The 143545-nt window shown below is 49.6% G+C and overlaps 1 protein-coding gene across 1 annotated transcript; it reads right to left on the bottom strand.

Annotated features, from left to right (window-relative positions):
- Positions 1-58185: 58185 nt before the first annotated feature.
- On the bottom strand, positions 58186-94718 carry DISP3 (dispatched RND transporter family member 3). Its single transcript, XM_040263427.1, has 20 exons — positions 93620-94718; positions 92478-92697; positions 79459-79595; positions 78113-78247; positions 77546-77706; positions 76217-76356; positions 74427-74572; positions 74030-74191; positions 72993-73154; positions 70705-70818; positions 69698-69834; positions 68125-68309; positions 65524-65654; positions 65274-65446; positions 64155-64281; positions 63287-63432; positions 61607-61766; positions 60905-61018; positions 60326-60492; positions 58186-59431 (listed from the first exon to the last, which is right to left on the bottom strand). The coding sequence occupies exons 1-20, from the start codon at positions 94716-94718 to the stop codon at positions 59069-59071; spliced, it is 4179 nt and encodes a 1392-aa protein (XP_040119361.1). The 3' UTR covers positions 58186-59068.
- Positions 94719-143545: the final 48827 nt, after the last annotated feature.

Here is a 143545-nt window from a genome sequence, read left to right as displayed (position 1 = left end):
GTTCAAAAGCATCAATTCTTTGGCAGTCAGCTTTCTTCACAGTCCAACTCTCACATCCATACATGACCACAGGAAAAACCATAGCCTTGACTAGACGGACCTTTGTTGGCAAAGTAATGTCTCTGCTTTTCAATATGCTTTCTAGGTTGGTCATAACTTTCCTTCCAAGGAGCAAGCGTCTTTTAATTTCATGGCTGCAATCACCATCTCCAGTGATTTTGGAGCCCAAAAAAATAAAGTCTGACACTGTTTCCACTGTTTCCCCATCTATTTCCTATGAAGTGATGGGACCAGATGCCATGATCTTAGTTTTCTGAATGTTGAGATTTAAGCCAACTTTTTCACTCTCCTCTTTCACTTTCATCAAGAGGCTTTTTAGTTCCTCTTCACTTTCTGCCATAAAGGTGGTGTCATCTGCATATCTGAGCTGGGTGAATTTCCACTGGGATCTCTCGAGGGGTCACAGCCCAGATGGCGGATTGGGTGGAGTCATCCGAAAGCCCGACAGGGCTGGTTGTCTAAGATGACTTCTTCACGTGCATCTCTTGTGTCTCAGTTGAGATGCTGGAAGAGCTGGGGGCTGCCCGGCCATGTCCCTCTCTTTGTGCACACTCTTCACGTGGCTAGCTGGGGTATCCTCACAGCCTGGAGCATAGTTGGACTTCTTACAGGGTGTCTGGCTTTCCCCAGAGCAAGCTTCCAATAAGACTGGGTAGAGGTTACAAGGTTTCTTGTTACCTAGCCTTAGAGGTCATACAGCATTACTTCCATCATGTTCTGTTGGTCAACAACAAGTCACAGGCCAGCCCACATTCAAGGGGCAGGGACCACTCATTGGGAGGTACAGTTTATTTGGGGGGTCGTCTCTGGAGACTAGTCACTACTGGGCTAAAGAGAGATGTGGAGCAGAAGGCAGGTTTCTGGGCTTCAGGTCAGAAGACCTGGGTCCTAGTCCTGGCTCTGCCAGTCACCCTTGGATGAGTGTCTTGCCTTTTCTGGCTCTCAGCTTCCCTAGGTGTAGAAGTAGACTAGACATTGTGAAGGTTCCTCTGGCACCGTCAGACATGGGGTTGGTTCCTGGAAGGACAAGGCAGGCCCTGCTTTCTCTGAAGGTCCGTGGTGGAGTAGACTGGCCAGTTGCCCACCTCACATCTCAGAGCCCATGACTGACAGCTGAGTTCCTAGACTGGAACTGGAAACAGCTGGGGCTCGACGTCCTGAGCTTTAGGGGAAAAAACTGCCCTCCCCAGACATCTCTAGGTACATTATTCACGAGTCCGTTGCCATTTAATTTAATCACAAAATGTCATCCAAGTCCCATTTATTCTATCTTCTCACCAGAGATTTACCTATTTACCAATATTTTGCATTTCAAATGAGTTGCTCATTATTTTGTCATTTGGAGATTTAGTTTGTAATCATTTGGCAAGTTTCCACAAGTCAAAAATGATACCATATTGAATATAGTTACTTCTGGCCCCCTCACAGGGATTCTTTCCCTAAAAGGGACCCCCCTGAACTTCTCTCTGCGGGAGGCCAGCCCCAGGCACTCTCCATCTTTCTGCTGGGTAATGGAGAGAGAGATGCAAAATTCTGCTCACTCCTAGAGTCCAAACCCTTCTTCCCTAAGACTCAAATATGCAGGTCAAGGGCAAAAGCAGGTAAATGAGAAATCTCAGGATGGGCTCTGAGGTGAACACAGAGCCCATCCTGAGATAGGCTTGAGTTCTGACTTTGCCACTAAGTGATCAGCCTTGGGTTTTTGTGCCCTTGGGCAAGAGGCTTAACTTCTCTGAGTCTCTGTTTCCTCATCTGTAAAATGGGAAGTAAAAGGTATCAGCATCAGTGGGGTTGTTATGAAGAGTCAGTTGGGGGGCTTCCCTGTTAACTCAGTGGTAAAGAATCCACCTGCCAATGCAGGAGACACAGGTTCAATTCCTGGCCCAGGAAGATCCCACCTGCCACAGAGTTGCAACTATTGAGCCTGTGCTCTAAAGTCTGGAGCTGCAGCTACTGATGCCTGAGTACTCTAGAGCCTGTGCTCTGCAACAAGAGAAGCCAGAGCACTGCAACAAAGTGTAGCACCTCTCTCTCCACAACTGGAGAAAAGCTCACACAGCAATGAAGACCCAGCACAGTCAAAAATAAATAAATAAATAAAATTATTTTTTTTTAAAGTCAGTGGGATGGGGTATGCCCAATGCCGCCCCACCTCCGGGCCCATAGTTAGTGCTCCCTAAGTTACTTGTGAGCTCATTTTATCCTGAACTCAACATGGAATGGGATGACCCCAACCAGCCCTGGCCAGCCAGGGGATTAAAGGTGAGAGGGCTGAAGGAATTTGATGCAACTGTCTTTCTGGGGCATCTGCCAGACTGTGACTGACACTGTCACCTGAAACTGTTCAGTTTCAGGCCTGCCTGGGAGGCTCCCCGGACTCAGCTTCGAACTCCAGAAGCCTTCCCAGGCTTCTTTGCTGCTGCCTGAGAACTGGTTGCTGAGCCAGCAACCCTGGAGGGGCTATCGATCTGAGAGATGGATGGCACCCGGGCCAGGAACCAAAGCCCACATCTGTATTACAAAGCTTCATTGTGCCTCCAGGCAGCTTTATGGGTTGTGCAGCACAGCCAGAGAGGTTCTGAGCAGGGCTGCCTTCAAAATCACTGGGGAGCCCCCACCCCAAGATTCTGATTGCTAAGCCTGGGGTGAGTCTCAGGGGACTCAAAAGAACTGCTTTCTGTGTGTCCTTCTGCAACCCAGAAGCTTCCTAAGCCTCTTGGATTCTGTAATTACATAATCAATACCTGGAGAATGAAAGAGACTGGAAGACACAGAAAAATCCACTTGAGATGAAACGGCAGTCCGACTCCTTAGAAAGCACGCACGTCTTCGGTGATTATTCTGTCTTTGGTGTGTGTGTATATTACACACACGTATTCTTTCACATTGTACTGTTTCAGCCTGCCTTTTCAGTTAAGGGATTAATGCCCATAAATACTCCTCCTCCCTAGGAGTTCAGTGTCTGTCCCCATCCTCCATTCCCACTCTGGGACTGCTCAATAAATTTTCCTCTCTCTGGCAGATTTTCTTTCCCACTCTTGGACCCTAATTTTCAGCCAGCATCCACAGATTCCTCATCCTAAAATACATTCCCTGGACTCTCTCTTCCCCTGAAGCCATTTTCCGTGGTTCCTTTTTAATTTACTGTGAATTTTCTGAGAAACCTGCCTTCTCTCCCCACCTCTCTTCATCTCCCTTTCGAGTGCTCACTTCCTGACCCTCAGGCTCAGGCTCCTGTCCCTCCCTGTTCCCTGAGGTGCTCCAGGGCAGCACCATCTTCTATTAGAAATAGAATGCCAGGCACGTGCAGAATTTAAAATTTTTCTATCAGCCACCTTCAAAAAGTAAAAAGGTAATATGAGCTTTAATAACATATTTAGTTTAACACATTATATCCAAGATGGCTGATGCTAAGAAAGATTGAAGGCAAAAGGAGAAGGGGGTGGCAGACGATGAGATGGTTAGATAGCATCACTGACCCAACAGACATGAATTTCAGCAAACTCCAAGTGATAGTGGAGAACAGAGGAGCCTGACGTGTTGCAGTCCGTAGGGTTGCAAAGAATCGGACACAAATTAGCGACTGAACAACAGCAACAACAAAAAATCCAAGCTACTATCATTTTGGCCTGTGATCAATAGAAAGGCCACTAATGCAATATTTCACATTCTTCTTTAACTTTTTTTGGCAGACTCTTAGGAGTCCAGTGTGTATTTTATTCTTAGTTCAGTTAGTTTAGTCTCTCAGTTGTGTCCAACTCTTTGCGACCCCATGGACCACAGCACATCAGGCTTCCCTGTCCATCACCAACTCGCAGAGCTTGCTCAAACTAATGTCCATCGAGTCAGTGATGCCATCCAACCATCTCATCCTCTGTCGTCCCCTTCTTCTCCTGCCTTCAATCTTTCCCAGCATCAGGGTCTTTTCCAATGAGTCGATTCTTCGCTTATGCTTTGCATTATACTTAGAGCACATCTCAGTTTGGAATAATTGTTTCAAGTACTCAGTAGCCTTGTGTGGTGAGGGATTATGATATCGGATGATACTTATCCAGGAGACTCATCAAGGACCCAGTGGTAAAATCCAAACACCTCTTTTTGGGGAGTCAGTTTCTCTAGTTTGTTCTTGGTTTCAGCATAGCTTTCCATACTGCCTCTGGTTTCACCTTCACCATGCTATAGCTTTATTTCTGAAGCTTCTTTTACAATATTAATAGTACATGATAACATCTGCATATCAGAAAAATTCAGATATGGTGACCTAGATCTTTGAAATAAGATCTTTGTGACTTTCTGTCCCCTGAGGCCTTGGTAGACGTCCCATCCTGGTCAGGCAGAAAGATCACCTTACATTAGGATAGATTATGGCAGGAGCACAAAGGATGGAGTAGTCGCTGTTGAGAGTTTTTGAGAATCAAAGGGAGGTTTCCAAGGGAAGCTGGGTTTTGAGCTCAGGCCGTAAAATAGGGCAGAGGGGAAGAGAGAACCCAGCCCCAACTCCCCTTTGTTAGGAGTAATGAGATGAGGACACTCAGGCTAGTTTCAGAGCAGAGAAGGGATGTTTCACCGGATCTTTAATGGTCTATAGAATCGTTAGGGGTTGGAGGCCCAGACTCCAGTTTGACCTTTCAGGATTGATTCCTGCAGTCAGGCAGCAGAACTGGGCCACCAACAAGGAGGCTGTCACTTCTCCTGCACTGGCATGTGGATTCTTTATCACTGTGCCCCCTGGGAAGCCCCAGGGGTTGTCACTTCTATGGTCAGGAAGCCTCTTGTAGAATTGAGGGGCTGCTGTTCCAGATTCAAACCTCTGCCAAGACCAGCATCGCCACTGCCCCAACCCAGCTGCTGAAGCAGGATGCACTTGCTACCATCCACACCAACAATGCTGGGCTCCTGAGCCCTGCCAGGCCACTGGAGTCCAGGCCACTGGAACTGCCCAGGAATGAGGCCATAGCCACCAGACAGAAACAGCCAAAGCAGTCAAGCCCCATGAAGGTCAGTGTTTAGAAGTTAACCTTTAAGAAGTGAAAAAGAATCCAATTTCAGAAGTCTGGCTTGCTGCATAAAACACAGATGCGGTATGTGTTCTGGCTGCTATAGAAAAATACCATAGACTGGGTAGCTTGAATAACAGGCATTTATCTCTCACTTATCTCAGTTATGGAGGCTGAGAAGTCTAAGATCAACATGCTGGCTGATGTGGTTCTTGGTGAGGGCTCTCCTGGCTTGCAGATGGCTGCCTTCTCACTCGCTGTATTCTCACATGGCAGAGAATTATTTGGTATCTCTTCTAATAAGAGCACTGATCCCATCATATGGGTCCCACTCTCATAACTTCATCTAAGCCTAATCACCTTCCAAAGGCCATATCTCCAAATGCCATCACTTTTGGTTGAGGGGGTGGTTAAGCTTCAACATATCAATTTTGGGAGACACAATTCAGTCCACAGGAGTATTTTTAAACTGGCAAGATCTCTGAAGTTTCTAAGTTTTGAGGGAGTCTGGGAAATATAGTAAGACTTGGGGGGAGACACCCCAACTTCTGCAATAGGAAAGGTACATTAGAAGGGCTTACAGGGGCTTCCCTGGTGGCTCAGTGGTAAAGAATCTGCCTGCCAGTGAGGAGACACAGTTTCGATCCTTGGTCCGGGAAGATCCTGTATGCTGTGGAGTAACTAAGTTCATGTACCACCACTCCTGAGCCTGTGCTCTAGAGTCCAGGAACCGCAACTACTGAATCCATGCAACTTCTATAGCCCGTGTACTGCTCTGCAACAAGAGAAGCCCCCACAAAGAGAAGCCCCCGCACCACAATTGCAAAGTAGTCCTCACTTGCTGCAGCTAGAGAAAAGCCCGAGCAGCAAAGACCCAGCACAGCCATAAATAAATAAATAAATAAACGAAGGGGTTACAGGATGCTGGCACCAGCTGGGTGGGCATCAGTCGCAGGTGGCATTTAGGGCCAGGTGGAAGCTGATACCCCACCACAGACCCCCTCACTACTCATCATCAAGAGGAACCTCTATTGATACTTTGGTGCTGTTCTTATAGACTTTTAATCAATATCTATTAACAACCAGAATAAAGAATGGAGATCACACCTAACACACGGCTCTATGATTCATTTTCTCATTGGCTGTGTGGTCGAGTCCATTCTCATGTCAATAAACATTCACACTGTCAGTGTGAATAGTTCCTTGATATTCTGCAGTCTGGATAAAACCATAATTTATGGAACTAAATGCCTATTGTTGGAATTTTTTAGAACACATATAGATTCAGCCTAATTTTCCCCTGTTAGGAACAGAATTACAAAGAGCATTTCAGAAGCAAAATCTAACAATAAATGACTGAAAGCAAAATTGCTCCAAAATGGTGTATGTGTTTTAAAGACTGGGTGAGCATTACTAAATTGCCCTCCTGAAAAATTTTATCAAATGACACCCATGAGTTGGGATAGACAGCACTTGTTTCTCCTAATCTTCGACCATACTGTGAATTATCATTAAACTCTTTTAATTTAATAGTGAAAACTCTTCCCGTCCCACCCCCAACTTTTTGACGTCCTTTTTCCTGACTTTACAGGTGATCCTGTCTGTATCCCTTCCATTTCTCAGCTGGCCCCTTCTTAATCTTGGCACAGATTCCTTCTTCCCCACTTGCCCTGCAAATGTCTGTGCTTCCAGCTGTCTGTCCAACCACTTTCTTTTCTTCCCCAACATTCCCTTGTAAATTTGATTGAAAGCTGTCTCTACAATTTCCTTTTGGCTGATACCCACACCAAAAGCCCCTAGGATGTGTCTCTCCCTTCTTTGGCCCCAAATAAATATGTGATAGATAAACAAAAGAGAAACAATACTTCTAGTTAAGACTTGAAACCAGAAATGCAGGTGCCATCCTCCGAATGTGTTGAAATCTTCATGACCTTAAGGGGAGACTGTCACACTCAGTACAGTCAAGAGTTCACCAGCAAGGACAAAAACAGAGAGTCACATCTTAAAGAATCAGCTTTAAAGTGCCTTTCTGCAGCTTCCCAGGAGCACAAGACAGACTGGAAACAAAACTCAGTGGTAATTCTCAGTAACTACATACCCTGAGAGATGGAGGGAAGGTTGACTACAGATCTCATTATACAGGTCTCCTGAGATACAATACTTTCTGGGATGGGTTTTGGTTGACTCTAATATCGGTTCTGTTTCCATACTTGATGACCAGGGTCTGGCCAACTTATATCTTTCTATAAATCTTCAGAAAATAAAAACCAAACAGCAACCAAAAAGCCTTCTCTTGTCTCTGTGGGTGATACCCAACAGTCTTCTCTAGCCTCCCTCTTGAGCGTTGTTAGGCTGGATGTTAACTAGATGTTCTGCTGGGATCTCAGACTCCAGATACTGCTGCTTCTCACTGCTTTAATCACTGGCATCTATTGAGCACCGTCTTGAGTTATCCTAGAGGCAAGTCCAGGGACAGAGACATGAGTGCAGTAGTTTATTTGGGAGGTGATCCTAGGAAACACTGGCTGGGAGAAGTGAGGTTGAAGGAGTAAGGGAAGGAAGGCAATACCAAGTGTGTTAACGAGCAGGTGACTGCTGTGGGAAATGGGCTCATTCCCTGGAGGGTCTCTGGAAGTCTTGGAAGAGCAGACCTCAAAGCTACCTTAGGTGAGGGGCAAAGAGAATGGATATTTATCTACTAACTCCTGCCCATCATCCCTGTGAGAGAGCTGTGAGAGATGCTGCAGTGAGTGAAGACTTAGGGAAAAGATCTGTAGGGACCATCGGCTTTTGTAGGAGGGGTGAGGGCCAAACGGCCCCACAGCATCCACTCTGAGAGCATCTTACATGCCGGGCATCATGCTATTTGATTTGCACGTACCGTCTCATTTAGCGCCTGCCAGCAGCCCAGGTAGTAGAGACTCTAATAAGCCCCATTTAGAGATGGGGAAGCTGAGCCTTGCAGATGTCAAAGGATGGGCTCAGGGCCACCCATGCCCAGGAGGCGAGGAGCCTGGGCTCTGGACCACAGAGCCTGCGTGGTCCAGGCGGCACCTCCTGTCTGCTATCACATGGCCATGCTCCCTCAAGCCAGCCACTCCTTCCAGGGAGGCACCTGGTGAGGAAATGGGGGGCAGATAGAATTCAGCAGCTCATTTACCTCTCAAGCTGCGTATTCCTTCAGTCACAGGGCTCTTGCAATTTTCTGAGCTGTCGGTTCCCCACTTGGTGGGATTTTAGAGTCTGAGGAGGGAGTTCTGCCTATGAAGCCCTGCAGAGGGAAAATGAACAGGAGCCCTGCTCGGAGGTTCGGTGATCACATTAGCCTGATTTTGATTAAAGAAAATATGTGTGTCTGTGTGATATGCTAAAAGCCTTCTTTTCCCCTCTGGAAAACAACCATTTTCTTGTGCTTTGAATAATCTGTTCTAAAGAAGTTCCCTCCTCTGTCTACAGGGTTCAAAACCTCGGTTAAGCACATGAGAAGAAAAGCATTTTCATTCTGGTTTCTTTCTCTTTACTCTGTTATTCTCTTTGAAAAGTGTTAGTCACTCAGTCATGTCCGACTCTTTGCAACTCTATGGACTGTAGCCCACCAGTCTCCTCTGTCTATCAGATTTTTTTTTAGGTAAGAATACTGGAGTGGGTTGCCATTCCCTTCTCTAGGGGATCTTCCCATCCCAGGGATTGAACTTGGGTCTCCTGCACTGGAGCAAATTCTTTACCTTCTGAGCCACCAGGGAATCCCTTTAATAGAATAATAATAGAAGTAGGCTTCTCAGGTGGTGCTAGTAGTAAAGAACCAATCTGCTAATGCAGGAGACCTAAGAGAAGAGGGTTCGATCCCAGGGTCAGGAAGATTCCCTGGAGGAGGAAATGGCAACCCACTCGAGTATCCTTGCCTGGAGAATCCCATGAACAGAGGAGCCTAGTGGGCTACAATCCATGGGGTCACAGAGTCAGACACAACTGAATGTGAACGGTAGTAGTAGTAATAGTAATAGCAGCTATCACTGACAGAGGGTTTGCTGCATATGTAAAATGATATATACATGTGTGCTAAACTATATATATATAACATAAATATATATTTAGATATATTACTATATCTAAATAGCATAGCATGCAGGTTCAGTCATGTCTGACTCTTTGTGACCTCATGGACTGAAGCCAACCAGGCTCCTCTGTCCATAGGATTTCCCAAGCAAGAATACTGGAGTGGGCTGCCATTTCCTCCTCCAGGGGATCTTCCTGACCCAGGAATCAAACATGCGTCCCCATCAACTCCTGCATTTCAGGCGGGTTCTTTACCACTGAGCTACCTGGGAAGCCCATTATATATAAATATCTAAATATAAATATGTAGATATTCTATCAGATAATCTCCATAATAACCTTGTAGGGTAAGAGTAGATCCATCTTGCAAAAGTTGAAGCTGAGACTCAGAGAGGTTAAGTAGCTTGCCCTAGTTTACCCAGCCAGAAAGAGGTGGAACTGAAATTGACTCCGTCTGGTGCCAGAGCCTGCCTCCTTCTCCCCCGACTCCAGCATCTGCCTCTTCTTGAGGGCACTGCCTGTGTTTTTCAGATGCCAGTCATTCCGTCACATTATCCAGAGGGGAAGTGGAAGCCCTCCCTGCTTCTGCTCTGGTTCGTCTGGCACCTCGACCGTGAGGCTGGGAAGTCGGCGGGCAGCCCTGGAACCCAGTCCCCTGCTCTGTGTCCCTGGAACCACTGCCTGCAGCCTTTGCCCAGGGCCTCTCATCGCAAATGAATATATCACAAATAAATCACAGCATGATTTGTGCAGGGTGTCAAGACTCTGGGTGATTTTTTTTCACCTTCTATTTCGATTTCCATTATTCTTGCTATTGTGTAGGTGCAAGGAAAAGTAAGTAACAAAGGCATTTATCTTCTCTTCTTTGTTCTCTCTCTGGGTTGTATCTCTGCTATCCTTTCTCCTCCAGTGGCTTGTCCTGGACATGAATGACCTTTTGCTGGCTCCAGCAGTGGTACAGAACGACTCCTCACCCCCTGAACATGGCTGCGTTTGGGGACTGAGTTCTCCCCTAGCTGACAGGTGCTTCAAGAAAATCTAAATGAAAATGGTTCAGAAGAGATGTTCTAAACTGCTAACCAGCCACCTGCAATGACAGAGACCTGAGTTCGATCCTTGGGCCAGGGAGATCCCCTGAGAAAGGAAATGGCAGCTCTCTCCAGTGTTCTTGCCAGGGAATCCCCAAAAACAGAGGAGCCTGGCTGTCTACAGTCCATGGAGTCAAAGTGTCAGACACGACTTAGCAACTAAACCACTACCACCAGCTACACAATGAAAGGCAGGGGGACCCAGATCCCATGCCTGCTCACTGAACTCCTGCCATGGGCAGACTAGTGTGGGCACATTCATGACAACCTCCAGGGACCAAGCTGAGCATGGCTTCTCCTTCCAAGCTCTGCTCGGTCATTCACTCATTCAACAAACATCCACTGAGCACCTGCTATGTTGCAGGCCCAGTTTAAGGCACTGGAAATAGAGCAAGGAAGTATTCCCGCCTTCGTGGAGCTTAGATTCCAGGGCAGAAAAAGAAAATAGAACAAGATAAATAAATGGGGAATAACAGTGCTTTATGAAGTGGTGACAAAAGTAAAGCAAGAGATGGGGCTTGTTGGGAGTGTTGCAATTTTAAGTAGAGTGGTAAATGAAGGCCCATTGAGGAGGTAGCCTGTGGGGCAAGAACTTGAAGCAGGGGTAGGTGTGAGCCATGTGGGTCTGTAGGGTGAGAGCATTCCAGGTAGAAGAGATGGATCAGGCAGTGCATTTGAGGAACATCAGGAATCCAACCAGAGAAGGCAATGACACCCCACTCCAGTACTCTTGCCTGGAAAATCCCATGGACGGAGGAGCCTGGTAGGCTGCAGCCCATGGGGTCGCTAAGAGTTGGACATGACTGAGAGACTTCACTTTCACTTTTCACTTTCGTGCATTAGAGAAGGAAATGGCAACCCACTCCAGTGTTCTTACCTGGAGAATCCCAGGGACGGCAGAGCCTGGTGGGCTGCCGTCTATGGGGTCACACAGAGTTAGACATAACTGAAGTGACTTAGCAGCAGTAGCAGCAGCAGCAGGAATCCGACATGGCTGGAGCAGGAGTTGGGAGGGTGGGAAGGAGGTCAGGTGAGAGTGGCTGGGTGTCAGAGCATGCAAGAATTTAGGGCCACCCTGAGTGAGATGGGAGCCACTTGGAGGTTTTAAACAGAGCAGGAACGTGACCTGACTTAGATTTAACAGAATCCTTGTTAAACAGCCTGTTGTTTCTGTAGAGCGGTCTGCTAGGGCTGGAAGGATGGAGGCTGGAGAGCAGTGGGGAAACCCGGCCACACTCCAGGCTTGGGCCAGTGTAAGAAGTGGGAAGGGAGCATCGGATTCTGGATACATTTTGAGGGTGGTGCTGATGGGACTTCCTGGTGGGTTGGCTGAGGTGAGAGCTGAGAGAGAAAGATCAGGGATGACACTAAGGTTTTTAGCCTGAGCATCTGGAAGGATGAAACGGTTAGATAGCATCACTGATTCAACGGACATTGACTTGCGCAAACTCCAGGAGACAGTAGAGGACTGGGAAGCCTGGCATGCTGCAGTCCACAGGGTCGCAAAGAGTCGGACACGACTTAGAGACTGAACGACAACAACAGGTCTGGCAGGATGCAGTTGGTGTGGATGGAGACGGGCCGTGTGCGGGAGTTGCAGATTTGGGAAGGAGAGGAGGCCGCTCAGGTGAGGAAGGAAAAGCTTTTGGTGGGTGATGAGACGGCCTGGCTCTGAACCCCCATCCTGTTACTTTCCTGTGTGTTTAACTCTCTGAGCATAGCTCCTCACCAGATAAAAAGGACACCAGTCTCTTCCACCTGGGTTGTCATGGGAATAATAACATCAGCTAACATTTGTCATGGGCCTACTGTGTGCCAGACAGGCTTTGGGTACTGAAACTCGATTACTCTTCACAACAACCTTGTAGGAAGTATGATTACCATCCTTACTGTACAGATGAGGAAAGGGAGGCCCAGAGAGGTTAAGGAGCTTGCCCAAGGACACACAGCAAGTGTGTGTTAGAGGCTCTGTGCAAACGCAGGCAGTCTGGCTCCAGAAATTGCCCTCTTTCCTACTTTCTCTCCCTGCCTCGAGCATCACCTAAGACAAGGATGAAGAACACCCGGCACCCAGCAGAAGCCTTTTCTCTCAGTTCCTGTCCTTTCTGCTGTCCTCAGCCCTCTTTCTACAGGTTCCCACATCTCAGATGAAATGAGGGTGGATGGGGAGTGTGGGGGCAGGACGAAGAGGAACAGAAGGGGGAGGCTGGAGTCTGTAGGAATGTGTGTGTGTGTGTGTGTGCATGTGTGTGTGTGTGTGTGCGCGCACGCGCGCGTGCGAGCATGTGTGGTTACCATCTCTGCCGTCGTCTGGTTGTGTCATGCAGGGCTTCCCCTGCAGGCATGTTGATGCAATAGCATGTGCATTTGTCCCCTGCTGACTGCAGATGGTGACTGCAGCCATGAAATAATAAGACGCTTACTCCTTTGAAGAAAAGTTATGACAAACCTAGATAGCATATTGAAAAGCAGAGACATTACTTTGCCAACAAAGGGTCTGTCTAGTCAAGGCTATGGTTTTTCTAGTGGTCATGTATGGATGTGAGAGTTGGACTGGGAAGAAAGCTGACTGCCAAAGAATTTATGCTTTTGAACTGTGGTGTTGGAGAAGATTCTTGAGAGTCCCTTGGACTGCAAGGAGATCCAACCAGTCCATTCTGAAGGAGATCAGCCATGGGATTTCTTTGGAAGGAATGATGCTAAAGCTGAAACTCCAGTACTTTGGCCACCTCATGCGAAGAGTTGACTCATTGGAAAAGATTCTGATGCTGGGAGGGATTGGGGGCAGGAGGAGAAGGGGATGACAGAGGATGAGATGGCTGGATGGCATGACTGACTCAATGGACGTGAGTCTGAGTGACCTCTGGAGTTGGTGATGGACAGGGAGGCCTGGCGTGCTGCAATTCATGGGGTCACAAAGAGTCGGACACGACTGAGCAACTGAACTGAACTGAATTGAACTGAGAAGGTAGTCAGACTGTTATTGGCTCAACCACAAAAGGTCTCAGATTTACTGTGAGGCACCAAGTGTGTTGGTGAGTGCGCCTGGATCTGTGTGTATGTGGGAGTGTGTATTTGTGTGTCCGTGTCTTTCTGTGTGTGCACACATACTGGAGGGGGCAGAGGGGGCGCTGGAGCAGTTTGAATACTGGATTCTCCTCTATTCTACCAGAGGTTACTATTTTCTAGAGAAAAAGCACCACCTGATCATTCCATTATTTTGCTTTTGCTCAGTTAGTAAAGAATCTGCCTGCAATGCAGGACACCCCAGTTGGATTCCTGGGTTGGGAAGATCTGCTGGAGAAGACATAAGCTACCCACTCCAGTATTCTTGGGCTTCCCTGGTGGCTCAGCTGGTAAAGAATCCACTTGCAATGCAGGAGATCAAGGTTTGATCCCTGGGTTGGGAAGATCCCCTGGAGAAGGGAAAGGCTACCGACTCCAGTATTCTGGCCTGGAGAATTATATGGACTGTATAGTCCATGGGGTAGCAAAGAATCGGACACAACTGAGCAACTTTCAGTTTTACTGTTCTTTAGAGCCAGAACACAGGAATGATTATGATGATGGGTCCCAGGTGGCGCTAGTGGTAAAGAACCCGCCTGCCAATGCAGGAGACATAAGAGACACGGGTTCAATCCCTGGGGTCAGGAAGATCCTCTGGAGGAAGACATGGCAACCCACTCCAGTATTCTTGCCTGGAAAATCCCATGGACAGAGGAGGCTGGCAAGCTAGAGTCCATAGGTTGCAAAGAGTCGGATATGACTGAAGTGACTGAATATGAATGCTTGGTAGTGGTGGTGGTGATGGTGACCGCCATGTATGGAGGGCTTCCTCAGCGGCAAATATTGTGTCGAGCACTGTGTCTATATCACCTCACTCATGCCTCCCAACAGGTCCTGACACTATGGCTATGTTTACAGATAGGAGATTATAAAAATGAAGCTACTTTCCCCAGGTCACCCAAGAGAGAGTGAGATGCTGTGATCTGGCTGACTGCAGGACCCACTGGCTTACTGTGGGGTCTCAGTGGGGTCTGTGGAAGCAGCCCTTACATGTACATCTAGCATCTTAGAGCTGAGCCCTGCACCTCTCAGAGGGTCAGATCAGGAGGCAAGCAGATACATCAGTGCCTTGGCTTCTATTTCCCTCCTGAATCTGAGGCAGGGGTGTACAGGCCACCAGGCTTAGAACAAAGCACTGAAGGTGGGGTCTCCTGACCAACATCACCTGTTAGAAATGCAAATTCTCATCTGGGGTGGGGCCCAGCCCACTGCATTCTAATGAGCCCACTATGTGACTCTGATGCTGAAAGGACCAGTAGCTGAGATGGAGATATCTACCCAGGGTCACCTGGTTGACAGCTGGAGGAGCCTTGACTCCACCCAGGGCTGCTGGGGCTGTGATCCGAACCTCATATGGGCGGCCTCGAACATCATTAGCAGTCAATGTCTCTCAAGCACTCCCCCTGCTGACAGCACTCTCTCCTCCACCTTCAGTCCCAGGAATCCCTGGGAAGGGGCGAGATCTCCCATTCCTAAGACGGTCCAAACAGCACAAGTGAATGTGAGCCCCAGGACCCTTGAAAGGTCAAGAGTTCTGGCTGAAAACCACAGGATGCGAGAAGATATCTGTAATACATATGTCTGATCAAGAACTCACAGCCAGACTACAGGAAAAACTTCTGAAAAGTGTTAGTCGCTCAGTTGTGTCTGATTCTTTGCAGCCCCATGGACTGCAGCCCACCAGGTTCCTCTGTCCACAGGATTTTTTTTTAGGCAATAATATTGGAGTGGGTAGCCATTCCTTTCTCCAGGGGATCTTCCTGACCCAGGGATTGAACCTGAGTCTCCTGCATTGTAGGCAAATCTTTACTGTCGGAGCCACCAGGGATATATAAGAACACCTACAAATCATTATAAAGAAAGAGGCTGTCACAAATGGCTAATGAAAATACGACAAGGTGCTCCACTTCATGAATTATCAAGGAAATGCAGTTAAAACCATAATAAGATCCTACTATACCCCAACCACAATGACTAACAAGAAAAACAAAAAAACAATGCCAAGCATTGACAAGGATATAGAGCAATAGGAACTCTATTACATTGCTGATATAGGTGTAGATTGGTAGAACTACTTAGGAAAATTGGCAAAATCTCCTGAAACTGAATCTATGTGACTCAGCAATTCTACTTTGAGGTGTCAGGATACCACTATGGTATGCAAGATACTGGGGAAATAATTCTTGCAGGACTTTTGTTTATATAAACAATTTAATGAAAATATATTACAAAACCCATGTTCTCCCACAAGGCATGGTGATTTATTGATGAAGATGTAGAATGACAGAGAGAAAAGAATTACTTATATACTTATTCATTATATGGTCAGTTTCTCTATTTTTTTTTTCATTTAAAAAAATTTTTTTATTTTTACTTTATTTTACTTTACAATACTGTATTGGTTTTGCCATACATTGACATGAATCCGCCATGGGTTTATTTTATTTACTTACTTATTTGGTTGCACTAGGCCTTAGTTTTGGCATGCAGAATCTTTTCTCTTCCTTGCAGCATTCAGGATCTTTAGTTGCAGCATGAGGGATCTAGTTCTCTGAGTAGGGACTGAACCTGGACTCCCTGCATTGATAGTGTAGAATCTTAGCTATTGGACCACCAGGGAAGCCCCCAGTTTCTTTACGTTCTGGTAAAGTTTCTTCATAGTGCCCAGGCACCATCTCTTCCGTTTAGATCCAGAAACCCTCTCTTCACATTCTTTACCACCCAATGTGCCATTCCTGGCTAATTTTATTTCTCCACCAGGAGGAAAATGGAACCGTGCTGTTGTGATTCACAGCGCTATGGCTCTCTGGAAGCCGATATTATTGAAACAGTATAGATCTTCCCATCCCCGCGGTACCCTGATGCCATTTACACGGCTCTGCTTATAGCATCACTCGTGATGCTGCGTCGTCTGCCGTGCTGCCTGTGAACCCCGACTTCTGATGACTCTCTCAGACGTCGTTCCTGAACTTTGGTGATGATGACCACAAATGCAAGTCTCACTCAGCGAGTAAGTGAGAAGGCCTTGAGGGGCAATGCTAGGTCTACTGTTTGGACTTTGATAGCAAATGTACAGCAGAGCTTTCAAACATGTCTTCTCTTGAATTTCGGGGTCATAATCATTGCATTCCTGGAATGCAGTCTCTTTCATTGTTGATGGTACCCCTGCCATCTACACCACCACCAAATAGGGAGACAGGCAGGGGCCCTGGGACCAAGCAAGAAAGGAGGTCCCCTTCATGCAAGGAGTGTTCATCCTTTGTCCAGCATGGCCACAGACCAGTAGAGCATAACGTCACCGCGTTGACAGACAAGGAGAGGACATCAGCAAGAAGGACCCATTGGCCTTGTGGAGCAGTGGTCTCAGAAGCTCTCAGATGAGCTGGGCACAGCAATGCTCAGAGGACTGCCTGACACGTGGAATCCTATGGAGGAGGAGGGTGACCACCCTGGGTGCCAGGGGCTGGGGGAACACAGGGTCAAGGATGCTTGCCACCAGCCCTGCCACCCTTGGTGCTGCAAACTGGAGGAAACACTGCAGCCAGGGGACAGATGGACAAAAGCTAACACACAGCTCAAACCCAAAGGTGGGCAGTGGAACAATGGTAGCCCAGAGCCTTGAGCTAGATCTGTGTCAGGGTGAAGAGTCACTCTAAATCAGCATATCACCATCATTCCAGTGGCCCAGCCTTGTACGGCCTCACAAAGAAATATCCTCTGACCAGCAGGTGTGGACTGCATGCCAGGCCACCCTCCTAGAACCAGGGCCTCACCATGGAGCCCCAGGGCAACCCATAGGCATGAGTTCCAGGGCTGCTTGGGTATCCACTTGACCCCATGTGCAGGGCAGGGGGCCCCATGTGTACATGCTAAGTAGCTTCAATCACATCTGATTCTTTGCGATCCCAGGTACTGTAGCCCACCAGGCTCCTCTGTCCATGAGATTTTTTAGGCAAGAATACTGGAGTGGGTTGCCATTTCCCTCCTCCAGGGGATCTTCCCGACCCAGGGATCAAACCTGTGTCTCCAGTGTTCCCTGCATTACCACTGCACCACCTGGGAAGCCCACAGGAGGCCAGAGAGAACGTCCAGGGAGAAATAGCCACCCAGGTGCCTATGGATCTTGGTCAGGAGGCACTGCCTGCCCTGGCCATCCCAGCCACCATGGGGGGACTAAGGAATTTCAAGGAAAGTTCTCCAAAGGGTGGGGTCTTCCACAGGACACTTCCTGGGTCTAAGGGAGGTGCTGCCAGGTTTCCCTTTGGGGGCTGTGATAAGAAAGGGGCAGGAAGAGGACCTCTGTCTGGGATGCTGCTTGTCTTCTGTAGCTAGATTGGGGTACTGTCTCTCTGGGTCTGTTACTAAGAAAATTTGCTGAGCTGAACACTTAGGACAGAGGATGAGATGCTTGAATGGCATCACCGACTTGACGGACATGAATTTGAGGAAGCTCTGGGAGTTGGTGATGGATAGGGAAGCCTGGCGTGCTTCAGTCCATGGGGTCGCAAAGAATCAGACACGACTGAGTGACTGAACTGAATTAAACACCTTTCCATATGTATTTTATTTTATTTTTTTAAAGATTTTTTTGTGGACCATTTTAAAATTCTTTATTGAATTTGTTACAATATTGCTTCTGTTTTATGTTATGGTTTTTGGCTGGGGTGGCCTGTGAAATCTTAGCTCCATGATCAGGGATCTACCCCATATCCCCTACACTGGAAGGTGAAGTCTTAACCACCAGATGGCCAGTGTATGTATTTTACTGGCAATATGTATTTTAAACTTCAAGAACAGATTTATCAAAATAAATAAATAAATAAATAAAAGAATATCAGCCAGCCACCATTTCATACTGAGCTCACCCTGGATAGGCTCTGATTCCTGAGACTCCTCCCATCTCAGAGCCCCCAGATTCCAGCAGAGACTCCAGGGCTAGGGGTGCTGGACTCACTCTAGGGTCAGGGAAATTCGGGGCCCAGGGTGAACTGCGTGAGGTTAGAAGAACCAAGGAGAGAAAGGTCCAGACAGGACTGGGCCTGCAAAGTTGACTTTCTTCTACAAAAAAAGTGTTTAGATACAGTCTGTTGACCTATTACATGCCTTGTTTGGGGAAGACTTTTTGTAAAAACAGAACATTTTGGGGGGTGGAAGAAGAGGACTTCCTTTCCAAGGGGAGGGTTGTAGAGAGGATGAAGCAGGAAAAATAAGGGGATTTGTGCCCCTGCTATTTTTGACCTTGATCCCATAGGTGGGGGTGTAAGTAAGGAAGGTTGCCCTTTGGGGTTGTGGTGTGAGCATTGAATTTGTGTCCTGGGGCTGCCATAAAAAAGGACCATGGGCTGGGTGGCTTAAACAACAGCTATTTATTCTCTCACAGTTTGGAGTCTGGAAGTCCAAGGTCAAGGTGGCAGCAGGGCGGGTTCCTTCTGAAGTCTCTCCCTTTGGCTTGAGATGGCCATGTTCTCCCTGTGTCTTCAGATGGGGGCGAGTGGGAAGGTGGCTGAAAGCAGTGATCAATCACTTCAGTTCAGTTCAGTTCAGTTTAGTAGCTCAGTCATGTCCAATTCTTTCTACCCCATGGACTGTAGCAAGCCAGGCTTCCCTCTCCATCACCCACTCCATCACCAATCAATCATCTATAAAGCCCAAAGACAGGAGGTCACATTTATGCAAGGCAATGTGGAGGAGAGGTCAGGGGCACGGACCCTATAAGCAATCTCTGTCACTTCCTAGCTGTGTGACCCTGGGCAAGTGATTCAACCCCTCTGAACCTCAGATCCCTTACCTGCTCTGGTCCCTCGGAGATCTGTCAGGAGCATTTAAAGGATTAATATTTGTAAAGTGTCTGGCCCATGGTAAGAACTACATAAGGATTAGCCATGATTATTTTCAAGGTAACACAAAAGAACTAAACAAAATGTTGGAAATAGAGAAAAATTTAAACTGCATTGCCCTACACTAATAGAACAATTGATTTGTTTTTTTAATTAGAAGTGCCCCAAAGAACTTCCAGAGCATCTCAGGTGATGGGTTCAGAGACCCCTGGTCCCTTGACTTGAAAAGCCCTAAATTGGAGGTGACAAGGGTGGGAGGGCAAGGCTGGTGCTCCCTGCTTCGGCCAGAGCCGTTGAGTGTGCAGGGGGTGGATGCTTAGCCCCAGGTCTTCCAGAACAAAGCTCTTTTCTCACAGCTCCCGCAAACCTACAGCCGCTTAATCTCTTAGAGCTTGTAATTTCCCTTTGTCTCCACGGGAACCAAAGCTACTCTGTTCACCAGCATTGCAGGAGGGCTCTTTTTAAAGAATCTTTTTGGTTCTGTGTGGCCCTGGCTTCAGCTCTGGAGCAAATGTAACTTCTGCAAAGGCCGCCTGCACTCTCAGGAGCTCATGGCGAGACCTACAATCACGGTTGGTGGTTCTGAGAAGCTTGGTGGCCAGGCCACATCTTCCCAAGACATGTCCACTACCCCCACTCCAGCGATTCTTCTCTGTGTCTAAAGAGGAGGCCAGGAAAAGGTGTGTGTGTCTGTGTGTGTGTGTGTGTGTGTGTGTGTGTGTGTTGTGTCTACATTTGTATGGAAGAGAAAGCAAGAGTTTCTGTCCTGATAAATTCAACTAACACTAACTATATGAATCTAATGCTTAAATGAATTCAGTGCTTACTGAGAACACACTTTGCCAACAAAGGTCCATATAATCAAAACTATGGTTTTCCAGTAGTCGTGTACAGATGTGAGAGTTGGACCAAAAAGAAGGCTGAGCACCAGAGAACTGATGGTTTTGAACTGTGGTGTTGGAAAAGACTCTTGAGAGTCCCTTGGACTGCAAGAAAATCAAACCAGTTGATTCTAAAGGAAATCAACTCTGAATATTCATTGGAAGGACTGATGCTAAAGCTTCAATACTTTGGCCACCTGATGTGAAGAGCCAATTCATTGGAAAAGACCCTGATGCTGGGAAAGATTGAAGGCAAAAGGGAAGAGGATGGTAGAGGATGAGATGGTTAGATAGCATCACCAACTCAATGGACACAAATCTGAGCAAACACTGGGAGACAGTGGAAGACAGATGAGCCTGGTGTGCTTCAGTTCACGGGATGGAAAAGAGTCAGATATGACATAGCAACTGAACAACAAGAATGAGAATGCACTATGAGTTCCTCTCCAAAACTCTAATAAGGTAGATGTTTTTCTTTATCCCCATTCTACAGACAGGTAAACCAAGGCACAAGGTGATGCAGTGAATTGCCCAGGGTTCCACAGCTGATTAAAGGCAGAACTGGGGTCTGAAGCTACAGAGAGTCTGGTTCTGGAGCTTGCAGTTTAGACCCTGACACCCACTGTCTTGAGCCTCATCACTGGCTATCTCTCAACCTCAAGTTTCATCAGTGTCCTTACCCACAGGCTGATTGCTTCTGTTGGTGCCTCCAGGCCAGGAGTGGCCCATGTGTGACATTTGTGCTCCCATCTCTTCCTTTAGACATGTATGATAGACCCAGAAAACTGCTCTTGTCAGTCCCTCCACTGACCCCAAACACACCACAGCATCCTTACCAACACCAGGCTCTGGGAGGCCGTTGCCAATCAGGGAAAGTTCAGCCCAATCTGATCTAACCAAAGAGAAAATGGATTGGCTCCATTAGCAGTGAAGTCTAAGCCTTCATCTGGCTTCTGGTGCCTAGACTCCCAGTTCTCTCATTCGCCGGCAACTTCTACTGTGTTAGCTTCAGATGGGCTTCCCTTCATGGTGGCAAGGCAGCTTCAGCCTCACATCCTCCGAGGCCTAGGTCTTGTAACTGCTACTTAAATCCATGGACCATAGTGGCCAAGGGGATGGAATGAATCCATTGGCCAGCCTGGGTCATGTGTTTACTTGGGTCCCGTGCTGCACCTCTGGCTCCAGGGTGGGGCCTTTATGGGGCCCATGGGCTCAGTGTGCAGGAGATAGTGGTTCCCTAGGACCTCCACACGTTTCCCCTCTGGGCCTCTGGCCTCTCTCTTTTTGGCCTCAAAGGGCCCGGTTCCCATTTCCTCAGGGGCATTATCTCTTCAAAGGGCTGAGACTTCCCCCCAGAGTGTGAGGGCTTCTGCATTCTCCTCTGTGCACCCACTGCCTACCCTAGGCAAGGAAAAGTCAAGCCACGTGTGTGTGTGTGTGTGTGTGTGTGTGTGGCACACACACAGCTCAGCATCCCAATACATTATCCTGCCACCTTGATGCTGAAGCCACAGGAACTGAGGCCCTCAAGTGGCTCGGCTCTCCCTATAGACCCTCAGAATCCCAGAACAGGACAGCTGAGCCCTGTGCTTCGCAGCCATGATTTGCTGGAACTTTCTTTCTGTTCACATTCACTGAACCCAGATTTGCTGCCCTCCTTGTCTTGAGGGCAGTAACGTGATAAAAGAGGAACATAGTCAAGCAGATCACAAGGCCTCCTGTGAACCAGGCTGTGGGTTGCGCTCGGAATATAGGTTTTCTTATTGGATTTTCACAAGACACCTGAGTTCAGTGAAGGCAGGTTCCTGTTCCCTTGAACTCTATTAATAATTGCTACATGGATGAACAGCCTTGTGAGGTAGATACTCTTATTATGCCATTTGATAGATAAGAAAACAGAGGCTCTGAGAGGCTTATTAACTTGCCCAGTGTCACACAGCTCAGAGATGGCAGAGGTGAAGCAAACACAGGCAGCCACTGCTCTTAAGAACTGGACTGGCCTGCTGCTTAGCTGGGCAGAGGCCTGGGACAAGGTGGGGCTGAACCCTGGAGCCCCTGGCCCAGGGCCTACAGGAGGAGGGAGAGGGGGGTGGGCGCAGCCTGCTGAGACCAGGATCTGAGGCTGGGTTTGATTCAGTCCATGTCTGGCTGTGTGGCTGAGCTGCCTGCAGAGCTGCTTGCCACAGCCATTCTTCCAGATTCAGAGAGTTCTGGGTCATGGGTGCCTGTGATTGAGCCTGAAGCATCAAGCGTATTTACCAACTGGCCCTGTTCTACCACACAGGTCATTACCAAAGAATAAGCTGAAATGTTCTCCCTCGACCTCTCGCCAAGGCAGGACACACAGCTCCTTCCCTCCGGGATGGATGTTCAGGAGAGTGTACAAAACACTCCCTCAAGGAGGTAGAAACCTAGCTGTGCTGAGGAAGGGAGTCAGCTAGGACACTGCCTTAGAGGGAGGTCCTGCTCTGTACCACCTCCAGGCCTTTTCACATGATGTTTTCGGTCCAGAACATTCTCCCTTCCTCTCCACCCCCACTGTCACCTAGCGGATTCCTAGGTCAGGACCCTTTGAGCAAATTCAGAAAGGGAGCCCCTTCCTGAAGAAATTCTGCTGCCAAAGGAGAAGACAGTCATCCTAATTCACAAACAAATTCGAGAACACAAAGTGTGAACTGTGTGTGAACTGTTCATTGACCTGCGCAGCGCGTGGTGCACACAACTGTACCTGGTAACCTCAGTGCTCTATATGTTTGTTCAATAGTTGTAAATAAAATGGAATTCAAGTGTTCAAATACGGAAATGCCATAATTTAAATAACAAACAGAGTGTCTGCCTGGAGCTGAAGAGAGTCCAACCTTTGGAACACAGGGGAAAAACTGGGGTTTGTGATAAACAGATAAAACCATAAAGAGGCTCCCTAGAACAGCAAGACCCAGAAGTGGGTCAGCGCTAGATTCTGTGCAAATGAGAGACTGTTAGTTTAGTAACTTTTCTCCATGGTGTGTGGCTGCACTGTTGGAGACAAGTCATTTGGGGATTTAGTTTCAATAGAATAACAACATTTCTTTTTAAAAATAGCTTTCAATTCTTAAAGTGAAATATTTTCCACTGAGCTGAGGCTAGGGGGTGGGTTAATTGGCTTGCTGGTGTAGCGTGAGCAAGAGGATGGACAGGAGAAGCCTTGGTCTGGAGTCCGTCATCATCCGGAATCACTAGATCAGCCCAGCCTTCTCTGGCTTTTATCCACGCCCCGGGGGCAGTGGAGGGATCCCTGGTGCCTAGATTGGTGGGGGACAGTGAAAGCCAAGAATGCATATGTGGGGTGAAGATGGAGAGAGCTGGGAGAAGAAGGGGAGTGAGCACTCCTGAGCCTGGCTATGTTCGGGGCATTCTCTGATATGAGTGAAGGTGATTTAATTTCATCCACACAACATCCTGAGGAGCCTCATGCTCTTGCCATTGCTCAGATGAGAAAATTGTCTCAGGAGCAACCTTAGCAAAGCTTTTCTGTGAAAAACCAGATAGTAAATAGTTTCAGCTTTGCAGGCAACTGCTCAACTCTATCCTACCAGCATAGATGATGTCCAAACAGATGGGTGCAACTGTGTTCCAATAAAACTTTATAAGATCAGGCATCAGGCTGGATTTGATGCATGAGTGGTCAGGACTATTGACTTGCCATCTTCAGGTCTAATAGAGAAAATGTTATGGTGCTTAAGAACAAGGAGATGGCACTCAGATGTGAATGCTGTCTCCCCCATCTATCAGCTGACCTTGAGCAGATTTCATTATGTCTTTGTGCCTCAGTTTCCTCATCTGTGAAATGGGAGGATATCCGTCACACCTACCACATAGGATGAGTGAGGATGGAATCAGTAAGGCCAGCGAGGTGCCTGGCACGTAGTTGGCACTCTTTAGCTGTGGATATGAACCCAGGCAGCTTGACTGCAAAGCCAGAGCTCTTCTTCCCACAGATTGGTGGGGCAACAGCCCTCCCTCATCGCCCCCTCAAAGAAGGTCCTGTCCAGCTTGGGGAGACCTTCTGCTCACTAGCTCCTGAAGAAAGTAGGAGGTGGGGGAGCAAAGCAGGAGTCTCACACACACACACCCCCCCCCCCGCCTCCAGGTCACTCCCCTCAGCCTCCTCCCCCAGGGACCTGCCCTCAGCCACCCACACCCGCAACTCCCATGAAGTTTGTCTTCAAAAGTCTATGTGCTGGGACTTCCCTGGTGGTCTAGTGGTTAAGATTTCACCTTCTAACGCAGGGAGTGACAGTTTGATCCCTGGCTGGGGAGCTAAGGCCCCACAGGGGACTAAAACATTAAACAGAAGCAATGTTGAAACAAATTCAATAAAATCTTGAAAAAATGGTCCACATTAAAAAAAATGTATGTGCTTCTGTTGAACAATTCAGCTCAGTTCTAATTTTCCCTGGTGAGGATGGGGCATGGGGTTTGTACTGAATGGTATCTGGGTCTTGCCTCCCAGGCCATATGTTTTCGCACACTGCCCGCCAGCCCCGGCCTCCAGGGGACCCCTCCCCCGCCAAGTTAGGAGGGCAGTGTCTTCCGTCTTCTGGAGGTGGGGTCTGGGCAAGGGGCAGCCCCCACCCAGTAGCCTCTGTGCTGCTGTCAGCTGGGCGTGCTCAGTTGCACTCGCAAGACAAGGATTTATGGGCAGAGTGAGAGGAGCCGCTATGCTGGCGGCTTAGCTGCACTCGTCTACATTTAGCACAGGAAGGAGAAAAAAACATAACGAATGAGATTCTGTCCTGGAGAGTCAGCTACCACAGCCCATATATTTCTGCCTAAAAGAGTTTTTATACAGCTAGGCACTTGCTCAGCGGGGCCGCTGCGTGTTTACAGACAGGAGTTTAAAGGCATGTCTACTACTGGCCTGTGAACTCACAATTAGCTGAACCCTAATTTACGAGTATAATGTGCTTTTGCCGTTAGAGCGGAGCCGCCCGGCTGGTTGGAAGCTGGGAACGTCTGGAGTGCACTAGCAGGGGAAGGCTGGGCTCCCATTTCACGGGGCGGGAGTGGGGGGAGGTTTCTTGGGAGTGGGTAGGGTACCAAGGGTGTCCCCAACCTGGGGAGGTTACCTGCTGCAAAACTTCGTACTACTTTTCTTTTTCTTTCTTCCTTTTTTTTGGCTGTGCCACAGGGCGTATGGATCTAGGTTCCCCAGCCAGGGAGTGAACCAGCACCCCCGCACTGGGAGTGTGGGGTCTTAATCACTGGGCCACTGGGGAAGCCCCCATACTCGTTTTCATATCGTTATGACAGCCCTGAGGACAGCTTCTGATAGTCCCTCCAGTTTGAAAGTGAGGAAACTGCGGATCAGAGACGTTAAGTAACTTGTGTGGGGTCACACAGCCTGGAAGTGATATAGCTAAGGCCTGAGTCCAGAGCTGGGAATCACAGGTGCAAAGCCCCTTAGCACAGCTCTCAGCACTGTTAGGGACTCAGAAGGATGACAGATCCAGGTCCCTGTCCCAACCAAGTGCTCGCTGCTGTGTGACCTTAGAAAAGTTACTTAACCACTCTGAACCTCATTTTCCCCATTTGTTAGATGCAGATGATACAGGAGCCTATCTCATCAGACAAATTATGGGTATAAAGGGCTTGGCCATGTATTAGTTTCCTAGACCTGCCAAAAATGAATGATCACTAACTGGGTGGCTTAAACAGCGGCAATGTGTTGCCTTGGGTTCTGAATGCCAGGATTTCAGAATCAAGGTGTCAGCAGTGTTGATTACTTCTGGAGGCTTGGAGGGAGAATCTGTTCCCTGCTTCTGTCCTAGCTTCTGGTGGCTGCCAGTTATCTTGGGGCTTGTAGACACATGACCTGGATCTCTGCCCCCATCTTCACATCACCTTCACCTCCAAGTGTCTGTGTATCTTGTCTGTCTCTTATGAGGATGCATGTGGCCGTCCAGTCAATCCAGGACCATCTCATCTCAAGCTTCTTAGTTTAATCCTGTCAGGAGCCTTTTCCCAAGCAAGTTCATATTCGCAGGTTCCAGGTGGACACATCTTTGGGGTGGGAAGAGCTGCTATTCAACCCCACTACAGCCCATGGAAGGGTTCAGTAACGTTTCTTGCTATTACTGTCACTAAGGGCTTGCTGAAAACCACTATAGTAGCTGCTCTCAACCCCACCATACTTACTTCTGTTCCCCCAAACTCTGATCCGAGTTCCATCTCTCGTGTCTCTATCCCTGGGCCTTAAGGGCCAAAGCAGGAAGGATGCTCTGCCACCTTCAATTATCCCACACAGGTTCCCTCCACTGGTGAGTACAGGGGATACGGGGCTGTCCTCAAGTGTGAGGTGATGGGCTGAGAGTGGTGACCCAGGAAACCCCCCTTGATCTCAAAATGTGACTGGAGGGTGAGTGTGGAAACGCAGGCTTCTGCCTTGGGCTCCTGGGTCAGTAATGGGCTCCAAGGGTGAGTGATGAGCTCAGGCCCCAAGTTCAGGGGAGGAAACATATGTGCGTGCATCCTTAGTCTCTCAGCCATGTCTGACTCTTTGCAACCCTTTGGATTACAGCCTGCCAGACTCCTCTGTCCAAGGGATTTCCCAGGCAAGAGTACTGGAGTGGGTTGCTATTTCCTCCTCCAGGGGATCTTCCTGACTCAGGGATCAAACCTGCATCTCTGGCATCTCCTGCATTGGCAGGCAGATACTTTACACTATGCCATCTGGAAAGCCCGGAAAATATGGGTTCGGGCTTCAAAAAGGCTGGGCGTGGGGCAGGGAGAGCTGGACTTTCTGAATCCCATGTTCCCATGCCAGGCCTATCCTTGCCCTGGAACAAGCTGAGAAGGTGAATTAACTTCAAGTTTTCTTGTTTAAGGGCTTCCCAGGTGGCACTGGTGGTGGTAAAAAAAAAAAAAAAAAAAAACCTGCCTACAAAGGCAGGAGACATCAGACTCAGGTTTAGTCCCTGGGTTGAGGACCCAGGGAGGAGGGCATGGCAGCTTACTCCAGTATTCTTGCCTGGAGAATCCCATGGACAGAGGAGCTTGGCAGGCTACAGTCCACGGGTCGCAAAGAGTCGGAGACGACTGAAGGGACTTAGCACACACACATGCACGTCTTGCTTAAAAATAGTTTGATGTCACCATTTCAAAAGAAATCATGCTCAGTGTGGAAAACTGGAGAAATGTAGAAAAGAAGGAGAGCGCTCAGCCATCACCACCATCAACTTTTTATTTTTGAAGTATTTCCTCCCAGTATTTTTTTTTCCCTATGTGTACTTTCCATTTCACAGCATTGATACTGTCTATACAATTTTGCATTTTGCTTCCCCACGACACTTACTCTTACAGCCTATAAGTATTTTCCCATGTAATGACTGCTGCTGCTGCTGCTAAGTCGCTTTAGTCGTGTCCGACTCTGTGCGACCCCATAGACGGCAGCCCACCAGGCTCCACCATCCCTGGGATTCTCCAGGCGAGAACACTGGAGCAGATTGCCATTTCCTTCTCCAATGCATAAAAGTGAAAAGTGAAAGTGAAGTTCCCTCAATCGTGTCTGACTCTTAGCGAGCCCGTGGATTGCAGCCTACCAGGCTCCTCTGTTCATGGGATTTTCCAGGCAAGAGTACTGGAGTGGGATGCCATTGCCTTCTCCATGTAATAACTGAAGTTGCTCAGTCGTGTCCGACTAGTTCCTTGTAAACAGAATTTTTAGTGGCGAGATAACACCCCATAGAGGGGCCATGAAATCATTTCTCTAGACAATCCCCGCTTTCTGGACACCTTGGTTGTTTCTGGGACATGAGTAGCCATGGGAGCCAGCAGACTGGGCAGCAAGGGGCTCTGGGGAGGCCAGACACAAGGTCTCAGGCCGGCTGGGTGGGCTGAGGGGTAGAGCCTCTGAAAGACAGGCTGAACTGCATTCCCGGGCCACCTGGGAGCCCAGGCACCTGGCTGGAACCGCTGTCACCACTGTCAGACCTCCTCATCTCCCAGCAGCTTTATCTTCATTTCTGACGGATCTGTGGCGGGCTGAGCCCTGACACTTCCTCTTTATGTCTCTCGCTCCTGGAGCCTTTCTGTCAAATAGCTAATGAACTGTAAACAGACACTTCAGTGCTCCAAGGGACCCCTCGAAGGAGCTCACAGGCCTGGTGTCTGTGAGCAAAGAAGCCTTCGGGGAGGCAGATAATGCCTGTCCTGTACCACCTAGTCTCAAGCCCATGAGCCCATGTCCCTGCGTGTGCTCTCCCATGGGGGACAATGGAGGTGTGCCCCAGACTGCCTCAGCCCTCACGCTCCTTTCCTCATTGCTTTGGAAGCCTCAGAGAGTACCCCCGCACAGCACCCCACCCCCCCAGCTCAGCTGTCTTCAAACCTGGTTCATGACTCACCAGGAGAGCTTTTGGAAAATGCAGATTCCCAGGCCCCCATTCTAAAAACTGGGACTCAGAGGGTAGGCTGGGGGTAGGCTGGGGCCCCTTGATTAGATTATCAGGTTGTCTTTGGGATCTCTGGGTTAGGCTGGGGCCACCCCCAAACTCTGTTCACCAACTCTCTCCTCGTCTCCTCCTGCCCTGACATCACTCTGGTAGACATATGTTCTACACGCTCTGTCTTGAAAATCACTGATCTGATGCAATCCTTCCCTTGACAACTCAGTGAGCTAAGTCCAAGGTCACTAGAGCAGAGCTGAACTGGAACACAGCTCCCTCATCCCCTGGGTCCCCAGAGGCTCACAACCTCCGCTCCCATTTGCTGCTTGTGCAGCACTGCTGCTGCTGAGTCGCTTCAGTGATGTCCGACTCCGTGCGACCCCATAGACGGCAGCCCACCAGGCTCCCCGCCCCTGGGATTCTCCAGGCAAGAACACTGGAGTGGGTTGCCATTTCCTTCTCCACTAGTTGGGCTATTTCAGGACCGAGGTAGGGGGACCCCCTACACCTGCCCGCTACTCCCCACCCCCTGTACTGTTTAGTCGACTCCCTCATCCTCCTGCCTGTCCAGAGCAAGCTGATAAAATCTTGCAGTTTCAGTAGACTGTTGGGTCCCGCCACGCCCTCTGGCTGCCTTAGTTTCTACTTTGTTCTGCAAAGAGGCAGAAAAAAGGCAAATGCCGATCACTTTGTTGAAGGGAGAAAATGAATAGCAGTTTCCTTATCTCAGAGGTCCTTTTCGTGCTTGAAAATCCTCGCTCTTGTCTTAGATTCGCCTGCAGGGACTCAAATCGGCTCCCCCATCCCTGCGATAATCTGCTGACACTGTTAGGTTTGTGGCAGGCACAGGACCTTGGGGGAGCTGGGGACACCGGAGTGGGGGGCTGGGAGGCGGGTGCCCTTCCTGGGGAGGGGGTGGAGAGTCCTTCTGGTCCGTGGGAAGAGACAGAAGGTGAGGGCTGGGCTCAGAGGAGAGCCAGAGCCCATCACAGAATGGGGGCATGTATGATGGTGGGGTTGGGGAAGGCTTTGGGCAGAGAGGCTGTCAGCTCAGGACCCCTGTGTCACTTTTGGTCCAGGGCATTCTCTAAGCAGAGAGGTGTGAAATGGGCCCAGGGAAGAAAGAAATGACAGCTGAGGGGGCTGAGGGCCTGAAATGAAGTATGAATGAGCCTTTCATCCTAGTAAATTAGTAGCTGGTGCTGTGGGCGGTGCTGGCTGGAGGCCCTGGGGCTTGTCTAATCTGATAATGGCCACTTTCAGTGACACTCGCGTTGTCTCCTCTGGCCTCTCATTTTGTGAGTTTCTGTGGGGAAGGCGGGAAGGGTGGGATGGGGGGCCTGGAGAGAGCTGGTTCACTGGAGGAGAGGCCCAGCAGGTGAGTATGTTCTGCTCAGACATGGGGCAGGGTGTCTGACGTCAGACCAGAGGCAGTTACTGCCCTGTCCACCTGTATCCTGGCACCCAGCCCAGGGCCTCACACAAAAGCTCAACCAGGATTTGTCAAGCGGATGAATGAATAACCATTGTATCCTATTTCTTCAAAAACTTGCCCTCTATCAGCTGTCAGCAAGTTGTTGCTGTTCAGTCGCTAAACCTCATCTGACCCTGCATGGACTGCAGCACACCAGGATTTCCTGTCCTTCACCATCTCCCGAAGTTTGCCCAAGCTCATGTCCATTGCGTCGATGATGCCATCCAATCATCTCATTCTCTTTCACCCCCTTCTCCTTTTGCCCTCAGTCTTTCCTGGAATCAGGGTCTTTTTCAAGGAGTCGACTCTTACATCAGGTGGCCAAAGTAATGGAGCTTCAGATTCCGCATCAGTTCTTCCAATGAATATTCAGGGTTGATTTCCTTTAGGATTGACTGTTTGTTTTTTTTTTTTAATTTTTATAATGACATTTAATCCACTAGCATTTTTTAAACCATTTATCATTTGTGTATTATTATTATTATTAAAGCAAGCTACATGATCTAACTTAAATTTTTTTTTAATTTTATACAGAAGTATAGCCAATTAACAGGGCTTCCTGGTGGCTCAGTGGTAAAGAATTAGCCTGCAATACAGGAAATGTGGGTTTGACCCCTGGGTTGGAAAGATCCCTTGGAGAAGAAAATGGCTACCCACTCCAGTATTCTTCCCTGGAAAATCTCATGGACAGACGAGTTTGGTGGGCTGCAGTCTGTGGGGTCACAAAAGAATCAGCCTTGACTTAGCAATTAAACCACCACCACCGCAGCTCGTTAACAGGTGACAACAAAGGGACTACTCAGCTATCCATATACATATATCCATTATCCCTCAAACTCCTGTCCCATCCAGGCTGCCACATAACCTTGAGCAGAGTTCCCTGTGCTATACAGTAGGTCCTTGTTGTTTATCCATTTTAAATATAGCAGTGTGTACATGTCCATTCCAAACTCCCTAACTATCCCTTCCCCACTGGTAACCATAATGTGATCGAAATCTATGCTTTTGTCTTAGTGGGCGCTAATTGATTCATTCAGCAACTGAGCACCTAACGTGTCAGACAAACTTTCTGTAGTCGAGAAGACAACATCTCAGTGCGGAAGGGTCTCTGCTCACAGGGGATGTTTCAGAGGCAATTCTTAAAGCAAAGAAGTAATTGGAAAGGGATAGTTAGGGAGTTTGGGATGGACATGTACACACTGCTATATTTAAAATGAATGACCAACAAGGACCTACTATATAGCACAGGGAACTCTGCTCAATGATATGTGGCAGCCTGGATGGGAGGGGAGTTTAGGGGAGAATTCAGTTCAGTTCAGTTGCTCAGTCATGTCTGACTCTTTGTGACCCCATGGACTGCAGCACGCCAGGCTTCCCTATCCATCACCAACTCCTGGAGCTTGCTCAAACTCATGTCCATTGAGTCGGTGATGCCATCCAACCATCTCATCCTGGGGGAGAATGGATACATGTATATGTATGGCTGAGTCCCCTCGCTGTTCTCTTGGAAGTATCACAACATTGTTAATTGGCTATACCCCAATACAAAATAAAAAGTTTTAAAAAGAAGAAGTCATTGGAGTGGTGGGCATGATGGATGCTGTGGTGTGTAAGTGGGGAAGAGATGTCTAGGTGGGGAAAGGGGAAGGGAGATTTCCAAAGTGCTACCTTGTTTCAGCCTCACCTGTATCTGGGTCAGGCAAGGCTGGCTAATAAGACACCGGTGACTCATTCCAATTTGCACTGGGAGTTGGTGGCAGGGCCAGTGTCCCAGCTGTTAGGCTGAGATGAAAAGCTGTTGTGCTGCCAACAGCCTGGGCTGGGGAGAAGCAAAACCTTTTCCCTCCCACTCACCACCTTCCAACTCTGTGATTTGCCGCAGTCCCTGGAGGATTGGAGTTGGGGTGATGTATAATAAACGTCAAGTCAGTCATGCTGATGCAGCTAGACAGAAGAGAGATACTACCTGCTAAGTGGCTTTATCACACTAACAGGCATGTGATAGCACAAAAAGAGTTCACCTGGGAATGTCCTTAGCCTCTTCCTGCCCTGCTTGCTAAAGAGGGTTCTGGCGTCATCTACTGGCATCGTCTACCGCAGTCAGTCCCTGCCCCAACTCCAGGGAGAGCCCTAGTGTTATCAGACTGGATTCTTGGCTTTTGAGAATATAGAATCGTGGAGAATGGGAGGAGCAGCCAGAAAATATGCAGCTCTGGAGCTGGAGGCAGGACCGGGTTGATTTGAGAGGAAGGAGGCACCAGGCAAATGAAAGGCGCTAAGGACATAGGGGTGTAGGTGAGAGAGAAAAGGAAACAGGAAGTATTTTCTGACATGTGTCCCCTTCAAAAGGCCTGAGTTATGTGATAGAATTTTAAATAACTTAAAATAATTTTTGGTTGCTGGACTGTATGTCTTCATCATGTTAACACTAACCATTTGGATGATAGCTTGAGGCTTCCTAGGTAGCTCAGCTGGTAAAGAATCCACCTGCAATGCAGGAGACCCCGGTTCAATTCTTGGGTTGGGAAGATCCCCTGGAGAAGGGATAGGCTACCCACTCCAGTATTCTTGGGCTTCCCTTGTGGCTCAGCTGGTAAAGAATCCACCAGCAATGCAGGAGACCTGGGTTTGATCCCTGGGTTGGAAAGATCCCCTGGAGAAGGGAATGGCTACCCACTCCAATATTCTGGCCTGGAGAATTCCATGGACTATATAATCCATGGGGTTGCAAACAGTCAGACAGGACTGAGAAACTTTCACTCTCACGTGTCATAAGGACAAAGAAAACATAATACCTAACGTGTAGAAGGTTATTATGTACTATGTATGAATAAAAATTACCAAGTACCTCACATTTCATTTAATAATACCAGTCTATCATCTTCTCTTTCATATTGAAAGTTTTGACCTCCGCAAGCTTGCTTTTTCATCCCCGCTCCATGTAGACTAATAGAATTCCAATATTGGTTCTTGAAACTGTATGTTCTATAACTTCTGGAGAAAGAAATCTCAGCAAGATAAGACGTTTAAAAAAAAAAAAAAAAAACCTTTCCATTTTCCCTGCAGCTATAGGAAAGCAGATTCTACTCTGCATCAAAAGCCCATTCTTGTAAATGTTATTCCTAACAAAAGAGTTTTATATGGCACCCTGACTTCAGAGATGGTTGCAATATTCCAAGGTAAACAGTTTTTACTCTATTTATTTAAGTATAGTTGATTTATAATGTGTTAATTTCTGCTGTACAGCAAAGTGATTCGGTTATACATATTTCCACATTATTTTTTAAATGTTATTTTCCATTATGGTTTATCATAAGATACTGAATATAGTACCTTGTGCTAAACAGTAGGACTTTGTTGTTTATCCATTCTGTATATAACTACTTACATCTGCCAACCTCAGTCTCTCACCCCTCCCATCCCCTAACCCTGTCCCCCTTAGCAACTGCAAGTCTGTTCTCTATGTCCATGAGTCTGTTTCTGTTTTGTAGATAGATTCCTTTATGTCATATTTTACATCTATTTATTTTTGGTTGCACTGGGTCTTTGTTGATGCAAACAGGCTTTCTCTAGTTGCAGTGAGCAAGGGCTACTCTTCATTGTGGTGGCTTCTGTTGTTGTGGAGGACGAACTCTGGGCATTTGGCCTTCAGTAGTTGTAGCAAGAAGGCTCAGGAGTTGCAGTGTGCAGCTCTAGGCTGTGAGAGCTTCAGTAGTTGTGACACATGGGCTTAGTTGCTCCGAGGCAGGTGGAATCTTCCCAGGTCAGGGATCAAACCGATATGCCCTGCATTGGCAGATGGATTCTCATCTGCTGCACCACCAGGGAAGTCTGTGTCACATTTTAGATTCCACATATAAGATATCATACGGTATATATCTTTCTCTTTCTGACTTCCTTCGCTCAGTATGATAACAGCTAGTTGCATCCATATTACTGCAAATAGCATTATTTCATATTTTTTATGGCTGAGTAGTATTCCACTGTGGGCTTTCCAGGTAGCACAAGTGGTAAAGAATCTGCCTGTCAATGCAGAAAATGCAAGAGACACAAGTTTGATCCCTGGGTTTGGAAGATCCGCTGTAGTAGGAAATGGCAACTCACTCCATTATTCTTACCTAGAGAATCCCACAGACAGAGGAGCCTGGACAGAGGTGGGCTATAGTCCATGGGGTTGCAAAGAGTTGGACACACCTGAGCACCTGAGCATGCACTCAAGCACTGTTCCATTGTACCTACATACCAGACCTTCTTTATGCAGCCAGCTGTTCATGCACATTTAAATTGTTTCCATGTCTTGACTACTGTGAGTAGTGCTGTGGTTTTTAAACAGTTTTTACTCATAAAACCCCCACAATTCTGATTGTTCTACTTAATGAATTTATTACCCAGGTAATAATGTTTATTTTATTTTTTTTTCTTTTTTTTTAAAATTTATTTATTTATTTTTAATTTTTACTTTACAATTCTGTATTGGTTTTGGCATAGATTGACATGAATCCACCACAGGTGTACATGCGTTCCCAAACATGAACCCCCCTCCCACTCCCCTCCCCACAACATCTCTCTGGGTCATCCCCGCGCGTCAGCCCCAAGCGTGTCATATCCTGCATCAGACATAGACTGGTATTTCGATTCTTACATGTTATTATACATGTTTCAATGCCATTCTCCCAAATCATCACACCCTCTCCCTCTCCCTCTGAGTCCAAAAGTCCGCTATACACATCTGTGTCTCTTTTGCTGTCCTGCATACAGGGTCATCATTGCCATCTTCCTAAATTCCATATATATGTGTTAGTATACTGTATTGGTGTTTTTCTTTCTGGCTCACTTCACTCTGTATAATTGGCTCCAGTTTCATCCATCTCATCAGAACTGATTCAAATGTATTCTTTTTAATGGCTGAGTAATACTCCATTGTGTATATGTACCACAGCTTTTTTATCCATTCATCTACTGATGGACATCTAGGTTGTTTCCATGTCCTGGCTATTATAAACAGTGCTGCAATGAACATTGGGGTACATGTGTCTCTTTCAATTCTGGTTTCCTCTGTGTGTATGCCCAACAGTGGGATTGCTGGGTCATAAGGCATTTCTATTTGCAAATTTTTAAGGAATCTCCACACTGTTCTCCATAGTGGCTGTACTAGTTTGCATTCCCACCAACAGTGTAGGAGGGTTCCCTTCTCTCCACATCCTCTCCAGCATTTATTGCTTGCAGATTTTTGGATTGCAGACATTCTGACTGGTGTGAAGTGGTACCTCATTGTGGTTTTGATTTGCATTTCTCTAATAATGAGTGATGTTGAGCATCTTTTCATGTGTTTGTTAGCCATCCGTATGTCTTCTTTGGAGAAATGTCTATTTAGTTCTTTGGCCCATTTTTTGATTGGGTCGTTTATTTTTCTGGAATTGAGCTGCAGGAGTTGCTTGTATATTTTTGAGATTAGTTGTTTGTCATTTGCTTCATTTGCTATTATTTTCTCCCATTTGGAAGGCTGTCTTTTTACTTTGCTTATGTTTTCCTTTGTTGTGCAGAAGCTTTTAATTTTAATTAGATCCCATTTGTTTATTTTTGCTTTTATTTCCAGAATTCTGGGAGGTGGATCATAGAGGATCCTGCTGTGGTTTATGTCGGAGAGTGTCTTGCCTATGTTCTCCTCTAAGAGTTTTATAGTTTCTGGTCTTACATTTAGATCTTTAATCCATTTTGAGTTTATCTTTGTGTGCGGTGTTAGAAAGTGATCTAGTTTCATTCTTTTACAAGTGGTTGACCAGTTTTCCCAGCACCACTTGTTAAAGAGATTGTCTTTACTCCATTGTATATTCTTGCCTCCTTTGTCAAAGATAAGGTGTCCATATGTATGTGGATTTATCTCTGGGCTTTCTATTTTGTTCCATTGATCTATATGTCTGTCTTTGTGCCAATACCATACTGTCTTGATGACTGTGGCTTTGTAGTAGAGCCTGAAGTCAGGCAAATTGATTCCTCCAGTTCCATTCTTCTTTCTCAAGATTGCTTTGGCTATTCGTGGTTTTTTGTATTTCCATACAAATCTTGAAATTATTTGTTCTAGTTCTGTGAAAAATATCGCCGGTATCTTGATAGGGATTGCATTGAATTTGTAAATTGCTTTGGGTAATATACTCATTTTCACTATATTGATTCTTCCGATCCATGAGCATGGTATATTTCTCCATCTATTAGTGTCCTCTTTGATTTCTTTCATCAGTGTTTTATAGTTTTCTGTATATAGGTCTTTAGGTAATAATGTTTAAATGGATTTTTCCATTTGTGAGTGTCTTTGTGAAACCAGAGAAGGGTGGTAAGCTCTGCCTCTTCTCTCATGTGAGTGACAGAACCTGGAACTGTTGGAATTCATATTTAAAGGAGGAGTTTTTGAGCTCTTGTCTCATTTCTATTAGGAGGAGCCAAGTGAAGTGCAGCACCCTTCACCTGGGTTATCTTGTTAATTCTCAGAGCAGCCACAGAAGATGGGGGTCGTTGTCATCTCTCTTTCATAGATGGGACAGCAGACATGGTAAGAGTGACTAATGAGTCAAAAGGTGCACAGCTGGCAGGTGGTAGGGCCCAGAGCTTGAGCCACAGGTTGACCTAGGGCTTACACTCTTGGTCTCAATGCTGTACTGCCTAGGGGAGGCAGTGGATTGATGACTCTGGGAAGTAGAGGAGGAAGAAACTGGGGACTTCTGGAGAAGCTAGGTGTTCAGAAAAGAGGAAAGGAAAACCTGAGGCAGCATAGCTTCGCAGAGCTGGAAAGGAATAAGGACAGAAGAGAAAGAAGAGGAGCAGAGTTTAGAGCGTGCTCCTGAATGAGGATCCGAAGGCTACAGGGGGGACAGGGGCGTGAGAGGAGCCCGGGGAGGGGCTGGAGGGTCTGTAAGAACGACTGGCCTGGGTCTGGTGCGTGAAAGGTACCTCAAGGTCAATGCCACTGAGGTGTTGCAATGCAAGGACACCATTTACAAGGAAGATAAGTGGCAAAGCCTGGACTTGGGCAGCATAGAGACCCTGCCTGAGGACACGTCACTTAGATGAGCAGCAGGTCACTGGCTAGAGAGAAGAGCCAAGTTAAGTGCTTTAACATTCTGCCAAGCTAACTGCACAACGTGAGGCTCAATACCTGGAACACACCAACTTGTGCATCAGGTATGTCACACAACTGTTTCTCCCACTAATAAAAGTTGGCATATTAAAAATGGTGGGCACCATGGGCAGTCCTGAAGGTGTTAGATAGAGTGCTTGTTTGTCTAACATGTTTGCCCATCCCCCTTATTGTAAGTCCTATGGGAAACAACCTTCCCAACATACTATTCTCACACATACACATATGCCTACATACATACACACAAATATGTGTTCTAATCACCTTTTGCTCCAGAACCCATTACCCCCAGGCTCAGTGACTTAAGACAACCATCTTATTATGCTCATAGAGTACAGATTCTTTAGTGAGGAATTTGGGAGAGGGCAAACAGGGTGGCTTGTTTGTTTGCATGACATCTGGGGCCTCACCTGCTGCTGCTGCTGCAGCTAAGTCACTTCAATCGTGTCCAGCTCTGTGTGACCCCATAGGCGGCAGCCCACCAGGCTCCCCTGTCCCGGGGATTCTCCAGGAAAGAACACTGGAGTGGGTTGCCATTTCCTTCTCCAATGCATGAAAGTGAAAAGTGAAAGTGAAGTCGCTCAGTCGTGTCCTACTCTTAGCGACCCCTTGGGCTGCAGCCCACCAGGCCCCTCCATCCATGGGATTTTCCAGGCAGGAGTACTGGAGTGGGGTGCCATTGCCTTCTCCGGGGGTCTCACCTAGGAGGGCTCAACCCAGGGACAGGAATCCTCTTGAGGTATCATCACTCCCATGTCTATGGTTGATGTTGGTTGTCCACTAAGACCACTGCTGGGGTAGTCAGAACACCTGCCCATGGCCTCTTTAGGTGGCCTGGGTTTCCTCACAACATGACAGCCTTGAACTTCTTAAATGGAGGGCTTCACAGGTGAATGTCTCAAGAGGCAAGAGGTGAAAGTTGTCAGTTTCTAAGGGCTGAACTTGGAAATGAGGACAGTGTCATTTTTGCAGCATTCTATTGGTCAAGGCAGACACAAAGTCTGCCCAGATTCAAGGGGAAGGGACATAAACTCAACCATAGATAGGAGGAGGGTCGATATCACACTCTAAAAGAGTGTGCAAGATGGGAGTTATTGCAAAGGCCATGTAGGGAAAAACACAATACACACACACTCAGTCTCAGTGTGCTTGTTGATTATGGTGCCCCTGTTTTTTCCCCAAGAGTGGTCACCCCATCTATGCTGGTTAATGAGATACTCCATCCCTCTGGCAACAGTGAAATGTTCAAGGGTAGATATACGACCCAAGCAGGGCCATTAAAGTTCTTCTAGGGGTTGATCTATGCATTTGGGAGAGGAATTTTCTGGAAGGATGAGATTCTGGGTCCAGGCTAACCTTGTTTGCTGCCAGCTGTGGCAAGCCTACTTGCGAATGATTCCAAGCAGACTCACGCAGAGCTTAGAGTTTGAGAGAGACAGAGTTCTAACAATATTGCTTCTGCTATGGGTAGAGTCATGCCCCCAACCAGGTCTTGTCCAAGATTTCATGTTTCTGACACAATGAAAAGGATTCTTAACAACAGAGCCAGGGGGAGAGGTATGACTATATCCCAGAGGTATAAGTGAGAAGGCCGAGATTTTGAGCCCCCAGTCTCATTCTATGGAGGGAGAAAATTCTTCCAGAGGAAGGCAGAACAGTTTCCAGGAAACATCTGCCAGGAAGGCAGAACATTTTCCAGGGCTGCTTTGTGGGTGTCTCTACCCTCTATGAAGTCTATCACTCCCATTCCTTCCTCTCCTCCCACCATGATTTTATTCCCCAAAGAACCCAATAATCGTGGAAATGTCCTAGAATTGGGCTAATTAAGGGGAGCTGCTTTTCATGCTTATGATTTTAAACAAGTCCCTTAAATCTCTCCTAACCTCAGTTTTCTCAACTAAAATATGGAAATCATGGGTTATTGTGAGGATTAAATGAGATGGTACATAAGGAACCCCAAGCACAGTGCTGGGCACACTTGCAAACTCTTGAAGACTGAAAGCTGTGACTTGAGCTCTTTGGGTGGTCAAGATTCCTCTGATGTTAGTATAAGAATGGAGGTCTCAGCGTCTTCAAAACAGCCTCAGCTCTGCCCAGGACTTCGCTCAGTGCAGCCTGTGGAACTATTAGAGATGACAAGAGGCTCTCTTGCAGATTTATATGTATGGGCTAGTGGTAATTTCCATAAAAAACACAGGCGCACAGAGATTCCTCCAAGGCCCAAGAGCTGCAAAAGGGAACACCTGCTAAATCAGGAGTGGTGGATAAAGCCCAGTGTGTCTTTCTCCCCTTCCCCATGCTAATGAGCTGGCAGATTCCAATTATGAGCCCAGGGGAAGGGCTTGGCCATGATGGGATTTGCCAGTGGCCCTGAAATTGAAATAAGAATACATATAGAGAGGCTGTGTGGAGCACAGGCACCTTGAGGTCCTAGCACACCTTCTGAGGATGACTGGAGGGGTTGCAGGAGAGCCAGGGCTTGAAGGCAATGGCACCCCACTCCAGTACTCTTGCCTGGAAAATCCCATAGATGGAGGAGCCTGGTGGGCTCCAGTCCATGAGGTCACTAAGAGTCGGACACGACTGAGCTACTTCACTTTCACTTTTCACTTTCACGCATTGGAGGAGGAAATGGCAACCCACTCCAGTGTTCTTGCCTGGAGAATCCCAGGGATGGGGAAGCTTGGTGGGCTGCAGTCCATGGGGTCGCACAGAGTCAGACATGACTGAAGCGACTTAGCAGTAGCAACAGGGCTTGAATGGGGTGAGGGGAATAAGCCCTTGCAGAGTGAGCTTCTGGCAGGTCCCTCGGGAAGAGTTAGGATTTCCCTGAGTGAGTTGTAAAGGAAACTGATCCCCTCTAACTCAGTTTGTAAACTTGTGACTAATCCTGGTGATCTCATGGTCTCAATTTTCCCATCCTGAAAAGTGGGCACAATGATACATATTTTCTCTACTTTTGGGGGGGTTGATAGGGGGAGGTTTGGAAGGACCAAAGGAGAGCTAGAAAATGGGAAATTCAGGTCCTAGGTCATTGTTGACAGATTTACAGACTGCTGGAGCTAGAGGATCATAGAGTTTAAACAACTCCCCTCATTTTACAGCTGAGAAAAATGAGGCCCAGGAAAATAAAGGGATTTGTCTAATATCCTCAAATGAGTTAGTAAATGGTATGAGACCAAGCACCATGGGCTCTGATGCTAAGCAAACTGATCTTTGTTTTTCTTCTCATTGTTCAGTTTGCTCCCTTCCTGTGGTTGTATGGATGCAAATTCTCAAGGTACTTACAGCTGATGAGCCTAGTTGGTCTTGTTCATTACGCATTTGTGGTCTCTTTGGGCCTTCTAGCTAGTCTGGGAAGGAGCATCCTTGTCATAGTAATGCTTTAAATATCATATACGTTAACAGTTTTGTTCACCACAAAATTGATAGTATATAGTCTCTCCCATGAGCATCCCATCAGGTGAGGTCTGTTTCTCAGATGATGAGCCATGAGGAGTGGATTAAGTGCTCTGTATACCCTTCCTGTCCAAGTGGCAGCCCATGAACTGAGAGTTTGGGAAGAGCTGGCATTAAAAAGGCAACAGATTTCATTTCTAGATGAGCCAAGTAACTCTGAAGTATCATTTCACTCACTCTCTCAACAGTGTGCATGCATGCTAAGTCATTTCAACCGTGTCCATCTCTTTGCAACCCTATGGACTATAGCCTACCAGGCTCTTCCGTCCATGGGATTCTCCAGGCATGAATACTGGAGTGGGTTGCTATGCCCTCCTCTAAGGAATCTTCCTGACCCAAGGATCAAACTCGCGTCTCTGAAATCTCTTGCATTGGTAAGCGGGTTCTTTACCTCTAGTGCTACCTAAGAAACCCCTTTCAACAGCAAATAGAATATTACGGTTGTTCAACAGTAAATAGAATATAATATGTGACTTTGTGTGTGTTCTCTCACTATTTAGTCACTGAATCATTTCTGACTGTGACCCCATGAAATGCAGCACGTAAGGCTTCCCTGACCTGTTCATGAACCCCATGTCCTGTTCATGAGCCCCATGAACAGGGTTCTCTCATAATATCTCACAAATGTATGGCATTGGTTAGAGGAGGGACTGGACGATGGAAGCATGGGTGCCTCGGAGACTTAGGCCATCCTTAATTTTGGAGATCAAATTACATGTGTAGAGAAGTCAGGAGGGGTTTCCATCACCATCATCTCTCAGTGGACCATTGCAACAGCTTAACATGGTCTTCCAGCTTCTCCTCCCATTCACTAGCCCATTCTCCTCATAGCAGGTAAAAAAAGGCAGATGGTTTTAAACATGGATCAGACCATATCACTTCTATGCTTGAGATCCAGACTCCTTATATGATCTACAAGCTCCGGGGGACATGGTCCCCTCCTACCTTTCCAAGCTTGTTTCCTCCGTGTCCTCATCCTCATGCACTGGACCCCAGCCACACTAGCCTCCTTCCCATCCTTTGGACGTGCCACATTTGTTTCCACCTCAGTACCTTTGAAGATGCTTCACCATTTTGCTGGAATGCCTTTCTGTTAGGTCTTCACAAGACTGGCTCCTTCTCATTGTTCAGGTCCTCAACTCAGACATTGTCTCTTCAGAGTGGCCTTTCCTGACCATCCTAGTTAGAGTAGTCTCAGTCACTGTACAGTTCACTACTTTGTTTTCTTCACTGGGACTTGCAATGAACTGAAATTATCCTGGTTTAGTGGTTTAGTCACTAAGTCATGTCCGACTCTTGCAATCCCATGGACTGTAGCCCTCCAGGCTCCTCTGTCCATGGGATTTTCTAAGCAAGAATATACTGAAATGTTTTCCATTTCCTTCTCCAGGGGATCTTCCTGACCCAGGGATTGAACCCGGGTCTCCTGCACTGAAGGCAGATTCTTTACCAACTGAGCTACCAGGGAAGCCCATACTGGAGGGGCTTGCCATGCCCTCCCTCCAGGGAATCTTCCCAACCCAGGGATCAAACCCAGGTCTCCTGCATTGCAGGTAGATTCTTTACCATCTGAACCACCAGGGAAACCCAAGAATACTGAAGTGGTTAGCCTATCCCTTCTCCAGGGGAATCTTCCTGACCCAGGAATTGAACCAGGGTCTCCTGCATTGCAGGCAGATTCTTTACCAGCTGAGCTACTGGTGAAATTATCCTAGTTACTGATACGTTTATGGTTTTTACCTCTTACAAGAATGTAGACTCCACAAGAGCAGGGACTTCATTTGGTTCATTATTGCATTTCCAGTGCTTAGCACAAAGCATGGCACACAGTAGGCTTTCCAGAAATATTAGTTGAATGAATTAAAGAATTCGTGGTACCATATTTTAAAGAAAATGTTTCTAAATAGCCCCCCTTTGCACTCTCAGAGTGAATGGTATTCTTGCATCTAGGTTTCAGAAGGAAAGTAAATTGGGTCCCAGGCGCCCTGTTCTACCCAGGTATTCCACTGATAATTCTGAATATGAGAAACTCCACTTACCTGGGCATTCCCTGAAGTGCAGTTCCCTTGGGGAACACCTGGATTGGAGGAAGGAGGTAGGGGGGGAAGGGAGGTAAATGTTGCATGTTTTCCAAACCAATCTTCTCATCACACACACATTTTTAATGCGGACAGAATTTAATTTGTTATACAAAGCTGGAAGCAATAGCGTTGTGTGTAAATAGCAAACCGTGGGAAGAGTGCTTTCTGCAAATACGTTTTGCCCTCCCAGTCTATTTCCAGAACTAGTTAATACACGAGCCGCTGTCCCTGGTGCTGAAACAATCGACTCAGCCGGGAGCCTGGGCTTCATGCAGGGGCACCTCTATCCAAGGTGTTGCAACAGCCTCTGGGAGCTGCCCGGCACCTTGTGGTCACCATGCCCTGACAGAGGTGGGTCACACTGCAATGATAGCTTCTGGAAACCACAAGGCTGGGCTCTAATTCAATTTTCATTTGGCATCTCTCAAAAGTTCATCCTGGAGCTGCTGTAACAGCCATCCTACTCTACTCCAGGAAGAGTGGCAGGGCAATGGGATGGTAAGCCCTTTTGTAACTGGAAGGGGTGTATCCAGCCTCAGCTGTGAGCCACATCAATAATGCCATGAGGAAGCACAGATGTGACACAGATCACAGATCACTGTCTGCACTCACCATGACAACTATGCACCCAGCCTTGGACTGCATGGTCTGTAATGGTGCATTCAATGCCCCTGCATCCTCATGTGTCCTATGGGCAGGTATGTTACCATTTCCCTCAAGGTAGAAAGTAAAGCACAAGCTCTGTGAATGTTGTGACCCTCTAGAAGTGAAGGACACATGATAATTTAAAATTTTGAGTATGGTGTGATGATTTAAAAATATTTGTTAAAAATCTTGAGGTGGGGCTTTCCTGGGGGCTCAGTAGTAAGGGGTCTGCCTGCCAATGCAGGAGACATAGGTTGGATCCCTGATCTGGGAAGATCCCACATGCTGTGGAGCAACTAAGGTCATGCGCCTCAACTATTGAGCCTGTGCTCTAGAGCCAGGGAGTCACAACTACCGAGCCCATGTGCTCTGGAGTCCACAATTCACAACAAGAGAAGTCACCACAATGAGAAGCCCACACACTGAAACTCGAGAGTAGCCCTCACTCGCCACAACTAGAGAAAAGCCGTCCAGCAACAAAGACTTAGCACAGCCAAAAATAAATAAGGAAATAAATGAAATTATAAAAACTAACAGTTAAGAATTACTGTTAAATTAAAACTTTTGAGGTGTAACATGTAATGTACATAAATCTGAAATATACAACTTAAAATATATTGTATATGTGCGTGTAATCACCACCCAGATGAAAATAAATAACGTTTCCAGCACCACCTGCCTGTGTTAACTCCCACTAAGGATAACCACTCTTCTGACACTTGTTGGTATAGACCAGTTTTTCTTGTTCTTGAACTTTATATAAATGGGGTCATTCAGTAGGCACTCTACTGTGTCTGGCTTCTTTCATTCCACATGGTGTCTTAGGATTCATCCACGCTCGCTTGTTAGTAGTTCATTCTTCTTTAGTGCTGTATAGTATTGTTTTGTGTGAATAAAGCACTGCTGATTGATATATTCTACTGCTGATGAACATTTGGGTTGTTTCCAGTTTGAGGCTGTTGTGAATAAAGCCATGAATATTCTTGTGCATGTCCCTTGAGAACAAAACACTCATTTAGGTTGGGTATGTACTCAGGATTGGAATTGCTGGCCATAGTGGTTGCTTTACTTTACAGTCACTAAAAAAAAAAAAAAAAAAAAAAAAAAAAAAAAACGACATTAATCCCTCCTTCCTGATTTTGCCTTTTCTGCATTCTCTGATTGACAGAGATGTTCTGGGGAAGGTCTGTTTAAGTAATGTGGCTTTAGATTTTTCTGGGACACTTTATTGATCAATATTGACTAGATGACTATTCTCTACTAATCTCTTTCTAGAAACTAGAGACATTCTTCCCTCACACCTTTCTTCTTTTTGGTTATCACCATGACTGATTGCTGTAATGGAATCTGAATGAGGTGATGCAAAGTTTAAGATGAATAATTTTCCCTTCTTCCTCCACACCCCAGGCCACAACCTGTCTGAGAGAAGAATCTGGCCAAGGAGAGTAGGGAGCACGGAATTGACCCCCCGTGCCAGTGGAGAAATCCTGGAGGTGCTACACACGCAAAGGCTAGTTGAAAAATCTGTAAGGAGCTTTGTGCTCCAAGAATGGGAGGGGGACAAGTAGCAGAGAAAAGAGCAAGCTCCTCCTTTGTTCTGTTCCCCTCTTGCCTTTCCCAATTTTATGAGTTTTTATGAGATTTTGGAGCCTTATATCTACTTATAATATATGGTGTTTAAATAATTTAGGGTTCAAATTTGAACTGTATTATAGACAGCTCGACAATCTCAAGAGCAAAGAGGGAGCACTTTATGGATTGTCCTAAACATTGATCCGTTCATTAAGAGACCAAGTGTCCACAATCCACTCACCCTTGTGAATGTTCTCTCTCTCTCTCCCCTTCTCCTCCAACCTCCGCTAGTCTGGCATATTCTCTGGAGGAAAGATCTCTGGATTTAGAACAGCCAAAATGGCTGGTGAAGAATAAAATGAGGCTCTAATGTCCTTTTGAGATGTCAAATCTTCTCATATCTCTTCAGAGACAGCAGTAGAGACGGATAATGGTTTGTGCCTCATGAAATGAGGGCAGCTGGGGTTATGCCAACAAGAACCAAAGACTTTCCACCCTTCCTTTTCTCTTTTGTTTTTGAATGTTTGTTTTTATTTACTTATGTTTGGCTGTGCTGGCTCCTCGTTGCTGGGCGGGCTTTTCTCTAGTTGTGGCAAGCAGGGGCTACTCTCTAGCTGCGATGCATGGTCTTCTCATTGTAGTGGCTTCTCTTGTTGCAAAGCACAGGCTCTGGATAGTGCAGGCTTCAGTAAATGCGGTTCCCAGGCTGTAGAGCACAGGCTCAGTAGTTGTAGCACTCAGGCTTAGCTTCTTCCAGGATCAGGGATCGAACTTGTTTCTCCTGCAGTGGCAGGAAGATTCTTCCCACTGAGCCACCAGGGAGGCCCCACCTTGCCTTTCTTGGTTGGACTGAGGGTTCAAGGACTTGACCCTTGACATGAAAAGGCAGAGTAGAACACATTTGTGGTTGTACCTAGGCTTGAATGCCCTTGGCCTGGAGAGTTGGGGGTCAGATAGGCATGGTGGGACAAAAGAGGGTGCAGTGTTTACCCTGGGGCCCTGAAGGTGTACGTGGATCCTTGACGTGACTTTAGGGAGCCCCTACAGGACTGGGATTGAGAGCCCTGCCTGTCTCAAGTTTCCTTAACATCCCCGTCAGCCATCATGTCTCCCTGCAGGTCACACAGGAAGTGTTCTCCAAGTCTACTACAGCTGCGGGATTCTGCCATGGCCCACCCCAGCCCTCTGGCCCAAAGATGGTTGCTGTCAGCACTTTCCTCCCCTATGTAGATCAATAGGGCCCTTGAATATGACCTCAAGTTCAATTATGGCTTCAATTATGGAATAAAGAGGCTGTTACTGCACACCTACTTCTTATTAAAAACACTGCGCTGGGGGCTGGCAGAGATTGGACCTGGGGAAATCATTAGCTTACTAATTTGAAATCAATTTAAAGTGCATTTGCTTAATGGTATAAGCATTGTGAATTATCTATAAATTGTTCATTTAGTTGAATGTCACACTAGATTTTGCATTTTGGGGTTGGCAAAAGTGTGTTTCCTTCCTTCTCCCTTCCCCTCTTGCTTTCTCTCTTTTTCTGAAACAAAGCTTGATAATCCTGTCTTCTGGGATTCAGCCCATAATAGGAGGGTTGAATGAAGTTCAAGTCATAACAGGAGGTCTTATGCACAGTCACTCATTCCCCAGGAAGCTGACACTGCCTTGTGAACAAGCCTGGTGAGTTACATGTGGCCTGTGACCCTCGCTCCCCTAGCCTAACACCAGCCAACCCCTAGAGCAAAACCGCTCAGCTAACCTACAGCTGACTACACACATGTGGGAGGCCTCTAGGATCAGAAGAACTACCCATGTGAGCCCAGATTAATTTAATTACCTCACAGAATCATGAGCTAAATAAATGGTTATTGTTTTAAGTCACTGGATTTTGAAGTGGTTTATTAGGTGGCAATAAATAGCTAGTATACTGAGGCTCAGAGAGAACGTGTGGCTTGCACAGGTTGCACAGGTATATGTGGGGCCCAGGCAGCCTCATGGTTATATTGCCACACCATGTGGAAAGGATGTGTCCCATGGCATCAGATTCCTCCAAGTCTCCCTGGGACAGGGGCCCTACTAGGTGTGTGTGTGCACGCATGCTCAGTTGTGTCTGACTCTTTGCGGCCCCATGGACTGTAGCCCTCCAGGTTCCACTGTTCATGGGATGTTCCAGGCAAGAATACTAGAGTGGGTTGCCATTTCCTTCTCCAGGGACCTTCCCAATCCAGGGATCAAACCCAAGTCTCCTGCATCTCCGGCACTGGCAGGCAGATTCTTTACCACTGCACCACCTGGCAAGCCGCTAGGTGGGACCTCCGGAATTCAGTGACTCAGGAGACCAGGTGAGAGGAACGTTACACCAGCTTCACCATTTGCTTTGAGACCGTGGGAGAAGTCACTTCACTCCGCTGAGCCCTAATTTTCTCCTCTGTAAAATGGGGTGGTAAGAAGCCTGCCTTGCAAAGTGTGAGGAACCCATGAGATTCTGAATGTGGCAGGCTTTTGTGAATTTCACAGGGCTGTACACTTTAGGGAGTCTCTCTTTACTGTAATAAAGTCATTGGTGCTCTCTGTCCTCATTGACACCAACTGCAACACCAAGGTGCTCCAGGTCATTGCTCTCTGTGGGGGCAGCTGCATGTAGTAGAAACTGACCTTGGAGTCTCCAGCCTGGGTTAGACTCCCACTGCCCACGGGAAGGTGGCCGAGTCACTTTCTCTTCTGAGAACTACGGACATACCTGCCTTCCAAGGTGGGTTGAAATGAGCTCATGGGTCGGGAGAAGGCATTGGAGGAGACCCAGTTATGTCTCAGCTTCCTCCCCTCCATCCTTCTCTCTCCTGTCCTGTTTCTGCCTGTTCTCACAGGACAAGGCAGGTCAGTCCTGAAGATGCTCCAGCTGGCAGAGTGGAGTGAGTGGGGATGACCCAGTGAGAAGCCCTTCTCCTCTCCCCAGTCAAGCCAAGAGAGCACAAGCAGCATCTCTGTTAGGTAGATAGAGTGCAGAACAAAGGCTTCATTGATCTTCCACTTACAATCTGTGTCTTTCACCTTGAGTCCCTTTGAGAAGAGGCAGGGAAGGAGTCTGAAAGCAAGGAACAGATGCAAGTTGCTGGAGAGTATAAGGTACCCACTAACCTCTCGCCCAATAGCAAAACAAGATACAGGCATCACTCTGCCCCAGTTCCTTTTTTAAAGTCTTTATCAAGATTGCCAGGAGAAATATCAATAACCTCAGATATGCAGATAACACCACCCTTATGGCAGAAAGTGAAGAAGAACTAAAGAGCCTCTTGATGAAACTGAAAGAGGAGAGTGAAAAAGTTGGCTTAAAGCTCAACATTTAGAAAACTAAGGTCATGGCATCTGGTCCTATCACTTCATGGCAAATAGATGGGGAAACAGTGGAAACAGTGTCAGACTTTATTTTTCTGGGCTCCAAAATCACTGCAGATGGTGATTGCAGCCATGAAATTAAAAGACGCTTACTCCTTGGAAGGAAAGTTATGGCCACCTAACCTGCCTCTTGAGAAATCTGTATGCAGGTCAGGAAGCAACAGTTAGAACTGGACATGGAACAACAGACTGGTTCCAAATAGGAAAAGGAGTACGTCAAGGCTGTATATTGTCACCCTGCTTATTTAACTTATATGCAGAGTACATCATGAGAAACGCTGGACTGGAAGAAATGCAAGCTGGGATCAAGATTGCCGGGAGAAATATCAATAACCTCAGATATGCAGATGACACCACCCTTATGGCTGAAAGTGAAGAGGAGCTAAAAAGCCTCTTGATGAAAGTGAAAGAGGAGAGTGAAAAAGTTGGCTTAAAGCTCAACATTCAGAAAACGAAGATCATGGCATCCGGTCCCATCACTTCATGGGAAATAGATGGGGAAACAGTGAAAACAGTGTCAGACTTATTTTTGGGGGCTCCAAAATCACTGCAGATGGTGATTGCAGCCATGAAATTAAAAGATGGTTACTCCTTGGAAGAAGTTATGACCAACCTAGATAGCATATTCAAAAGCAGAGACATTACTTGCCGACTAAGGTCTGTCTAGTCAAGGCTATGGTTTTTCCAATGGTCATGTATGGATGTGAGAGTTGGATTGTGAAAAAGGCTGAGTGCCGAAGAATTGATGCTTTTGAACTGTGGTGTTGGAGAAGATCTTGACAGTCCCTTGGACTGCAAGGAGATCCAACCAATCCATTCTGAAGGAGATCAGCCCTGGGATTTCTTTGGAAGGAATGATGCTAAAGCTGAAACTCCAGTACTTTGGCCACCTGATGCGAAGAGTTGACTCATTGGAAAAGACTCTGATGCTGGGAGGGATTGGGGGCAGGAGGAGAAGGGGACGACCGATGATGAGATGGCTGGATGGCATCACGAACTCAATGGATGTGAGTCTGAGTGAACTCCGGGAGATGGTGATGAACAGGGAGGCCTGGCGTGCTGCAATTCATGGGGTCGCAAAGAGTTGGACACGACTGAGCAACTGAACTGAACTGAACTGAACTGAACTGAGATAGCATATTAAAAAGCAGAGACATTACTTCGCTAACAAAGGTCCGTCTAGTCAAGGCTATGGTTTTTCCAGTGGTCGTGTATGGATGTGAGAGTTGGACTCTAAAGAAAGCTGAGCACTGAAGAATTGATGCTTTTGAACTGTGGTGTTGGAGAAGACTCTTGAGAGTCCCTTGGACTGCAAGGCGATCCAACCAGTCCATTCTAAAGGAGATCAGTCCTGGGTGTTCATTGGAAGGACTGATGTTGAAGCTGGAGCTCCAATACTTTGGCCACCTGATGCAAAGACCTGACTCATTGGAAAAGACCCTGATGCTGGGAAAGATTGAGGGCAGGAGGAGAAGGGAATGACAGAGGATGAGATGGTTGGATGGCATCATCGACTCGATGGACATGGGTTTGGGTGAACTGCAGGAGTTGGTGATGGACAGGGAGGCCTGGCGTGCTGCGGTTCATGGGGTCACAAAGAGTCGGACACAAATGAGCCACTGAACGACTGAACTGAACTATTGAATATGTTACAATATTGCTTTGGTTTTATGTTTTAGCTTTTTGGCCACAAGACATGTGGGATCTTTGCTCCGCAACCAGGGGTTGAGCCTGTACTCCCTGCATTGAAAGGTGAAGTCTTAGCCAAGCAACTCCCTCTACCCCAGTTCTGATGTGATTATTCCCCTTTAACAGGTGGGCAGATCGAGGCTTGAAAGGGTAGGAAATTCATTCAGTCAATAAACATTTACAGTGAACACACTGTATATCAGGAACTGGGGATACCCAGGCTTTGCCTTCAGGGAGTGTGTCCAAATGAGGAGAGAGGCAAGTAGGAGGTCAGGAAACAGCCAGGGCACAGGAAATACAAAGTGCTGTAAGGTCACATCCCAGGACTCAGGACTGGCCCAGGACCCAGGACTGGCCCAGACTCAGGCACCAATCAAGGCTTCTAGGAGAAAGTTGAGGTCTGAAGGATTAGGAGGAAGTAGGAAGGTGCTTGATGACCCCAGTGGCTCAGACAGTAAAGAGTCTCCCTGCAATGAAGGAGACCTGGGTTCAATCCCTGGGTTGGGAAGATTCCCTGGAGAAGGAAATGGCAACCCACTCCAATACTCTTGCCTGGAAAATCCTATGAATGGAGAAGCCTGGTAGGCTACTGTCCATGGGGTCACAAAAAGTCAGACACAACAGAGTGACTAACACTTTCATGAAGATGCCGGAAGGAGAGGAGGAGCATCCAGGAGAGAGAACAGCATGTGCAAAGCCTGGACCATCAGGAACTGAAAGAAGATTGGTTTGGCTGAAGCCTGAAGGGCAAAGAGGAGGCTGCTGCTGCTGCTGCTAAGTCGCTTCAGTCGTGTCCAACTCTGTGCGACCCCATAGACGGCAGCCCACCAGGCTCCCCCGTCCTTGGGATTCTCCAGGCAAGAACACTGGAGTGGGTTGCCGTTTCCTTCTCCAATGCATGAAAGTGAAAAGTGAAAGTGAAGTCGCTCAGTCGTGTCCGACTCTTCACAACCCCATGGACTGCAGCCTACCAGGCTCCTCCGTCCATGGGATTTTCCAGGCAAGAGTACTGGAGCGGGGTGCCATCGTCTTCTCCGAAAGAGGAGGCAGTGGCATGCAATGGAAACAGGTAAAGTATCAGTGAGGTCCAAAAGGACTGTGAAGGCCGTAGAAAGAATCAACTTTATTATGAATGCAATGAACAATGCTTCCACCAGCTGTTGCTGCAATAATGTGTAACAAATCTCCCCAATCTCTGTGGCTTAAAACAATCATTAACTGATGTCAGCTAAGATGTGGATGAGCCATGCCAGGGTCATGTGGGCTTGTCTCCAAGCTACTGTTGGGTCAAGTCTGCTCCATGTGTCTCTCAACCTATTGGGCATGCTCGTCCCATGGAGAGGCAGAAGCGCAGAGGCCAAGTCCCCTTGAATGGGCATGCTTCAAGCCTTTGCCTGCTTGACTCTTGCCGACATCCCAGTGGACAATGCAAGTCACATGGCCGGACCCAACATCAATGGGACAAGAAGACATATTCCACCATAGTCTGAGAGAAATGAATTGGAGAGGGAATAGTTCCTATTTATTGAAGTGCTTTGATACTCCAAGCACAAAAATGCTATCCTGAGTTGGGAGAACTCTGTTCTAAGGACAATGAAAATGATGGTGGGTTAGCAGCTATCACTATGCACAAACCCTTGGCATACATTACCTCATTTAAACACAACAATCATGCATGGTAGATATTATTTTTCTATTTAATGGGTGAGCAAACAGGCTAAAATAGAGGAAGGGACTTGCTCTAATTCACACAGTTAATGGAGGCAGAATGAGGATACTAATCCCCATTTCTAGAACGCCACACCAGGGGGTCACAGAGCCCAACTCTGCGCTCTTTCTATTACCCAGTGCTGCTCCCTTCCAGTCATTCCCTCTTTCGGCTCAACTACAAGGAGATTCGGGAGCAGCATCAAACAATGCCACACTCCTGAGCACTCCAGGGGCTCTGGAACATCACCAGAGGGGCTGATGGTCCACATCTCTACTCAGAGAAGGTAGCAGGGAGCCAGCTGTTACCCTCCCTCCCGGATCCTGGCAGTGTCTGGGTTCAGAGAACTTCAGGTGATGTTTATTGATGTCTTCTCTGGGAGGGGCACTCCTTTCTTCTTTCCTCACTGCTCTCCACCCTCCTGAGTGCATCCTCTACCCTGCAGTAAGAATGAGTTTTCTAAGAAGCAAATGAAGACCATGTCTCTCCTTTGCTTAAAAAAAAAAAAAAAAATCCAGGTAATATATTCCTGTAGTCAAAAAATCCAAGAGTGTGAAAAGATTTGTAATAAAAGTCTTCCTCCCGTGGCTGTCTGCCATCTGCCTAGTCCCCACATCCCAATTCCCACAAGTAACCACTGTCTTAGATTTTTTTTGTGTGTTTCCTCTAGTTTCTTTATATATATACAAGCAAAATGAGCATTCTTTCTCTCTCCCACCCATTTTTCAAGGTGTTTTACACACATTTTTTTGCAACTTTCTTCTCATTTAATAGAGCTCCGTGGTTTTTTTCATACTGGCACTTACAAATCTTCTTCATTTTTTGTTTACAGTCACAGAATATCCTATTGTCTGAAAGGACTGATTGAAACTTATTTCATTGGTTACTGAGCTGAGGGACCTTGAGGAGTTCCCAGTCCTTGGATATATTGGACAAGGCTTCAGTGAAAAACTTGCCCAGTGTAAGTTTCTCTGCAGTATAAATTCTCAGAAGTGGGATTGCTGAATCAAAAGGATCATGCCGGGACTCCCCTGGTGATCCAGTGGCTAAGACTCCTTGATCCCAATGCAGGGGCCCTGGGTTTGATCCCTGGTCAGGGAGCTAGATCCCATATGCTGCAGTTATGGGTTCACAGGCCACAGCTAAGACCTAGTGGAGTCAAATTAAACAAAAAAAAAGGATCGTGCCATTGTGATTTTGATAGTTACTGCCAAATTCCCTTCCACGATGGTAGAGCCAGTTTATACTCCACCCTGGCAACCCACTCCAGTACTCTTGCCTGGAAAATTCCATAGACAGAGGAGCCTGGTGGGCTATAGTCCATGGGGCTACAAAGAGTCGACATGACTGAACAGTCTCAGGCAAATCCATGCAGCCTTGGAGGGCAGGGCTGGGCAAAGACTTCAGGCCCTATACTAGCCTGAGCCCCCCAGTCATGGTGGTGTGTGGACTCACAGCCTCTGGCTTCTGGGCTCATATTTTAAGTTTATTTGGAGTGGATTGTTTTTCACAGGGCTCCTCTGAACCTTGAATGCCAAAGGCAATAGTATTTTGCAAGCTGGAGTGGGCAGGAACGCAACTCTGAAGTCCTCTGGAGGCCCCAGCAGGAAAAGGAGACTTAGTTCTGCCTGGGCATCTTTCTCTGCCTGAGCACTTCCCCTCCCACTCCCTCCCTCCCCTCCCCTTCCCTTCCCCCTCCTCCCTCCCTCCCCTCCCCTCCTCCCCTCCTCCCAGTGACTGAGGTTGGTCTGAGAACTGTGTGTAGACCACTCCACGCCTCCCTCTCAGGTCACTGGGTGGGGTGTGGGTGTGTGACTGAGCTCCTAGAATAGCCAGATGCTCTCTTGACCCAGCCTGTCTCCACTTTCCCTGTCTGCAGAAGCTCCAGCCTTGACCCTTAAGATACGATAAATCCGTCCTTTTAGGTCTTAGCATCAGCCTGCTGGAGGCTGTTCTGTGGCTCAAGGAGGCCTGTGCTTGGAGGGAAAAACCCTGTCAGAGCAGGGTAAACGGTCCTCATCCTTTAAACCTCCGTGCAGAAGCCACATCCCCAGGGGTCCTTGTCACAAGCCTTGGGGCCCTTACCCTTCACGGTTCTCCCTCACAGCCCTCTGGTTTGTGGTTATGTATCTGAGGGTTCTTTTACTAAAGAGATTTTCCCTACCTCAACTGTAAGGTCCATGGAGTCAGATCTGGGTTTGTTTTTGTGTTTCCTTGGATCACCGAGGTCTGGAACAGTGCATGACACATAGTAGGTGTTCAGTTAATCATCGTTGACCAGACAACAGCTCCAGTGCGCATACTCCTGCTCATTGGATGTGAACAACGAGGAGACAGGAGAGGCTCAGAGAAGAAGATGGCCACAGAGGGTGGACCCTGGGGCAGATTGACTTAAGGAGACTCAAATCCGGCAGCATAGAAGTGAGAGGAGGCAGAGCCCTGGATGTCATGCTGTCCCCTCCCCACTTTCCAGAGGATTGAAACTGTGCAGTGATTTGCTCCAGGTCACCTTGGCTGGAGCCCACACTCGAACGCTGGACTCTCAGTCTGGTGCTCTTTCCTCTCAGAGAAGCAAGCAGGTAGACAAACATGAAGGAGGAAGGACCCTGGCTGCCCAGCTGGCCTGGGGCTGGCTGCTTCTGCGAATCAAATCTGTTTGCAGGTGAGGCTGTATTAGAGAGAGGGCATGTACTTAGGAGCTGTTCGCCCTAGGCGGGAATTCCAGCTCTATAACTCACAAGCTGTGTGACCTCAGGCTAGTTACTTCATGTCTCTGGGGTTAATTTTTTTTTTTTTTTTGGCTACGTAGGATCTTAGTTGCAGTATAAGGATATTTTAGGGCTTCCCAATTGGTGCTAGAGGTAGAGAACCCACCTCCCAGTGCAGGAGTTTGATCCCTGGGTTGGGAAAATCCCTAGAGGAGGGCATGGCAACCCGCTCCAGTATTCTTGCCTGGAGAATCCCATGGAGAGAAGAGCCTGGCGGGTTATAGTCCATGGGGTTGCAAAGAGTCAGGCATGACTGAAGAAACTTAGCACACATGCACGTATGGGATCTTTAGTTGTGGCATGTGGGATATAGCTCTCCGACCAGAGAGTGAACCCAGGCCCCCTGCATTGGGAACACAGAGTCTCAGCCACTGGACCACCAGGGAAGTCCCTGGGGTTTGGTTCTTTTTTCGCAGTGAAATGAGACAAAGACATTCCCTTCTGAGGAATGCTGCAAGAACTCCCGAGAGTGAACGGATAGGGCCTGGGACGTGGCCAGCACTTTAAAGCACTGGCTTTCATCGATTTCCTGGCTTCCAAGGGAAGGAGAGAGAAGCAGGGGCTCAGGGAACCTTTGTAAGTGACAGGGGTCCATCTCCACGGACTCCCCTCAGGCCCTCTGCCCCTCCCCAGCCCGCTGAATGCCTGCACATCCTCTCAGATCCCAGACTAACTGCTGTGCCCGATCTAATGAAGGGCATCTCATTAGCGCTCAGCAAAAGCTCATTAAGACTGTGAGCTGTGCGTTAGTGGGTGAAGGAAGGTCAAGGTCCTTTTCACGGGAGTTACTGCCTCTGGGACCCTGTGGAGCCAATATTTGCAAACAAGATGAAGGGGGAATTATTTGTAGCCAAGTAGGCAGCGAAGGGGAGAAGGCAATGGCAACCCACTCCAGTACTCTTGCCTGGAGAATCCCAGGGACAGAGGAGCCTAGTGGGCCGCCGTCTATGGGGTCGCACAGAGTCAGACAGGACTGAAGCGACTTAGCAGCAGCAGCAGGCAGTGAAGGGGGTGGCCAAGTTTCTCAGGAGCTCGCAAATAGTCACCAGCATCCTTCCCCTTGTGTGTTTCCCAGGTGACTGATGGTAAAGAATCTGCCTGTCAGTGCAGGAAACGCCGGTTTGATCCCTGGGTCAGGAAGATCCTCTGGAGGAGGAAATGGCAACCCACTCCAGTATTCTTGCCTGGAGAGTTCCATGGACAGGAGCCTGGTGGGCTGCAGTCCATGGGGTCGCAAAGAGTCAGACACGATTGAATGACTGAGCACATATCCTTCCCCCAGCCCTGCCCCAGCCCTCCCCCGAGGAGAGAGAATACTGACCCAGAGCTGGACAGGGCAATTGCCATGCCAACCAGGACATATGATGAGGAGATAAAGAATACCATCCACAGAGAGTGGACCCGGCAGGGAAGCAGAGATGGGCAGGGACCCAGGCAGCCTGGCCATGGACGGTCATTGCCTCCTCTGGGGCTCACAGTGTTCATCTGTAAAATGGGAACTCTGCTCTAAGGAGCACTGTGAGGGTCATGAGAGAGTTGTATTGATGTAGAAGAGCCCTAGTCACCTGTTGGAGGGAGGTGACAGTGACATCACGGCCTGGCCTCCTTCACCCTTGACCTGCCTGCCTGACACCCCCAGAGCACCCTGTAAAGATGAAGACCAAGGGGAGGGAAGAGGAGATGTTTCTTAAAAGCAAGGAAATGGGCTTAGTGAGGGTTTCCTGACAAATGGGCATGACCTGGACTGCATGCAAATGATATGCAAATGACCATACCTCCACGTTAATACTAGGTCATTGGGATGGTCTCAGGACAAGGACTTGATGGCAGTCTTTTCTCTGAGCACCTTCTGGGACGTCTTGTCAACTTGCCAGCTCCCTCCCTGCCCCACCCCCTCCCACCTGGTCTTTTCCTATAAGTTTGCCTTCTCCTTCCTTCCTGTTGTTGGAAGATGTCCAACTCTGCAGTCATGGCCTTCTGCCCTCTACCTCACCCCCTACAAGTGCTGCTGGAGCCCCGGCTGACCTGCCTAAATCCTTGACCAGCTCCTTCAGCAACAGTGCTCTCTGCCAGGCCTCTGATGGCTCAGGTTTCAGACAAGCTGATGGGGAAATTCTCAGGGGTGAAGTATTGTACAAATTGAAGGGTTTCCATCCAGATTCTCTAAGAAGCCACTTGATAAGAGTGCCCCTGTGCCGTCATCATCCTTTGTTACAATTCCCCAAGAGGCTGCACACCCTCAGGGATGAGCACACACCCTGGGACAGGCTGTGTGTGTTTTGTCCGACTCTTTGCGACTCCGTGGACTGTAGCCCTCCAGGCTTCTCTGTCTGTGGGATTCTCCAGGCAAGAATACTGGAGTGGGTAGCCATTCCCTTCTCCAGGGAATCTTCCTGACCCAGGGATTGAACCTGGATTTCCTGCATTGCGGGTGGATTCTTGACCGTGTGAACCACCAGGGACAGGCTGGTTGGGGTCAAACTCTGGGTTTACCACCAGCAGCTGCCTGACTCAGGCAAGGCAATCTCTCGAGCATTGGTTTCCCCAGGCATAAAATGGGTCCGAGCACCCCCTCCCTAAGGTTAACAACTGAACTGATGCATGTTGAGCCTTGTTATGAGTTGAATTGTGTTCCTCCCCCAAAATATGTTGAGGCTAACCCTGGTCCCCATGAATGTGAGCTTGTTTTGTTTTTTAAATATTTTATTTATTTTGGCTGTGCCATGTCTTAGTTGTGGCACATGGATTTTTGATCTTTGACGCACCATGCAGGATCTTTAGTTGCAGTGTGTGAACTCCTTAGTTGCAGCATGTGGGGTCTAGTTCCATGACCAGGGATTGAACCCCTGCCTTGGGAGCACAGAGTCTTAGCCACTGGACCACCAGAGAAGTCCCAGATGTGAGCTTATTTGGAAATGAGATCTTTGCAGGTGATCAAATTAAGATGAGGTCATTAGGATCTGATACAACTGAAGGCAATGTGACCTTCACAGAGAGAAGTCGGGCAAGTGAAGATGGAAACAGAGACTGGAGTGATGCCTCTACAAGCCAATGAATGCCAAGGGATGGCCAGTCACCAGCAGAAAGAAGCCAGGAGAGGGGGACGGAGCAGAGTCCCCCTCAACCTCCAGAACGACCCTCTCTGCCTACACCTTCCATCAGATTTCCAGCCTCCAAAACTGTGAGAAAATAAACCTCTGTCTTTATAAGCCACCTGGTCTGAAGCACTTTGTTACTAAGACAAACCCTAAGAAGAGCAACTGGCATGCTAAGAGCTATGTGTCAGCTTATACCATTAACCTGGTGTTTGGTGTCTGTCTTCACCATGGAGAGTGGGAACCAAGATCTGATGCTCCCTCAGCAAATACTGAGCCTCTGTTGGGTGCCAGGCACACACTGGGTGTTGACAGGTTGTTGCAGGTCTGTCCTGCATGCCCAGCCTCCCTGTTAATATTTACAGATGACCAGGCTAGCTCACCTGGAGACCATCCACCCACCCTAAGGGGTCAGCCCCAGCTCAGTCTGTGTCCAGCTTCCTAATGCCCTGGGCCAATGTCTGTCCCAAGGAAGAAGGTCACAGCACGGTACTGGGAACATTGAAGGGGCTAATAAGTGTCCTGGTAGGGAGCCAAATGGGCTCCACTCCTATGGTGCCCCATCCCCACTCCCGAGAGTTCCCCAGCCTGACTCTGCACTCCCAGAGTACTCTGTGACCCTGCTCCCCAGAGGGTCCTGCCCCTTCCACTCCACCTCCTTCCAGGCCCAGCACCCGCCTCGAGCCAGGTTCCCAACGGCACCATGCAAACACTTAGTTATCGCAATTTGAAGAATACAATGGAGCCAGCAATGCTTAAAATGCTCGTGTTAATGGCGGCGGTCTGCAGTTTCATTTCACTTTAATAAGAACCATCTGCTGTGAGCAGGAGGCAGGCACGACCAGCTCCCCATCTCAGGAGTTGCCCCCTCCCCCAAATTGCACCCAGAGTCAGGGTGGGGAGGTGGGGGCTCAGATCTGTGAGGAAGGCTGTGCTGGGGCCCCATGGCTTTCCAGAGAGCAGAGCCCCTTGAGTCTGGGGCCAGGATAAGACATGCAGTAACCCAGGCTGGTCCTTCTGTCCTCCCAGGCCAGGACCTAAAGGCCTAGGGAGGACCACAGGACCACCCAGCACTGACTGCTGTAAAACTGATGGGGAGGGAGGGGGCAGGGGGTGTGAGGCCCTGCCCTTGAACCCTCTGTGCTCTTCCTGCAGAGTTCCCGAGGGAGGCCACTCTGGCTGTGCCACTGACCCAGCTACAGCTCAGTTACTTTGCGTTCTGATGCCTTGATTTTCACATCCATAGAATGGGGGCCCTGTAACAACCACATCAGAAAGTTCTTGTGAGCACTGAGGCAATGTGGAAATTCTGCAGAGGGAAGCCCTCTGCAAAAATCACCTGACCCCCCTGGGAACCAGGTTCAGGAGGAGGGCTGGTCTCTTCCCCTAACAGGGAGAAGCAGGGCAGCTGCCAGTGTCCAGCAGTGGGGAGCAGCAGCCAGCTTCACCACCCAGCAGGGGCTGGCACTGTGATGAAGGCAGTGTGGGTCACACAGGTGGGTGAAGTCTGGCCCAGGCCTGGGAACGTAAGGAATTGTAGCCTAGCTGCGAACAGAACAAAGTGCCTCTGGGCACAGAGAACAAGCATCTCGCCCCCACCTACTGGACCAAAGGTGTGCAAGTCCAGATGAAGTGCCAGGGCTATAGGGAAGTCCCATTGGGCAGGGGGATCTTATAGCCGCTCCGGAGGAGCACAAGGCAGGCACCCAGCCCCAGGGCCCCCGCCAGGAGCACAGCGCCCAGGGCTTTGAGGAAGGAAGTCCTGGTCCGTGTGAAGGAGCCGGGCGCCATGATGCCGAGCAGGGCTGTGCTGACCGTGAGCGTGTAGAGGATGGAGACGCCGGTGTTCAGGGCGACGATCTTGCCGAACTTGGCAAACGGGGCGATGATGCAGAAGAAGAGGGGCACCGTGGCGATGACTGTGGTGAGGGCGCTGGAGACGATGGCCACGCCCACATGCCGCACCGCCTCCAGCGTCCGCCACTGGCGCTGCGAGTGGGCGTCCTGGGGATAAGTGAGAGGACGCTGGGGCCCCGGAAGGGATCACTCCCTGCCTGGGGCTTGGGATGGGGGTTTGGGCCCTGGGAAACACGCACATGCTGTCCAAAGCCAGGCTTGACCCTGCAGGGCTCTGATTCCACCTTCATAAATATGTGTGTGTTGCGGGTGGGGGAGGGTGAGAGGCGGGTAATAACAGCACCTGCTCCGACGGCTCTGCGGGAACATAAAACCCGCTCCCCTGCAGCAGTGCCCAGCGCTGGGCACACAGTGGGGGCTGGCTAAACATCGCTGTGACAACCAGAACACTGATGATCTGCACGGTAGGTCCTCGAACATGGGAGCCCTGATTGGAACTGATTCCTTCTTTTGACCCAGAGAAGCTAAATGTATAACTGATTTATGTATTTATGAATGTTTCACACCAAAACAATTCCAAACTGGGGAAAACCAAAAACTTTAGGAGACCCAGAGCTGGTTTTGGCACTGAGTACGTGGGTATGTCTTCCCTAAGCCACAAGGTCCAGTGAGGGTGGGGTAGCCTCAGGGTCACAACTAGAAGGGCTAGACGTGCTTCCTGGGCTTGAGAATGAGACTGGGAATCAGGGACTCGAGAAACAGGAAGGGCCCTTGGACAGCGCCTGGTCCCACCCCTCATGCTCACTTAGGGAGACAGAGCTGGGGGAGTGGACCCATCCACGGCCCACAGTCATGCTAGGTGCAGTTGCCTGAGAACTCGAGTCCCCTGCTGGAGAATGGCCCTGGAAACAGAGGCTCCTGCAACACATGCTGGATGGGAATCGGACACCATGGTGTCCAGCTACCCTTGGGGGCCTTCGTCAGTGGCACTGGAGAGGGAGAAGATCCCCTAGGGATGGGTGGGGCAGGTGGGGGGCTCACCTCAGCCTGGTAGGGGGGCAGATTCTCTCCAGCCAGCAGGTAGCCCTCAACCAGATGGACGCAGTAATCCACGGAGGAGCCCACGAGAATGGACAGGGAGATCGCCTCCACGGCGCCCATCTCCCAGCCGCTCCAGTACATGATGGTCACCACAAGGCACACGATGCCTGCAGGGGGCGGGGAGGTAGCTTGGACCTGGCCCCACCCATGCAGTCCTGGAAGGGGGCTGGGCAAATTCAGAGGGTCTCTGGGGAAGACGAGGAAGTCTATGGCAGATCCCTCAGCTCTGGTGACTGGTGAGACGAGGAGGGACAGGGCCTGAGAAGGCTGAGAGGGCCTGAAGGAGGTGACAGAGGGGGGCAGCAACACACCCCTGGGCTGAGACCTGTCACCTGGTGCCACCTGGCTCCTCGTGGGGAGTGCACAGCCCTAAGAACAATTGTCACAGAGGCTCTTTTTGCCTGGGGTGGGGGTGTGTCTCGGGAAACCTTCACTGAAGAGATGAGACAGTTAAGGGTGGAGAAGAACTTGAGACCACCAGTGAGACCCTTGCCCGCTCCTGGCCCCCGGCCCACTTACCCAAGATGCTGAGGAGCACAGGCAGCAGGAGCAGCACGTGGGTGGTGAACACGGCCACGGCGGCCACGCAGATGAGCAGGGACAGGGCCAGGCCATACAGGGCGCTCTGCACCCCTGCGAGGGAGACGCAAGGGCCCTCATGGGGCTGCAGCACAGGGCGCCCACAACCCCCTCACCCTCGTGGTTCAGAGGTACGGGGGTCACACAGGCTGGCACCGCCACAGCCAGCTGTGTCCCTCTGGTGACTTTCAGCCACATGCCCTCTCTGAATCCCCATTTCTTCATTTGTAAAAGGGGATAATGACAGTACCTACTCCCTAGGCCTCATATGGAGTTTAAAGAGAGAACACCGGCCAGGCCTCAGCCAGGGCTTGGCATCGAGAAGGCCTCCTAATGACAGATGGCTGCTGATAATGGTAATGACCACTGGCTATGATGGCCATTAGCATCATTACCATTTCTTTTTAAGTGGGCAAACTCAGGATCAGAGGGTGTGGCCAGATACCCCCAAGCAGGAGGGGACCCAAACTCTGGTCTCCGATCGGTGTTGGCAGCCACTGTGTCATTCCAGTTCCTCCAGGGCTCTTGGCCAGAATTGAGAAGACAAGCATGGCTCAGAAAGGCCAGGCCGTAGCCTCTCTGGTCCGGGTCACCTGCCACCGCCCGCTGTGCCGGGGCCCTGGGGGAGGGGCTGCCACTTGCCTATGATCTCCATGAAGATCTGCTTCCAGTGCTCACAGGTCTGGAAGCCGTGGTGCAGGGCTGAGCCCTCGGGGAGTGTCTTCAGCTGCTGCTGCAGGAAGTTCTCCCAGCGGAGGTAGTCCGAGTAGGTCTGGAAGGAGGACTTGCCCTTGTACGTGGTCTGCGGGGACATGAGCCAGTGAGACAGGTGGGTGGCTGAGGCCTGTTATGCTGCCCTGTCGATGCCCGGTCAGCTCTATAATAAATGCAGCTGGTCCCTGGACATTTACAAATGGAGTGTGCTGCATGGGGGGTGAAGGCTGAGCCCATCCGAGACCACCTCCCACCAGCCTCCAGGTGCACGTGTAACTCTCACAGCAGTGGCAGCAGGTCCCAAAGCAACCAAAGTCCCTGCCCCATCCCAAAAGGACCACCTCCAACTCCCAGAGCCCCTGGCTCTGAGTCCCACCGTTGGCCCATACTGTTTCCTCTGCCCTCACAGCCGGCTTCTGCCCCTCCTTCAAGTAGGGTTCTATCTCCTCTAGGAAGCCTTCCTTGATGCCCCAAGACAGGCATCCTCTGGGCTCTTTAAGCCTTTGATGCTTTCCCATCATTGTTCTCATCACTGTCTGGCAAGCTGCCCCCACCTTCTCCTGGCTGGACTGTGAGTCTGGGAGGGCAGGTGGCCTGTCTGGTTCACAGTGCCCAGCTCTGGAACTTTCATGTATATTACTTCATTGATCCAATTCTGCCCTCCCTGAGCACAAACCAATTCACAATGAGTCTGTGCACAGGTGTGTGTCTGAGTGCTGGTGGGGTGGGAAGTGATGTCCTGTCACATGGAGGGACCTGAGCAGGGATTCTTCAAACTGTCTGCGGCTTCAGCCTTAAAAAGGAAGGACATTTGGACACAGGCTACAGCACAGATGAACCTGAAAAGTATTATGCTAAGTGGAATGAACCAACCATAAAAAGCCAGTGCTGTGTGAGGGATGAGAGCGGTCAAATCCATGGGGACAGAAGCAGAGTGGTGGCTGGAGGGGGGCCCTGGGGAGTCCACATTTATTGGGAACAGTTTCACTTTTGCAAGATGAAAGATTTTAGAGATGGATGTTGGTGACGTTTGCATCACTGTGAACATGCTTAATATTACTGAACTATACATTTACACTGGAGAAGGAAATGGCAACCCACTCCAGTGGTCTTGCCTGGAGAATCCCAGGGACAGTGGAGCCTGGTGGGCTGCCGTCTATGGGGTAGCACAGAGTCGGGGTGGGGATGGCTGGTCGCACAGTGGGGTGTGGGGCTGGCTGGTCCCCTGGCTTCCGTCGCTCCTGGAGGGACCCAGCACAGGGGCCCAGAACCTGGCCCCTCCCAGTGGCAGAGGGGAGCGTCTTGAACTGTCACCTACCCCCACAGAATGATGTGAACCCTGAGCCTTTGGGGAAGAAGGGAGGTGAGAGCTGCCTGGCGTTGTGTGTGGCAGAAAGGCCCAGCCTGGTGGTCAGACAGCCTGGTTTTGCACTTGATGCTGGCACTCATGAATCCCGTGACCTTGGGCAAGCAACTTCATCCCTCTTGGCCTCAGTCTCCCCTCTAAGGAGACCCCCCTCTGGGACAGGGGCTGGAGGTCAGTGGTGACATTGCACTCTGTCAGGTTGGCACGCTGCCCCATGCCCGGTTGGTCCACCCAGGGCTCACCGACTCGAAGGCCATGGAGATCCACTGCACACGGCCGTCTTTGACGCCCACGGCCCCATGTGACAGCTGCCCCGGGAGCAGGTGGGGTTCGGGCAGCTCCTTGCACTCGGGGTGCAGCATGTGCAGGAAGGAGGAGATGCTGTAGCCTGCAGGGATGGCGGAGAGGGGGTTGGGGTGGGAACCCTGGTTGGGAGCACCTCTTCCCCCATCCCACCCACCCATGTGTACCCACCCATATGAGTGTGTACATGCCAGGGGCACACGCTTTCCCCCCAACCTAGTTTAAAAAGTGTCTGAAACTACTAGCAATGTCATTGGGAAACCTACAATACCCATTTGCCACTGGGGCAGAAATTGAAATCCTGTGCCTTCTCAGAACCCACCTGCCAGTCAGTGCAGGAGACATAAGAAACTAGGGTTCAATCCCTGGGTGGGGAAGATCCCCTGGAGGAGGAAATGGCAACCCACCCCAGTATTCTTGCCTGGGAAATCCCATAGACAGAGGAGTCTGGTGGGCTACAGTCCATGGGTTGCAAAGAGTCAGACACGACCGCAGCGACTTAGCACGCAGCACATGCATGCCTTTTCAGGAAGAACCCTAGTCTGACCCAAGTTACTACTGAGGGGTTGGCCCCAGACCTCACCCCAATTTTGGGAAAGCTGCTCCCACAGGTGTGCCCTGCACACCGCACACCTCCCCAGGCCTGTGGACTCTCTGCCAGTTCATCCTCAAGCATGAGAATGAGACTACTCTCATCTTGAAGGTTCACATAGCTCCCACCCCCGCGTGGACATATACACACACAGACACCCCAACTCCAGGCATGTGTGTCCTGGGGGCTGTCCCCACCTTGGGCCTCACACCCACCTGAGGGCAGGCACTGGGCCCCGCCCGGCTTCACCAACTCCGAGTTCCCCGCTATGGCCTTGCAGAGGCGACACAGGTGCCCAATTTCTTTGAAGAGGTCAAAGCTGCTGTCATAGATGACGCTGCCCTTTCCCAAGGAGACACAAGCCAGTGCAGCTGCTCAGTGAGTCCGGGACTCGGTCCTGGCCCCACCCTGGGGAGGAGCCTCCGGCAGCTCCTGCAACCATCCTGGCCAGCGCTCAAACCCTCTGCCTAGTTGCCCACAGTCCTGCCTGAGCCCACTCTGCCCCACCCCCAGCAGCTCCTCTGCTCCCATCACTGCCCACCCCCACGGACCCCCCCAGTCTCCCTTCCTTGAGTTTACTCACAGCATGTTCACCTGGGCCCCGTGCTTTCCCCTCTCCCTCCGCACAGCTGAGTCCCACCTGCCCTCCATCACCTGCTTCCTCTCCTCCCCACCTCCCCGTCCCTCCTCTGAACCCCTGTGGACTCATGGTCCAGACTGGACACAACTCCTCTGACTCCACCTGGCTCTCAAATTACTTTATGTCTGAAGCCCTGTAAACCCGGCTGGGCTGACTTCCCAAGGCAGAGGTTACCACCAACGAGACCTACATCCACAGTCCTTTCCACCACGTCTCAGCCCCCATCACATGGCAGGCACAGACCAAGTCACACCTCTGTCTGTCAGATCCTTTTTCCTCCAGCGCCCAAGAGCCCAGCACCAGCACAAACATGTGCAAAGAGGGAGACTACCCCAGGCGAGGGCACCCTGGCTGAGGCACACAACAAGGGCTATGGGCATGGGGTGGGGGAGGGGCCCCCTGCAGGAGAACAGGGAGGGTTTACCCACCTGTTGCCCTCCCCTCTGTTCCACCCCTAGTGATGCAGGGCGGCTGGCTTGGTTCCAGATTCCTGGGTGATTCTAAAAGCTCGACCCTGCTCCATCCTCAAGAGAAATGATGCAGGGGTCCGGGGAGATCCTGTCTGGGCTGGGTGAGTGGTCAAGGAGCTAAGGGTGGGGGTGGGGAGCTGGGCTGGTGGTCCCTGCACTGGTAGCTGTTCATCAGCCTGCTGTGGTGGGGCCCTTTGGCAGGTGTCCAGTGTGGGCACACGCACCGGGTCTCCAATGACGTGGTTGTCCCCCTGTCGTGTGCGGTTGATGCCAATGATGCCAAAGACCACAAAGACCATGGCCCCCGTGTCCACCAGCGGCCGCACTGCTGGCTTCCCGCAGCCTGTGTTTATGCAGGGGTTGAAGCCGAAGGTGGCGGAGAGGCGGGCCTTGGGTGCTGCAGAGGGAGGCACAGATGTACAAAAAGGCCAGGCCCAGCCTCCCGAGGCCCCACGGCAGCCTCCCTGCACATACCTTTCTCGCTGGGCACGTAGAAGAAGCCTTTGGTCGGCCCATCGGGGCTGGAGCTGAGCAAGCAGCCGGGAGGTGCCACACACACACGCCCATGGAAAGGGGGCTTGTGGGATTGGGCAAAATACAGCTTCCTGTGGAGGCAAAGGAGGCCAGGACTGAGGCCGGGAGGGCCAGAAGGGCCAGGAGGGCCAGGAGGGGTTGGGGAGGAGAGGCAAAGGCATGCAGAGGCTGGAAGAGCAACCCAGGGATCAAACCAGCATCTCTGACGTCTCCTGCATTGGCAGGCGGGTTCTTTACCACTAAGGCCACCTGGGAAGCCCTCCAGGGGTGCAAGAATTCTGAATGACCTCAGGGCCAGCCCCTAGCCCCACCTTAAACTGAACAGTTATAGAGCTCAAGATTCTGTTTGAAGAAAGGATTCCACGGTCAGCTTATTTACCACTGGACTTGATGTAGCTCTGGGATTCCCTGGTGGCTCAATGGTAAAGAATCTGCATGTAATGCAGGAGACCCAGGTTCAATCCCTGGGTTGGAAAGATCCCCTGGAGAAGGGAATGGCAACCCATTCCAGTATTCTTGCCTGAAGAATTCCATGGGCAGGGGAGCCTGGCTGGCTACAGTCCATAGGGTCACAAAGAGTCAGACACGACTGAGCGACTAACACACTTTCTTGATGTAGTTCCAGGTGCTTTATAGAATGTTCTAAGCTCATCCAGACAGCATGACCCCAGTGGCTACTGTGTATCTGCAAAGGGAACCTAGTTCTAGAGGGCAGGCAGAAGGAGCCCCACCTCCTGAGCCAGGTGGGCCAAGCTGGAATGGCCCAGTGAGCCCATCTTGGTCATCCCCCGGCCCCAAGCTGAGTCCAGCCTCATGTGGGTGCTCACTACCCCAAGGCCAGGCCCTGCTAAACAGACTATGGTCCCTGGTGTCAGAAGTGCAGGCCCTGCACTGCCGTGATCTGGACTGCGACGGCAGCGGGCTCTTCCTTTCAGAGCAAGTATTGTAATTTGTAATGACATTGCGCTTGACTTGCTAGCTGCTGTCTCCTGCTAGTCAGCCCGAGGGCAGGAGTCACATCTGTCTTGTTTACCATCCCCAGCACTAGCCACATGCAGGCCCACTGACTGTGTTCAAGGTTTATTAAATGAATGAATGGATGAGAAAAAGGCCCTCAGCTAACACAGCCTCAATGGTCAGAACCTGGGGCAGGAACCTGGGAAAAGATGCCCCCAGCTGGCTCGGAGACCCCTCAAGGCACAGCACACAGTTGCTCATTAAGTATTTGGGGGCAGTGACTTCATGCCAGGCGCTAGGCAGGGCGTGTGTATACAGTAGATAAGGACAACAGACACGGGCTCTCTCCTGTCACCTTACAGTCTCAGGATGTTCGCCGCTCAGTCGTGTCCGACTCTTTGCGACCCCATGGACTATAGCCCGCCAGGTTCCTCTCTCCATGGGATTCCCCAGGCAAGAATACTGGAGTGGGTTGCTTGCCCTCCTCCAGAGGATCTTTCTGACCCAGGGATCAAACCTGGGTCTCCTGCATTGCAGGCAGATTCTTTAGGGAGGGGCAACACTAAATAAATAACTTCTGAATTAACTGTATGCACTGAGAGTGTGGATAGCGCCTTGGAGAGGTAGGCAGAGTGTACTCATTCTTTCCTTCACTCATTCACCCAGCAAGTGTTTCCTGAGCACCTGCCACATGCCAGGCCCTGGACCAGGTGAGGGGATACGGCAGGAGGCCTACGTTCTCCTGAGCAAAGACAGGGAACGAACCAGCTGTCAGTATGCTTCCAGGAGGTGACGGGAACCAGAAAGAGAGCAGCTGGGGGATGTATGGGGAGAGATGGGGTGTGGCTGTTTCAGCTGTGGGAGGGCGGTCTGGTCAGAGACAGCCATGGGTGGGGAGTATCTGGGTAAGGACCTAAATCTTGAGAAGGAGTCAATCATGGACTTCCCTCGTGGTCCTGTGGTTAAGACTCTGCCTTCTACTGCAGGGGATGTCGGTTTGATCCCTGGTTAGGGAACTAAGATCTCACATGCCATGTGGTGCAGCCAGGAAAAAAAAAAGTCCATTTCCGGAGGAGCTGGGGAAGAGCACCATAGGTCCAGGGAACAGCAAATGCAGGAGCTCTGAGCTGAGAACTGCCTGGTGTGCCGAGGGGCAAGCAGACAGCATCTTTCACAGAGCCATTCAGAGGATAAGGGGCAGATGGGGGAGAGAACTGCGGGCCTGGCATCTTGGTGTTCCCCCATCCCCAGCCCTGGGGGGAAGACTGTCTAAGCACACATGTAGAAATAGGCAGGGGTTTCTTTTTTTAAAAAAGAATTTTTTTTTAATGTGGGCCACTTTTTAAAGTCTTTATTGACTTTGTTACAATATTGCTTCTGTTTTAGGTTTTGGTTTTATGCCCCTAAGGCATGTAGGATTGTAGCTTCACTGACTAGGGATTGAACTTGCTCTCCCTGCACTGGAAGGCAAATTCTTAACCGCCAGACCAACAGGAAGTCCCTGGACAGGGGCCTGCTGACATCTGGTGGGAGGGGCAAACGATGGTGGGAGTGGGAACCGGCTCGTCTGCAAGGCTCTGTTACCGGGTGTGCTGCTGCTCCTTGGCGGCCACGTAGAAGCTGAAGTCAAGCTTCCAGCCCCGCTTGGTGTCGCAGGCCAAGGTCGTCACCATCCACTTGCGGGAGGGGCTCGCCGCCTGGAGCAGCCCTACTGTAGACATACAAGCGGTCAGCTTCTTGGTGAAGTTACCAAAAGGCGCTCTATACACCTAAGCAGTGGATTGACAGAGACAAGACAGGTGACTCCAGGAGGCTGCCTCTGCCTGGGCCGGGCCTCAGGCCAGGTCCCCTCCCTCCTAGGAGAGCTCCCCGCCCCCCGCCCCTGTTCCAGCCCCCAGAGTCAGGGGAAGAGCTCTGGGCAGAACCCAGGAGGCTTGGGTTCGAGTTTAAAGATGGGGCAAACCTTTCTCTCTCTCTCTCTGAGCCTTAGTCCTTCCTTCAACTGAGGATTTACTCCAAGCCAGCCCTGAGCTGGGCTGTGAGAATATGACACTGAACCAGACGGGCTTGGTCCCTGCCCTCCTAGAGCCGCCAGTGACGATGGTTTGGCCACCTCATGCAAAGAGTTGACTCATTGGAAAAGACTCTGATGCTGGGAGGGATTGGGGGCAGGAAGAGAAGGGGACAACAGAGGATGAGATGGCTGGATGGCATCACTGACTCGATGGACGTGAGTCTGAGTGAACTCCAAGAGTTGGTGATGGACAGGGAGGCCTGGCGTGCTGCGATGCATGGGGTCGCAAAGAGTCGGACACCACTGAGTGACTGAACTGAACACTTAAATATTAGGATGATAAGACCCAGGAGGAATGGGGCAGTGGAAGAGGAGGGTGAACTGAGAATTATTTCCAGGACATGGACCAAGGAGGTGACATTATGCTAAGAAACCTGAACGGCGAGCCAGCCGTGATTTAAGCTGGAAGGCAGACTCTCCAAGCAGTGGGAATCACCTTGTAAGCATTGGTGTAAAGGTCAGAGCCAGGGAATACCTCACACACTCCATCTTTCAAATGGAAATACAAACCCTGATCAGATAAGTTGACATGCATTGACATGGGTAACTGTCACCCTGGAGGTGTAACATGTTAAAGAAACACCAATGATGTTTGAGAGGAAAAAATCAGAGGCCTGGGTTGGCCCTGGGAGACCCTTTTCTGGGGGTGTTAGAACAGAGGCTGAAAACAACAGTCTAACTCATGGCTCCTGTTTACTGAGTGCTTACTACGTTCCAGATGTTATAGAACTCACAGGCCTTGCCTCAAGTACCTCCAGCAACCCTGGGTGGTACCTTTCATACCCCCATTACACAGATGAGGAACCTGAGGCTCAGAGAGATTAAGTAATCTTCCCAAAGACACTATAAATGGCACAGCCAGAACTCGAACCCAGGCCTAGCTAACTCAGCAGCCCCGCTTTCACCACTCTGCAGGTCCCTGCTGTGGGCCTGGCTGATGGCACAAGAGGGTCCTCATTTGCCTGGAGCAGGTCCATCCTCGCAGACCCTGCCCCTACCCCGACGTGGGCAGTGCCCACCAATGCAGCACTGAGGGCCCCTTCCCTGGTCGAGGCAACTCACTGCATGAGAGCCCAGGCTCACCTGGAAGGAGGGCACCTCCCCGTCCCCAAGGGACACGGTCTGCCAAGGGGCAGGCAGGCTGGCGTTGAGGGAGAACCTGTAGACAGTCGGGTGGCCTCTGTTCTTCACCTTGGAGATGTACACAGTGCCTGGGGAGTCTAGGGACAAACGAGGGGTGGAGGAGGGGGGACGATCACCTCGACTGGCATCCCCTGACCCTGCAGCAGCCCAGCCTCTGCTCCACTGGCTGAGGAGCTGAGCCTGATCTCGGGCTCATCTCCAAGTGTTGGCTCTGTTCCTGTATACTGGACCGAGCCCACTGCAGTGGTGGGGGGGCAGGTGGTGGTGGTGGACACGGGGATGGCGCAGCGGCATAGATGGAGGGGAGGTGGTGGTGGACACTGGATGGGAGGTGGCATAGATGGAGGGGAGGTGGTGGTCGACACTGAGTGGGAGGTGACAGTGCAGGTAGAAGCCATGGTAACAATGTGCCAGTATGGACTAGGGAAGTGGCAGTGATGCCAATAACGGAAGCACACCGTGAACGGTGGGGCCACATTGGTGATGACGATGGTGGGCACAGAGGGGGTGATGATGGTTGTGGGGTGACAAGGACATATGGAATTGCTCCAGGGGTCAATTCTGGGGGTTAACTGCTGGGGGTTAATTCCCACATGTATCCCAGCATACCCCTCTGACAGGGATACGCCAGAAGGGATAAGCTAGGCTCCAGTGTTCAGGAGGCCCCCCTCCCCCAAATCAGGATGGATCCGGCACGCAAGGCAGGTTCATGGGGCAGCACAGGCCAGGCTGGGGTGCGGCAGGAGGGGATCGCCTTGTTCTGGCCGAGGAGAGCTGGTGGGACGCTGGGCGAGGGCCTCAAGTTCACTCCCCCACCCCCACCCCCACCTTGTTGTTCTTGAAGGAGAATCAAAGAAGGGATTTTATCTGCTCTCTCCGCAAGACCCTCACACCCTGTACCAGGACATCCCGACACCCCCACCCAGACATCCACATTCCCCACTGACCCTGGAGCGTGGCCTCAGGCCGGCTGGCCCAGGACACCCCAGAACCCCGCTTCTTCTTCTCCAAGGACGTCCGGATGTTGTTCTGCAGGCTGTGGGGCTTCTCCTGGAACAGACCTACCCCCCGCATCATGTCAGGGACAGGAGGGCCTCCCCGGCTGGGCTCGGCCGAGGTTGGGACAGTGAAAAATCCCAGGGACACGGGCCCGGGAGCTCTCAGAAAAGGGGGTGGTGTCAGGGTGTCTGGGGAAAAGGTTTTTTCTAAAACAAACGGGGGGGGGGGGGACTGAAGAAATGCCAAATGCATAAGAATCTTAAGGCAAAAGAAAGGTACCCACCAGACTTACCCAGAGAAAGACATTCAGAAGCTTCCCCTATCATCCTCATCTTGCCTCACTTTCCCCCTCTGTCAGATGGGATGACACCCCCAAGGGTAACCTCTGGAGGGTAGCTGAGGGACCAAAGGGGATGCTGCATCTCATGGGCTTAGCAACATGTCTGGCTTGTGCCGAATGCTCCATAAATAGGAATAATTAGGAACAGCAGAGATGAGGGGAGACTGCCTGTTTTGCCCCAAGCATTGTAGATTAATTTTTTGTTGGTTTTGTGTTTTTAATGAGCTACATTTTACACCTTCAAAAATGCAATCCTCACAGTAATTCTAGGAGGTGGTTATTATTAACCCCATTTGACAGAGAAGCAAGCAAAGGTTTGAGGAGGTTACATGACCTGTAGGGAAGTGAGAGGCGGAGGCCAGCAGGACAGGTCCTGTCTACCCCTACAGCCGAAGCTCTTTTTGCTACAACATGAAGGGCCCCTTTAAGAGGCAGCTCAGAGGCTGATAGATACAAGGGGCCAGGGGCTGAACTCTGGCTGTGGTCTTGGCCCTTCTCCAGATGTTTCCAGGGTCTGTCCATCTGTGAAATGGGAGCAGACAAGGCTTTTTGCCACCAGGCCCCAAGGGATGGCGGAAGGCCTTGCAGGGGCAGTGAGAATGGAATGGAATTCAATGCCCAGGCAGGAGGGAGTGGAGGAGGGGATGTGGCCAGGTCGCCTCCAATTCAAGAGGGGATCCTCAGGCACCTCCCTGAGCCGCTGCCGATTATCATGCATTCGGCTAGTGCAGTCACCAAGGGGAAGGCCAGGTTGATCTGAACACCGCCCTAATTACATGAAGGCAATTACAGCAGTCAGCGGGTCTTCCCCTAGGAGCTGGGAGCACTCACCCACGCGTCTTCTCATTTGGTTTCTAACCACCCGGCAAAGCGGTATGACCTTGAGTCAACTTCCCTCGACCCACCCTGGACCTCATCAGACTAACTCTGAGACAAGCAGACATCTTTATCTCACCTCTTTGCTCATCCCTGGCACATGCTCCATCACCTCCTAAAAACCTCTTGACTTCACTGCACCATCAACCACGCTGGCTCCAGCCCCTACAGTCTCTTGTCAAGATGACTATACCAGCCTCCTACCTGGACTCCCAGCCTGGACTCTCAGCCATGCTTCACGCAGCCCTCCGACCAGACAGTACCTGGTCCTTCTCTGCATAAAGCCCTCCACTCACTTCCAGTGACAATGACGATGTAATCCAGACTCTGCACTGTAGCCCACCAGGCCCATCTGCCTAGTTTTGGCTCATGCAACTACCTCCCTCAAACCTGGTCCTAGTCTTTCCCACCTCTGGTGCTCCCCTCTGCCTAGACCACTTCCCTCCTCTCCCCTCCCAGCCAGGCTAAGACCTTTCCATTCCACAAGTCTTGGCTTAGATAGTCCCTCCTCCAGGAAGATCTCCATGATGCTGAGCTCCCCAGGCACCCTGGTTTTCATCCACTACAGCTCAGATCTACTATTACATGGCCTCCGCAGCAATGGAGTGAATTCCCGTGCTTGGGAAGCCTGTCCTGCCCACTGCAGCCTCCCCAGCACCAGCACAGCTGGTACCCAGGAAGTATTCATTTAATGAAATGTGGAAACACTGAGACTCCCTGTTGGCTCAGATGATAATCTTCCTAGAGTGTGGAAGACTTGGGTTCGATCCCTGGGTCGGGAAGATCCCCTGGAGAAGGGAATGGCTACCCACTCCAGTATTCTTGCCTGAAGAATCTCATGGACAGAGGAGACTGGTGGGGCTATAGTTCATGGGGTTGCAAAGAGTCGGACGTGACTGAGTGACTAACACTTTTTAGAGGTGGAGTTGATTTCCTAAGTTCACACAGTGATGGGGAGCCTGGCATCTCTAGTCTTGGGGATCTGGACTCCAAAGAGGACATCCCGGTAGGAAACCTCACCTGAACAGGTGATGCAGGAGATGCCCTCGGCACTCAGGTTGTACTTGAGGTCCAGCAGCACCTGGATGTTGGTATCGGGCCGGAAGAGCAGTGGGGCCCGGCTGGCGGGGCGGAGCCGGCTGGCGAACACCAGGGACAGGACGAGGATGGAGACAAAGAGCCCTGCGAGGAAAGGATGCTGCGCTAGGCAGGGCCGGAGCCCAGGGGCGGGGGGACACATGTACAGCCAGGGCCTCCAGAGCCCCAGGAAAGAGCTGCTTCCTCTATGGGGAGGAGGAGAGCAGGTATGCCAAGGGAGTGGGCAGAGGCCCAGCATGCCAGCCTGTGGGTGAGGCTGCCAGGGATCACTCCCTTGAAGGTAGGGGCCTGTTGTCATGCATGTCACCAGGGGTCAGACTCCAAGTTCCAGCTCACATTCCTGGACAAGAAGCAGCCATCGGCTTAGAGCCCTGAACAGTCTATAAAGAGCCGGTGCATCTACTTGGTCTTACACAGACCTAAACCTTTACAACAGTAATAATAACAGCACTTAACTTTCACGAAGCACTACTGCACACCTCACACTGGGCTAATCCTTTACACATACTGTGGTTTCCTTGCAACAGCCTTACTAGATACTCCCCTTCTCCTTAGTCATAAGATAGGAAACTGAGGCACAGACTAACTGCCCCAGTCCAGGTGACACTGCTAGAACGTGGCAGAGTCAGGATCCCAATTAACCAAGCTGGTCCAATGCCAGAGCCCAAGCACTCGGCACTCTGCTCTGCTGTCCAGCATGATGACCAGGACATAGGAGGTGTTCCATAAGCAACAGCTATCGTGAGACTGGCTTTATTCTCTGCAGGGAGGGGGTGAGGCTCTGAGAGAGTGAGCAACCTGAGCCTGGGTCTCTGACCTCCAGTTCATCTGTGGGACAAGGGGCGGGCTCCCAAGACCTGCATGTTCTTTGAGAAAACGGGTTGGGGAGTCTGTTCTCCACATCTCAGGCGCTGGGAGATACTGTGAGATGGGGGAGGGAGAGTGGAGAGCCCACTTACCCACAATCACCCAACGGCTCTTGACGGCTGACCACAGGACCCAGTGGTGCAGCAGCTCCTGCAGCTGGGCAATGAGCTGCCCCCGGCTGCCCCCGTTGGGGGCCGGCTGCAAGCCCTCGGCGGGCACAGACACCAGGGACACATCTCCCAGCTCCAGCGACACTGCCAGGGCAGAGCAGCAGCCCGTCAGTGGGCTGGCCCAGAAGTGGGTCAAAGGCCCCCTGGTCCACACCCCCTCCAGGGAAGCTCAGATGCTTGACGGGGATCCTCCCAGGTGTCTTGTCCCACCCCCACCTCAGGACCAGATGGTCCTCACACCAGCTTGTCAAGGTACTTCCCCCGGCAGAGGCGGTGCATGGGTCCCGCAGATTCAGGGCAGGTCTGCACCCCCTCTTACCTGGCTCCTCCACACTCAGCAGGGGGATGTCATCGTCCAGGTAGGGCATGGGGCCCTGTGTGGGCCCGCTCCCAGCCCGCTCAGGAGCCATGAACACGTCCCCAGGGAAGTGCGGGGAACTCCTGCGGCTGCAGTTCTGGTTGCAGCTGCGGAGAGAGTGGGGGAAGGGTGAGTCCTGGGAGTCCAGGCTACATGTCCAGGCTACATGTGAGCCAGGCATCACGCTGCTGCTGACAACCCATAGGACATGCCTCCCAGGCTTCCAGGAGCCTGCACCTGAATTCTCACCAGTGTCATCTCCCCCAGGGCCCTCGGGCACCACAGTTCCTCTGGGGAGACGAATGGTGAGAGTAGCCATCCTGGGGACAGCAGATGATGGCACACAGCTGCCCAAGCATCGAGGTGACTGCAGCAGAGGGCTCATGCCTGTGCTGTTGAGCGCACGGGACCTTGAGATCAGGGGGACGGGGAAGCGAGGCTAGGCTGAGTGTGCAGCTGAGGCCTTAGCTGGAGTGAATGTGGGGGACCAAGGCCCACGCTGGAGACTGGGGGCAAGAGCAGTGCCCACGGCGAATGTGCCAGGAGTGCTCAGGGCCAGAGACTGAGCTAGAGCTCCTTGTGGCTTCTCTCATGAATCCCCACAGGGTTGTAGTACCCATTTTACAGAACAGGAAACTGAGGTGCAGAGAGGTTAAGCTACATGTCCAAAGGCCCACAGTTCCCAGGCAAGGAGGCTGAGGCTGCGTCCCCCACCCCAGACTGGGGGAAGGGACAGGATGGGCTTAGTTGGTGTCTCTGTAGAAATTAGAGAAAAGGAGCCTTTTACTCAAGTCACTTTGCTTCTATGTCACAAAACTGTCATAGAAACAGTCAAACCTGAATGGCCACAGTGCAGACGACTGTGCCTCAGCTAGAGGGCTCTTGTGCAGTGCTCAACCTGAACCACCATACGTGGAGACCCTGAAGCAAAGGTATGCATGGGAGAGCTAAGGAGTCCTTCCCAGGCCTTAATCTGAGTTCCCTGCTGGCCTCTCATCTCCTTCTGCCTCTTGTCTCACCATGGTCAAGTGGACACTGTCATAGACCCCTGACAGTCCTGTATTTGCATGCCCTGCACCAAGGCCAGACCCTCTATCATTCCCTAGTACTCCCAACCCAGACAGCCACTCAGGCTGGATTCCATTTGACCAATGTGCCCTCTGCCTTAACCCTGCAGGCTTGGCCCACAAGACCCCAAAGACCCCAAGCCCTCTTCCTTCAGCTGCAGCATCTCTGTAATGATCCAATCAACTTTGCACCTGGCTCACTGGGTCTAAATATGGTTCCTCTCTCAAGAAGAGAACCCAGAAGACATTTAACATGGTGGCTAAGAGCATGGGATCCAGAGTCAGATTATGGGGGTCTAAATTTTCATTCTGCTGCCTATTAAATGGATAACTTTGAGAAAGTTGCCCAGCCTCTCCAAACCTTTGCCTCCTTGTCTACAGACATTTTACAAAACAGGCAACATAAGAGGACCCAGCTCCTAGGGTCCCTGGGGATGGCAGTAAGATCTTGTACAAAAGCACTCTGCCCACTTCCTGGTACACAGTAGGTGATCAAATGTAACTATTAGACAGGAGTGCACAGAAGTGCTAGCATAGGACGGGGCATACAGAAGGTGATCAGTAGTGAATCACGAGGCTTTTGGGAGAGAGGATGGTGTGCTGAATGGCCCCCCAAGGGTCTGCTATGGCTACTCCATGAGAGCAGGACACAGCCCCTGTGCCTCCCTCACCCGCCCGGCTCACCTGGTCTGGCAGGCACTCTCCAGCGGTGCCATGTAAAGGCTCCAGATGCCCAGGGCTGCGGGCATGGTGAAGAGCACTGCCAGCCAGCAGCAGGACACAATCAGAGACATGAACAGGCCGAAGTCGTGGACAGCTGGGATCTGGCAATGGAAAAGTGGGGGCAATGGGAGGGGATCAGGCCTGGAGCCCAAGGAGCCCAGGGACTCTGCAGCACTGGGCCCTGACCACCCCCAGACTGCAGCAGGATGCAAAGGCCGAGGCTGCTGGAATGAAGGCACTGGCCTAGGAGGATGTCAGAGGGCCGGGCTGGAGCCAGGGGTGTGGCAGAGAGGAAGAGTCCAGCCTCTGGTCAACACTGCAGCCCTCTGCCCGGAACAGTGCCAGGCACAGAGCAAGCGCACCATAACTCATTACAGGAAGGACAGAGGAAGACACACACTGTCAGAGCAGGGCACACGTTAACAGAGGGGAAGAGAGAGGAAGCTGCCACAGGGTGTGCCCCAGGAGTGTCACGGGCACCTGCGCAGGGTGTGGCCGTCAGAAGGAAGCTGCAGCCAACAAGCAGACAGGCCTTCCTTCACTGTCTGTGGAACACTTTCACAAGCAGCTCATTCCATTCTCTGATGATCCCACACGTGAAGAGAGGGAGGCTCACAGAAGTTAAACAAGCTGCCTAAGGGCACACAGCCAGAAAATGGCAGAGGAGGGATGGAGATCCAGCTCAGCTTGTTTTCTGGGCGTGGTTCTCTAGTCAAGTCTGGAGAATCCCAGAGCATCTAGTGGTTTCTAGACAGGATTCTCAGCGCATGTCATAAGACCTTTCAGACTCAGACAGGTTCACTGCCTTTCAGGCTCTGTTGGCACCCAGGACCTGGCCTAGGATCCTTCTCCGAGCCCAGCTCAGACAGGAAGGAGTGTGGGGCCAGTGAGGGGGAAGTGCATGCGAGGGATAACAATGCAGTGTGCAGCTGGCGGGTGGAGAGGGCCCTGCACTGGGGTCAGGAGTCATGGGCAGGCTTACCATGTATCAGCTGGGGGACCTTTGGAAACAACTGCTAAACGCCCTTCAGGGCCGAGAGTGGATTGTCAGTAATGAGCATCAATAAGAAACACAATTTGTATTACTAGAATTCTCCCATTTGTTAAGTTCTGGTGATGGTGATTAGTAACAAAACATGGACTCTAGGGACGTGGCAAGTACCTTGAGGCAGAAGCTGCGTGGCCCCAAGAGAAGGGGTGGGTGGGAAGAGCGGAGACCAGGGTCCAGGTATGCATGGGCGGGGGTGGGGGGCAAGGGACGCCAGGCCGGGCTGGAGGGCCGGCTCCCACCTGGGAGAAGACGTTAGCCGCGTAGGCGGCGGCCGTAGTCAGCGAGGTGAAGAAGGTGGCCTTGCCCGCAGTCTGGATGGTGTGGATCATCCGCAGTTGAGGGTCTTCCAGGTGGGTGGCCTGGCGGTAGGTGTTGATGAACACAAAGACATCGTCCACACCTACGGGAGGGGTCCAGGCCAGTGGGTTACTCTGCTGTCTCCAGGTCAGATCCAACCTAGGCCATGAACCCAAGCCCCACCCTCATGCTGCATGGCTCCCTCCCTCACCAGAACTAGATCGTTTCCTCCAAATCATCACCACCCCTCACCTTTCCCACCATGCTTAACCTTCACCCAGCATATCCACCCACTCCTTCCACCTCTGGGGGGTTCTACCCACCATATGCCAAGAATCACTCACCACTCACACTCTACCCACCCTCCACCCCAAGTCCAAGGCTCTGAGGTCTGAGAGAGGACTTTTTTAGACCCCCATGGAAGCCAGACTTTGCATCCTGTAAAAGGCTCTTTGGGGGTCAAATCCCCAAGTGGAAGGCCCATTACCATGGCAACAGAATCAACTCACCAATGCCCACTATCACAAAGGCAGCCACCCCATTGAGGATGCCCAAGTACTGGATACCGAAGACCACGTGGTACAGGAAGAGCGCCACCAGGCAACTGAGGCCGATGCTGGCAATCCCAAAGAAGGACAGGAACACTGGGCAGGGCAAGAAGCACCGGGGATGGAGTGGGGGGGACCCAACAGAACACAGCCTTTCAGTCTGTGGCCCCGGCTGCGTCCTGCCTCATACACCCCCATCCCCAGGGGCACCTTCACCACCCCACCCGAGCCCAGTATAGTTCTCTATGCCCAGAGAAGGTGCTGGGCAGGAGGCCTGAGTAGCAGATGAAGCCCTTGTTGAGTAAGTCAGGTTGTTCATGGGCCCTCATCTTTGCAGAGCTTACTTCATATGCTAGGAGGGAATCATATTTTTAACATCCGTCACCCAGTAAATTAGAGGTTCCATGGAGGTAAGAAGTGCATCAGTGATGTTCACTACTAGAACTCTGGCACACAGTTGGTGCCCAGTTAATATCTGTTACATGGATGAGTGAATGTCTTTTCCATTTTTGAAGGTATGACCAATCTCTCATTCACTTGGCCAATGAAGAGTACCTCCTATATACGCAGAAAGAAGCAGCTAGGGTGCACGAGGAGAGGACGGTGGAAAAGTGAACTGGGAGTCTAATGGCAGCTGGGACTTTAAAACAGACTAAGGTTGGAACTTCCCTGGCAGTGGTCCAGTGCTTGGGAAGCTACCTTCCAGTGCAGGGGACACAGGTTTGATCCCTGGTTGGGGAACTAAGATCCCACATGCTACAGGGCAACTAAGTTGGTGTGTGGCAACTATTGAGCCCATGCACTCTGGATCTCATGCACCATCAACTAGAGAGCCTGTGCACCACAACTATAAACCCATGAGCTTCAAAAAACAAATTTATACTGCAACGAAAGATCCCGCACGATACAATGAGGATCCCACAGTTCACAAGTAAGACCCATTACAGCCAAATAAATAAATACTAAATAATAATAATAAACAGGCTAAGGAATAATCCATAAAGTGTCCAATACTCCAGACTCCACAAAACTTAACAACAAGAAAAAGACCGTCAAAGAACAAAAGGTTCAACTGTAGGAGGTCCTGGGGAAGGGGGCCCTGGGGCATGGCCCTGTCTGCCTCTGCGCCTCAGTCTCCCTGCCCAGGGTTAGAAGGTGATGTCTGAGCAGCTGTCCCACCACCAGCTCTGATACAGCGGATTCAAGCCCATTTCCAGCATTCCTGAGCAAGAAGGCTTTGTCCAGAGAGAAGCACACTGGGAGGAAAGAAGGGGCTGGTTCCATGCGGGGCTGCTGGAGAACCGTACCTGAGCAGGAGGTGAGAATGTAGACGAGGGCAGCGATGCAGCTGCTGCTGATGAAGGCCAGGAGCATGTCGTTGTTGAAGGTTCTGCGAACCTCATAATCAAAGAGGTCTGTGCCCCCATATAGGACCTGGACTTTGCTGGGAAGGGAGGACACAGAGGGAGGAAAGACAGAGTGGATCAGAGATGGAGGAGGACCACGAACCATACACCTCCTCAGTGGCTCTTTACCTTGGTTGTACATTATGATCACCTGGGGGCTTTCAAGAACTCTGATGTCCAGGTCATACTCTAGACAAGTGAAACCAGCATGTCTCGGGTGGGAGTGAATTATCAGTGAGGTTGAGATTGCTGCTCCACACAGATAATAGTCAATTATAGCTGAATTCTATGTCATTCTCAATTATCCTCAATTCTCAACTGTTCACAGCAAAATTCTAAATTCAAATCAGCTTCCAGATACTCAAGTCTTACAGTGCTATTCAGTGCCCATTTAACAGAAGCTATTAGAAAAACTTAACCAAGTTGGTTAAGTTGGTTTTTAAAATACCAAGAGGGGTGAGATCTGTTCCTGGTCAAGATGGAGTAACAAGATGAAATGTACACTTCCTTTCCTGTGAAACTAACAATAAAAGAGAGAGAGAGAGAGAAAACATGTGAAACAAGATTCTGGACCTGCCAACAAAGAATGGTGATCTCTAAGAGATAAGAAATAAAATAGGCTTTATGGTCACTCTGACGTACTGGCTTGAGAAAGTTTCCAGGCTCTGGTGCACCCTAATATATGGTGCAATGGCAAAGAGCCTGCCTGCCAGTGCAGGAGACACAAGAGTCACGGGTTCAATCCCTAGGGCAGGAAGATCCCCTGGAGTACAAAATGGCAACCCACCCCAGTATTCTTGCCTGGAAAATTCCATGGACAGAGAAGCCTGGCTGGCTACAGCCCATGGGGTCGCAAAGAGACACAATGAGTGAATGAGCAAGCAATATGTGGGTTAACAGACATCTTAAAAGAGCCTGAAAGCTTTCCAAACTTGATGGAAATGACAAACCCCTTGATTCAGAAAGCTTGAGCAGCAGACCCCAAGCACAGAAAATCGTGAATAAGACCACAATGCACAGCATAATCAAATTGCTCAAAATAAGTGACCAAGATAAAATCTCGAAAGCAGCCTGGGGAAAAAAGACGCATTATGCACAGAGGGACGAAAGTAAGAATGACAGGAGATTCCTCTTCAGAAACAACGCAAGTGAGAAGACAACAGAGCAAGATCATTTACCTATGGAGGAAAAAAGTCAACCCAGAATTCTATGATTTGAAATATATATTTCAAAAACAAAGGTAAAATAAAGATTTTTTTTTTCAGTATACAAAACCCGAAAGAATTCTTCAGTACACCTTCACTACAAGAAATGTTAAAGGAAATCCTTCAGGGAGAAGGCAAATTATTACAAATGGAAATATACATCTACACAAAGGAATAAAAAGGACTAGAGATGGTAACAACATGAATAAGTGTATAATAATTTCTTATTACATAAATCTTTTAAAATTATGGATGACCATTTAAACAGAAATAACAGTAATGTAGTGTGGGGTTTATAACATATATGAAAATCAAATATATGACAACAATAGTATAAAGGTCAGGAGAAAGGAAATGGTGGTATACTATTCATATATAGTATACACTATACCCAGGTTCGATCCCTGGGTCGGGAAGATCCCCTGGAGAAGGAAATGGTAACCCACGCCAGTATTCTTGCCTGGAGAATCCCATGGACGGAGAAGCCTGGTAGGCTACAGTCCACGGGGTCGCAAAGAGTCGGACACGACTGAGCGACTTCACTTAATACACTGTACATGAAGCCGGACTGCAAGGAGATCCACCCAGTCCATCCTAAAGGAGATCAGTCCTGGGTGGTCATTGGAAGGACTGATGCTAAAGCTGAAACTCCAATACTTTGGCCCCCTCATGCGAAGAGCTGACTCATTTGAAAAGGATGAGATGGCTGGATGGCATCACTGACTTGATGGACATGAGTCTGAGTAAACTCCAGGAGTTGGTGATGGACAGGGAAGCCTGGTGTGCTGCGATTTGTGCGGTTGCAAAGAATCGGACACAACTGAGCGACTGAACTGAACTGAACTGATACATGAAGTGGTCTAACATCATTTGAAGGTACACTGATAACTTAAGGATGTATACTATAAACCCTGAAGCAACCACTAAATTAAATATTTATAGCTAAAAAAAAACAAAGGAAATAAAATGGCATAATAAAAAATTCTCAGTCCAAAAGAAGGCAGAAGAGAGGAAAAAGGAACTAAGAATATATGGGGCAAAGAGAATAAAATAAAATTGTCTTAAGTCTAACCATGTTAACAACATACTAACTGTAAAAGGTCTCAGTTTAGTTCAGTCCCTCAGTCATGTCCAACTCTTTACGACTCAATGGACTGCAGTATGCCAGGCTTCCCTGTTCATCAGCAACTCCCAGAGCTTACTCAAACTCATGTCCACAGAGTTGGTGATGCAATCCAACCATCTCATCCTCTGTTGTCCCCTTCTCCTCCTGCCTTCAATCTTTTCCAGCATGAAGGTCTTTTCCAATGAGTCGGTTCTTCGCATCAGGTGGCCAAAGTATTAGAGTTTCAGCTTCAGCATCAGTCCTTCCAATGAGTATTCAGAACTGATTTCCTTTAGGGTGGACTGGCTGGATCTCCTTGCAGTCCAAGGGACTCTCAAGAATCTTATCTAAAACCACAGTTCAAAAGCATCACACTTCAAAAGCAATCAGCCCTGGGATTTCTTTGGAAGGAATGATGCTAAAGCTGAAACTCCAGTACTTTGGCCACCTCATGCGAAGAGTTGACTCATTGGAAAAGACTCTGATGCTGGGAGGGTTGGGGGCAGGAGGAGAAGGGGACGACAGAGGATGAGATGGCTGGATGGCATCACTGACTCGATGGATGTTGAGTCTGAGTGAACTCCAGGAGTTGGTGATGGACAGGGAGGCCTGGCGTGCTGTGATTCATGGGGTCACAAAGAGTCGGACACAACTGAGCAACTGAACTGACTGAACTGAACTGAACTGAAGCTTTCTTCATAGTCCAACTCTCACAGTCATACATGACCACTGGAAAAAGCAATTTTCTTGAAGAAATCTCTAGTCTTTCCCATTCTATTATTTTCCTCTATTTATTTGCATTGATCACTGAGGAAGGCTTTTTTATCTTTCCTTATTATTCTTTGGAACTCTGTATTCAAATGGGTATATCTTTCCTTTTCTCCTTTGCCTTTAGCTTCTCTTCTATTCTCAGTTATTTGTAAGGCCTCCTCAGACAACCATTTTGCCTTTTTGCATTTCTTTTTCTTAGGGATGGTCTTGATCACTGCCTCTTGTAAAAGGTCTAAATATCCCAAATAAAAGGCAGAGGCAGTCAGATTAGATTAAAAAATCAAGACCCAGCTGCCTACAAGAAACTCAAGTTCAATGTTGACACAAATAGGTTAAAAATAGAAGTACAGATAAAAGTACCACGCTGACATGAATCAAAAGAAAGCTGGAGTGGTTAAATTAATAATAAATGAAATAAATTTCAGATCAAAGAGTATTACTATAAATAAAGAAAGTCATTTAAAAATTATAAAGGGCTCAGTTCGTTAAAAGAATGCAACAATACTAATTGCTTTGGACCTGATAACAGAGTTTTAAAATACATGAAACAAAAACTGACAGAAATGAAGAAAGAAATAGACAAACCTGCAATCATAGTTGGCCATTTCAAAATCCCTTTCTCAATAACTGCTAGAACAATTAGACAGAAGATCAGTACGGATACAGAAGACTTGAAGAGCACAATCAACCAACCTGACTTAATTGACATTTATAGAACACTCCACCCAACAACAGCAGAATACATTTAAGTGCACAGGGAACATTCATCAAGACAAACCACCATAGACCATAAAATAAGACTCAGAAAATTTAGAATAACTTAAGTCATAAAAAGTATGTTCTATGACCACAATGGAATTAAATTAAAACACTATCTGGGAAATTCCTAAACATTTGGAGACTAACACACTTTTAAATAATATAAGGATCAAAGAAGAGATCAAAAGGGAAAATTCAGAGTATTTTGAATTGAGCGAAAATGAAAGCACATGTCAAAATGTGTGAGATGTGATAAAATGATGCTTAAGGGGAATTTTATAGCAATAAATACCTATATTAGAAAAGAATACAGTTTTCGAATCAATGACCTCAGCTTCTGCTGCAAGAAAGCAAAACAAGAGAAAATTATACATAATGAAAGTGGAAGAAGGGAAATAATGTAGATCAGAGTGTAAGTATATAAACAAACGAACAGAAAGACAATAAATATCAAAGAAACCAAAATCTAGCTCTTTGAGAGGACCAATAAGATTGATAAATTTCTAGCCAGACTGATCATGAAAAAAGGAGATAAGACACACATGAAGGAGGTCACACCACTAGTTTTAGTAAATATTCAAAGATAATAAGGGAATATTTATTATGAATTACCTTGCACCAACAAATTTTTACCATTTAAATGAAATGGACAAATTTCATGAAATATACTACCAAAGCTTGTGTAAGAATAGAGAAATAACTTTAATAGCCCTACGAAAGTGTTAGTTGCTCAGTTGTGTCTGACTCTTTGCAACCCCATGGACTGCAGCCCGCAAGGCCCCTCGGTCCATGGAATTCTCCAGACAAGAATACTGGAGTGGGTAGCCATTCCCTTCTCCAGGGGATCTTCCTGACCCCAGCATCAAATCCAGGTCTCCCACATTATGGGCAGATTCTTTACCGTCTGAACCGCTCGGGAAGCTCTATATGTATATTTTAAAATTGAGTTTGTAGGGACTTTCCTGGCAGTCTAGTGGTTAAGATTCTGTACTTTCATTGCAGGGGGCACAGGTTTGATCCCTGGTTGGGAACCAATACCCTGCATGCTACATGGCATGGCCCAAAACATTTTTTAAATAAAAAAAATTAAATTAATTAAAACCTTCCCATAAAGAAAACTCCAGATTCAGGCAGTTTCACTGATAAATTCTACCAAACATTTAAGGAAGAATAATACCAGTTCCATACAAACCTTCCAGAAAACTGAAGAGACTATTTCCCACCTCATTCTGGAAGACATTTTGATATCAAAATCAAACAAAGATACTACAAGAAAACTAAAGCCCAGTATCCATCATTAACATGCTAATGAAAAAAGAATACGAATAGAATCTAACACTATACAAAAAGGATAATCCCAAGGGGGATCTGCCCCAAGAATGCAAGGATGGTTTAAACTTTAAAACTCAATTAATATAATTCATCATATTAAACTAAAAATGAAATATGTATGTTCTCTCTCTAGGTGCAGAAAAATATTTGAGAAAAATCCAATATTCATTACCAATTTAAAAAAATAACTTATCAGCAAATTAGGAACAGAAGGGAGCTTCCTTAACCTGATAAGTCACTTCAGTCATGTTCGACTCTGTGCAACCCCATAGACAGCAGCCCAACAGGCTCCCCAGTGCCTGGGATTCTGCAGGCAAGAACACTGGAGTGGGCTGCCATTTCCTTCTCCAATGCATGAAAGTGAAAAGTGAAAGTGAAGTCGCTCAGTTGTGTCTGGCTCTTAGCAACCCCATGGACTGCAGCCTACCAGGCTCCTCCGTCCATGGGATTTTCTAGGCAAGAGTACTGGAGTTGGGTGCCATTGCCTTCTCCGTAATCTGATAAGAGACATCTACAAAAACACCTACAGACTTCAGTCAGGGATAATGAAAGGTTGTCCATTCTCATCACTTTCTTTCAACATTGTATTGGAGGTTCTAGCCAGTGCATTCAGGCAACAGAAAGAAGTAAAAGAAATCCAAATTGGAAAGGAAGAAGTAAAACTGTCTTTATTAGCAAAAGGCATGATTGATTATCTAGAAAATGAAATAGAACCTGTGAAAAAATTTCTAGAACATATAAGGGAGCTTATCAAGGTTGCAGGACCCAAAGTCAATTATATTTCTATATGTTGAGTTGGCCAAAACCTTCATTTGGACTTTCCATGGTATTGTTGTTGCTCAGTCACAAAGTCTTATTTGACTCTTTGTGAACCCATGGACTGCAGCACACCAGGCTTCCCTGTCCTTCGCTATCTCCCAGAGTTTATTCAAATATATGTCCACTGAGTTGGTGATGCTATCTAACCATCTCATCCCCTCCCACCCTCTTCTCCTCCCGCCCTCAATCCTTCCAGTATCAGGGTCTTTTCCAATGAGTCGGTTCTTTGCATCAAGTGGCCAAAATATTGGGGCTTCAGTTTCAGCATCAGTCCTTCCAGTGAATATACAAGGGTTGATTTTTTTTTAGGATTTATTGATTTGATCTCCTTGCAGTCCAAGGGACTCTCAAGAGTCTTCTCTAGCATCACAATTCAGCGCTCAGCTTTCTTTATGGTCCAACTCTCACATCTATACATGGTATGGAAAAACCCCAAAGAACTTTTTGGTCAATCCAATACAAGCAACTAACAACTGGTATACTTTCAACTAACAAGGAGATTTTTAAAAACATCATTTACAATAGAATAAGAATGTGAAATAGGGACAAATCTGACAAAAGATATCAGATTCACCAGGTTAATTGGTCATAAGACTCAATACTGTTAAGATGTCATTTCTCCTCAAATTGATCCAAGTATTTGACATAAATATAATCAGGATCCCAGTGGACTTTTATTTGGAGAAATAGATAAGCTGCTTCTAAAATTCATTGGAAGGGGATTCCCTGGGAGTCCAGTGGTTAGGTTTTCTGTACTTCCATTGCAGGGGGCACGGGTTCCAACCTGGTCAGGGAGTTAAGCTCCTGCATGCCACATGGCATGCCCCACCCCCCAAAAAAGAGAACCAACCATTAAGAAATAATAAATAAATAACATAAAATAAAATTCACAGGGAAATGTAAAGGCCCCAGAATAACCAAAATAACTTTGAAAAAGAACAAAAAGTTGGAAGACCAACACTTGGACAAGACATGGCATAAAGCTACCATAATCAAGACAGTGTAATACCAATGACCAATGTGAAAATAAAATTTTAAAAACTGGTTGATGGAATAGAACAGAGTCTAGACATAGACCCACATATATATGGACAAAAGACTTTTGTCGAAGATTCTAAGTCAATTCAGTGAAGAAAGAATGATCTTTTAAACAAATGACGCTGGAACAATTGGATATCCATATAAAATAATAAATATCATCAGCTTATACTATATATAAAGTATATGTGGTATATGTCTTACACCATATACAAAGATGAACTAAAAATGGAATATCACAGAACTAAATGTAAAGCCAGTATTAAAATAGTCAAAAGATCTAAATAGTTCACCAACAAAGACAAATGGATGTCAAATAAGCATGTGAACATCACGAGGAGGTACGGAAATCCAAGTTATAATCACAATGAGATATCACTACACAGAATGGCTAATTTAGACTTTTTAAACTGACCATGGACTTCTCCAGTGGCTCAGATGGTAAAGAAGATGCCTGTAGTGCAGGAGACCAAGGGTCCATGGGGTCACAAAGAGTTGGACAGGACTGAGTGACTAACACTTTCACTTTCAAACTGACCATACCAAGTGTTAGACAGTTTGTGGAGGAACTGGAATTCTTTTACACTGGGTGAGAATGTAAAATGGTACAATTAATTTGGAAAACAATCTGACAGTTTCTTAAAAAGTTAAACTCACATGGGGACTTCCCTGAAGTTCAGTGGTTAAGACTTTGCCTTCCAGTGCACGACTGAGCGACTTCACTTTCATGCATTGGAGAAGGAAATGGCAACCCACTCCATTGTTCTTGCCTGGAGAATCCCAGGGACAGGGGAGCCTGGTGGGCTGCCATCTATGGGGTCGCACAGAGTCAGACACGACTGAAGCGACTTAGAGGCAGCAGCAGCATCAGCAGGGGATGTAGATTCAAGCCCTGGTGGGGGAGCTCAAATCTCACAGGCCTTGCGGCCAAAAAACCAAAGCATAAAACAGAAGGAGTATTGTAACAAATTCAATAAAGATTTTAAACAACTGATCCACATTAAAAAAATCTTAAAAAAAAAACACATTCATGGTTTTTTTTAAAAAAGTTAAATATACACCTATCATATGATTTAGTCATACCACTCCCAGATATTTATCTGAGGCAAATGAAGGCATTTGTTCACACAAAGGCTTTGTAGCATCTCTATCTACAATAGCCAAACCTGGAAATAACCCAAATATCCATAAACAAGTGAGTGGATGAACAAAAGGCGGCATCTCCACACAATGATACTACTCGGCACTTAAAAAGAATAAACTGTCAATACATGCGACAACATGGATACAATTCAAAACGATTAGGCTGAGTGAATGAGATCAGTCAAAACTGTGCATTTTATATGATGCCATATATACAAAATCAGAAAATGAAAACCAATATACAGTGATAGAAAAGAGAAAGTGGTCCTGGGGTGGAATGGGAAGGAAGGTGAGGCAGGATGGAGTGACTGTCAAAGGAACTTGAGGAAACTTCTGAGGGTGATGGATCCATTCATTAACTTGATTATGATAAAGGTTTCTTAGTGTATACATGGGTCAAAACTAATCAAATTGTAAACTTTAAATATATGCAGTTAGTGAATAGCAACTCAAAGCTGTTTTAAAAAGTCAAACAGGACACTTAAAAAAAATGTAGAAAAGATCTTTGGATTGACTACTTTTTTGAATTAAATTCAACAAAGGGTTAATTGAGCTTTCATTAGAATAGAAAACTGAAAGTTTGGTCAATTGTTCATTCATTCATTCATTTGTACAGTATTTATAGAACACTTTCTAGGTTCTAGGTCCTCTTTTAGTTTCCAGCTATAAAAAGACATAGGCCCAAACTTCTACTCTTGAGTAGAAAGGAATAGCTCATGCAAGACCAATATTCCTGCTTAGAACTACCAAGAAATCAAATAAAACAGAGAAATCATCTATTTGAAGACATTAGAGATTTCCTGAAGCAATGAAACTAGAGAGCTGAGACTCTAGAAAGGGAAGAACCTACAAAAGATTAGCTTCCCTTCTACAGCTGTGTTTACCCTGGAGGTATCTGCTGATTCTGAACACAGGCAGGAGGCTGAAAATCTAGACAGGGAGTCAGAAAAACTAGCAGAGCTGTGGGTAGAGACTTGCAGACCAGCAAAGCATAAAACCAGTTTCTTCTGGAGCACTTCTGCCAAATACTGGGGCAGTCTGGAGTATGAGGCTACAAACTTAAGCAGGAAGCCTCAGAAAAACCAGAGAAGAGATATTTTTAGCTCTTTTGAGAGACAAAGCTTAGGGTTTGGAACATGTCAGGGGAAACGGGCTCTGCAAACCAAGGGCAAACTAGAGGTAGGCTGCGACTTTTCAGGACTACAAACCAGCCTCAACTCTGTGTAACTGCTGTTTGTTTAAGGTGATCAGCCACAACTCCATCTGCCTAGTGGAGGGAAAGGTAAACTTTCTCTGGAAGAAATAACATCATCTGGACCTCTATGTTTTTACATACAATACTCATTACTCAGTAAAAATTACCAGGCATACCCACAGGCAAGACCAGATGACCAAAAATCAAGTGAAAGAACAGACCACAGGGAAAAAACCAAAAGATATCCATAATAACCTAAGCTGATAAAGAAATTTGCCTGCAATGTGGGAGACCTGGGTTCAATCCCTGGGTTGGGAAGATCCCCTGGAGAAGGGAATACTCCAGTATTCTGGCCTGGAGAATTCCATGGACTGTATAGCTCATGGGGTTGCAAAGAGCTGGACATGACTGAACTACTTTTACTTTCATCCATAATAATCTAACTTAATATGCTTAAGACCACAGAGGAGAATATGCACCAAATAAATTAAATGGTGAAAAATTTCACCAAGGATTTAGATCTATAATAAAGAATTATTGGAAATCCTCAACAGAAAAACATTAACCTTGAAATCTCAAGAGACATTAAACATCAAATTAGATACAATGGAAGACAGGATCAGTGAATTGGAGTATCTAAACCAAAACATGCAAAGCAAAGAAAAACCTGGAAAAGAGCACTGAGAACATATGGGACTCATATAAGATAAGCTATAGGAATGTATTGTACAGCATGGGGAATATAGCCAATATTTTGTAATAAATGTACATAGAGTGTAACTTTTAAAATTATATTAAAATTTTTATTTTTTTAATTAAAATTTTTAAATTAAATTTTTAAAATGAAGAAAGCAGCATGCTGATTACCTAGACTCTTCAGCTTATCTTTCCAGCTCCCATCTTTTATTATCATAGTCATAAATAAAAGAAAACACATGAGACTTAGAAAATATTTAACATTTATGTAGTTAGAATCATTAAAGGAGATAGGACAGAGAATGGGGTAGAAGCAATATTAGAAGTCATAATAGCCCAGAAATTCCTAAAAGTGAAGAGTTATAAACAAGCAGTTCAAGGTCTGTGCACCTCAAGCAAAACACCGTTATCAAAATACAATAGTAGAAATGCTGAAAGCAAACACAAAGCGAAATCTTAAAAGTAGCCAGGGGAAACAAAAAGACAATTGTTCAAAGGGGCAATAAAAAGATTTACAGCTGACTCCCGGGTGCCCCCCCACCTCCCGCCCCACCAAATGATGAAAGTCAAAACACAATGGACTGATATCTCTTAGTGTATTAAAGAAAATAACTGCAAATTCTATACCAGAAGAAATATATTTCAAAAATGAAAGTAAAATAAAGATGCCTTCTAGACAAACAGAGAATTTATCACTAGCAAACCTGCACTAAAAAAAAAAATACTAAAGACAATTCTACAGATACAAGAAAAATGATCCCAGAGGGAAACATGAAATTGTAGAAAGTAATGAAGAGCAATAGAAAACATAAATATGTGAGTAAATATGGATTCTGACTGAGTAAAATAAAAATGTAATGTCTTATGAGGTTTAAAATGTATATAGAATTAAAATGCATGTAACAATAAGGCAAAAGACTGAAGGGGTATAAATGCAAAGAATGAGTTCTAAGATTCTGTTACTATCAGGGAAGCGGTAAAATTGATAATTTGTAGTATTCTTTTTAATAAGTCAAGATGTATGTTGTCATTTCTCAGGTAACAAGTAATAGACTGATTAAAAAAAAAAAGATTTTATTGATCTAAAAGAAGGCATTCACGTCAAGACTACAGAGGCCCTGGTTATCACCATTCCTATGAAGCTCTAGGGGGATCGTAAGGGAAGAGAATTGTTGTTTTTTTAACCCAGGACAGGGGTTTTGTCTCAGCAGCTGAATGTATTAAGCAGAAGTTAACTGTTGGTATCTAAAATCTTGAAGCTCCTTCTACAACCAGCCCTTCCCAGATTCCCAACCTAGCCAAGGACCTTTCCCTAAGGTACCTCCATCCATCCAGCCACCCATTCATTCCTCAAAGAGGTACTGTGCTAGGGGCTACGCCTAAGGAAAAGGAAGCAGAAACAATCCCAGTCCTCAACAAACTCACACTCTACTAAGAAATAATTAAACCAGAAGTTTTTCAGACTTATATATCCAAATAAGTCACCTTCAAACTCTATAGGTCTGGGAAAAGCCTTGATATTCTACATTTTTAACAAGTCTCCAGATGATGTTAATGCTGATTCGACTTGCACTTTGAATGACAAGGAATTAAAAAAAGTAAAATAAAGAGTGACAAGCACTATGATGAAATTGAGGCTCAGAGAGGTGAAATAGCTCATTGAAACTCCCACAATTAGGTGGAGTTACTGAGATCTGACCCCAGATATATCTTACTACAAAGCCTGTGTTTGCTCTTTCCTGCCTGTCTTATGGAGAAGCAAAGGGTCTGTGGAAATGGGTAGGGTGATAATTTAATGCAATCTCAAGTAAATAATAGCCAGGTTGGATCTTAATAGATGAATAGCGGTTTGCCTGGCAAGGAAGCACAGCTGCAAGAAGACTCAGTACAGCAACTGCTGTAAAAATACACAGCGCTAGGGCACTGCATTAGAAACCCTGGATTTTAATCCTATTCCACCACTTATGAGCCTCAAAATTTTTGACAGTTTACTAAATTGTACTGTGCCTTAGTTTCCTCCTCTGTAGGATGGAGAAAATCATAACAGCTCCTCCCTCATCAGGATGGTATAAGAATTAAGTTAGATGGTGCGTATAAATGGCTTAGGACAGTTTGTGGCACAGGGCAAGCACAATAAATGTTAGCTTTGATTATTACAGTAGCTGTTCAATAAAGGAACGAGGGTATTTCAGACAGAATGATTCCTCTTGTGCCAGGGGTTGACTTGTCAGGGCAAGAGACTGAAAGGCATTGGAGTTATTGCCCCGCAGGACTGACAGATGAACTATCAAATAATTTTACCTGGTGGGGAGGGATCCAGTTGTTTCTCAGACACACATCCCAAGTACTAGAGGACAATCAGAGCACCTACTGCCCAAAAGCTCTGTCACATCTCTTAACTCATCTCCTTCTAATGACTGTAGGACTCATCATTCCCATTTTAGCAGTAACAGAGACCCAGAGAAGTGAAGTGACTTGCCCACTATCTCCTTGGATAGTAAAGGCAGAGAGGAACTCCTTACTCCCTGGTTAATACTCTTTCTAGAAAGCCTTCTAGCACCATTGCAGGAGAAAATCAATACCCAAGACCTGCAGGGCAGAAGTTCTCCAAAGCTGTCATGTTCACTAACCATTAGCACTGATCAGGAAAAGGATACTTTCATCTGTCAGAGTGATGATGAGGATGTATCTGGCTCTGCCTCTGATTTGAAAAGAAAGACTTCCAGGGAAAAGGTTGCAGAAGGGGATCTGGGATGTATGAGAAAGAACCACCTGGAAACCAATTCCCTACCTTAATACAGCCCTTTCCTGGTACAAACAAGGACAGGAACACATCAGATGCAGCTGGACTGCCTACCTAGTGGACTGTTTGGCCAGCATGGCCACATAGGTGACCACAAAGCTCTGAAACTTAGCCCGCTGCTCCTCCCAGCGATCGTCCACCGAGTAGTAGTTGGGCAGGGGTGCTCCAAAGAGGATCTCGCTGCGTAGGAGGGAGCTCTTGAGGTTTTCTGCGGAGAGGCCCTCGTCCACGTACCAGTAGAACTCTGGATGAGTCATGGCCAGCTCTAGAGAGCCTGCAGAGGCAGGGGTCAAGAGGTCCAAGGAGCTCAGTAAGTCAGCTCCCACAAACCTTCCATCAGGGTCATCCTGCCCTCCTCAACATCTCACCCCCTTTTTAAGGAAATGGAAAACTGTCCCAGCTTGGGCTGCCTCCAACTGTCTCTAACAGGACAGAGGGATGGTTTAGAGAAATCACCGCTGCCCAAAAAAGAGCAGCCCCCAAGATCTGCTCAGGCAGCTCCCACTAAGTTTACACCTTCATTTCAGCTTGAACTTCACCTAATACCAAGGTTCAGTCTCTGTAGTCCTGTAATCCCAGTCCCACCTTCATCTACTTAGAACCCTGCATGTCCCCCTTAAAAGACATACCGAAGCTCTGCCCCCACAGCCAGTCTCTGTCCCCTCCCCATCCTTTCTCAAGTCTCACCCCTAATGTACCTCAAACTAATCCACCTTGATCTTCCTGCAACCTCAGCCTCTCTCCAAATGCCCAGTGCTCTGTAACCACATGCCAGCTCCCCTCTAACCAACGTCATGCCCAAGTCCCAGCCCAAGCTTTATCTAACTCTGGGCACAGAGTAACTCCCAATCTCCATCAGTCTAGGTATGCACCTCCTTCCTTGCCTCCCTCAGATCCCATCTCACATCCAACCCTCCCTGCCCTTCTTCAATAAATGGCCTGCAGGCCTGCCCAGCACTCAGCTCCAGCCTGACTCCACTTCACAGCCGGTTCCAACTCCATCCTCTTATCAACCTGCAGAGTACTGCAGAGTCAAGCCTTCTTTACCCTCCAAGCCCCGCCCCCACCTCATTAACCATGCCCCTTCACCCCAAGCCCCACCTATTCTCAGTCTACACCCCTTACAAGCCCCGCCTCCAGGGTCCTTCAGACCAGGTCCCTACAGGCCCCACCCCAGCACACCTAGGGCTGCTCACCCCGGATGTCGGCCAGGTCCTGGCCCATGCCATCATAGTAAATCTTGCCACCCCTCTCAGTGGGGAAGAAGTAGGTCATGAGCGAGCTGGGCGGGGAGCAGTACGAGTAGGAGCCGAGAGGCAGGTCCTTGAGCACTTCATGGGGCTTCCAGCAGAACTCCCGGAAGCCCGGGTGGTCCATGATCTTGCGCTCAATCTCGTGGATTGTGACCAGCCGCTCACTCGTGAAAATGTTGCGCTCGGCGTCACCACGTGCCAGGAAGATAAGCTCGATGCGCCAGTGCGCATGCGTCTGGGTGTTGGCGCTCACATAGGAGCGTGAGTAGTCCCAGCGCGAGGCGCCGCGGCGGGCACGGCTCTGATTGGCAGTGGCTGCTGTGGGGGGCGGAGCACTGGGTGGACACCGCCCACTCTTGTCCGGCCCCAGGTTTATCGGAGCTTCACTCTGGTTAGCTGCCGGCCTCTCCAGAGGTGGAGCCTCTCGCCGTAGACGCCCGCTTCGATTGGCTGTTGGCTTCTGGGCGGTGGCAGCGTCCCACAACAAGCCGTTCTGCGTGGCTACAGCGACCACCCTGTGTGGGGTGCGGGCGGCCGACCGCGAGCGGTTCCCTAGATGTAGCTGCTGCAACTGCTCTGTGATGAGGCGCTGAAGTGTCTCAGAAGTGAAGTCCGCCAAGTCGCGCCGGTTGCGCCCCCAGGACCCAAACTGGGATTTGAGCGCCAGCGCGAGGGCGTCAAAACGCTGGGAGGCCTCATGGTTGCGGATCTCAAAGGCATTGTAGGAGATGTCAATGTCCAGTGGCGGGTAGTAGAGGAACATGAAGGCTGACAAGGCCATGGGGATGCTGCAGCCCAGAAAGAGCACCAGCCCTGCACAGCATGGATTGGTGAAGGCCCAGCCCAGGGTACTCCAGAAGCCCGAGGCCGGGGGCCGGGACGGCAAGGTCCAGCGCCGCCAGCAACACTGCCTCCCTGCACCAGCGTGGGGTCCCGGCTTCTTCTGGCCCCTCCTAAAGGCCTCACCCATTGTTTCCTCCTCCTCTTCCTGCTCCTCCTCTAGCCACACATCTTGCAGCAAGGGGTCATCCTCTGAGTCCATAGCCTACAGGAGAGGGAGAGGGTGAGCAGGCTATAGAGGAGAGGATGGTGCTTCCATAGCTGCAGTCGCCCGCCCCAAGTGTTAACCTTGCCCACTCATAACCAAGACAGATACTACAATGGAATCGCATCAAACAGGCACTTAACTGCACTTAACTGAATTCAACCACATGTGTACAAAATAGAAAAAATCCTGTTATTTGCCCATCACAGCTCCCAACTAGATCAGGGCTTTCAAGGCCACCGAAAAAGGAGAATCAGCACCCAGTTGCAAACAGAAAAGATATTCCTCCACAAGGAAGGGATATTCGAGGGGAATTTTGATTATGTATGATTTCCCAATTTTTGCTGCATTCTCTGATTTTAGAACTCAAAGCCAATGTGAGGTGTGACTTCATCGCAGTCACTTCTATTTAATGAGCAACTATAAAGTCCTCCAAAAGTATCAGGGTAGAAGGGAAAGAACACGCTCTCTGGAACTGGACCCTTGTTTGGGTCCTGGTAGTGTGAACACTGGCAAGGGAGTGAGCCTCAGAGTCTTTGTCTGTTAAGCACAGGTGGGCCGTTCCTGCCTCACACGATTGTGGGGAAGGTCTAGGGAGGAAGCACCCTGCGGTCTGTGTGGTTTATTTGTTATTATATATCACATGAATACATTTCTTTGCTCCTCTCTGGGGACTGTAATGTGCTCAGCCATTGTCCACGTGGCTCTCACAGCGCTAGATGCCTGTCATAGTCCTCGAGAACTCTCAATAGCTCCCCACCCCCTCTGGGATGCTGCAGCTGCAGCCACTGTTTGTCGGGCTCACACCACTTAATATGCAACTCCAGGGACGTCAAAACTTTGGGCACAGACAGAGGCCGGGCATCTGTCTCCCCAAGATGTGGGCACAAGCAGCAGGAGGGCCTGGCAGGAGAGGGCAGTCTGAGGACTCCAGCAGGGTGGCCCAAAGGCAGGAGGCCCCCCAGTGTCCCCAGGCATGGCCTGCCCCCTTGTCCTGCTTGCCCTCTGTTTGGACGGAAAGAGACTCATTATCTAGTTAGACGCCAGGCAGTGAGAGGAGGAAGCTAATTATGCCAGCATTGGCTAATTAATGCTGCTTTTCCTATTAACATTCTCTAGAATGCTCCATTTCAATTAGACGGTCTGTCCGGGAAGAGAACAGGCGGCCATCATCCCAAAGAAAGTGAAGAAGAGAGGGCGAGGGGAAGGAGGGAAACAGAGAGAAAGACAGACAGGACATGGGAGAGATGAGAGACAGAGAAAAATGAAAACAGGAGACAGGAGAGTGGAGTTAGGGGGCAGGGATTGGAGACAGATGCAAATAGGGAAATACGGGAAGAGAAAAACAGAAGAGTGAGGGAGACAGTGCCAAGTGTGGATGAGAGAGGAAGGCTTGAAAGGGAGAGAGACTGGAAGGGGCAGGAACTGCTCCAGAAATATTAGAGATTCCTACGGATGCAATAATTAAACTTCTCATTTCTGATGCCCTAAACCTAGCCTCCGGAGGGGATGTTACCTGCGCTGAGGCTCAGTTTGCATCAGCAGAAACTTGTGGGAGTAAACCAGAGGCAGCTCAGGCTCACCCCATCTCCAAAGGGCAAACCCAAATCTGCACATGGAGGTGGGGGTTGTGTGTGGGAGCCTCCACTCCACCCCTAACTGCTGAAGGAGGAAGTTGATGGTAGTATAGTGGAGAGGGACACTGGATGCTTGCATTTTTTCTGGGGACTAAATCCATCCACTGGCCCCCAGCCCCTTACCCAGGGTACAGTTTTCAATGTGTTGGCATGTGAGTAGGTCTAAGACCAGGATTCTGGGTCATGTCAGCACTCCCGGAATTATCCTGCTAGCCCATTGTTACTTCACCAGGAATGCTACTTTCTGCCCCAGAAGTCCAAGTTTAAAACATCTTAAAACATCTTTCAAGACCTTGTTCAAGTGTCACCTCTGCCAAGAAGACTTCCCAGATCTGAACACCAGCCACCCCCACCCCTTCCAAGATATGTGTCCAAGCTTCTCACCACACTTCTGGGATAAAAATTTACTCGAGGACAGGGAGGGAGAGCCACTGTAGCAGTGGTAAAGGCCATGATTTGGGAGGCAGACAGACTTGGATGCAAATCCCAGCTGTATGACTTAAGGCAGGCAGTATATTTCTGAGCTTCAGTTTTTCCATCTGCAAGACAAGGCTAACAGTACTCACCACAGAGGTTGCTTGATGATATAAACAGCAGGCTGACCATAGTGCCTAGGAGGTATAAGTGCTTAAGAAATGATAGCCACTGTTCTTTTACACTCTGCTTCCTCACAAAAGGCTGTGAACTCCTAAAACATCCATTGTGGCCCATTGTATTTGCCAAAGATGGCCACGACAATGTCTCCCATCTCACATGTTCTCATGATGTGACTGTAAGACTTCTCCTACCAAGAAGTTATATCTTCATTCCTTCCCTTGACTCTAGATGCTCTGTGACTTCTGAGGCTAGGTTAAAATGGAGATGCAGCTTCCACCTGGCTTTCTTGGGACATTCGTCCTTGGAACCTAGCCACCATGCTGTAAGGAAGCCCAAACTAGCCCATGCAGAGACTACACGTAGGAGCTCCTGCTGACAACCTAGTTGACAGCTGTCATCAATCACCAGATATGAGTGAAAATGTCTCCAGTGATTCTGGGCCCCTAGCTACCAAGTAATACCCAACCTTCTAGTAGTCCCAGTTGAGACTCGAGAACTGTGGAGTTGAGCTAAGGACCCTCTCCTGTGCTCTATCTATTCTGGCCCACAGAATCCATGAACATAGTATATCAGCTGCCATACATCACTAGGTTTGGGGTTAGCTGTTCCATAGCAATAATAAGTGAACAATTGCAATGGAACTCTGTCCCACATGACTTTGTGTCCTGCAGTTTGTGCCTGCTAGATTTAAGTGATGAGAAAATTAAGCACAGCCATTTGGTCTCCCAGTGAGAGCCCCATAGCCCAGTAGACATAAATTCCAAGGGAGCAGGGACTTGTGTTCCCTGCTGGGTTCCCATGGTCTAAAATACTCCTGCCTGGGGGCCGGGGTGTGTGTCAGTCGTTAGCAGGTATTTGTTAAATGAAAGAAGGAAAGCGAATCTCAGAAGCAGCAGAAGCATCTGGGTTAGATATTAGGTAGAAATACCCACTGGACTCTCCTTGGACAGAGGACAGTCAGATACCAAATAATATAAACATAGGGCAGAGAGTGTGGTTTCTTCTGTCTTGGGTGCGAAGGATCTTGGAGAGGATGAGACAGATGAGCAGGAAGTAGACCTGATGGTTTCTTTTACTGTCACTCCCCTCCCCCCATCCACTTCCATGCCCTCCTTCCCAGCCTACTCCTGAAAAGAAAAACTGTCATGTGGGATACCACACATGGCTCCAGATCCAGCTCAGCCTCCAACTTTCTGTGTGGCCCTGGGCATGTCCTGGCCCCTCTTGGTGACCTGTCTCCCCAGTCTGGGAGATGGGAGATATTGTCTCCCCCATCTGGCAGTGGAATGGTAAAAGCCCAGGTCCCTCCAGCTGTGACACCCCCAGACTCTCTGAGCAGCCCTAGTCTGCAGGCCAAGGGGGGATGGGTACAATCTAAGCATCTCCACCAACCCAGCTAGCAGCTGGGGTCTGACCCTAATGCCTCAGCTGACAACCCTGTTCTCAGCACCCGCTCCCAGGATGGGCAACAAATCCCAGATTTGTTTTCCTTTTTCAAACGATGGGAACTGATTAGCTTAGTGAAGAGCTCCAGCTGCACGGGGGATGGCTTCTTTGATATTTGTCGCTGGCTCAGACAAAGAGCCCGAAGTCGGACTGTGATCACCGGGGACTGTGACCCAGCCTGTATGATCTCCCGTTAGGGTGTTCCTGCTCAGTGACCTGCGTGTGTGCTTTCTCCCTCCCTCTCCATCTGTCTCTGCCACACACACTCACACTCAGAGATAGTCAGAATTAAACTCTGGGACTCCTGGGATCTCATGAACCAAGGTGGACACACATCCATGGAACATGGTCTCCCTCCTCTTGGGCAAGGCAAATGAGACAGCCACCTAAAGGGGAACAGCAGACACTGGGGAGCCTTGGAGAAAAAGAACCTGGCCCAGTTTCAAGGGCCAAGCCTGAGGCAAGCCAAGGCCACATTTGCAGCCTAATCCCAATTTTATAACAGGAAAAAAAAAAAAAACAAAACTACATATATATGCATTTTTAAAAACCCATTAATAGTGATTATCTCTGACTAGGAGAATTATGGGTGATTTTTATTTTCTTCTTTATACTTGTCTCTTTCCAATATTTCTACAATGATCAGGTACAGCCTGCCTTTTAGAATTATAAATAAATGTTATTTAAAAACATGTTTAAAATAGGACATGTATATATGTGTGTAGAAGGGATTTTGCTAACAGCCTTCAACTCTTTGAGGAGTTACTATAATAGGCATGGGAGGAGGCGGGGCTCTGTCCTCCAAAAAGAGAAACAAGGAGCGTTGCAGCAAGAAAGACCCTGGTTAGAAAGCAGAAGGACCTAGGGAAAGCGGGAGGTGGTAAATGCCCAGCAAGTGAGTCACTGTGGAGTCTTCTGTTCCCGAGATGGACAGGGGTTGGGGGTCTTTAAAATGACCAGGAAGGAGATCCTGGCTCATCAGACCCAGAAGGGTTCAGAGCACGGGTCCAACTCCTTCATTTCACAGCTTAGAAATGAAGCCCAGCAAGTGGTTTTATCCAAGGTTATATTTCTTTTTCTTTTTCTTGGTGTGGACCATTTTAAAAGTCATACTGAACTTGTTACAATATTGCTTCCATTTTATGTTATGGATTTTTTGGCCATGAGGCATGTAGGATCTTAGCTCCCCAACCAGAGATCAAGCCCGCACCCCCTGGATTGGCAGGTGAAGTCTTAACCACTGGACTGCCAGGGAAGTCCCCTCAAGGTCATGTTACAGTGGCTGAGTCAGGGCCCTTGGCTCAAAGGAGTGCTCTATCTGTCCCATCACCAAATTCAGGGGTGGGGTGGGGGGAGTTTTAGGTAGTCCAAGGGAACAACTAGGTCTGGGGAAGATGGCATGGGGACCTACAGAGCCAATAGAGGGAAGCTGTTTTTAAGGTCTAGAAAAGAGGCATTGGTCAAGTCACAAGGCAGATGGACTTCCCTATTCGGACAGAATGGGACTTAGGGTGGGAAGCGGTATTGCCTCAAAGACACCCCCAGCCCCCTACTGGGCCCTGCTCTTCTCCAGAAAGGCTCCCAGGGATGTGGACCCACACCCAAGCCTGCCTGTATCCCTGCTTACAACTTCCCTCCTTATGGCAAAGGGTGACAGAACCCTTCCTTCTTCATTCCCCCATCCCAGCCAGACTATTAAAATGTAATCAAAAAATCACATTAGCCATGCAGATTCGGCTTAAAACACGTTTATGTATATATAATTTAACGGCAATTAGGAGCTAATCAGCTTTTTCTTCTTGTCTCAGTGTGTTTTGCCTCCCTGGTCCTTGAAAACATCTTGGGGTCTTTGATTCTCTTACTCTTGGGCTGAGAGATTTGGGCAGAAATTCAAACTGAGATATTTTGAGTCGAACAGCTCCATCTTCTCCTGATGTGCAGAAGTGGGGATATTGTACCCTTCTCCACTCTCTGGTTATGGATCTCCCCTTTGGTGAATTCAGCTCATCTGGGTGGGAAAGAGATGAAAGGAAAGAGGAGGATTTGGTCCGTCCTTGGTGCCACTATCCTAAATCCTAATACCCCACCTTCTGAGAGTCTGCCACCCTCTATGTGCCTGCCATCCAGAATTCCAAATTCTTCTTGGAGACCGGGAGACTTCATTGCTCATCTTCTCTTCTTGGAGATCTGGAGACCTGAGATGCTCCATCTCAGGCAGGGAGGCTGCAGATATACCGCAGACATGGTGCCAGAACTGGGTCAGAATCACACAGATGGGGTGAAGCTGAAAGTCCAACTAGCCCAATACAGAAACTGACACCCAGGAAGAGAATCCTAACATAATTAGCTGTGCATCTATGTGCAAACACCCTCTCTCATATATCAGCCCCACAGGGGAGGCTTTATAAGTTCCCCATTTTACAGAGTAATAAACAATCATAGAGGTTAAGTGACTGTCTTGTGGTCACACAGCTTAATAAGGGGTGGAACTAGCATTTGAACCTCAGGTCTACCAATCCCAAAGCCTGTGTTCTGTTTACCATTCCAAGCATCCTTGGAGTTCCTTGAGAACTGAGGTGCTGGTTCTCACTGAAGAAACCCATTGCCTTTTAGCAAGACTGCAGCATCCCCATAAGACATGAAATCACACAGGTCTCAGCAATTCACCCTTTGGTAGGTTTCAGGCAGCTCAGGGCATGAGGCAAAGGAAGGCTCCAGCAGTCTTGGAAGCCTGGCCTTTCCTTCAAGGAAAGCATGGGTGTGACAGTTAATTTTGCATGTCAGCTTGACTGGGCTACGGGATGCCAGTGCGTCTGTGCTAAGTGGCTTCAGCTGTGTCGCTTCAAGTCCTTTGAGACCCCATGGACTGTAGCCCGCCAGGCTTCTCTGTCCATGGGATTCTCCAGGCATGAATACTGGAGTGTGTTGCTATGCCCTCCTCCAGGGGATCTTCCTGACCCAGCGATCAAACCCAGGTCTCTTATGTCTCCTGCATTGGCAGGCAGGTTCTTTACTGCTAGCACCACCTGGGAAGCCCCATGGGATGCCATGCGTCTGACCAAACATGACGCTGGATGTACAGACTGTGTAAACCAGATGATCCTCCCTAACGCGGGTGGGCCATATCCAATCAGTTGAAGACCTGAATGGAACAGAAGGGCTGCGTGAAAGGGAATGCTCCCTGCTGACTGCCTGAGCTGGGACATTGATCTTTTCCAGCCTTCAGACTGAGACGGAAACACTGGCTCCTCCTGGGTCTCTACAGTCTGCTGGCTTTCAGATGGGAGGTCACATCACCAGCTCTCCTTGCTCTCAGACCTTTGGACACAGACTGCAACTACAGCATCAGCTCTCCTGGGTCCCAGCTTGCCAACTGCAGACCTTGAAGTCTCAACTCCTCTATCCCTCTACCTACCTACCTACCTACCTACCTGCCTACCAGGGCTTCCCTGGTCGCTCAGATGTTAAAGAATCTGCCTGCAATGCAGAAGACCCAGGTTCAATCCCTGGGTAGGGATGATTCCCTGGAGAAGGGAATGGCAACCCACACCAGTATTCTTGCCTGGAAAACTCCATGGAGTCCGGCAGGCTGTAGTCCATGGGGTTGCCAAGAGTCGGATACAGTAAGCAACTAAGAATTAAGCAACGACTAGTATACCTACCTACCGAATTACCTAACCTACACCCTATTGGTTCTGCTTCTCTGGAAGAATGCTCACTAATATAATTTCCCTAGAGGGAAAGTGTGAGTGAAGCAGGGAACCCCACTGTAGCATCTGGATCCTACAACCCTCCTAGAAACTTCTCTCAAGAAGCCCCAAGTCCTACCCAAAATCTCAGACAAAAATGGGAACAGAGCTAGCAAAGGTCCTCCAAATCCACAGAAGAAAGAGTGTGGCTGGGTGACTTTCTAAGCCCCTCCCTCAAGAAGACCCTAAATCTACTACCCCCATTCTCCCTGCCCTAGCCCTGAGGAAGTCTGGCTTTGTGGCTGCAGCTGAAGCAAACACCTGTACCTACTTACTTCCCATCAGACCTCCTGCCCCCCAAGAAACACCATCCTCATTGGCTAAATGTGCCAGCAGAGGGCAGAAAACTTAGAGTGACCGCTTCTTCCCCAAAGAAAATCTGAGCTTATTTATTGTAAGCCCAGGGGGGGTGGGAGGGGGAAGAGGGTTGGGAGGGGGGCTCTACGGGGGAGCCTGTCCAGACCCCTCATTTCTCAGAGAAGACCAGGCTGCAAAGATGGAGCACATGAAGGACGGCTGGGCTCCCCAGGCTGACAGCTGGTGAGGAAACTGCGGGCATTGACTTGTAAGCCCAACAGCTCGATATATATCAGGCAAACAAGCTTTGATCTCATCTATATATCACCCGGGCTTCCCTGGTGGCTCAGAGGTTAAAGCGTCTGCCTGCAATGTGGGAGACCTGGGTTCGATCCCTGGGTCGGGAAGATCCCCTAGAGAAGGAAATGGCAACCCACTCCAGTATTCTTGCCTGGAGAATCCCATGGATGGAGGAGCCTGATGGGCTACAGTCCACGGGGTCGCAAAGAGTCGGACATGACTGAGCGACTTCACTTCACTTCAATTCATATATCGCCCGGGGAAACATACCGGCACCAGAGAAACCAACATTAATTGTCACAACAGCCTAGCTTTCCCCCATTCCATGTGTTCTCTCTCTGGTGGGCTCAGTGGAACAGAACTGGTCCCCCAAGAGAAGGAGGGATGTCTGGAACTAAGAGCACCAGGGCCTGGTTTCGGGGGAAAAAGGCAGCAACAGTCCTGAGTTCAAACTCTGACTCTGCTTCTAGCTGGGTGCCTTGGGCAAGTCTCAGTTTCTTCATCTGTAAAATGGGGTGGTGACACCCTGCTTGCTGAGTCACAGTCATAAAGAGCCTCAAAGATGAGAAATGCCCCAAACCCGGCCCATGTGCATAGGCAGGTTGGCAAGTCGGCTAGAACTGACTCTTATTCTTTGCTATATCAGCTCTCCTTCCTAGGTGATGCTAGTGGGTAAAAATCTACCTGCCTAAGCAGGAGGGTTCAGTCCTTGCCTGGATTATGAAGATCCTCTGGAGGAGGAAATCGAAACCCACTCTAGTATTCTTGCCTGGAGAATCCCATGGACAGAGGAGCCTGGTGGGCTATGGTCCATAGGATTGCAAAGAGCTGGACACGACTAAAGTGTCTTAACACGCTCACATACACACACATCAGCCTCAGACTTTAATATGGATCAGAAGCCGGGCAGGCTTGTTAAAATGCAAACTCCTGGGCCAGGCACTAGATCCCATCAATCATGCTCGGGGGTGGTACCTGGGAACCTGCATTTATACCATCTCCCATGTGCTTCTTTTGTAGGTGGTTCAGGACTATTCTGTGCAATACCCTGCTGCCTTGGCCACCCTCCCAGTTCCCAGTGGCTTCCTCCATCAGATGACTTTGGCTTTGGCCTTCCCCCTGCTGGTGCTCACACTAGCCTCTCCTCAGGCTAGTCCTGCCTGCCCCTGGCTCTGAGGATGGACTCAGGCTCCTGGATCTCTGGCCAAGACTCAGTCCTCCAACCAAGTGCCCCTTCCTCTGGCCCTGGGAGGGAAGAAATGATGACATTCAGGTCTGCCATCCAGCTCTTCCTGGTGGGGCCAGGCAGCGCAAGAAAAAAGACGACCCTGTGCAAGAGGCTGGCACCACACCGAGCGCTGCTGTGTGCTGGAACTGGTGCTTTGCTGGTGGACTCCTCATCTGACCCAGCCTCAGCTCTCTAAGGCAGTTTTCAGGAGCGGGGCTGAGATCTGAGCCTCTGCAGGCCCAAGTCAGAGCCCATCCTTTTAGCCACTGAGCTCCACTGTTCGGAGTATCTCACCCACTGAACCACTCTTGTCCCTCCCTCCCCACTCTGTTCCGCCTGCACAACTCAGGCCTTAAGGCCCAGACCCATCAAGCAGTCTTGCATCTCTGAGAAAAAGGCAATAAAAGCTTAATAAAACCAGCAATACCTACAGAATCTGTGAAATACAGCCAGGCCCCCAGACACTCCTCACCTGAAGGATCAGAAGGTTCCTGAAAACCCCCCACTGCATGCCTGGACCCAACTGTCCAGGTTGCTCCTTCCACCACCTCTCCCCCTGGCTGCTGCCTGGAACTCCAAGAGAGCAGGAGGGCCCATGGGGCCCAGCAACCAGTTGGCTCCCCAGCCCTCCGACTGCTGGATTAATAAAAAATAAAAAGATCCCCACAAAATACAACCAATAACCACAGCCATAAAAGCCAAATTGGATTCCTTCCTGGCTGATGAGCTCAGAGCCCTTCTCTCTCTCTGAGACCCGATTAACAAATATGTAAAACAATTCCCCTTGTGTCTCCTCTCCAGTTCCAGCCAGCGCTTCCTGTGAGCTGAAGCTCAGGGATAAGGGAGGAGGCATCAGCAGGGGATGGGTCCTGGGGCGGCAGCAGTGGGACCTGCCCTGCCACCAGCCTGCTGTGTTACCTAGAACAAGTCACTGAACATCTCTGGATGGGTGGTCCCCCATCTGTCAGATGGTGGGTAGGGAGAAATGCTCTCTAAACCCTCTGATTCTTAGCTGTTGCCCAAGACCAGGAGACAGAAAGGAGAGGGGGGTCCCTTTCATCCCTATTCAGAAGTTAATGTATAACTGGGTGGGGGCACACTGTGGGGTCCTGATAAAACATCAAGCCAAGAAGCAGGAAAGGCCAAATAGCATATGCTGGCTGGATGCTGTCAGCTTTGCTGGGACATAGTAGGTGGTAACCTGCCAGTTCTTAGCTCTGGGGAAGCTCCAGAGACCACTACCCTGTCTTCCCCCCACCATACACACCCAGATCTCATCTGTGGGTCTGAGGACACTGCAAAGACTCTTCTTGGCCCCATACCATGAAAGAAAAGCTTAAGGGTAAATTGAAAGCTGAAAGAAAGCAGACACAAAGTGCTCAAACCCATGTCAGGGAATGGGGGACACACAACTAGTTAGGGATGGAGTTCTAGGAAGGGGCTCTACCCCCAGCCTCATTGCTCAGAAAGAAAGTGAGGAACCTTAGGAGGAACCTCCCCTTCTGAGCACTGGGGGCACGCCTAGCCCCTGCTGCTAGGCCTCGGGGAAAGCCCAGGAGGCCAGCACCCGATGAAAGCGCACATCAAGGAGATGCTGGCAACCGTCGGGGTGCTCACATTCCCAGCCTTGATCCTGACCTTGATCCTCTCATCCTGAGGGATTGAACGATGCTGCATCTCTGCAGCAACTTACAGCTTGTAGATGATTTTCACACAGGTTTTCTCGTCTCAGGAACTATTTCCAATTTGCAAACAAGAAAACTAAGGCTAAAAGAAGTAAAGGGAGTTATTTGAACCTGGTTTCTGATAAGCTCAGTCCCAATCTCACTATATTAGGTTTTGAGCCTCACATGTTGGAAAACTCTCAAGAGTTCTAGAGTCAGCCTTCCCAATCTCCACTGGTGCGGGGGCATATCCCCCCACCTTCCACCCCAGTGTCTGTCCCCAGGAGTCATTCTGACCACAGGCACAACCCTGGCTCCAGGGAAGGGAAGAGAGAAAAAGCACCCAGGGCTGACGCCCAACTTCACCATCTTGGGCGCGTGTGCTGTCACTTTAGTTGTGGGTGACTATTTGTAACCCGAGGGGCTGTAGCCCCAGGCTCCTCTGTCCATGTGTCCATCTTGGATATCCAGATGGAAACATATCTTCCGTGCTGCACAGGGGAAGGGCTTCCTGGCTACCCTGCTGACTGACAGCTCAGGTGCATACAGTGGAGAGGGAGGTACCCTCCACACCTGGGACCAGCACAGAGGCCCTGGCAGCATGGGAGGGGAGGGTCTGCTGCTGGCCCTCAGCCCACCTGCCATGATGGTGCAGCTGCCTGTGGACACAGGAATGGAGGGCTGGAGATGAGCTGCTGGAGCAGAGGGTCCAAGAGGAGAGCAGACCCCCAAGTAGCACCTCTCCCTAACTCTGCTGCCTCTCTCATGAAACATTTGGGAGAAATCAGGCTTTGATTTCTCAGCAGCCAAGGTTGGGGAGCGGGGGGGAAACCTTTTCTTTTTCAAGGTCCCAGGAACTCAAAACTGCTGCTCCTGGCACCAGAGGTGAGGAAAAACCTGACAAAACCACCCAAGCCCCAGAATCTCCAGCCCCTTCTGTCCCCCTCCAACCCCAGTCAATAGTGCAGTGTTATCCCAGGTCTCACAGGAACCTTCCTCAAATCCTCCCACAATAATAGAGCTGTCTCCTATTCACTCGTGACCTGGGGCTAGTCTTTAGTCCTTCGTGAGCCTCAGTTTGCCCATCTGTAAAATGGGAGGGCTGGACTAAATGAGATTTCAGTTATTTCCTAGTTCTCTCACTTTGGAGTCCTCAAAAAGCCAGGACACAGAACTGTGATAACAGAGAAGATGGGGTGGCTCAGGGCTGGGGGAGCAGTTGGGAAGGTGAAGAGAGCTGCAGACTTTTGGGGGTGCTGGGGCTGCAGCTTCCATCAGCTTTGCAGTCTCCTGAGTTCCAGTCCTTGCCACAGCCGAGAACTAGAGGAGCCCAGGGGTCAGAGGGTCCTGCAGGACAGGGTGGGGGCTGGGTGTGTAGTGAGAGGGCAAGGTTCAAGAATTCAAACAGACTACCTCTGCCTAATTCTGAGCTGAAGGGTCCTTCAGTGGACAAGAATAGTATTCTTTGCCTTGTCAGTACTTGGGGTCAGATCCTACCAAATCCAGGCCAAGGTCAAAGTCCATCAGCCCCACTTATCATGAATGCATTTACATATGCATTCACTTGTCATCCTATTCACTCACTTATTGGTGCTTGCTATAAGGACTTTCTGTTAAACCATCATTATCTTCACTCTGGGACGTCTTGAACTCCTTTCCTCTCCAAGGCTCCAGGAACTTTTCCACCACAGATTTATTTTCATACTCATTAATGCCCAAGAGTGCCCTCGGCTGACACATCCCTGTTCATCACAAATTCCTAACTCCATTACTCTGAGATCACCCACTCGAAGCCTCTGGAAGAGCAGGTCACCAAGTCAGGAACTCTTGCAGGGAACATGCAGCAGCTACTAACCTGTAACGCCCTTCTGTAGCCAGCCTCTTCCCAGCTTCTCCGGTTGGAAAAAGAAAGGGTTTTCCCCCAGCTCCCCGACCTTGGCTGCTGAGAAATCAAAGCCTGATTTCTCTCTAGCTTAGCTGAATGTCTCTCAGGCTCGGGTTGCAGAAAAGAACCAAAACCAACATCCTGCCTTTGTGAAGTCACAAGATGATGTTTTAAAAACCAGCAAACAATATTTCAAACAGAAAGTTCGCACATATGATTATGTCCAGAGGGATGCAAATCCCAGCTGTATCGACATGGGATGAAAAGGGGAAACTTCTGGATGAAAGCCAGAATAACCCTGCCAGTCTGCCAGATGTTGCCTGCATCTGGATCTCTGAAAAGTGATCCGTTCAGTGAGTTGGCTGTCAAGGAGCAAATGGTCAATCCATGTCACCCTGTCAATCAGGACTCAGCCCGAGCCCACAGGTACAAACTACCCAGATTACTGAAGGATCCAAAAGGTAGTTTGATTTCAGCCCTACTCATCTACAAGGACCCAAATCAAGGCCGAAGTGTGAGCCTCAGGCATTTTATGGTGGTCATGATTGTGGTACTGAGTCCAGCTTGCCTCGGTTTGAGTCCTGTCTCTGAGGCTTACTGGCAATCTCTTTAGTCCCTCTGTGCTTCACAGTTCTCATCCTTAAAATAGAATAATAATGGTAGCTGTCTCATAGAGCAGGGCTTCCCAGGTGGCACTAGTGGTGCCAACGCAGAAGATCTAAGAGACTTGGGTTTGATCTCTGGGTTGGGAAGATCCCCTGGGAAGACGGCACAGCAACCCTCTCCAGTATTCTTGTCTGGAGAATCCCATGGACAAGGGAGCCTGGCAGGTTACAGTCCATAGGGCGGCAAAGAGTAGGACACAATTGAAGAGACCTAGCCGTGCATCTCATAGAGCAGGTGTGAGGATGCACTAAGATAGTACCTACAAAGCCCTAAGCCTGGCAGGCAGTAAATAGTCAAAATATGTCGGCCATTATTATAATTGTCGTTATCACCAGGTGATCACCCTGCAGAACTCTCCCGACTAAGAACAGGAGAAATCCTCCAGGACAGTGCAAAGGCCGATACCGTGGGGAGACAGGGATGAAACACTCCTCCCCCAAACATCCTAGGAACACCAGTCTGCTACAACTGTTCCAACTCCGAGCCCCATTTAAGCTGCCTTCCCCTGAGACAACAAGATCACCACATTCTCCTTCATGACAGGAGTGGCTTCCAGCTGGCAGTCATGTCTCCTCTATTAACAAGGTTTGGCAAAGGATGCATCATCCAGGTGCCAGTATGTGTGTTGGATGCCTCGAGCAGATGGCTGGGTGGGAATGAGCTTTTGCTACCACACCCCTTCTCCCACCAAGACATCAAGCTGGGGAGGGCACCCAGATGCCACTCACAGGAAATTTCCTTCTCACTGTGAAGCGACCACTTGCCTGGATCATGTTCTCTGAGCCCCAGAGGACACTTGGGTCCCTCTTCCACTTCTGCTGGGGGACCTGGGTGAGCTCTCACCTACCCATCACCTCTGGTCAAGGCAGGGGGTGTTGGGGCAGGCCTGGGAGACTCTGGTGGGCTCTGCAAGGACAGAGACTGAAGTCTTTCCACTTCTGCATGCCTGGCACACAGTGGGGTGCTCAGGTAGACACTTGTGGGATGGGGGATTAAGGAGAAGGCTTTTTCTGGTAGAGGAGATTTAAGCCTCTGGACACTGTCTCCCAGGTCATCATTTCCTAATTCCAAGGAATGCCCCCTATAAGAGACTTGGATGGCACCTACTGGCATCTAAATTCAAGCCAGTCCTTCCCATTGTCCCCACCACCTCCTCATTCCCTACGGTCAAGTTCACTGATACAGTAAGACCCTAATCTCCACCCAATGGCCCTTTCCAAATTTCCTAGGTTCTCAGTCTACTTCCCTCAGAGGGAGGAGCAAGGAGAGAAAGCAGGATGCCAGAAGGGTGTCTACAAGAGTTCCACATGCCTAGCAGGCTCTTTCCCTTGAGTTCATGGAGAAACATACCCAGACCCTCTGCTTCACTAACATACCAGAAGTTGGTCCCAGGACCCTCTGCTGGGCTTCTTCCTTCCAGGTTTTGGTAGAGGCTCAGCTTCTGCTGCAGAAGGCAATGGCAACCCACTCCAGTACTCTTGCCTGGAAAATCCCAGGGACAGGGGAGCCTGGTGGGCTGACATCCATAGGGTCGCTAAGAGTCAGACACGACTGAGCGACTTCACTTTCACTTTCATGCATTAGAGAAGAAAATGGCAACCCACTCCAGTGTTCTTGCCTGGAGAATCCCAGGGACGGCAGATCCTGGTGGGCTGCCATCTATGGGGTTGCAGAGAGTCGGACAGGACTGAAGCAACTTAGCAGCAGCAGCAGCAACTTCTGCCAGCACTAATGCCAGAAAGCATGTCAAGGCCTGGAGGTATAACATAAACAGGCTGCTGCTGCCCATCAGCTTCTCCTTCCCCATGGCTTTGATTTCAGACCTTCTCCCTCTTACCACCAGAATAAACCAGCTAGTGCAGCCTCTGCAGGGCTCCATCTGCCTCTTTCCTAGCTATGTGGCTTTGGGCAAGTAAGTCAACCTCTCAAGCCTGGGTCCTTCAATTGCAAAGCAGAATAAGCATACCTACCTCCAGGGTTGTTGTGGGGGTTACATCAATTAGCCCATGACAAGTTTCCCTGGTGGTTCAGAGGTAAAGAATCTGCCTGCCAATGCAGGAGCCTCAGGTTCAGTTCCCAGACTGGGAAGATGCCCTGGAGAAGGAAACGGCAACCCCACTCCAGTATTTTTTCCTGGGAAAACCCATGGATAGAGGAGCCTACAGGGCTACAGTCCATGGGGTTGCAAAAGAGTCAGACATGACCTAGTGACTAAACAACAACAAAGCTTTTATCAGAGTGCCTGGCATGTGGCAAATATTCTGTACCTTCATGTGCCATTGTTCACACGGATGAATGCAGGCACTGGGCAAGTCAACAGGGTTAGTCCTGATATCAGGGGGGATGTGGAGCAGAAGACTTGGCAGTGAAAACTAGCTACATCTCACCTCTGTGCTTGGAAGGGAATGTTATGTTAACTGCCTGCACCTGTTCAACCCCCTTCACTGGATGCTTCCCACACACTCAAGGAGTCTAGCCTGGCCACATGGCATACAAGCCTGGGATTCTGAGATTCAGGCTCTGCCACCAACATGCTGTGTGATGCTGAGCAATTCACTAACCCTCTTCTGAAATAACTTCCCATCTACAGAAACCTCTTGCAGCCCTAATCTCAGTGGGGCTCCTGCCTGAGCCCATCCCCCAGGCAGACAGGTCTGGGCTCTCATGGTTGGGGACAGAGTCCAAGATGTAAAGGTGAAGACCCAGTCCCAGCCCCAGTCCAGAAGCCCTGAATACCAAGCCTAGGATGGCCAAAGCTAAACTCCATCCTTACACCTGACCCAGCCAGCAGAGGAATTTACATTCTTTTGAAAACCATCACATTCATGGGTTTCATGACAAAAAAATATATATTAAATGAATAGCAGAAACTATGCAGGAAGAAAGTGAAAGTTGCTCAGTCGTGTCTGACTCTTTATAACCCCATGGACCATACAGTCCATGGCATTCTCCAGGCCAGAATACTGGAGCGGGTAGTCGTTCCCTTCTCCAGGGGATCTTCCAACCCAGGGATCAAACCCAGGTCTCCTGCACTGCAGGCGGATTCTTTACCAGCTGAGCCACTGGGGAAGTCCAAGAATACTGGAGTGGGTAGCCTATCCCTTCTCCAGCAGATCTTTTTGACCCAGGAATCAACCTGGGGTCTCCTGCATTGCAGGTGGATTCTTTACCAGCTGAGCTACCAGGGAAGCCCTAAAACAATGCAGGGTACTGGACAAAATAGGGGTTCTTGGTTCACGCAGATGAAAATCTGACCCCAAGTTGGCCCCTTCTAGCTGTGTGGCCTTAAGCAAACCTCTTCACTTCTCTGAACCTCGGTTTCCCCACATATTAAATGGGGATAATAATCCATATGCCATGAGATGGTTGTGAGGTTGAGACAGATCGAGTATAACACTTAGCATGTGGCACACAGTAGATACTCAATGAAAGGCAGTTATTATTATCGGGACTGCTATTACAAGCCTGCTGCGCCCACTGTAAAGCAGAGGAAGCAAGGCCATCAGTCCTGTTTGGTGCTCATTTCCGAAGAGTCCTGACTACCACAGACACATCCATCACAGTCCTCCTACCCATCTACCTTCCTTCCAGCTGGTGTGGAGCGGGAGCAGCCGTCTGGTCTCCCCCATGGCCAGGCAGAGAGTTGAGCTCACTGTGGGAGGCTCTGCCACCTTTGCTGAACCAGTCCTGGCAGCATCCCTGCCTCCAGCCTTAGTCGAGCAGCTGGAGCGTGCATCGCACTGTCTTGCCTGTGAAATGCGACTTTTGGAAAACATGCGTATTTGTGAGTTGGTGTGTGTTTCTATTTTGGGCCAACACTGCCCTCTTTATTTATCTTGCCTGGGCTTTGCATTTGGAACCCAGCTCGGAAGGGTGTTTTGACAGACTCTGACATCGCTCCAGGCTTCTCTGGCAGGAGACGCGCTCAGGTGGGGGGAGGGTGGGCAAGAGGAGGAAGATTTCAAATGATGAGCCCTCTGCCTTGGCTAAGAGTAACAGGCGATCAGACACCCTGCCTCACTGTCCCAGCCCTCAGCTTCTCCATACGTGGGCGGGGGAAGAGTATAAGAGGTTCTGGTGGGAGAAAAGAGGGGAGAGGGGGAAAGGGGACCAAATAACCAAATCAGAGGTTCTAATCATCATAGAGCTAACAACATTATCAATACCAATAACATCAGTATCATGATTGCCGCCGCCACCCCATTTTTATGACTAAGAGTGGGCTTACTGATTGCCCTCAGAGAAACCACCTCATCTTTTAGCATCTTGCTTTGCTCATCTGTAAAGGTGATTTTTGCAGTCCCCAGCTCATGGGGCTGTGAGAAAGGGTTGCTCAGCCAAATGGTAGCGATGACTATCTATCTTCCCTCCCAGCTGCAGATCCTGGCCAGCTGCCCACAGACAGACTACTTGGTAGCGTCTTTGGGACTTGGAGCTGATGGCCAAGCCTCTACCCACCAGGAACGGCCTCTAAAGCTGCTCTCAGCTAGTCAGTCCCGTCTCTGTGGTCATTTGCAACCAGCCTAGAGTCTGCCTTAAGGGAGGAAGGGTCTCAGACAATTCCACCTGCCTTTGAATGACCAGGTGAGTGGCAGTGGAAAAGAGGGGACGAGCGCTGTCGTTTAGTCACTAAGTTGTATCCAATTCTTTTGTGACCTGAAGGACTGTAGCCCCACCAGGCTCCTCCGTCTATGTGATTTCCCGAGCAAGAATATTGGAGTGGGTTGCCATTTCCTTCTCCAAAACTATCAGGGAAAAGGGCTTAAACCAAAATTCCAAGATCCTGAGGGTCAGGCAATCCAGGTTTTAGTCCTGACTTTTCTACTTATTTATTCGTTCATCCACTAATCTTCCACCAGCAGAACCAGGGGTTTATGCCTAGGATAAAGCGACACAGAAGCAATGCCTGGCCCAATGGAGATGGCACTTCAGTGGTGTGACCTCATGAATATTACTTGACATCTCTAGTCCTACAAAGGAAGTCATCTGAACATCTGTTGCTCAGGGGACAGGATGCCTTCACTGGTGGCGGCTGCTCTGAGGAAGGGGAAAAGTACCATAAACTCTGGGGTTAGAATCATAATTTTCAGTCCCACCCACACTCAAGAGACTCAGAGAAACACCAGTGTCCCACATTATTAGGGCCAAACTGGGATGCTTGAAGGTCACCTCAACCAGCCCTATCCTTGTATAGACGGGGAAGCCTAAGGCTCAGAGAAGGGCATTTGAGCAGGGGCACACTGGGAGCCTGTGGTCAAGCTGAGTTTAGGACTGGACCCCTACTTCTACTCCTTCCACCACTTCACTTGGACTCTTCCTCTCTCAGCTCAGTTTCTGGATTTTAGGGGACGTGCTGTGATTCCAGAACTGAAGAATCCTGGCCCCTCGAAGACTGAGAGGGATCTGGGGTGTCTGGCCCTGGGGATTTCCTCGGGGAGGGAGCAGAATCCCTCATGGGGAGGAGGGTCAGAGGTATGGGGGCATGGAGTCCACTTAGAGAATGGAGTCAGCTCCCTCTAAGGGTCAGCCGTTTCCGCATTGGAGCAAAGACTGACTGGATCAGGCCCAGGCTGCAGGAAAGTTAAGGAGAGAGTGAAGGCAGCTGGGAAAGAAGAATTGGGAAAGACACAGAGGGCAGTGGTCGGGGGTGGAAGTTGGGGTGGGGGGAGATAAACATGGAGAAGGGGAACAGAACAGGGAAACAAGGAGACAGAAAGTGCAAACAAAGAATGATGCAGGGAGACGGGGTGTGGACCTTGGTTGCAGGAGCTTTGTCTAGAGTAAGAAAGGGGAGCAGGCATGAGGTGGTGAGCTGAGCAAAATGGACTGAGTCCAGTACCAAGATTCTGTAAGGCTGGGCTTCTGTCTGCAGCTTCCACTGGGCCAGGTTACTCCCTCCATCCAGCAGATGCCCTGGTTCCTGACCAGGTCTGCACTGGGGAAGGGGGAGGGGAGGGCTTGCTTTGTGGCTTTGTGACCTGCTGCTTTCCCCCAAAGGGTGTGTGTGCATTTGTGGGGTGAGGGTGAGGGGCTCTGTCTGCAGGAGGGAGCCTGTGATCGCTGAGCACCCCTGTGAGTAGCCAGAGATGAGAGCTGGAATATGAAGCTTAGATGTCCAGAAACAGCAGGACCTGAGTGAAGACATTTCTCGGCTTGCTGGTGCTTGTGAGAAAATGTGTGTGTCCACGTGCTGGTGAATCTTCCCTGTGTTTGCGGACTGTGTGGAGTGTGGGTGGATGTACATCGCGTGAGTGGACTATGAATCTGTGCGGGGATTGTTTGCAGGTGTATGGTTTGCGGGTAGATCGGTGTGCGTGTGTGCATGAACTCTGCGTTGGTGTGTGCCTGGGTCCGTGGGCGCGCGAGGCGGGGTTGTGAGTCTCCAAGGCCGCCTCCAGGCGCTGTCCGCGGTACTGACCTCGGGCCTCTAAGGGCGGGACCTGCGCCCAGTCTCAAGAGGAACGTAGGGCCAAACCCTGCAGCAGAGAGGAGCCGAGGAAAGGACGGCTCCTGGGAGGCGCCTTCCTAGCCCAGCTGCGGGCCTCCCGGGGAGTTGGGAAAAGTTCTCCCACGGCGGGGTTGGCTCACAAGAGTGGGCGCCATTCGCGCCGAAAATCTTTCCCAGGCCCTCAGCTCCACCACCACGGCCCAGCTGCCCACTCCATCTCCACCCTCACTAGCGTTCTCGGCAGGGCCCGCAAACCCTCTCGCGCTCAGCTTCCAACGCCCGTCAGGTGTGCCCCAGAGCTCCCGCGCTCCGGATTGGACCTGTGGCCAGGTTAATTGGGCCCGAGGACTCCGGGAATGTCCCGCCGAGAGCATGAGTGCGCTCTGGCAGAAAGTGGATGGAGAGGAGGTCATTAACCTTTCCCAACCCCCTTCGTGAGCTCCTACTGGGTGAGAGCCTGATCCCTGGCGGCTTCAGGCTGATGCTCAACTTTTGAAATCAGCTGTACTCCCGCGGGGACTAGCAGAGGACTAGAGGTCGGAAGCGTCGCTGTTTGTGGACATTAACCTGGCTGGTGCTAGGGTCCCGCGGGGAGTTGGTGCGGAGCTGGAGCTCGGCCGCGGGGGGCGAGGGCTAGCTCTGCCCCCCACCAACTGGCTTTCCCGGAGGGTCCGAGGCCCTCCTCCCGGACTGGCTGGACAGCGGGAGAACTTCACATACAGACCCGCGCAGGCCGGGGTGGGGGCGGCGCGGATGACACCGCCCCCCTCCGAGCCATGCACTCCCCAGCTCCGAGACGGATGGTGCCCAGCGGCCGTCGCACTCACCTCGGCTGGCCAAGCTGAGCTGGTTGAGCCGCGGGCGCGGGAGGGAGACGCACCGGAGGGGCCCAGGGCTGCGGCCACCTTGCCGTGCGGACTTGTCCCGTCGTGGGAGCCGCAGAGAGAAGCTCTTAAGAGCTGCGAGAGGCCGGGGTTCCCCGCTCTGCTCCAGAGCGCACAGATGGTGCACCACCGGGTGTGTGTCTCTTTCCCCAGCGCGCAATCCGGAGCTCAGCTTGCTGCCGCCGCCTTTTATTCGCCGCCCGCCTTTGTTTGGGTCCGGGTTCCTACCACCGGGCGCGGGGGTGTGCAGGGCAGGCTCTGTTGCCGCGCCACCCCCCAGACCCTGGCGCCGCCAGCCTCCATGCCGCCGGGCTTTGCGTCAGTAGCCGACAAGGGCCTGCGATCCGCCGCGTGCTGCTGTCTCCGAAGCCCGCCGCCAGGCGCCGCCGTGGCCGCCGCTCCCCCTGCGAGAGCCGCGCGATGGTACAGCCGGGCTCCCAAAATCCGCGGGAGGGGGCTGCGAGCGAAGCAGCGACCCCTGTGGGTCAACTCTCGACTCTGCAAAGGGCCCAGACCCGGCCCCCTGCCCGGCCGCTGCCCCTTTTCCTAGGTTCCCACCTCTCTCCCCTCCTGCACTCTTCTCCCCGTCCGCCCAGTCTTGGCAGGTTACCAGCCTCCTGGACATTCGAGGGCATCCCCAGGTCCTCTCCGGCGGGAGCTGCCAAACCCAGGCTCCTGGCACCGTCCCTTCCTCTCTTCTCCATTCACCTCTCTGGCACCAGAGCCCAGAGCCAGGCCAGCTCCCGGACCGGGCTTCCCTCCAGCTTTAGTACACGATCTGCCTGTACCCCTCGTTCACCGGCCATAAGGATGGCTCATTTCTCTCCATCAGTAGAGAAATACTCAGCGGACACTGGCATTGGGGCCACTCAGGGAGAACCAAGGTGGGGGGATGCCTCGAAAGAGGATCCGCTGCCAGCCCCCAGCGATGGGCTGGAGGGGTTTTACTTATTGAAGCTCGAAAGAAGGGAAGCCATTGTTTCTGTTGTGTGAGGGGTGAGCCAGGTGTTTATCATACATCCTCTAAGGGTGTGCTGAGAGCAAAACAGGAAATGCAGAGGTGGGAGAAAGGCAACCCCTGCCTCTAGGAAGTGGTGGTGGTTTAGTTGCTAAGTCGTGTTGGACTTTTGCGACCCCATAGACTGAATAGCCAGCCAGGCTCCTCTGTCCATGGAATTCTCCAGGCAAGAATACTGGAGTGGGTTGCCATTTCCTTCTCCAGGGGATCTTCCCAACCCAGGCTGCCTCTAGGAAGTTCCTAGCTTATGGGGCAGATAGAAACAGGGTTGAATTCTAAAATGAAGCACCAGGGAGCCCATACCCACAGGTAGAAGCTCAACCCATGGCCATTCCACAGCCCTTCTTTTTAAAAGAAGAAAACCAAACTGGGAGCACCTCTGATGCCACAGGGCTGAGTGGAGCTTCTGTTTGTTCCTCACCTGCCACCCCTGCTCTGTCTCTGTGGTGTGCAGCCTCCTAGCTGTACCCACTGGCTGACTGCCAACTGGACACATTGGTATTTATGATTCTGGATGCCCTGAGAGCTCATCTATGCAAAAGCAAATGGCCCGAGCCGGTGTCCCTACCCCAGCACTCACTCCCTATGTACTCAGGATTGGCATGGGAGTCATTGCCAGGCTGGCCAAGGCTATCAGGGAACTCACAGTGGTCCCATCTGGCCTTGAAGATATTAGGGTTTAGGAAAGCTCCTGTTTTAAGGGTACCACCCTGAGCTGTGAGCGGGGAGAGACAGGAGACCTCTCCCGAGAAGTGGAGAGTGTGTGTGTGTTACAGCCCCCAGATCAGAGGCCAAATCTGACACATGAGCACAGAAGAACAGGCTCAGCACGGCCGTGCAAACATCTTGTCCCTCTAGCCACATCCCAGAGGGAAGGCAAAGAATTCGGTGCCATGGGAGAGGGTGGGAGGAAGGAGAACAAGGAAAAGATTTGTTTTTAAGGGAGCACTAGGGGAGACACAAAGTGTGTTCCCAAGCCCAGCTGAGAGCAAAGGGTTTTCTTTGCTGAGTGAATGGCTTACTCTTTTCCACTGGTTTGAAAGCTGCTTCCAGGAACCTCCTCAAAGTTCTCCAAGCCTGTGGCACTGTTGTTCCTCCCAGTCGGACCAGTCCACAGGGAGTGACATTGATGCGCCCCAAGTGCCACCCTCAGCCCATGCCTGGGGACACAGCCCTCACTTCCCTGGGAACTAATTTTAGCAGATTTGGGTCCTACCTTCATGCTGTCTAGGTGGGCACAGCTGTGGCCACCTCAGTCACACCCTCCTCAGAGCTCTCCCTGGCGTTCTAGGACCTCCAGGTGATCTGCAGTGGGGACTGGGTTTGCTAAGCCCTTGATGGGGGATCCTCTGCAAACAGAAGGTACCGAGGCAGAGGCTCAGTGGAGTGGAGGAGGAGGTGGGGAGTGTAGTACCCAGGAACACTGGAAGGATGCAATTTTCTCAGGCCATCAGCAGGGTTTTAAAAATGCAAATGGAACCGGGCTTTTGAAATATGCCTGCCATAAAGTGGAACTGGTGGTGGCAGCGGGAGCTGGCGCTGGTGTGGAAAGTCATGACAATCCCCTCCTGGCACCTCATCCTCAGACTCCCTTCCCTCTATTCCAGGAGAGGATGCTTCTTTATAGGAGCCTGGGAATGCTGGACCCAAAGATCCCTGCCCAGCGTCAGGGCAACTCCCTGAAGCCCTCTTTCACTCCAGGTGTTACTTAAAGATGACTCCAGTAGTCAAATGACCCACCCAACCGCAAGGCTACAGAGAATGAGGGTTGATGTTCCTCTGCCCCACCCCCTACCCCAGCCCTGACTGTTGAAAGTTCTTCCAGGTCTGATTTAAATGCCTCTTGGTGCTGATAAGCTGCTTCCCCTATTCTCTGTCTTCACGACTAATTGAAAAGCCTTCTTTTGTAAGGAGATGGGGCCATAAAGGGCTGCTTTGTCCTTAGCTCTGATCCCTTTATTTCTATTTTCTCTCCAACCATATCTGAAGCAGGGCCTCTGAGCCCAGCCTCTGATACCACTACCCTCAGTAAAGCCATATTTCTGTTCCATCCCTTACCAGCTCTGTGACCTTGGGAAAGTCGCTTCACCTTGTTGAGCCTTAATCATCTCATCCATAAAATGAGGATGATAAAAGTACCTATCTCACATTAGTGGCTAAAAAGTTTTACTAAACGAGATCATCTCAGTGCAAAAATAGTACTTAGCACAGTGCATGGCACAAACTAAGCTCTAAATATTAGCTGCTGCTTCTTCCTCCCTCCCCCTCCGTCTTGACCTCCTGCTTCTTCTTATTATTATTATTACCTGTTGGGCAAGAGTGACCTACAGGTGAGCATAATACCATAATACCTCTTACTTCTTCACCCTGACCCTGGTGAGGGGGGAATATGTACAGATTAAGTCCTCCCACTAGATGGCTGAGCAGTTAAGAAGAGTGTATTCAGAGGGGTGAGGGTGTTTATTCTAAAAAATGCAGTAGATTAAAACAGTTTCTCCTTTGTCCCCACATCAAGGAATAGACTAACTACATTTGTACATGTTTCTCTCTTCAATCTGCTAACACACTGAGTTTGGCCCCAATCCAAAGAAATTAGAGATTTCCCTCTAATCTCACCTTCTCCAGGGAGCCACGGGGTAGAGGTAAGTGAACTGGGCTGTGCTGTAAAGAGTTCTAGATTTAGGGATCTGAGTTTGATTTTCCTATGTGTCTTTTATTAATTGTATGGCCTTTGACAGGTCATTTCACTTCTCTGAGACTAGTTTCCTCAACTGCAAAGTGGGAGTAATAGTGAATTCTGCCTATAATATTCCTGCAGTTATCTTTTCAGCAGAGATGGAGCACAGATTTATAGGCAACAATTTGATAATTAGTCATATATATATATAGTTATATATAGTTAGAGAGCCATATGCTAGATAGAATGATCAATCCCTGTTTCCATGACTTTCAAGGTTGATTGCACATCATGTGATGAAATGGATGCAAAAGAGCTCAGGAAACATGCCCAAGTTCATAGTGAATGAATTTCTGACTCAAGGTCACGTAGCAAGTCAGTGGAAGAGCTTGGGTTGGACCCAGGCCTCCAGGTTTCAGTCTCGAGCTTCTTCCAAGACATGCTTTCCACTCACCAGTGCCCTTCTCCCTGAAGTTCTATTCAAGAGGTGAGTGTGAATTTATGGGAGAAGAGGATATAGGAGCCAATAATTCAAGAGATGAAAAAGGGGCCTGGAGAAAGGTGATAGGGCCAGGCTAGGGTGGGGGTGCTGCAAAAAGGGCCTGGGGAGGCTAGACAGATGGCAGCCCTTCCCTCCTGCCTCCTCCAGAATCCTGCAAGCAGCAGGCTTAGCACTCCTTTCCCAGCCTTGCCTGCCTCCTCCAAGGAGGAGCCTGTGCCAGAGTGAATACAATCCAAGTTATTAATTGCCTGCAACAATTAGTCCCAGCGCCTGGGCTTGCAGACACCCCAGCTCTGAAAGAAGGAACCAATTACAGCATCATCAGTATTCACACTGCCACATAATCCTCTCCCAACACGACGGTCCCCTCATTCCCCATCCATGTTTCTAGGGGCCTTTGCTCTGACTTCAGCATCTGGAGAAGACCAAGAAGAGGCCTTCAGAAGTGAAAGTCAGTGAGGGCTGAGATCCCGAGGGGCAGTGCACAAAGCAGGGCTGAAGCTCCAGCAGGGAAGAGCAGGACCCTGCCAAAGATATGCACCGTGTGGCATTAGCCAGAGACTGTCTCATTTTGTGGAAGGAAAAATTATAACCTCCAGGTTGATGGTTTTAAGTAGATTCCCTGCAGGTTTTTTGTTAGAACTGGCTTGAAAGGGAGAGGTCAGAAATACCCCCAAAAGTTCTGGTTTTAATCCCGGCTCAGTCGCATACTAGCCCTGCGGCTTTGGGAAAATCCTTTCATGTCTCTGAGCTCATTTCTTTACCTGTAAACTGGCAACAGCGGCCACACCTCCCCAAGGAGGGAGTTGCTACACAGAAGCACACGTTAGCCCAGCTAGCAGCACAGAGTGAGCTGGAAATACATGGTCGCTATTGTGTTCTGTATAGAAAGAGCCCTAGCAAGAGGTTCCATGCTTTTGTGGGTCCTCTTTCCCTTCGCAGTGGAGTGAAAATGTGGGGAAATGGGGAATAAAGTAGGTGGCGAGTTAGGAGACCTGGAGGCTGACCCCAAATTTGCTATAACTTATACTGTGGTCTTGCTGCACTTTTCATTCTGGCCTCTTGTTCCAAGTGAGGGCATGAGCCTAGATGAACTCTAGAGCCCCTGTAACTGTGATCCTCCAGGAGAGTGGGGGTGGAGGGAATGAGTGTAGAGTGGGTAGGAAATATAGAATACCCAAGTTTTCAAGAGGGTGGATGGCAGCAATGGTAAATGTAATAGAACTGCCGAAAGAATATGAAACCAGTTACACAGTTAAGCCTAGAGTCTGCTGGTTCTTCATCAGTAAAAGTAACCACAAACACGGGGGAAAAAGATCATTGCCTGATTCAGAGCTCCTGGGAGAGGCTGAGTAGAAGTCCCCAAGTGCAGTCCTTTTCTTTGAGGGGTGTTTCAGGACCGTGGACAGTAGCTGGTGCCATTCTTCCAAACACCTGAGCCACTGTTGAGGCAAGGGCCAAGGGATGAGAGACATTTTGGCCACTTGGAGGCGGTGTGATGTGCAACGTGAGGAATGCTGAGGCTCAAGAACAACTCAGTTACACCTGGTGAGGATTTCTGAGTCTCCAGTGGGGCTGCCCAAGCTTCTGATGCACCTCTTTGTGTGTGAGCTCTTTTATGACTCAGCATGCAGTGCCAACCCTGTCTTCCCACCCTTCCTGGCTCCTTTGTTTCCTCTGGTCTCGGCTTCCTGGCACAAGTTGGCCAGCAGCTCCCTCTCCCCCTGCCAGGCTGGCTGGCCCTCTGGCGCCAGGAGGCAGGCCAACTTTAATAACCCTGACCACCAGGTTCCATCTGAGCCTCTGCAGTGACAGCAAGAAAGAGCTTTTCTGGCATTTTCCCAGTCAGGAATCTGTGCAGCTCTGATGGGCTGCCCCAGTGCCAGCTCCTATCCTAGCGCATCCAGTGTGGGCAGAGCGAGGAATAATCTGTACCAGAGAACTTGGTGGCCAGGGTCCTTGAGCTGGAAGGAAAGGCTAGTGGACAGATCTTTAGTGCCCAGGCAGTTAAAATATCTTTTAGGCACCGAGGGATTTTACCAACAACATCAGCACTAATGAATACTGAATGACTGGATGGCATCACTGACCCGATGGACATGAGTCTGAGTGAACTCAGGGAGCTGGTGATGGACAGGGAGGCCTGGCATGCTGCAATTCATGGGGTTGCAAAGAGTCGGACACGACTGAGCGACTGAACTGAACTGAACTGAACCATTTATTGAGTGCCAGGCCTCGTACATGCATTACTTCATTTAAACTCACCCCATGAGGTGAATCCTCATGGGATAAGAATCCTCTTATCCTCATTTCCAGGTGAGGAAATTGAGGCTCAGAGAATAAGCTCCTTTAGATCACATAGCAGGTAAGTACTGAGGACTCAACCCTAGGCAGTTAGATTCCATAGCCCAAGTTCCGTACCACATTCTTATTGTGATCTTTCATTGTTGTTCGGTCAGAGTCGTGTCCAACTCTTTGCGGCCCCATGGACTGCAGCACTCTAGGCTCCTCTGTCCTTCACGGTCTCCCACAGTTTGCTCAAACTCATGTCCATTGAGCTGATGATGCCATCCAACCATCTCATCCTCTGTTGCCCCCTTCTCCTCCTGCCTTCATTCTTTCCCAGCATCAGTCTTTTCCAATGAGTTGACTCTTCACATCTGGTGGGCTGGGGAGGATAAAAGACTTGGTTAAGGTCACAGAAAAAGTGATGAAGAGGATTTGAACCAAGATCTGCCTGATGTCAAAGATGCCACATTTATCTAGTTTACCGCTCCCTGGTGAACTTGGTCCCTGTTGAGTGCCCGCTCTCAGAGCCCCCAACGGCGGCACTTAAGTCTCATCCTAGGTCTAAAACAACTATACTCACCTCCCTGTTCATCCTTAGGGAAGTCACTGCCTCTATCTCTGAGCTCAATCTACCCAAGGAGAGATCCTAAGACAGAGCTCACATTCCAGTCTGAGAATTGCTTTGTGTGATAAGATTCACTCATGCCAACCAGAAGGGCCATCCCACAAAAATAGTGGGACAGGTCCCGGGACCCAGGAGTGCAGGGTCCTACCTGTACCTTCCAGGAAAAAATGTAGGGGCCAAGGCCTCTGGCTACAGACATATCATGGGACTGGCGTCCCCAATACAAAATGCCTCATTATCTCCTAGCTTCTCATTTCCCATGGGGAGACTGAGGCCCACCCAGCACAGGGATTGCAGTGGTGTGTTTGCCTCCTCTTGGCCACCCCTCTGTGGCCTCTGTGTCCTTCACGACACCGCTGGGTCCTCATTTTGCAGCTGCACGTCTGGGGACAGCTGTTCTGCTGGCATCCAGGGCCATGTGACAGATGTGGAGGATGGATGCAAAAGGAATGTGTGAGTAGTCTTAACGGCCACATGGGAGTAGCTGGGGGCCAGGCCAGCAGGGTTGGCTGTGCCTGGGGATGCAGGCTGATGGCATGTCCTTACCCTCCGTGCCTCCCTTCCTCCTCCTTGGTTCCTGTCCTATCTCTTCCCCGACATCCCCTAACTCCCCTCTCTCCCTCCTTTACACATCTTCCTTCCCTTGATAATGGCCACAGTAAACATTGATTGAGCACTTACTGTGTGACAAGACCATGCTAAGTGTTTTACATGCACCATCTTCTTTAATCGTCACAATAGCCCTTGGAGAGTAATCATCTCTCTTTTGAGGAAAATATGACTCAGAGAGATCAGGGTTTGTAAGGCCCAACTGACTTCTGAGCCCACACTCTCCTGTCTCTCCTTCCTGCTGGGGACAGTAGCACCTCATCACATGTAAGGCAAGAGGGCCAGAGGTGGTGTGGTCTGTTCTCTTTTGGCTTTGGCCTTGGGTGGACTGACTGGCAAATACTTTTTCCTCTTCGTTTTTCCTGTAAAACTCAAAGCTGATTTTTATCTCCCTCCATGAATTGTTTCATTCCCTGTACCTTCTCATCCCTCTTTTCCCTCTGTGTATATGGGCAGCCCAGGGTCAGCCTACAAAAGCCCTGAATCTAAGCCTTGCCCTCCACTGGACCTGATTTGGGGGGCTGGAGGAAGCCAGAAGAGCTCTCAAGCTCACAGGAAGCCCCGATGATGCTTGATATTCCCTGAGCGTCTGCTGCTCCAATCTTTCCATGCCCCCACACCACTCCACTGCCTGCAGGATGCAGTCCTGACCCTGCATATGGCCCTCAAGGCCCTTCTCCTCAATGGCCTCTCCCCAACCCTGTCAACCAGCAGCCCCCTTCCTCACCCCCAGCATCCCTGAACTGGTCCTAGTTGAAGAGTTAACCTGTCATCTCTTAAGCACACCAGGCTCCTTCGTGCCTCTCAGCTTTTACTCACAATCCTCCATCTGCCTGAAATCCTCTTTCTCTTCTTCTGCAGCAGCTGAAATATCTCTCATCCTCGACTCCCAATTCAGGCCTTCCATGATGGAGCCACCCCCAGCCCACCCCACCCTTTCCCCCAGAGAGTCTTCAACTCTCTCTCCTCTTTGCTCCTAGAATGATTTCACACATCTATTTCTGCATTTGTCACAGTCTGACTTGTTTTCTATATAAAGTCTGTTGTGTGAGTGTGCATAGAGTGTGAGGTTGTGTGAAGACTCTGCGAGGGGTGGGGGTGGGCACTTCCCAGTCAGGGGCTGGGGGCAGGGAGGGGCAGATCATGAGCAGCTGTAGAGCCTGGAGTTCTAGGACCATCTGCTCCAGGACCTGGACGCTGAGCTCAGAAGTCAGAGGCAGACATTCTTCTCATTTTAGGGATGGGGCAATTGAGGCTCACGGACTCAATGGACATGAGTTTGAGCAAACTCCGGGAGACAGTGTAGGACAGGAAGGCCTGGTATGCTGCAGTCCATGGGGTTGCAGAGTCGGACACAACATAGCGACTGAACAACAAAGACTCATTGAAGGCTGACTTTCCCATGATCAAGTGACACTTTATAGGAAGACTGTAGATCCTGGGCTCCCAATTCCTAATCCTGGGGGTCCCCAAGGTCCCAGTTTAGGGCTGGGCTTTATACACACACTCTCTCCACACCCAGAGCTTTCTGTCCTCCTTGCCACCTTGATTAGTCAGCTATCGCCATAATAACACTGCTTGACAAACCACTCCAAAATCTCAGTGGTGGATTTCCCTGGTGGTCCAGTGGTTAAAAAGCCACCTGCCAATGCAGGGGACACAGGTTCAATCCCTGGTCCAGGAAGATTCCACATGCTGTAGGGCCACTAATTCTGTGCACCATGACAACTAGGCTTGAGCACCTAGATCCCATGTTCTGCAGCAAAAGAAGCTGCCTCAATGAGAAGCCCGTGCACCACAACTAGAGAGTAGCCCCTTCTCACTGCAACTAGAGAAAGCCCATGTGCACAGGAATGAAGACCCAGCACAGCTGAAAAAAATCTCAGTGGCATTTAACATTAACGCTTACATGTTGTTCATGGGTCTAGACACTGGCTGGAGAGCTCTGCCTCAGGTCGTGAGCCAGCTCACATCTCCATGTGTTATGCCAGAGGCCGTGGGTACCTCAGTGACGTTCCTTTCCCAGCAACTGCAAGAGTACAAAGAGGACAAGCACAGCCACATAAACACACCCCAAGCCTCTTCTCTTGTTGTATCTGCTGCCATCCCATTGGCCATAGAAAGTCACCTGGCCAAGCACAGGGTCAAGTGGTGGGGAAGTAGACTCATGTAGCCCTGGCAAGGGTGTGAATGTGGAATACTAATCTGGAGAGTGAGGAGTTGAGGCCAATCCTCAATGCTGATTGAGGACTGAGTTGATTCAATCCTCTATGCTGTGCTTAAGACTCTACCTTTCCTCTTACAGATTCAAACTGATAACTGACTACCCCCCGAAGCCGCCAGACAGGTGCCCCAGCTTCCTTCCCCACAGCCACTAATCACAGAGCCTTCAACTCACTCCCCACCTTCCGCACAGGTAACATAGCCATGCTATTTTCAAAATAATAGCGGAGAAGAGATGTAAGAATACTCAGGCTCCACAAATTGAATGTAAAGAAGAATAAAGGGACATGGAATTCATTTAACCTGGGAGACTGAAGAGTTACCTTCACCCCTACCTTCCAGTCCCACCCATCGTCTCAAATCTGAGAGGCGAGCTTTAGGGATCCCCTGAATCTTTGTGTCATAGGATCACTCATCTCCATAGCCTCAGAGTCTCAGTGCGGGGACACTTTTAATTTTTGCCTTCCTGCATCTGTTCACTGTCCTTTTGCTAGCTGCCCACTGGTTTCCAACAGAGAACCACCATTCCCCTTCAGGCCACGTGATTTGGGTGGGAGCAACATACATGTGACCCAGGCCTAAGCTAATCAGGGTATTCCATCATCCTCTTGGCTACAGGGATTTATTCAAGCATAGACTCATGGCAAATCCAGCCTTGTGAGAATTCAGTCCTGGGCTTTTTGTCAAATTGCTAGGTCTGATATGAGAAGTTAGAGGAAGCCTGAAAGAGACTGCTTTTCCTGCAGGACTTGGAACTAAGAAACTATAGGCTTTGTGTTACTAGCAGCCACAATGCCACCATGTCAGTTCCAAGAATAAAGTGCTTGAACGTCACCATGAACTGGGGGACAGAGAGAGATTTGACTTGAGCTCCTAGATCAAACTATGCCTGAAGTCCTAGTCTACTTCTGGACTTTTCTTCTATGAGGTCAGGTGGAAGAGATTTTCTGTCACTTGAACTGAAGTAAACTTGGAACCCTTTAATCATAAAATTTTGGACACCTAGAACTAAGAATGCTTAGAATCATAAATTCGTTGAATCTCAGGAAGTTAAAGTCCTAGATATTAAGCACGACTTAGAGCAATGAGGAAAGGGTCCCACAGCTATGGGTGTGTAGAAGGGGAAGAGCTAACCTGTCCTTGTGCACCTGCATTGGTGTTAGCACATTTATCCTATACCAGGACTTCCTGCAGCACCAGCCACTAGACTGTAGATTGGCCCCGGGAGGGCTGGTTTCAATGAGATGCATAATCCCAGCTTCCTGGTCTCAGCGATGACATCAACCTGTAGCCTTTCATGGCTGTGCTCCTACAAGACACCCTCTCACCCCTTCATGCAAACAGATGGTGTTTGAGCTGGCCTGGGACAGTGATGTTAGGAAAGGTTGCCACAGACAAGGGTCTGGAAAGCACAAAGGATGCTCAGGTGCAGAGGTGGGTGATGTGGATGGCCCTTGGAAGAGCTGCAATGGCCAGAAGAGAAGGCTGCCCCAGACTGGATTCCTCTGTGCCAGGGACCTGGCCCCAGTGTGCCAACCTCTAGCTTGGCATCAGTGCCCACTTTTGCTGGCTAACCTTTCTGAGCAGATACTTCAGGAAAGGAAAGGGAGGCTCACACATCACTCTGGCTTCCCTACCTGCTATGACAATTTTCAAAGATGCCAGTGCTGACCTGGCTCCTGGGATACATCCCTCTGCCAGATCTGAAGCTGCCCACGGCTCTTTTCCTCTCCAACTCACAGGCCCTTCTCCTAGCCATGACTTCTGGATCCAGGTTCACTTCCAGTCTGGCCACTGTTCCTTGAGAGCAAATGGTTCTCTTGCACTGAATGGAGTTTTCTGGATGTAATAGACCTGGGTTCTAGCTTCACTTCTCCAGTGACTTGCTTCTTCTATATCTTTGGGTCAGTTTGTTGTTGTTCAGTCACTAAGTCATGTCCAACTCTTTGCAACTCCAAGGATTATAGCATGCCGGGCTCCTCTACCCTCCACTGTCTCCCAGAGTATGCTCAAATTCATGTCCACTGAGTTGACGATGCTATCTAACCATCTCATCCTCTGCCACTCCGTTCTCCTTTTGCCTTCAGTTTTCCTCAGCATCAGGCTCTTTCCCAATGAGTTGGCTCTTCACATCAGGTGGCCAAAGTGGGAGGCCTCCCCACTAATAATGAGCCTCTAAACCCTTATGAAACAAGCCTTACCACTCCCATTCTACAGGCAAAGAAACTGAGGCTCTCAGAGGTCCTGACTTCATTCATTCAGCAGCATCCTTTTACCAAATGCTGGTTGAGCAGTCTACTTGCCAGGCACTGTGCTAGGATCTGAAGACACTAAGTGACTAAAAAAGGTCCTGACCCATAAGCTGCACAGTTAGAGTGAGTAAAACACTTGCTCAATGTCCTAGAGCAAACTCTCATCCTCTTTGCACACAGTAGGTTCTCAGTTAATGCGTGAATTGACTGAAACACCGTGTGGCCAACTGACAAGGGGAAATCATGGACAAAAAGGCAGTAAGATACAAAGGACGCAACAGAGAAACGGAGATGTCAGTTTCCAGCCTTCAGGCTGGTTTTGCAAACAAAAATCTATCATATCTGACGCTATTTGCTAAAGACCAGAATGGAGATGAAGGAAATGAGGGGTGGCGGGTGGTGTGCTTGGCTCCTGCCTGACAAAGCAGCTTGGGGCCTGCAGGGGCTGCACTTGGTAATGAGCACTGCAGTGGTCCCCGGATGCCCACAGGCAGGGCTGCAGAGATGATGGGAACAGTGCTTTATTCAGGATGGCCTGCTGGTAACACTGGTAAGGGAGAGGGAGCATGCAAACCTGAGGATGAACCATTAACTGCCTAGTTAAAACATCCTGAATGTGCCCAGCCTCAGAGATGGTAGTAACAGGTTCTTTCTCTCCTCTGGACTTTGCTTCTCAAAGTATGGTGCATGGACCAGCAGCATGAGCAACACCTGGACATTTATTAAAAATGCAGACTTTCAGCCCTATCCTGGATCTACTGAAGGTGAAGCTGCATTTTCAACAAGTTGCCTCACTCTTCCTCAAGGCTGACCACACGTTAGAATCACCAGGGGAGGTTTAGAAAACCCCGAAGCCTGGATCTATCCTGGGGATTCTGATTTAATCAATCTGAGCTGTGGCCTGGGCGTATGCGTGAGTGCTAAGTCACTTCAGTCATGTGGAACTCTGTGCGTCCCTATGGACTTCAGCCTGCCAGGCTCTTCCATGGGATTCTCCAGGCAAGAATACTGGAGTGGGTTACCATGCCCTCCTCCAGAGCATCTTCCCAACCCCGATGGAATTGCAACAAGACTTTTTTGAGATGTAATTGACATCTAACATTGTGTAAGTTTAAGGTGTACAATGTGTTGATTTGATACACTTACATATTGAAAAGCAATGGCTACCGTAGCACTAGCTAACACCTCCATCACACTGCATCATTGCTATTTCTTTTCAAGTGGGACTTTCTAAGGTCTGGCAAGTGGTCCAAATGTGCGGCTGAGGTTGACCATTGCTTTTGCTTTACAGAGACATTCCCAAACTTGACTTTATATTCTCTTCACTACAACCCTAGGAGTTCAGGAGGGTGTGGTTCTCCCCAGTTTTCAGAAATGAGGTTATTTTCATTTTTCAACCCAGCAGGTGGGTGTGGAGCAGGGGTCCTCCAAGTGAGGTCCCCAGATCAGCCGCAGAAGCATTCCCTGGGAGTTTATTAGAAATGTAAATTTAACCATTGGTGGTCCAATGGTTAAAACTTAGCCTTTCAATACAGGGCATGCAGGTTCAATCCCTGGTTGGGGAGCTAAGATCCCACATGCCTCCTAGCCAAAAAACTAAAACATAAAACAGAAGAAATTATTGTGACAAATTTAGTAAAAAAGACTTAAAAAATGGTCCACATCAAACAAAATCTTTAAAAAGAATGTAAATTTCAGGATCAGAAACTCTAGGAGTGGGACCCAGAATCTGTGACTTAAGAGGCTCTTCCTGATTCCTGTGAATGTTCAATTTTGAGGACCAGCAGTCTAATGGAGAAAGCTCTGGACTGAGAGAGAAGATCTTGCATCTCCCCAGGCTGTGTGTGTCCTTGGGCTTCCAGCTCCACATGTGGAAACTGAGGGAGCCAGACCAGATCAGGGCTGCCCCCTGCACAGTGTTCCCCTGCAGACATTACTAATCCTCTGCAGACATTACTTACTAATCCATCACTGCACTACTTCTCCACATGTGGAAACTGAGGGAGCTGAACCAGATCAGGGCTGCCCCCTGTACAGTGTTCCCCTGACAGACATTACTAATGCATCACAGCACTATTTCCCACTGAGTCCTGGTTGACCAGAAAGCTTTTCCCAGCACATTCCCCAACACTGGCCCCTACCTTTCTCTGCCCCTCTGCCCACACACATACAGGGAGCGCAGCCTTCCCAGGTGACTGGGTTGGCACTGAAATTAAACTCTCTTTGTGACCCCAGATGCTCCCTGATCTCTGAGAATGCCTCCACCTCTATGTCAGTGGCCAGAGGGGGCCTCAGACCTTAGAAATGGTGCTTTTTCTCTCCCCCTGCTCCTCTTCCACTAGCTCTAAGAAGCCGTGGAAGCTGGTGCCTCTACGTGGGCCACAGAGGTGTGTGGGAAGGCAGGTGATCCCACCCCAGCTTCACACCCTTTCACACCTCCACACTTTGCAAAACCTGTCCCCTCTTCTCATACACACTTCTTTGCCTCCTCCTCTGGACTTACCTTATGCTGCCACCAAGGCCCAAGTCAAATGTCACCTCCTCAATGAACCGCCCTCCACCCCCCACCCCCTGCCCCCAGGTAGGGACACCTGAATTTCCCTGAGGATGATAGCACTTCCTCCCTGCATTACCCTGTCCATTATAATCTGCCTCCCTCGGTGGACCGCAGCCCCTGGAAATTAAGGACCACTGGGATCCTTAGCACCCAGCCCTGAGCTCAGTAAGGAATGATGCTCAGGATAAATGTGATTAAATGAGACACCCAGATACTCTGTGTAAGGAGGTGAGGCATCCTCCTGGTCACAGTATCTTTTGCACTTCATTTTAACTGCATATTGACCAACTTTCCACCTGCCAACCCTCTGTCACTCAGAGTCCAGTTCTGGCCCTGGCACAGCCCATCCTGGTGCCCGGCACAGTCTATCTGGCCTGGCTCCTTCCCAGGAAAGTGGGAGGGAGGGAGTGAGGCCACAGCAGCATCCCCGCATCTCCAGCCAGGAGCTAAGGGTGGGGGGGGTGGTCAAGGAGGCAGTAACTGTGGTCAGATGATGGATGCCAGAGTGCAGGGGAAGTAGGCACCGGGACTAGTCATGCTCACATGTCAAGGCCAGTTCCAAGGACATGGAGAAGCTCTCTCTGCTCACCGGCATGCCTCCCATCGCTGCACTCAGCTCAGCTGGGTGGGAGGAGGGGCGAGGTCCATTCTGTCCACACTTACTGAGAGCCTACTGTGCATTCAGCCATGGGAATTGTAACAGTACAGCAAGCTCGCAAAGAAGGATGAGAAGAGGAAAGACGAGGACATATGTTGAACATGGCTGTTTTCCATGTCTTATGTGAAGGCGATGTGCACTGAGCAGCTCACGCACACCAAGCCCCGTGTGCGGAAGCTCATGTCTAACCTTCCCAGGGTCCTCGCAGGAGGTTTCTGGGACTACGTTTTTATTCCTGTCCCTCCCCCAGCTACAGGAATTCAGCTCATCCTCATCCAAGTTCCAGCTCAAACTCCATCTCCCAGGGGAATGCTATGGGAACGCTGTTTCCTCTAGGAAGCCTTTCCCGACCTCTCGTGCAGAACTCTTGGCTCTTTCCTCTGCTTTCTTTCAGCAGTGTGTCAAGGCAGTGGTCTCTCCTTTGTCTGGGGTTATTGGCATCAGGCTGCTGTGAATTCAGCCCCTTCCCCTGGGGCCAGAAGTGATGCTGAGCACCGCTGCTTATTCTCTCTCAATCCTCACCACCCAGCTACCAGGTAAGTACTGCTGTTACCATTTTACAGTCAAGGAAACAGGTCGTGAGAGGCTCAGGGATTTGGCCAAAGCTGTCAGAGATAGCAAGTGACAGAGCCAGAGCCTTACCCTAAGCCCAGCTCTTTCCAAGGCCACTGGATGAGTGACCCAGGCAATTCCTGGGCCCCTGAGCATAGCTGGCCCCAAGAATACCCACTGGCCATTTTACTACCTGTAAACGGGAACCTTTGTCCTCATATGGCTATTCCTCACCCCCACCCCCCAACTTGGCATGCAGACACCTCTCTCCTGGAGTTCACAGAGACTCAGACTGTTGTATTCCCAAACTGGGACACATGCCTACATTTCTGGGAAGAAAGACCTGTCTGGAAAAATTGGGCATTCCTCTCCTTCCCCTGCCCACCCCTCTCCTTCCGCTCAGAATTTGCATATTGCAGTTTCCCATGATGCGCTCCCTCCCACCTCACAAAATAATTGCTGAACAGATTGCATGGGAAGGAGAATTCCTGGATTATGGAGTCATGATTCTAAATGGCTGTTTATCTGTGTTTTGCTTCATTTCTTTAAAAAAAATTGTTGAAATTTAAGTAAGTGAATTAAATGCAAAGGCAATGGAAGCTGCATCCATCACCCCATGGAGGATGGTGCTGAGCCTTGTGGAAGGAAGAGACTGGGATAGGCAGAGATGGCTGCCGTCAACTGCCTGTTGGCTTTCTGGGCCTGCTCCTTACTTGTCTGTCTCAGCTTCCCTCACTGGGAAACAAGAGCTCAGAGAGCTCGAGTGACTGGGCCAAGGTAACACAGCTGATATGCGGCAGTATTGGGCTTGAAACACCAGCCAGTCTGACCCCAAAGCCAAACCTTCCTCCTTCCTGGTGGTGAGTTGAGGCATTTTTCAGCTGCTTTTCTCTGAGCATCACTGATTGGCTGCCCTGGTGTGCTGAAGCAGGGCACAGAGGCTCAGCTGGTTAGGACCCACAGCTGTGACATGGGCAGAGCTTTGTCAGAGCCAGGTGGGTCCAGCGGTTAAGAATCCACCTTGCAGTGCGGGGGACCCAGGTTCAATCCCTGATCGGGGAACTAAGATCCCACATACTATGGAGCAACTAAGCTTGCATGTGGCAACCACTGAGACACGACACAGCCAAATAAATAAAAATTTAAAGAAAAGAACAGGGTGGAGAGGTACAGGGGCAATCACAATCTCAGGGATAAGAGGAAGGACCCCAGCAAGAATACCTTCTCCTCGGTCCAAGGACACATCACACACCAATGCACCATCTCCTTGAACCCTGAAATACGTGCTGTCCTCCTGCTCCCTATCTGTGTGGCCTTTCAAGGAAGGGTAGGGTCCTTCCTCATGCTGCCAGAGTCATATCTCCACCTCTGCAGTTTATCCATCATTAGACCTTGGGCTAATCCTAAAGGAAATCAACCCTGAATATTCTCTGGGAAGGACTGATGCTGAAGCTCCACCTGATGTGAAGAACAGACACATTGGAAAAGCCCCTGGGAAAAGATGCTGGGAAAGATTGAAGGCAAAAAGAGAAGGGGATGACAGAGGATGAGATGGTTAGGTGGCACCACTGACTCAATGGATATGAATTTGAGCACACTCCCAGAGACAGTGGAGGACAGAGGACCCTGGCATGCTGCAGTTCTTGGGGTTGCAAACAGTCAGAGACAACTTAGCAACTGAACAACAAAGACCTTGGGCAAGTTACTTAACCACTCGGAGTTCCATTTATTCATCTGTATAATAGGGATAACAATAGCACCTGCCTCGTAGGGTTATCGTGGGAGTTAAAAAGGTTAATACAAAGAAAGGGCTCAGGACAGTGTCTGGCATTAGGACTTCATAAATGCTCAGTAAGTGCTGTTGGGTAGGATCCTTCACGCAATGATTCACTGGGCATGCATGTGCTGAGGACACAGAGGGGAAACACAGAGCCTGCTAATTCAGAGCCTATAAGCTAAGGGCCTGAGGAGGCAGGGCAGATGAGTTAAGACCACCCTGTGGGCAGTAAGCTGCAGTGCAGGTAAGCACAGTCATTAAGGGAGCCTGAGGCACAGGGTCAGGGAGGGTTCCTGCGAGAGGTGACAGCTAAGCTTGATCTTGATGGATGAGGAGGCATTCACCAATTGGCCAGTCCTGGGGGGCACAGGTGGGCAGCTAGACATGAGCCAGGCATCCAGGGAGAGGAATGACACATCCAGAGGAGTGGCCACTAGGGAATGGTGAGTTACCAGGATGGCGAATGTCAGGTACATGAGGGCTGTGATGAGAGATGGATACAGAGAGAGAGGCAAGGACCAGACCTCAGGGAGACCTGGGAGCTATTATGGGTGGAATCCTGACTCCCAAAAGATGTGCTGAAATCCTGGGATTTCCTTGGTGGTTCAATGGTTTGGACTCCGGGCTTCTATTACAGGAAACATGGGTTCGATGCCTGGCCAGGGAACTAGGATCCCACATGCCTCAGAGCATGGCCAAAAAACTAAAAGCTATGTTGAAGTCATAACGCCCAGTCTCTGTGAATGTGACCTCGTTTGGATATGGGATCGTTGCCAATGTAATTAGCTCAGATGAGGGTGTACTGGAGTAGGGTGGAGCCTTCATCTAATGTGACTAGTGTCTTCATAAGTAGAGAAGAGAAGCAAGTGGAGGAGAATGCTGTGTGCAGACGCAGATCTGAGAGGGGAAGGGCGAGGTGCCCTCAGAAGCGAAGGCTAGAGCAATGTAGTCTCCGATGCTAAGTATGGCTGGCCACCCTGGAAGCTGGAAGAGGCAAGCAAGCATCTTTTCCCAGAGCCTGAAGAGAGAGGGTGGCCCTACTGACACCTCGGTATTGGGCTTCTGGCTTCCAGAACTGTGAGAGAACATCTGGTTTTGTAAGCTTCTCAGTGGTGGCTCAGCAGTAAAGAATCTGCCTGCTAATGCAGGAGACTCAGGTTCAATCCTTGGGTCAGGAAGATCCCCTGGAGAAGGAAATGGCAACCCATTCCAGTATTCTTGCCTGGAGAATCCCATGGACAGAGGAGCCTGGTGGGCTACAGTCCATGGGGTCACAAAAAGTTGTACATGATTGACTCACTAAACAACAACAGCTGGTGATACTGTGTTACAGCAGCTATAGGAACCAAACTGCTTACAGCTGTCAGGGCAGAGAGGGTTAATCCCCGAGTGACTGGCCACCACCACTTCTGTGTGTCCCCCTCGGTGCCCAGTGTCCAGCAGCACTGCACAGACACCCTGCACTCTGCTGCCTCCCTGGTGCCCCCATCGCCTCTGCCTTCACCCCCTGTAGCGCTTCCCGCCAGGTCCTCACTGCCAAGCGGGTGACTGGCCATGGCTGCAGCCACAGCCGCTCATCACTGATATATACAACCAGCCTTGGGCAGGGTGACAGCCCGGCTGGGCTGGCATGAATCTTGTTTATCACAAATAGGAAACAAAGGGGAAAAGAAAACAAAGCCCTGGGAGGGAAAGATGGGCAGGCAGGAGTGAGGCCCCGGGGCGGGGGTGGGGGCCGGCCAAGAGGCGCTGCCCACAGAAAGACCCATTAATTTCCTGATCTTTGCTCTGGGCCCAGGACCAAACAGCCCCGCGCTCTGTTGCAGTTTATCTGTGCGCCTCAGCTGTGAAGCGTGTGCGTGCCAGCTTCTTGGATGCTTTAGAGATTTGCCAGGCCCAGGAGGGGGTGGGAGGCACCAATAGCGGCTTCCGGCCCATCCATTACCCCAGCAAAGGCCCAGCTTTCAGCGCTGTCCATGGGTGAAATTGCACCACATTCTGCCTGATAATGAGGTGTTGCAGGCCTCACTGTGGGGCCAGGAGCCGCTGTGGCCTGAGTCACACCCTCAGCTCAGGCTGGCCTGGCCTGAGAAGCCAAACAGGGAGGGCATGGGACACCAGGAGAGGAGGAGGAGATGGTAAAGGAAGAGGTTCAGCATCAAGAGACCTAAGGGAGCCAGAGTTATTGAGCAACACTGTGTACGCAGACGCACGTCCGTAGTTCTTCATCCATCATAACAAGGGCGGGTTAGTTTACTGTAACAGGAAATACACACTGGGTGGCTGAAAGCAAAAGAAACTCATTCTCTTACCATTCAGGAGGCTAGAAGTCCAAAAGTCGTGGTGCTGGCAGGTTTGGTTCCTCCTGAAGCCTCTGGCGAAGGGTCTGTTGCTTGCCTCTCTCCTAGCTTCTTGGGATGGCTGGCAATCCTCCATGTTCCCTGGTTTGTAGAGGCCTTGCTCCCCACAGGGCCCCATTTACTCAAATGGGGAGGACAGAGGGAGGGATGGGCTCAGGGCAGGCGCAGGCCGGAGGGTGAGGACCTTGCTGCTGACTTCAGAGGCAGGATCTGAGAATAGGACCCCAGGGCCCCAACCTCCCGCTGGCGCCACCCATTTGGCTTCCCAGCTGCACTGTCCAGGCCCCCGCGTCCTGTCTGCCCCTTGTCCTCCTTCAGACAGGTGGCTGCTGGCAGGGAGCCTGTATAACTCGTTCTCTGGACTCAGCTTGGTCACTCTTCTTCAGCCTGACCTCGCTCCTTCCCCCCATCCCCCGCCCCAATCCAGGTCTCTATACACCTCCTGTCATCAGCCAACCTCTGGGACACAAGCCCCTACAAATCAACACTGGACTTGTACTTCTTTTTTTTATTTTTTGCCTCACCACATGGCATGTGGGATCTTAGTTCTCTGACCAGGGATTGAAGCTGTGACCCTTGTAGCAGAAGCTCAAAGCGTTAACCACTGAATCGTTGGAGAAGTCCCTGGACTTATATTTCTGATCCCCAGGCCCAGCACAGGAAACATTTCTCAATGAACTAAATGAGTCAATGAAAGAATGTGTGGAAGAGGAGAAAAACAAGAGTCACCAGCCCCCCTCCCCCACCTCTTCCTGGCAGCCCTAGCCTGAGGCCCCTCACCCTCTCTCTCTGGCCACACTCCCCATTCCCCTTTCCCCCAGGCCACACGCTATAGGGAGGGAGCCCCAGGGAGCTGGATTCCATAGTCACTCTCCCCATCACTCCTGTACAGAGACCCTGGTCCAGCATGCAACAGGCACTGAGAGTGGCTGGGACCCTGCCATCTGCCCCCATCTCTTCCTGCAGCCTCAGTGGTGGGGAGACCTGACAGGCGTGGAGAAAGGGAGGGGCCGTGCACCCGGCTGGTCACAGGCAGACGTGGTCCTTACCTGGGAAAGGGGTCACAGCATCCCCATCTCATATTCACTGATACCCTCACCCACTGGGCCAGCTCTCCATTCTCCAGGGTCCCTGATATTTAAGGAAATTAAGGTCAGGTCTGGATGGTAAGTATTTGTCTAAGCTAAATAGAAAATGGTACCAGGGAAGAAGGCCTTCAATTTTGTGAGCAAATAAATCATATGAGAGAGTGGGCTGGGGAGAGAGAGGTGGGGCAGGACACTCAATTATTTAGGACAGAAAGTGCCTCCCAAAATCTGGGGGACTGTCCACATCCCTCCTCTTTCAAAGTGTGGCTTCTTCACCTGGCTCTGTGGGCCAAGGCTGAGTCTTCCCTCCTCATCTAGACCCACAGCACCAAGTCCAGACTACCTTTCCCTGGATGGTAGAACATTGTGACCCACCCCAACAGCAGCAGAGCAGGGGAGAGTGGCCTCTGGGCTCACTTGTACCCAAGTCCAAATCCCAGCTCCATCCCTAATTAGCTGTGTGGCTTAGCAAGTCTCAACCGCCCCGAGGCTCAGTTTTCTCATCTGTGTAATGGGAACAAGCTAGCAGTGATTTTTATGAAGTGAGGTGCTGAATGTAAAATGCTCAGCCTGGTGCATGATCCATGAGGATGCCTGTGGTTGGAAGAATAATGGCATCCAAGGATGTCCACATTCGAATCCCTAAAATCTGTGAATGTGATACCTTATGTGGCAAGAGGCGTCAGGTTTGCAGATGAAATTAAGATGGCTAATCAGTTGACCCTGAGATGTGGAGATTAAGTCACAAGGGATCTTAGAAGTGGATGAGGGAGGTGGGCGGTCCATGTCAAGGTGATGTTGTGTCAGGAAGATTCGAGCAGAAGTTGCTGGCTTTGAACATGAAAGGAGACCACGAGCTAAGGAATCCATACAGCCCCTAGAAGCTGGAAAAGACACAAAGATGGATTCTCCCCTAGAGTCTCCAGGATGGAGCACGGCCCAACCGACACCTTGATTTTAGCCCATGAGACTCATTTCACACTTCTGACCTCCAGAAATGCAGAACACTAAATCTGTGTTGTTTGAAAGCCACTAAGCTGTGGTGCAGAGAAGGCAATGGCACCCCACTCCAGTACTCTTGCCTGGAAAATCCCATGGACGGAGGAGCCTGGTGGGCTGCAATCCATGGGGTCGGTCGCTAAGAGCTGGACACGACTGAGCGACTTTACTTTCACTTTTCACTTTCATGCATTGGAGAAGGAAATGTCAACCCACTCCAGTGTTCTTGCCTGGAGAATCCCAGGGACGGGGGAGCCTGGTGGGCTGCCGTCTATGGGGTCGCACAGACAGAGTTGGACACGACTGAAGCGACTTAGCAGCAGCAGCAAGCTGAGGTGATTCATTACAGCAGTAATCAGAACCCAATTCTGGGCCCACTGAACAATCAATACTATCACCACTTAGCACTCACTCAGGAAAAATATGTTGATTCAATAAATAAAGCAAACCCTGGCCTGGGCGTCAGGAATCTTGGATTCTGGTTCTAGTTCTGCCCCCAACTGGCTGTACTCAGGGTGACACTGTTCTCGAGACTCGGGTTCCTTATCCCTAAAGGGAAGGACTTAAATTACAAATGATCTTCAAGGTCCTTGCCTCCCAATGCTAAACACTTCCTCATTATATTTGTCCCCTGAATGGTTCTTGTGCCCCTGCCCCTCACCTCTCCTTTCCACCTGCAATCTGCTCACTGCTCCTGGGCAGGGTCCAGGCCAGGCCTGGTGGAGCCAGCAGCTCCCCAAGGAGATAGTTAATAAAGGCGGGCTGAGGGGAATCAGTGTGCTCCGACATGCCTATGACAGATTGGCGAGCGCGACAGATTTAATATCCTGCAGTTTTCCTTCCCCAGCCTGGGGGTCGGAATTGATTAACTAAATTAAAGCCTCTCAGCCCGGGATGCTCTGGGTAAGGTCGTCTGGTTCTCCCGCTGTCACCGTCCGGATGCACGGCTCACCCCACCCAGGGGCTCACACCATCGAGGGGTTCTGCGTCACTGGCCAAGGATGGAGTCCTGCAAAGCATGGGCATGTCATCCCTCTGCTCGGACCACAAGGGATGACAGGGACCCTGGTTCAGGTGGGAAGCAAGGGATGGGATGGGGAGGTGGGGGAGAAGAGAGAACACCAGAGGCAGGGGTAGACTGGGATCCTTCCGGGAGCTGGGTACGAGGGTTTTAGCAGTGAGCTAAATGGGCAGGGTGTCTGTCGTATGCAGGTTCAGGCTGTATATGTGCTCAGAATGGACGGAGCAGGGGGAGCCCTCGGCAGGGGCCCAGGACAGCAGAGATGGGAAAGGACCTGCCCGAGAGAGCATGTGGCCAAACTGGGACCAAGCCCATGCTCTTCCCTCCCGGCCCTCGGAGCCCCCTCCCAGCGCCCCATGTCAGCTTGTGTTGACCTCCCCAGCCTGCTCCTTTTGAATTCTTCCCCATGACTACTCAGGGAAGGCAGGCTCATCTGGACAGCCTCCTGAGCCTGGAGGATTAGCGGGTAACTCAAGTGTTAACAATGACAGTGGAACGCATCCTCAAACTTGGCCAGAATGATTGGCTGTCTGGGGACGATTAGCTGGTCCCGTGCCAGCTCCCCTCCCTGGATGTGGAGTAAGAGCTACTGGTAAAGCCACAGAGCTTGGGGGTGGGGGTAGAGCTCCTTCCCCTCCCCTCCCACTCCCCACGGCTTCTGCTTTGAGTCTCTGGGCCCTTTACAATGGGTGGAGGCATCTCTGGGTCAGTTTCCTTCCCAGTGTTGAGTCTGAACCACCTGGTTGAGTCAAGGGCAGAGGCCACTTCACAGATGAGAAAACAGACCATAAAAGGAAGCAACTTACTCAGGGTCACGGTTGCAGCCTGGACTAAAGCCCAGGATGCCTTGCTGTCTCCCGTATCAAACTAGATCCACATCAGAGGAGGCACAGAGGGGGCTGGAGGCTACCCAAGGGCTGGGACAGGGCAGGGCTCACAGTGCGGGAGGCAGGCTAGGGAGAGGACAATGAATTTGGTTCTGGACTCAAGAGTAGGATCACAATGGGACCCAGAGTGCCCTGTCCTCCTGTGCTCTGCCACAGATATCATCAGCTTCCTTTAGACCAGCGGTCCCAACCTTTTTGGCACTAGGGACCGGTTTCGTGGAAGATAGTTTATCCACGGAGCGGGGTGGGGGTGGGGGTACTGGGGGGATAATTCAAGCAGTAATGAGAGTAATGGGGAGCCACTCACCTTCTGCTGTGCAGCCTGGTTCCTAACAGGCCGTGGGCTAGGGTTTTGGGACCCCTGCTTTAGACCACATTGATTGGGCAACGTATTGGTGAATGGGACAGGCTCTGGAGTCAGATCAACCAGGGTTCAAGTCCTAGCTTCCACGCTGACCATGGGCCTTTGAACAAGACCTCAGCTTCTCAGAGACTCAGGTTTCCCTCTCTGTCAACTAGGGCCGATTGGCACACCATCTCCATGAGAAGTGACTTGTTCAGGGTAAGTGACATTTGAACTTGAGTCTGTGCAGTGCTTGCTGGAGCCCGTGATGCCCCCATGTCCGGGGAAGGTAACCCTCATCCAGAGCCCACACAGGCCAGGCATGCCACTCAAGAAGGGTTGAAAGTTTTAGTCCCTCAGTTGTGTCCAGCTCTTCTCAAGCCCATGGACTGCAGCTCCCTCAGGCTCCTCTGTCCATGGACTTCTCCAGGCAAGAATATTGGACTGGGTAGCCATTCCCTTCTCCAGGGTTGATCACCTACCAATTAAGGGATGAGATGACACACTCTCCTCTCCGCTATTTTCTAAGATTCAGTTCATGAATTCGTTCAACAGGTTTTGAGGTATTAGTGGAGCCATCCATCCACAGCTCAGCCCTTCTTTTTCCATGAGAAGTTCAATCAGCACCCTCCAAAACACACAGTCCCAACCACTGTGATCCCCAAGAAAGGTGCACGTGGCTAAGGGTTTCAGACCTTCTGCCCAGAGCTTGCGTCCTTCCTTCGCCCCGCACAGCAGCTGCTCTGCCCAGCGGCCTAGGCCAAGGTTCTGTCTCTGTGCCTTGATCCAGACCTTTGGTCTCTTGAGACCTTGGTTTTCTCTCTCTTGTAGTTGAGGTGGGATGTGCAGGGGTGGGAGGCAGCCAGACACCCGAGGGCTCCTGAGCACAAGGTCCACAGGCGGCCGTCAGTCTGTCTGCTAGCTCTTCTGTCCAGCTCCTCACCACAGCCCACCAGGAACCATCCCTCTCACAATTAATTACTGCCCCAACTCAAATCCCTCCAGGAGAATATTGAGCCAGGGCCCTGCAAAGGGCTGGATTCTAGGAAAGAGGGCAGATTAGAGCCTGCAGAAAGCAGGACAAGAGGCCCAAGGAGGCCTGAGGGTGCAGCCAGAAAGGCCGATGGAGGGCACCTAAGGAGGTAAGGATCCCTGTGTCCCATTTGCCAGTTTCTGCTCTTGAGCCCAGAGCCAAATTCCTCATTTTCTTCCCAGCCTGTGCTTGCCCAGCCATCACCCTTATCCCATTCCAGCCCCTACCTAGCTCTTCCTTTCTGTGCTTCCTTTTTTCTCCAAAGAAAAAGTGAAAGTGTTAGTTGCTCCGGTGTGTCTGATGCTTTGTGACCACATGGACTGTTGCCCACCAGGCTCCTCTGCCCATGGAATTCTCCAGGCAAGAATACTGGAGTGGGTTTGGCAGTATTCTTCTCCAGGGGATCTTCCTGACCCAGGGATCGAACCCAGGTCTCCTGCATTGTAGGCAGATTCTCTACCATCTGAGCCACCAAATGTATCTCCAAAAGACAGCCTTCCAGGTGCTGAAACCCACCCCCTCCCGCCACCCCACCACCACCCCACCCCAACCCCACCTCGAGTAACAACAATGATGATGATGGTAATCATAAGAGCTCCCATCAAGCACCCCTATGATGAGCAGGCAGGGGGCCAGGTACTTTGCACTGTTGTCTTGTTTAATGCTCACAGCCCTCTAAGTGGTGGATGTGAGTTTACCACCAGTTTATGGAGGAGGAAATAACCCCGCTCCAGAGCAGGAACCCTGAGGCAGACCTAGGGACTCATACCCAGGCCTGCCTGGCTCCAGAGCAGTCCCCTCACCACCTTGTGGGGGGTGCGAACCCCAGCACCTCCAACTCTCATGCCCTCATCACTCCAGGTGATGAGTCTTTTCATCTTCCTGCCCCCGTGGTCCCTTCCCACGCCCCAGTCCAGGCATCATCCACCTCCTCACTCACCCCACCCAGTCACTGCTCAGCAGAGTCTGGTCCTGGCAGAGTGGAAGCCTAGGGGGTCAGGGGTGGGAGCTTAGACCCTGCTCAACGTCATTGTCGCAGAACCCGGACACCCAGGACAGACGGATCCACTCCCTGGGCCGTAGATGCCCCATCTATTCAGAGGGGCAACCTCACACCCTGGAAGCGCCTATCCTCTTGGGAAGGGCACTGTTTCAACTTCACTCTGTTTCAGTGCTGGGTGCCCTGTGGTGACCCCATCCACCCCGGGAGCTGCTAGAAGGCCAGAAGTGGAGTTGGAAGGTGAGGGCCTCACTTCCTCTGCTGTGGTATTCTGGGGTTGACAAGTGGGGCTTGCACTCAGCTGGAGGGCTCAAGTGGATGAAGCACTGTGATGGGGCTGCAGCAGGGGGCTCAGGCCGGCTCCTCCTCCTCAGAGCACCCACCCCAGGGCTGCTGCTGGACTCGACGTGCAAGGCCAGCTCATCCAGCACGCCCAGGATGCTCTGCCAGGCCAAGCTGCCTGTATCCAGCCTCCTCTTCACACAGATGAGGCCTAGGGAAGCTGAGAAACTCCCCTGGTCTTCCCCAGCTCACACAGCAAGTGTTGCATGCGCCAAGACCGTGAGTCTTGTTCCAACCTCACTGCTCCAACACTAACCTTTACCCCCTCAACTCTGGGTGAGGTGTGGTGAGCATGGCCGACATGGGCAGAAGAAGGAATCACTGTGACATAGTTAATTTTTGGTAGTAAATTTTATAATACATGTATAGTATGTGATTTTTTTAATATTTATTTTATTTATTTATTTGGCTATGTCAGGTCTTAGCTGCAGCACATGAGATCTTCACTGCATCACACGAGATCCTCCCCTGCAGAACACTGACTCTCTAGTTGCTGCACGCAGGCTCTGGAGTCGGAGGCTCAGTAGGTGCGGCATGTGGGCCCAGTTGTGGGCCCAGTTGCTCCACGCATGGCATGTGGTATTTTAGTTTCCCTGACCAGGGATTGAACCTCTACCTCCCCCACTGTTAGGCAGATTCTTAACCACTGGACTGCCAGGGAAGTCCCCAGTATGTGATTTTTAAAAGATCAAGCAATGTTAAAGAATATAGGCCATGAAAAGTAAGCTTCCCCTCAACTATACCCCCATTTCCCTTCTTTTTTCCTCCTTTTTTTTATCACAGTAAACTATCTATAAACACAAAATTTACCATGTCAACCATTTTTAAGTGTACATTTCAGTGGCATTCACGTTGCCGGGCAGCCATCACCACCACTGTGTCCAGAACTTATTCGTCTTTCCAAACTGAAATTCTGTCCCCATTGAACCTTGACGCTCCACCTGCCTCCTACCCTAGGCAGCAGAACCCATCATTCTGCCTTCTGTCTCCATGAATTCGGTTCCTCTGGGAGCCTCAGATAAGTGGGATCATACGCTATTTGTCATTAGTTGATGCTGTCTCACTTCTTAGGCGCCCGCTCTCCCCATCCCTCCTTCCATCAGCAGAAGATCTTGGGAATGACTCCCTGCTCACACATTAGCGCTGCTTCACTGTTTCTTGAACTTCACCTTGGATGCTATGTGGCTGCATGCTTAGTCATTCAGTCGTGT

This window comes from Oryx dammah, unplaced genomic scaffold, assembly GCF_014754425.2.
Source record: "Oryx dammah isolate SB20612 unplaced genomic scaffold, SCBI_Odam_1.1 HiC_scaffold_21, whole genome shotgun sequence".
Lineage (NCBI taxonomy): Eukaryota > Metazoa > Chordata > Mammalia > Artiodactyla > Bovidae > Oryx > Oryx dammah.
The sequence above is the reverse complement of the archived record's forward strand: the minus strand, read 5'-3'. Positions and strand labels throughout refer to the sequence as shown.

Coding starts and splice junctions, on each gene's coding strand:
- DISP3 (XM_040263427.1), bottom strand. CDS start 94,718: ATGGACTCAGAGGATGACCCCTTGCTGCAAGATGTGTGGCTAGAGGAG. Junction 74,192..74,426: donor GCTGAGTGTGGAGGAGCCAG/GTAAGAGGGGGT, acceptor CTGCCCTGGCAG/TGTCGCTGGAGCTGGGAGAT. Junction 61,019..61,606: donor GATCTTCATGGAGATCATAG/GCAAGTGGCAGC, acceptor TCTCCCTCGCAG/GGGTGCAGAGCGCCCTGTAT.